The sequence below is a fragment of the Leucopleurus acutus genome (genome assembly GCF_964270905.1).
Source record: "Leucopleurus acutus genome assembly, chromosome: 14".
NCBI lineage: Eukaryota > Metazoa > Chordata > Mammalia > Artiodactyla > Delphinidae > Leucopleurus > Leucopleurus acutus.
In genome coordinates this window covers 83488200-83605113 of record NC_139156.1, presented here as the reverse complement: position 1 = coordinate 83605113, position 116914 = coordinate 83488200, and the positions used below count along the sequence as shown (strand labels likewise).

The 116914-nt window shown below is 53.1% G+C and overlaps 1 protein-coding gene across 1 annotated transcript; it reads right to left on the bottom strand.

Moving 5' to 3' along the window:
- Positions 1 to 13181: 13181 nt before the first annotated feature.
- On the bottom strand, positions 13182 to 101705 carry PGBD5 (piggyBac transposable element derived 5; the record flags this gene model as incomplete). Its single annotated transcript, XM_082853863.1, has 7 exons — positions 13182 to 13377; positions 14665 to 14770; positions 20185 to 20382; positions 23822 to 24002; positions 42075 to 42209; positions 47664 to 48091; positions 101381 to 101705. 7 exons carry the CDS (start codon positions 101703 to 101705, stop codon positions 13182 to 13184), a joined length of 1569 nt encoding a protein of 522 aa, XP_082709989.1.
- Positions 101706 to 116914: the final 15209 nt, after the last annotated feature.

Genomic DNA, 116914 nt, shown 5'->3' with positions numbered 1-116914 from the left:
TGCCTTTCTTCAATACTGTCTTTCCCAACATCTGAAGTGATTTGTTAGAAAGAGATGACAAGCGGAAAGATACTCGACCTCAGTAATCACTAGGGAAGTACAAACTGAAACCATAAGAAGACACCACTTCATACCCACTAGGGTGGCTATAATACAAAAGACAATAATAATAAGTGTTGGCAAAGATGTGGAGAAATTGGAACCCTCACACATTGCTGGTGGAAATGTAAAGTGGCAAAGTTGCTTTGGAAAACAGTCTGGCAGGTCCTCAGAAGGTTAGCTATAGAGTTTACCGTATGACCCAACAATTCCACTCCAAGGCATCTTCCCAAAGGAAATGAAAATATATGTCTACATAAAAACTTGTACACAAATGTTCATAGCAGCACTATTCAAAGAGTCAAAGTGAAAACAAGCCAGATGTCCACGAACTGATGAACAGATACATAAGATGTGGGATATACATACATGAGAATAGTACCCAGCCCTAAAAAGGGGTGAAGTGCTGATACATGGACGAACCTCGCTAACATTGTGCTGCGTGAAAGAAGCCAGTCGTAAGAGACCACGTATTGTCTGATACGAAATGTCCAGGATAAGCAAATCTACGGAGGCAGAAAGTAGGTTAGTGGTTGCCCAGGGTTAGAGGGTGAGACGGGGGTGGGAGAGGGGAGTGTTTGCTAATGGGTAGGGGGTTTCTTTGGGGGATGATGACAGCGTTCTAAAATTCGATTACGGTGATGACCGCACAACCCTATAAATATACTAAAAACCACTGGACTGTATGCTTCAAATGGGGGAATTTGGGGTATCTAAATTATGTCTTCATACAGCTATACACTAAAAGTGAATTTTCGTCGCCATTTATTTTTTTATTCGACAGCTTATATGCTTAAGATTAGTGCAACTGACACAACTTACCACACACGTTTTCTCTCTTAAGAAAAAAGAAGAAAGAAAACAATGAGCCATTTCTTTGTGGAGATGGAACTGTCCTGCTAGTGGTGGTGGCATCTGGGGGCTGCACACGTGATGTGGCGTCACACACAATTTCTACACGGAGAGAGAATCTAAATCAGGGCTGTGCCTGAGTTAGCAGCACTGCACCAACGCCAGCTTCGTGCTCTAGACGGTGGACGGTTGCCCTCCCCTCACACGGGGCCCAGGGGTCCCGAGGCCCCGTCTGTGCCCGGACGCTCGTGGTACTGCCGCCGTCCTGCTCTGGCCGCGCAGCTGTCTGCCGGGCCTTCTAGAGCGCGGTGTGTTTCTGTACAGACACACCGCTACTCAAAAGCTCCCAAAGTCTTGCCCTCACACAAGGCAGGGGTGCTTACAGATTCCTTTGCAAATCTGATCAACTCTACAGCCTTCTTTCCAGAAAACAAAAACAAGCATATGCATACACAAAACACTATTTTCCTTTACCCTTGGAGCCCCTACACCTGCCCTACAGGGGAGCAGAACAAACCCTTCCCTGCCCTGCCGCCCCCACCAGGTCCCTTTCTCAGCGCTCCCTCACCCCACAGTGGCTGTCCAGCGGACATCCCTCCCGGTGGCGCAGCGGGTTCCCCTGAAGCCCCAGCTTCCTCTCAGTCAGCTGCTCTCCCTAGGGCAGGCTTTCAGGTTTCGAGGCACTTTGCACAGAACTCTAACCTGAGTGTGCAAGTGCTCACTGCTTCTGCATCAGGACGTCCCCTCCTGGCAGGGCCGCTGCTGTAGAGGATCTGGGTCTCACCGAGGGCTGTCGCTGGCATTTAGGAAATAGTTAAGATCCTTTATTTGTGCAAGGTTCTTCCTTGAATGACTGGTTGAATGTATTGAATGAATGATGGCAATGAACTAACTTACATTAAACAGTTAATGGAAGACATTATTGTTTTTTACTTTATTTTTTAATATGCTGTTCTTTTTAAAAATTTTTTCTTTATTTTATTTTATTTTTTTGGCTGCGTTGGGTCTTCGTTGCTGCGCACGGGCTTTCTCTAGTTGCGGCGAGCGGGGCTAAGCTTCGTTGCGGTGCATGGCCTTCTCATCGTGGTGGCTTCTCTTGTTGTGGAGCACGGGCTCTAGGCGCGCGGGCTTCAGTAGCTGTGGCGTGCAGGCTCAGTAGTTGTGGCTCGTGGGCTCTAGAGCACAGGTTCAGTAGTTGTGATGCACGGACGCCATTGCTCCGCGGCACGTGGGATCTTCCCGGACCAGGGCTCGAACCCGTGTCCCCTGCATTGGCAGGCGGATTCTTAACCACTGCGCCACCAGGGAAGCCCGGGACTTTTTATCTTAAATGAGAGACGGTGGGCAGTGAGGTGGGCAGGGGACAGTGCAGGGTCTATGAGATCATAGGGGTGAGGCCCACCCTGCCCACTGCCCACTGCCGGGCTCCTTGGCTAGAGCGTGGTGTCAGCTGTGACTGTCCCTCGGGTACCATCTGCAGGAGCAGAGAACTTGCTTATTCTAACGCACTCCTGCTGAGTGAGCCAATCCTCAGGTAATCAGAGACCCGCAAGGTCCCTGTGTCCACGCTGTTCATTCTCAGTTTGTTTACGCTTGTCCCAAAAGACATCCCGAAAGAAAGGCACCCAGTCCTTCCTGCAACATCCCTGAGGCCGCAGCCCCCATGGATGGCAGGGAAGCCCTGCTGATTCAGCTGCTGGAGCCCAGCACACAGTGGAGACGGGTGGGGAGCATAGCTTCTCCCTGCCAGGTGTCTGGCTGCTGCGTCTTCTGTCTTTACATTTTATCTTATTGTGGTAAGAGCACAGCGGGAGCGCGAGCCTGGAGCTGACGGGTTTGTATGCGTCCAACACGGTGCTGTTGACCACGGCCAACGTGACACAGGATGTCGTACGGCAGATCCTAGCGCCCACTCCTCTCGCCCCCCTGAGACTTTACGCCCCCTGACTGCAATTCGATTCCCCCCCCCCCCCCCCAGCCCCAGCAGCCACCGTTCCCCTCCCTGATTCTGTGAATCTGGCTATTTTAGGGACCTTATGTAGGTAGAGTCCTGCCACTAAGGCTAAGGTCCTCAAGGTTCATCCACATTGTCACTCTTGCAGAATATCCTTCTTTTCAAAGACTAACGTTCCATCTTATGTTGACGAAATAAAAATTCTTTTGAAGGCAGGACAAGCGAAAGTTTTAAACATAAAATGCTCTCTCTGTCCGTTTGGGCCCTACCCCTCTTTAGTGTGCATGGCGCATCTGCATTACATGTTAACCACGTCCCTTAGAGGACGCAGGAAAGCCTGCTCGCCAAAAGAGAAAGGCAATTTCCTCCCGGCGCCAGCATAGTAAGTGTTCCGGAGACAACATTCCCTTCTCAATCTTGTACGGGGTCACAGTGACCCGCTACTCACCTTGCTGGACTATGTACTCTGTCCACATGTTACCGTGATGTGGGATCCTTTGTCTCAAAAATGTACACAACTGTGCTTTGTCCTCAAGGCTTCATGAATGACTGTCTCCTGGGTTATAATCCTCATGTTGGCTTGAATAAAAACTTCCACTTCTTTCTTAGTTGACCATTGATTAACTTTTCATCCACGATGTATGTTCCACGTTTTCTTTATCCATTCATCTATCGGTGGACGTCAGGTTGTTTCCACATCTTGGCTGTGGTGAATTGTGCTGCAATCATCCTGGGAGTGCTAATGTCTTTTCAAGATCCTGATTTCAATTCTGTTGGATAAATACCCGGAAATGGAATTGCTGGATCATGTGGCAGTTCTATTTTTAATTTCTCCAAAGAAGACATACAAATAGCCAACAGGTACACGGCGGGCGGGGTGGTGGGGGAGCTAACATTGCAGTCATCAGCAAAATGCAAATCAAAACCACAGTGAGACCTCACACCTGTTAGACTGGCTATTATCAAAAAGACAAAGACAGCGAGTGTTGTCAAGGATGTGGAGAAATTGGGAGCCTTGGACGTCTTCTGGGAGGATGCAAAGCGGTGCAGCGGCTGCAGAAACCAGCCTGGAGACGCCTCTGTTTTCTACTTTGGACTCTGGTGGTAGTTGGTCAAGAGAGCACAGTCTTAATACCTAATTAAAGCCTTTTGATTTGACTTGGAGGCAGACCCTCGTCTGAAAGCACCTGGACATCCACAGTCAGCTTTGGGCCCCTGGGTGTCCTCTACCCATCCCCATATTTTGAGCACCTTCTCTTGTGCCCTGAGATGTGCACACATTAGTGAACCTTTTAGTAGCAAATGTCGCCTGTTACCAAAAGGAAGGGTGGGCACTCTGCAAGCAGGGGCGGCTGGTGAAAGACACAGATTTAGAAGAAAGGAACCCCTACAGGGCTGGGGGTGGAGGGACCTAGGAGGCTTCCGAAATCTGTTCCGGCCTCCCAGCTCCTAAATTGTGGACAGGGGGCGCCCCCTACGGCACCCTGCCCGTTGCCGTCATCCCGCTGCCCACATGCCTTGGACCTGTGGGGTCCCTCGGCTCCCCTAACCCCAGCCTGAGCCGGACTGTGTCTCCACCGGCTTCTGCTGGTGCGTGGCTTGGAAGAAAAAGGGGACACGGGATCCCCCATGAAACCCCCCTCCCCGGGATCTCATCTTTCAGGGGGTCTAACTTTTCACCCTGGAAAGATTGGCCTCTTCCTGGAACGTGCCCTGCGTGTTCCATCCTTTACTTGGCCTTCCGTTACCAGGGGGTGGGGAGGTGGGGGAATGGGGGGTGTGCGTAGCTGCACACCAGGCCCCCGGAGGGCCTGAGAGCAGGAGGCCTGGGACAGAGCTGACCTCGTGTCACTGGGTTTGTCACTCAGCCGGCCGAGCTCGCGGTCGTCAATGGGGGCAGCAGTGCCTGGGTGTCTACACCCCTCACATCATCAGGGTAACCTTGGGAAGGAAGCCAGGTAGGTATTTTATCCCCAGAAACCGAGGCCCAGAGAGGCAGTGGGTGCGTTCAGGGCGGAGCCTGTGCTCGGCTGGAAGCTCCAAAACCTCAGAGAGCATCCCCCCTGCAGGGGGTCATCCAGCACGGGATCCCCGGGACCCCCGCGGCAGGGCCAGGCTGTACAGGGCCGGCAGGACCTGGGCTTCATAGGAACACCTTCCCTCCGCCTCCCCCTCCCTGCGGGCCAGTTCTCTCCGCCCCGGACGGCCCGGCCCTGCAGCATCCTCTCCTCCGTTCCCGCTCGGCCACTGTCACGATGGTGGGGAGAAGCCTCCTGAGATGCTCCAGGCTGCCCCTCCGAGGCTGCAGGGACACACAGGGGACACGCAGAGAGCTCTGGGCAGCCCTCTGGAAACTTCCAAAGGGTGTCGGGGCCCCACGCTGAACCCACCAGCTCTGCGGGGTCAGACTCTATGTTCTCCTTGGCCTTTTGGGGGTGTGGCCAAAATGGAAGCTGGGAGACTCCCAGTCAGAAGTCAAGGCTCACCTGGCTCGCCCAGGGGGGACCCCAGAGGAGGGGACGGTTCTGGAAGCTGAGACCACCCGGAGACCATGGCAGCTTGTTCGAGGGGGCCCGGCCCGCAGCCCTCCCTCCATCTCCCTCCCCTCTCCCCTTCCCACCCTCTTCTCTCTCCCTCCCTCCCTCCCCTCCCCACATCCAGGAACCACTTCCTCTTGATAGTGGGTCAGCAGTCAAGTAAGCCAGGAAACTGTTAAAGTCGGTTTCCTCTATCATGTGCAGGTGTTTTTTCTAACCCAAATGCAAGAGTGCATTTATATTTTATTAACATTCTTTGAATGCCTACTACATGCAAAACATGACGCTAGCTTCTGCTCCGACACCCTCCGGGGTCCCTGAGTGAGCCTTCCCTGTCCTGCTGGGCTGGTCATCTCCCCCACCGCAGCCTGTCCGGCCTGAGGTCGTGTTCTTCCCCAAGGGCACCGGGCGCTGCTGCTCTAGACCCGCAGCGCCCAACCTCGGCCTGGGATGGGCCCAGCAGCCCTCGCGCCCCCGCACAGCCCGGCTGAAGACGACGCTGTCGTGGGTCCCTGAAGCTGCTGGGCCGACTCTCCCCTTGGGACTTGCCCCAAACAGACCCTCTCAGCCTAACCTGACCACCTGCTGCCTCAGCGCTCCCCAAACCTGAACCTTCCCGTCTTCTGCAGAACTGGATCTCTTCACAAATACTATACAGGCACTTTTTGGTTTGCTGTGTCCTCTCCGGGGCAGGGGTCTTTGTCTTGTACCCACAAGGGCCTGGACCTAGGAAGCACCCAGCACACATCTGCAGGAGGAATGAACGTGGAATTCAGCACCAAGTTCCCTTCCCACTCCCGCCCCGTGACAGCACGGTTGGAGGTCTATGACTTGTTTGTGGTTCTCTCTCCTCGCTCTGGAGCAATAGAGACCTCGTGTGTCTTTCTTACCTTGGCATCCACGGTGCCTTAGAACCCTGTGGGACCCTAACTCAGCACCTCTATGGAAGGAACGCGCTGTGTCTGCAGCCGCGAGAGGCGCACGAGGTGTCCTTTGCCGCCCTCTGCTGGGCGGACGTGGAGAGGCTCACGGAAGGCCGGCGGATTCTGGGAAGGCAGGGGCTGGACCAAAGACCAGGTGTGAAAACATCGTTTTTCATTCTAACACTCTTGAAAACAAACAAAGCTGCCCACACCTTCCCAGCGCTTGTACAGTCTACAGCAGGACAACAATCCTTCCAGGTTTTAAAATATTCCGTCCTGTTGTCTTCATGAATACACTTATCTGGCCGGCCGTCTCAATTTAGGGCTTTGCTTACTTGTGGTCTCTAGACTTTCTGCCTTGGAGGATGGTGACTGTGGATAAAAAAGCCACTGCTACCACCTGGCTTGATGTAGGCTGGCCAAGGTCAGGCTGCTGCTAAGAGCTGGGGCAGCCATGAGAGGGCAGAGCTCACCCCACCTTTTTCCAGTTCCTGGCATGGGGGGAGGGTGACAGGGAAGGTGGGTCAGCCGCTGCCCCCAGACAGGATCTGCCTAGCAGAGACCCTGTGTCCAGCTGCCAGCAGGGGTGTCCCACCCAGTCCTGCCTCCTGCCCACCAAGAACGCTGCCTCTGGTGCGGGATGTTTAGCAACAGGCAGGGTGTCCCCTGCTTTCGGAGGCGTCCTGTGCCCATGTGGGGCAGCTCTAAGTGCTGGAAAGCGCTTCCCCACTGAGCTGAAGGCTGCCTGCTGGTGATGTCCACTGTATCCCAAGAGGGACTAGGAGACCAGAGACCCCTGGCATGCACCCCTGCCCCGAGTCAGCGCTGCACCACACTCATCACCCCGTTTGCACAACTGCCACTCGTAGCATTCAGCTTTGATGTGGACCCACTGTCCTTGCCTCCTGGACCCCTGACTGGTCGATGTCTCCTGCTGTAGGGAGGAGCCAGGACTGGACATGTGGCTTGACTGGTACAGGAGCTGACAAGAGCATCCGTCCCACTTTGGATACTGTACTTCTAGTGATGAGTAGTGATAAGGGGACAAAACTGAGTCACATCATACTAAGCCATTATGTTGAAATGGATGAAAATTACCCCAAAATGCCTCAATCAAAAACCCCCCAATCCCACAACTCCAGATCTTAAATTCACACCTAAAAATGTATACAACTGTTCTGAGTCCACTTTTTTTTTTTTTTTTTTTTTTGCGGTATGCGGGCCTCTCACTGCTGTGGCCTCTCCCGCTGCGGAGCACAGGCTCCGGACGCACAGGCTCAGCGGCCATGGCTCACGGGCCCAGCCGCTCCGTGGCATGTGGGATCCTCCCAGACCGGGGCACGAACCCGCGTCCCCTGCATCGGCAGGCGGACTCTCAACCACTGCGCCACCAGGGAAGCCCGAGTCCACCTTTTTAATCTACTGAAATCATAGAAACCCCTTCCCCTCCTTCCTTCTGTGTTCTCCTCACAGGAAGGAAGCTCCCAACTGCGAAGCTAGATGCAGTTTTTTCTTTTTAAACAGCTAAGTCTAGGGAAAGAGCTAATTAAAAAAGCTAAAACTCTCATTTGCCCAGTTAATCATTTTTTCCACCACTGTTCTGCCTAAGCTGCGGCCCTTTCTTAGTGGAGGAAGGTGGGGAAAGAGGTGAGCGCACCACGCTTCCTGGGAGAAAACAGAACCAGGTACAAGTTGCTGGGGGAATGAAAGGAAGAAAAGGTTCATAACTGCGTATGAGTACTGATGAGATGAGAAACTTTCTTCGTGCTTGGTGATGACCTCTTGAATAGCTAAGACCACTTTTTGCCTTGTTGCCCCACAGATGCCACGCTTTCCAGACACTTATGTATAAACCGGCAAGTCCTGGTCAGAGGCAGTCTCGTCCCAGCCTTCCGAGATGCTCAGATCCCATCTTTCCGGGTCTGTGTAAGCAGGTGTGTCTGGTGCCTGCGGACGTGAAACACCCCACATTTCGGAGGGGGCTGTGCCGGGCACCCAGCAGCAACGCCGACTGCCACCTCCACCACGCGGGGAGCTCGCCCCTCATGGAAACCTTTCTTCTGCGCAGACCTCAGCCTCCATTGAGCCCTGACGTACTTGCACCCCAACGCCCTCGAGGCAGAGACCGTGCAGTGTGGCTCTTGGTACCATGCCTGCCGGGAAAGCTGAGCCGCCCGGGCGTTGGTGGGAGTGACTGAGGTCCACCCCGCGCCTCTGCCCCCTGGAGCCCTCACGGCTGTGAGGCATCACCTTCCCCCCCTCGAGAAATAAGGATACAGTAAGGGGAAGCTGGGATGAAATGAGAGAGTGGCATGGACTTATATACACTACCAAACGGAAAATAGATAGCTAGTGGGAAGCAGCCGCGTGGCACAGGGAGATCAGCTCGGTGCTTTGTGACCATCTAGAGCGGTGGGATAGGGAGGGTGGGAGGGAGACGCAAGAGGGAAGGGATATGGGAACATATGTATGTGTATAACTGATTCACTTTGTTATACAGCAGAAACTAACACACCATTGTAAAGCAATTATACTCCAATAAAGATCTATCAAGAACAGACAGAAGGTGTTTGGGTGTGACAGTGAAGGCTACAGAAATGCAGGGGCTATTCGACATCGCTCTTTTCCAGAGGGGGCTGTGGCGTCCCTGGGGCAGGGCTGGGGTCACTTCCTGGGAACCGTGCTGTGATCTTTTGGGGGTTCCCTTTCCTCTGGTACCCTTGGCTTTCTATACCCAAGACTGTTGACGAGCCTTTACCCAACATGGGGACAACACCAGACACATGCTGGCCAGTGGGCAGCACCTGAGGAGGAGGGATCGAGGCCATTCTGGAGACGCACCCCCTACCCCCGCCCACCACCCACAGGGCGGCATGCACCTGGGCACCTGGGGAGAGGCTCCAGGCCGGCCCTCCCCTCGTGCTGCCTGGTGAGGAGAGGCCAGCTGCAGCCTAGGGCCCTTCTCTGGCCGAACGCCCCCCAGACCACAGCTCACCACCAGGTCAAGTTGGGCTGCATCAGGCCTTCAGCCAAAAAACACCCACCTGGTCCAGGGCAAGAAGGGAACACGAGTGAGTGAGAACGACGCAGGGAGGGTGTGCACCTTGACTGTCTGCAGTATTTGAGATCAGAAGACAGGTTTGAGCTCTCTTTTCTGTAAAGCCCCAGACAGGAGAGAACACCGTATAAAGGCGTTACGTGAATCAGGCCTAAAGCTGCCGACCCTCACGGCGGATCTGGGCAGTGTGTGTGCAGTGGCGAGAACGTGGCCTCAGTGTCAGGTCCGCTGGCTCACCTGGGAAAGCTGTCCAACCCCCCCCCTCCCCCCGCAAGCTGGGGATGGTGACGGGAGGAGGGAGCAGGGAGCCTGGAAGGAGAAGAGCTGGGGCACAGGGAGCTCTCTGTGCAGCACGGACGTGGCCCTGGCTGTCTGCCCGTGGCCGCCCGTGGTTGCCTCGTGGTGGACGGCACGCCCTTTCTCTCTCCCATCACCCTGTCGCTGAGTTGCTCTCCTGGACCTCCAGGACCTGCTGTGGGGGGGGATGCTTTTTCCCTTAACCGCAGGCGGGAGGGGCATCACTCACTGGTGATGGCGAGCCTGCCTCACACCCGCCTCGCTGCGGATGCCGGGGCGGGGTTCCAGAGGGTGACAGCGGTGCCCGGCCACACACTGTGACCCAGGACCTCCCCACTCCGGCCGGGCTCTGCGACCTTCTCACGTTGGCCACAGCTGCAGAGTCAATTCGATTTTGGTGGCCAGGCCTTGTCTAATTTAGTCAATAAACTGGATACCTTTGCCCAGAATGATCCAGACACCAAGGTTTTCCTATGTCACTCACCTGAGGTTTGAAATACTCATGTAATGTTCCCGTGACCAAAGTAAGATATTGTTCAAATCTGAGACTTTTGGGGAAGTAGAGTGCGGGGGGAAAAGACGATGCGTCTGGAATATAGACCCGGAGAAAGAAAGCACCAGATACAATCAGAAATTCATCCAAGTCATATTCTCCTAAGAATCGCCTTACCTACTTCCAGAGACGGCTGAGGTCACGTGACTACGTCACAAACTGTGGAACCAAACAGGTTAACCTGCATTCGGTCTAACAGATGTTCTCCGGAGAAGCTTAGACGCTCCAGTGGTGCTTTGTTTTGAACCAGGTTGGGAGCGCATTGTCTGTCCTTCCTTCCTAGACCCCATAGCAAAGACCTCCCACCTGCCACAGTGGCAGGACCTGCGCGGACAGGGGTCCCAGCAGCCACGGGATGCAGGGAGGCCACCTGCCTCCCAGCCTCTGCCAGGCCTGTGCTGGCCGCCCCTCCCCTGCGAACTTCGCACTGGGCCCCTTCCTGGTCACCAGTAATGGCCAGCTTCTCAATGAGCCCGTCCAGTGGGGACCCGCCGGCCCTCAGACCCAGGGAGGTACGGTGCCTGGTGAGGTCACTCCACATCCCATCCAAGGGTGAGGTCCGGGTCCCTGCAGGGTTTCCTAATCAGTGCTGCCTGTCACTCTGTCCTCCTCCTGGAAAGGGAAGAGACGCTGCTCTCAACCTGAGAGCTGGTGCCGTCGCCGCAGCCTCCGCTAGAACCCAGCTGAACTGCTGTCCCCTCAGTCATTTCTCAGAAACCAGGTGGCCACCGTCTTGAGTTCAGAGCACTGAGATGGTGTAATTACTCTGTAATCACTTGGCGATGTGAAGTCACCTGCTACTGGGCACGGCAGCGCCTCTTGTGTTCAATCAGAATGACACACAGCCCGGGAGAGGGCGGACCGCCAGGCTGGGGGACAGGCACGACGTGTCTGACGGCAGAGGCACTTGCAATACAACTGAGCACTCACGGGGGGGACCAGGCCTCCGTCCACGTGTCTACCAGTCAACACTCTTAGCTGAATTCCTCTTCTAGACTGCTCACGGGCTCATGGTGCTAGAACAGTCGAGATCGTGTACGTGGGATTATACGAGAAATCAACACTCAAAAAAGGAGCCTGGATTTTTGTCCCTGACCTTTTCAACAAACTCACGTATTAACAGAGAGTCAACATCTAAATAGACTTTTATTTTTTTTCTTTTACTTATTTGGACAGAAAAGAAAATTCATCAGCTTTCATTAGAGTCTCCCTAAGTGTTGGAGACGCGTTAAACTCGGAAATAGTGGACCTTGTAGAAAAGCATCACAAATTAAAAATAGATTTCTCCACGTGGTAAAAGTGCTTCCAATCCAATTAAAGGACACGGCGAAGGTGTGTTGAGACGCGATTTAAAATTTGGCCTACGATCCGTGGCAGCGGATTAAAACCACAGGCGAGGTGACCGTCATGACCCCGGGGACAGAAATGTGAGTTGGGAGCATGCCGCCAGCAACACTTGTAATTAACTGAGTGACAAGGAAGAACGTCCCAAAGCCTGAGTAGAGTAGGTTTGCATCTGTAAAAATAAGGGGGCGACATAAACTGGGTCGAAGGGGGATCACGTAACTCTAGGAATGACTTGCTTCTTATCTGCGGGGACAGCCAGACCAGCCGACCACCCTGGCCAAGGTCTCCCAGGGAGACCTGTGGACCTCGGTTCAGAAAAGGCCCAAGTGTTCTGGGCAGTAAGCAAAGCCCTTGCTGCCAGCTGCTCGTCACGTAGGCCTTTCTGGCTGGCGGTGAGCAGGCCCCGGGCCCGCGGGAATTACGCCCAGCCCAGCTGGTACAGGCGGGTTTGCCCATGCCCACCACAGTGCTCTGAGGGGTGCTGTGCGGCCGGCAGACACCGCCCGGTGACCATGCGAGGGACAGAGTTAGCCAGTGGTCATCCGCAGAGACATTCTGGTGTCTCAGCCATGCTGTGTGTTTTCCAAAACAGGTAGTTCTGCTAATGGTGACAGAGCTCAAGGCCCGCAGGCCCCCATGCTCGGATGGAGGCGAGGTGCCCTCTCTGGCCCAGGTCTAGGCCTGTGATCATATGCGAGGAGCCACGACAGGGTGGGGTGAGAGGGGGAGGGCAGAAAAGAAGAGGGATATCTCCTTTTACAGAAGATCTGAAGCAACAGTGAGAAAATAACCTGAAGACATATTTAAAAACAAAAAGCAGCCTCACACTTCACTGTCATCCTATCGCCGTTGTCCCTTTCTCCCTGTCCACCAGCCACGCAGGGATGGGCAGGAAGGCCGCGTGGACGTAGCAGAGGGCCCCGCTCCCCACGCCGTCGCTGCCTTTTAATGGCGCCGGGTTGTGTTTCTTCTTCTACGAGCCCCGTTCTAAGCTGCCTGCGCGGGGCAAACGCTGGAAAACCCTCCGGGCTCCCGCACACACCTGAGTGGTCCCAGCTGCGCAGAGCCCACCTGGCTCGCCTCCCGCCCCCTGCAGGCACGGCGAGACGCAGACCACGTCACGGATGTCTCTCCACCTTCACCAAGCAGAGCGCGCTCCGGCTCATCTCATCCCATCCCTGGCGCCCCTGGTGGCAGCAGCCCTCCCAGGTCCCCTGTGCTAAGCGGGCTTTCCCGCGGCCTCCGGGGGGTCGTGAGGGTGCCCTCCATGGCCCCTCGCTGGCGGCACGGAGGGTCTGGTTCAGGGCCACACCTGCCGGGTGCTCGCTCCGAGGCGGTGGCCGCTCTCCGGAGGGAGGCCGTGCTCTTCTTTGCGTGGAAAGCGGGATGACGCCATCCTCTGACCAAGTCCGTCCTGGTCCCTCCAGAGGCCCCGAGCACCCCTCCCGGGCCGCAGCCCCAAGCAGGGCGTCTCCGGGTCTCTGGCCGGTGGGTCGGACGTCAGGCTCCCCCTCCCCTCCCTGGACCTGGTCCTTACCTAACCTGGGCCACGCCCCCGGCATCAGAGGCTCGGAGAAGTGTCCTCCAGGCCCAGCAGCTCTCGCACGAGTCTCTCCCCGAACTGGGCCCGGCTGTACCTCTTCACGTGGTAGGCCTCCGACATCTTGTACAGGATGTAGGCGTTATTGATGGCAATGCTTATGGCAAACCAGAACACCTGTTGCCAGGTCTTGTTTGGTTTATGAGAAATGAAATACCTACGAGGACAGAACGGCAAGAAAGGCTGGCTCAGACGGTGCCCGGGGACCCGGTGCAGGGGAGACATCCCCGAAAGGCCTCATCGGGGTCAGCGAGATGCTGCAGGGGACGCGGCGGTGGGAATCCGGCTGTGGGGAGGGGCAGCCTCTCTCTGAGGCTCGGTCACGTGAACCGTACTTGAACGTGCAAACGACCCCTATCAAAGATCAGGTGGGAGGAGGCGGGTCACCACAGGGGACACCGAGACCAGGAGCCGGGCCTCTGCGGTGCAGCCCGGAGCTCTGGCGGGAACCGGGCCTAGGGGCTCCCCTGCTTGCCGAGGGCCCTGCGCAACTGCGGCACAGCCCAAGCCATCTCGCGCCGCGTCCGCCCTCAGCTCTGCGCGTGTCTCTTCACCACGCCCGCCTCCCCTCAGATGGGGGCCTCCTCTGCCCCGAGGCGGAGGACGGCGCTCCCCCCGGACCGCCAACTCAGAACCCATCCCTGCACCGCGCCCTCCGTCTGCACGTGTGTCTCTGCACCCCGGGGGCCAGGAGCCTCGGCACCACCGAGACGCCCAGCCAGGGCGGCCACAGATGTCCATTCGCTCAATCGTGCCGATTCCCCTGGAGCCACCGTGCAGGCCCGCGAGGTGCCAAGCACGCTGCAGGCTCCGCGGAGCCCGTCCAGTGACTCCCTGGGCAGCGGGGCTCCCTCTTACACCCGGGCTTTCCCAGGAGACCCAGGTCCACGTGCTGCCCTCCCCGCCCACAAGCAGCCCGGGGAGACGTCCGTGGCCCTCAAGGAGGGCTGAGAAAATGCCCACCACCTTCGGGGTTAGTGCAACCCTGTTTCAGGCTGTGTGGCTCAGGCCCAGTCATTTCATAGGCAGACCGAGGTTCAAGGGCAATCACTTTTTCCCTCCTGTTGTGGACACAGGAGCTCGCCCCGAGACAGCAGGGGGCCGTGTACATTCACACCGTGCGGGCACTTGACGACGACCCCACACCTGAGACCACGCCCGCACGCGAAAGAGCTCCGTAACCAGTGCCGGAAAACACGCGGCCCGGCCCGACGGCGCCCAGGGCCCAGAGGGTGTGGGGTGAAGGCCAGCGGCTGGGCCAGGGGGGAGGGGCAGAGAGGGCACTGGTGCAGGAGGTGGGGGGCTGGGCGGGCCAGGCCGCGGGCCCAGGATTTTCTCTCTCGGGCTCTCCCGTTGTCAGCTCTGAACCTGGGGAGACTGACCGCCCAGCAGCCGCTCTGCTCTCGGCGGCGAGGCCTCCCGTGCCGGGCGCCGGCTCACTTACTTGCTGTACTTGTCATCGTACTTGCAGATGTAGCTGAGGTGGGCGGCGAAGGCCTCCACGGCCAGGGGGCAGGGGATCTCCCCACTCCTCCTCTTGATGATCACTCCTGCGGGAAACAGACGGGACATCCCCTCTGAGCCGCCCCCTGCAGACCCCCGTGCACAATGCGCCCCCTCCCCCCTGCCTGCTCGTCAGATAGACGGCAGGGGACGAGATGGAGGAAAACCACCACCAACACCGCCACCGCAGCTTCAGGGGAGTGCGGGACACCAGGCCACGGCACGGGCCACGGCACGGGGGCACGGCATGGGCCACGGCATGGGCCACAGCAGGGGAGATGGAGGGGAACCACCACCAACACCGCCACCGCAGCTTCAGGGGCGTGCGGGACACCGGGCCACGGCACGGGCCACGGCAGGGCCCGCTGCACCCGATGGGGCCTTGAGAGCAGAAGGGGAGCTCAGGACCCACCTTCCCCCTCCCTCCCTCCCTCCCTCCCCTGGGCTTCAACTCCTCCCGCCAGGGTCTGAGCGGGGGTGGGAGGAGGTGGCCACCAAGGTCAGGGAGCCGGGGGTCCCTTCCACCTGCCCCACCGCCCCCATCAAGGCAGAGGGTGGCACTAGAGGCTCAGGAGAGGCAGGAGCTGCCCCGACCCCAGGCTCTTCCACGCCTCGCGCCGCGCACAGAGTGCTTCACACCCAGCCACCCCTGGCGCTCCCTCTCTCACACGCCTTCAAACGCCTCTTCCTCCCAAATACACGTGGAACCGAGTCCCAGGGCCACTCGCCAAGGTCACGGCAAGATTCAAACGGCCCACTGACCAGGCATGAGAAGCAAGAGGTCATCGGTCCTCTTCAGCCTGCTGCCCAACAACCTGTTTTCCAAGACCTGCCCCGCCCGCCTGGGTGGACGTCCACTGCGCCCACGGAGGTGACGCGGGGGCGGGAAGGACGCTCCTGCGAGCGAGGTCGGGATTACAGAGCGCTTCCTCCGCGCAGCCCGCCCCCATCCCCGCTGCCCGCAGAACGGTGTGATTAGCAGAACAGCGCCATTCAAAGGGCTGGGGGTTTTCAGCACTACTTAACTAGGCGTGACTGAAGTAAAAATGGTCACACGGGTCCATCTGCTGAGGCTGAGCCCTGAGCCGGGGTCTTTTTTGTCTCCCACCCCGCTCCCCCAGTGCTGAATGTTTGCACTGAAGAAGCACCTGGACATCTTGTGAGAGACTGAGAAGCCGGGCCCCGCCCCTAGAGCTGTGGTCTGGGGAAGCCCGGGGCCGGACCCGGGCAACACACGTCCTAAAACCTCCAAAGCTCAGAGGATCTCCGTGCCCAGCCAGAGGGTCCTGCGCCCTGGTTGCTTAGGGATCCTTTCCCCACTCAGAGAGACGTTCTATGGTCGGGTGATGCAGACGCACGTGCATCCTCCACGGCTGGGCTCCTGCCTCCAAGGAGGGCTGTGTCTCTGCAGCACCCTTCCTGAGGGGACCTGTGCTGGTGTCTTTGCTCACCACCCCGCCCGACCTCAAGTCCAAGTGGGCAAACACCCCAGTTTCACACCCCGGCCCAGGCACATGGCCTTGGGAGGTTTCCCACCTCCAGCTCCATTTTAATTTGCCCGACTTTCGACCACAGCCTCCTCTGGGACTAAGGAGGTGCCTGTAGGGCTCCCCGGAGTCCACGTGTGTATGAGCAGATCAGACCATCCCATAAGGAAATAAAACCCCCTCTGTTCTTTTCCCAGAGGAAGAGGACAACTCACTCCGAGTCACCAGGACTCCCAGCGGGTCAGGCCCACTGTCCGAGGGCCTCGGCCAGCACCGTGCCCCCGGGGCTGCCCGCCTGCAGCTCCGGCTGCCACCTTCTGCACAGCCAGGGCCGCCGCTGTCCCAGCACACCCAGCCGTGCCAGGCCTGCGTTCCTTCTCCGTTTCCCTCCCATCCCTTCGAATGTTTTAACTCAGCATGAGGATTGCAGCTGGAAATCTCAGGGGACTGGTTGCAAAATCCAGGTGTGCGTCAGTCTCTTTGAGCATTTCCCCAAGTTCATAAACCAGTCCACGCTCCTCTCTGCTGACGTTTTGGATTTTAGATACTATTCGAGCTGGAAAGGGTAAGACTGCTGTCCTATAGTATCCTTTTCTGAGGACTGAAAAGCTTTAGACATTGGAAATACTGACAAGAGGTGATGTGACATTTACTGTGTCCTCTGGCGTCATAACCAGGAATGCCGTGCTCTCCTGGGTGCACCTGTACATTTACAGCCGTGTGGGGGACCCTCTGCGCACAGCTTTATTCCACGTGTCTACCTCTGTGACACTGTAGGTCCACGTGGGCCTATGAGAGAACCACGTTGTCTTCATGTTCCAGTGAGTTCTGTCTTCTGCCTTCCCCAGGCTTTTTCTGGCTGGGCTGACCTTCCTTCCGTCCTTCTGTAAGTCTGAATGAATGAGTCAAGACCTGACTCACAGACCCATGCAGATATTCCACACTCACATTAGCCTCATGGAAACTGAACCCTAAGTGGGCAAAGACGGAGATGGCAACGAGATGGTAGACTCAACATGGATTCTAGAAGAAACGCAAAAGGATGCGGTTCTCAACGGGGATGTCCCTGGATGAATGACAGCATGTAACTTAAAAAGCCTGCATGTGCTCACCGTCTCTGAAAGAGGGCTCATTTCCCCTTAGAACCTGCAGTAAAGAATAATAAATCAATCCCTAAAATGTTCATAACTAGTTACATGTTTGCTAAAATTCGAAATTCTGCTCATGTTCTAGAAGAGCAAATACGGTCACGGTAGAAGACGGTATAAAGCTGAGAGGCAGCCTTTAGAATACAGGAGACTTTGTCATCTGGGTGACGTGTAAAGTAAGTAGGGAATAAAAGAATTATCTGATAAATGGTTCAGGTACACAGGTGGGGCTGCTTGGTCAACCGACCTTTGCCACTTAACGAAAAAAAACATCGTAGCAGCCCGACTGGTGCCGTGACCAAAATAAATTCCAAGTGGATGGTTGCGAAGAGCGCAAAACCACCCTATGAAACAACCAGGTGAACTGCACTTGCCTGGCATTGGGACACAGCCGGGGCTTTTAGGCATGAGAGCACATAACATGATCAACAGCTGTGCCTATGCGGAAAGGAAAAACGCTTCTGATGTTAAAATTACTGGCCATAAATAAAAGCAAAAGGAAAACAAACGAAGAAAAATGTCTGCTATAGGCATAAAATCAGCTTTCAATTTTGGAAGACAGATACTTCCAATGAAAAATTGACAAGAACATGAAGAAAGCATTGAAAATTAGCTGAAAACACAGGAAAAGATGTTCAATCCCACCAACAGTCACCGCAATTTATATTTAAAATTCTGCAGCATTTTCAGCCGTCATATTGACAAATTTAGAAAAAGAAAACAACTAGTGTTGATAAAGCAGGAGGAATAACCCACTGCAACGGCAGTAAGTACAGCCTTTTGGCAACACAGCATCGAGAGCCTTAAAAACGTTCAGACCCTTTGGCCCCGCCGTCCAACTTTTAGATTTATCTGGAGGAAGTGATCAAAGATGTACCTGAAGATTTACATATGAAGATCTTCACTACATCATTCTTCATATTATGAAAAAAGGATCATTCATAGGGGCCAAGATAAAGAAATTATGATACATCTAAGGATGGAATACGAGGTGCTTTTTATTATTATTATTTTTTGGAGGGGGTACGCAGGCCTCTCACTGTTGTGGCCTCTCCCGTTGCGGAGCACAGGCTCCGGATGCGCAGGCTCAGTGGCCATGGCTCACGGGTCCAGCCGCTCCGCGGCGTGTGGGATCTTCCCGGACCGGGGCACGAACCCGTGTCCTCTGCATCGGCAGGCGGACTCTCAGCCACTGCGCCACCAGGGAAGCCCACGAGGTGCTTTTTAAAAATCGTGTCTTTGAAGTACACCGAAAGGAAAACTACCTCCTTCATTAAGAAACGAGGCCCTAGGATGTGGGCCAGGAGAAGGACTTCCGGTGGGGCGCGTGCCGGCCACACGGCCTCCGCTCTGAGCCCCCTGGGCCGCACCCAGGGTCTCCTCTCACCCGCCGGGCTCCCAGTGTCCACAGGCCCTGGGGGTGCCCAGGGGCCTGGCGGTGGGGGTCAGTCTGTGGCCAGGCTGTGGACACACTCCATGGGATTTTCAAGGGCGACTAGGATTGGGGACTGCATGATGTATAACAGAGTACGTACTTTAGAAAACTACCACGGAATTGAACACAAATACCAGTTTCGGCGTATTTAAAAATCCCCCCTCCCAATTTTCTCATCTAGCCTCAACAGCCTCCCGCCTCCTTCCCTTGGCGCCTGATTTAAGGGTTCTCAGGTGTGTCATCTTCAGTCCTATTGCAGGCTTCTCCCTAACCTCCCCAGGTGCGGTCTTTTCTCTGCTACCTCATTTCACCCAGCTCAGACAGGTGCGAAGTCCTTGCTTCGGGACATCGTTTCAGAGACTATCATTTAACATAACTTGGTGGGAAGCAGCTCCCATGCCCTACACCCACACCTGTTCCTAGAGACACTCTGGCCCCAAGGCCCCAACCGCAAGAGAGCCGAAGTCCAATTCAAACTGGCCTTCGGCTGACAAGGTCAATTCCAAACCTCTCCTCTAAGTGCCCTTGACATAGCACTCGAGGGGGGGGGGCGCTTTCTCCACGCCCTACACGTAAGTAGGGTCACGACACCCACGTGCTTGAGTCCCTCATTGCAATCCCCACTGAAATGTAACACAACTTAGGTGTGTGGGGGTGAAGGATGGGAATAAATGAACAAGAGGCACTAAATACACACCCACATACCACATACATACACACATACCACGCACACGCAGACACACACACACACATCGCACACCCCTGAGCTCCTTGGCAGTGTTCCTTTAATAGAGAAGAGGAAAGATGGCTTAATGTAAAGGAACACAAGGGACTCTTCAAATACACCACACAACGATAAATATTTTTGTAAAGGGTCCCTTTGTCACTGCAATTTCCTTTTCTGTTGTTTAATCGTGTTTGAGCTGTAGGTTACCTTAAATATAGGCTCCTTGCTAAATGAATCCCCTTGTTAGCAATGGATTTTAAATCCCAAGGAAAATCAATGATACCAGCTGAACCCCCCAAAAACCCAACGCTAGCGATTAACTTCTAAGGAAGACATTTCAAAGATAAGAATGGTTGACTATTCCCCCGCCTCCATCAGAACAGATTTTTCACAGAATCCTAGACGATGATCATGTAAATACCGTTCAAACGGAGCCTATTAATCACACCGCGTACGACCTGGGGGACCTGCAAATGCCAGCCTCACGGCTTCTGTTGACGGCTGGCAAGTCCCAGGCAGCGGACAGCCTGCGGGCCCAGGAGGCGCTTGCCGCCCCGTGAAGGGCAGCAGCCGTCACCCTGCGGCCCAGAGTCGAAGAGGGGCAGGGGTCACCCGACGCCAGAGCTCACCCACACCCCTGCCCCGGCGCCCACCGCGTGCCCACCTTGCTGCACGGGCGAGTAGGCATTGGTCAGGAAGCGGAAGTGCCCCTTGTTGTACCAGCAGATCAGGGACATGCTCCCCTTCGTTCGGATGCTGTGCTGGCCCCGGGCGGGCGGCAAGGCCGGGCTTTTCAGCATGGAGGGCGGCAGGCCGGTGCAGTCACTCTTCCTGGGGCTGAGCAGCCCGCAGCAGTAGATCCCTGCGGGGACACGGACCGCACGGCCTCAGGGCGGCTCCCCCCGAGCCCCCGGGCTCGGCCCTCGGGGGCCCCCCTAGAAGAGATGGTGAAGTCCGGGGGCTTTCATCCCAGATGTGCCGCCGCCCCCAACTTCCGGACGTACTAAGATCGCAGGGAAGAGCTAAGGCAAGCAGGGCGTCGGCACTAACAACGGCAGCTCTCGCGGCCAGAGGGCTGGCTACCTGCCAGCACAGGGCTGGGCCCGAGGACCCAACCTCCCACCTGCTTCTAAAAACTTCTGAGCACATGCGATGCACCAGAACTGCAGGCTCCCGGCTGGGCGGGCAGAGACGGGCATCATTAGCACAGATCTGTCTGCCATCTAAGCCTGACCCAGCTAGTCACCCTGCCCCCTCACCAAGACTCGCTGGGCACCCGGGCAGCTCCGGCCGCGGGCAGCCAAGTGAAAGGCAGAGGAGGCAGGGAGTCCTCACAGGACACGCGCTACACGGGGTCCTGCCTGTGCTGTACGCCAGGCCCTGGGGGGACGGGGCGGGGCTTCCCGGGGGCGGGGCTTCCTGGGGGGCCTCGACGCCCAGCACGTTCCACGGGGCAGGAGACCCTCCAGGCGGAGACCAGCAGGAACAAGGAGGCTTCTCTAAATTCCGCCAGGACTCAAGGTCTTTCCCAGCCCTCCCTGCTCGTGGTCTCCAGCTCTCCCTGAGCCCAGGAAGCCGTGGGGAAGCCCGCCCCTCCCCACACCCGCGGGGAGGGGGACGTGAAGGGGCACTTTGACTGAAGGCCCGCGAGCAGTCCGCCCCTCCGGGCTTACTGACACTATGGGCACATGTCCCAGGCCCATGCGCTCCTCTCCACTGCATCCCCCCCAATGCTGGAAGGACGGCTGATGACTTCCTGTCCTCCTTGCTGCCCCAGGAGCAGCAGTGGGTGAGGAATAACACCCGCGGGGTGGGGGTGGGGGGTCAGGCCCCGTCTTGCTGCCAGAAAAAAGAGGGCTCCCTGCGGCTCCCATCTCTACAGATCCAACTACCCAGACTCCGCTGGCCTTGAGATTTAAGAAGAATGTGTCTTCCAAACAGGGAAGAGGATTAGACGAATGGGGATAACGTTTTAAATCGCCCATCGGGCTCGGTGAACCCACGCACCCAAAGGCAGCCGCATTCTCCTAACGGGAGGAAGGGAATCCAGCAGCCCACGAGTTTACTTATGAAAACAGCCCATCTTGCGTGAGCATCCTTCCTGGCTGTTGTTGTACAGAGCAGTCTCCGTGCGCCCAGGAGGGACAGCCAGACTCTCAGCTGGGACTCCTGTCTTCAACCCCGGCCGCCCTGCCCGTTAGACGCCCCTGGGGGCACCAGGCCAGACAAGGCAGTCAGAGTCCCTGCGGATGGGGGCAGCCATCCGTGAGCAACGTGGAGACAACCTCCCCGCGTGTCAGTCATCACAGGGGAAGCCCAGGAGGTCGTGTGGGAGGGCTCACAGCCTCAGATGCTTCTAACAAACAGGCGAAGAAATCTGTCTGCTCTCGGAAAACTTCAAATTCCATGTCTAATTATTTTCTTCCCACTGGAAGATTCTCCTCCATCCTCCGCTAATTCCCCGTGCGGGGAGGGCCCAGGCCAGCGGCCCAGCTCTCAGGGAAGCCTCTGGCGTCCTCACTCAGCACCCCACCAGCCCACATGCTGCAAACGGGTCCCGACTACGTCATGCGGCTCTTGGCCCAGGAGACAGGGACACCCACGGTGTGGGGCAGGGAGTGGGCCTGTAGGGCACACGGATGCTGTGGGGGGCAGTTCTGGGAACCCCGGCGGCCATGCACGTGACACTCACCCTGGGACCCGCACGAGCGGGCCAGCGGGTCACCCCACGCTCTGACACGGGCACCCATTGTGCTGGGTTAAAGTGCGTCAGCACCAGTTTTCTCCAACTTGACTCCACGGCCCCTCTTCACATAGTCTGACCTCTCCACACGGAATTCTCTCAACAGTTAAGCCCTGAGCCCCGTTGGGACCAGCCTTACAGATGAGTAAGACGCAGCCCAGGCCGGCAAGAGCACAGGGTCCAGGCTGAGGCCGTAGGTCGGAAGCTGTGGGCTCCCCATTACTTGAGAGGGTTTGCTTTTTTTCTTTTTTTTGGCTGCGTCAGGTCTTAGTTGTGGCACACAGGCTTCTCTCTAGTTGCAGCATGCAGGCTCTCTAGTTGAGGTATGTGGGCTCAGTATCTGTGCACGGGTTTAGCTGCCCTGCAGCAGGTGGGATCTTAGTTCCCCGACCAGGGACTGAACGCACATCCCCTGCATTGGAAGGCGGATTCCTTACCACTGGACCAGCAGGGAAGTCCAGAGGAGGTTTGGTTTTAAGGGCAGACATCAGATCTGTTGCTAAGCAACAGGTCTGCAAGTCCAGCGTCTGGAGTAGCTGAGTGAGGGCTTTCTGTGTTTCTCCCGAGTGGACTGGATATAAATCCCAGATGTAGGATGAAGTGAAGGCAGATACAACCTGCCATGGGGCTTCCTGACTCGGCCCAGGTCTGTCTCTATAGCCCCATTTCTGCCAGAGCCCTGGAAGGCTTGCCCAGTCTTTGCAACAAACGAACCAGGCATCTTAGCACTGAGGGGAACTAACACCTTTCTGAGGCCCATTGTACTGCTGCCTGTATTAATGCACACAATTCTCTGCCCAGCTGGAAGGGGCCACATTACAGACTGGGGTGGGGAGTTCAGACTTCCTAAGAGTCTTAGTAGGAACTGTGCCTTGGTGCTGCGGATTTAACGTTTGTGTCCGCCACACCCCAAATTCCTATGCCGAAAACCTAATGCCTGAAGTGATGGTATTTGGAGGTGGGTCTTTGGGAGGTGCTTAGGTCATGAGGGTGGAGCCCTCATGAATGGGATTAGTGCCCTTATAAAAGAGGCCCTACAGAGCTCCCTAGTCCCTTCCACCATGTGAAGACACAGGGAGAAGTCTGCAACCTGGAAGAGGGCCCTCACCCGACCACACTGGCACCCCGATCTTGGACATCCAGCCTCCAGAACTGTGAGCAGTGAATTCCTATTTATAGGAACGATAAAAAGGATTTATAGGGTGGTCTATAAACCACCCACTCTGTGGTACTTTGTTACAGCAGCCCGAATGGACTAAAACACTAGGAGGACTCCTCGGATGGCCATGGCCTTACCACAAAGGACACAAAGAGATGTGCCCGGAAGACCTGAACTGACCTGTCCCCCAGACCACGAGTCTGGTCTCCCTCCAGACCTCCAGTGCCCAGCAGGGTGCAGGCAGCCGGCAGGTCGGCATGACCTGTCCCCCCGGGGGAGGGCCTCCCCGCCCGGCATCCTGTGCTCTGTGCTGCCCGCCACACGCCTGCGTCCCCAGCCTTGCCCGCCACTTCTCGGGGGCGGGGGACTGCGCTCAGACTCGCTCCCCACTTGCCAAACCTTGCTTTTCAAACTCCTCAAACAGGGTCAGGCTGGTGATGCTGGGCCCCGTGAAGATGATGTAGTTCTTCCCGGCCGCGGTCCGGCACAGGCTCCTGGCCACCATGCTGTGCAGCTGTGGCTTGTTCTTCAGCGCGTCCAGCCCATCAGGGCCCCCGCCTTCCTTCAGGTGGACGTAAATCTGCATCAGAAACACACAAGGGTCAGTGAGCTCACAGAAAGGTCGGGCAGGGGTCCAACCATTCTGGAAGCACAGGCTTCCGTCTCCAGGCCGGGTGTGTGGGAAAGCCACTCCTCCCCGGGCTTCTGGTTCCACAGTCCCCACTGATCCCAGCATCTCTGTGGCCCACAGAGGCCACCAGTCACTCCCAAGGCTGCCCATCAGCTGGTGCCTCAGCCCCAGACTCTGCAATTTAGAAATGTCAAGGTAAAGAAGGGAAAGGTCAAACTGTTACAAGTAATGAATCTGGCAGCTGGGATCAAAAGCAAACACATCCCCCCATTCTGAAGCACAGGAGTCAGTTCACAGTAAACAGAAGTAAAGGCTACTTCACCTGTAAGAGATAAACATATCCGTGCACATTCTGTTTGAACACAGCTTTTTAATTCACAGAGCACATCCACAATTACCCCCTTACTCTTTACAGTAATCACCATGTGGGCAGAAGGGGTAATACTGACTTCGTACTGCAGAGGAGGGGACAGGATCAGGGATTTAAAACTCACCTGACGTCCCAGGACCAGCAAGGATATGCTGCAACTAGTACACAATAATTTTAAATTCTGTCCGTGAACATCCTCGAGGAACATCATCTAAGAGGTGGGTGCAGGAAGTGGGAACGGAGTCAAGAAGCGTGTGGTCCTCCCTACGGCTGACTGAGCCACGCAGAATTATCATATGGGTATTAACCACTGACCTCCTTCAGGGAGAACAGCTCTTCTCATGGAATGTTCTGGGTGCCTTTGCTGGCAGCGGTTCACAGACAGTGTGCCCGTCACACCGATCAGGGACCCTGACTGTCCTCCGAGGCACAGAATTGCTGAGTGCAGGCCCGTCCGTGCAGACTGAGCCCAGCCGAGGGCGGGCACAGGGAGGACCGGCAAGTCCACGGTACCGCCCTCGGGCAAACGACTGCAGACAATCATTCGCAAAATACAGTGTCTCAGGTTCCTGAGGCAGACGAACAGCAGGCGGTGTAGGTCCTTCTCTAAAAGCAGCTCATCCTCTAAGGCTAATTCTGTCCCGAATACTCATCTGAGACGTCCCCAGGGAGGACCGACTTGCCCGCAGCCCAGCAGGCAACAGCGGGATCACGCAGCAGGACCCCAGCACTTCATTTTGGGGTCTTTACGCCTTCACCACCTCATTCCCAGGAGGAACCTCTCTGATAGAGAGTAAAACACCGACACAGAGAAGCCAATCGTCTTGGCCACGTGTCACGTGAGGTTGCGACCGAGCAAGGACATTTCCTCAGAACCCGCCTGCTCTCCTTCAGCAGAGCCCAGTCCTGCGGCTCCCACCACGGGTTCTGCACCAAGGCCAGCTCCGACTCACGGCCCCTCCCAGGTACCCTGCCTGAACTGCTGGCACTGCCACGCTGGGCACTGTGTCCTCAAGCCTACCTGGGGACAGCTAGTTTTGTCCCGTGTGTCCCTCGAAAAGCAATCATCTGGCTACACACACCCAGGATTCTCACCAGGGAATAGAAGGTGTGCTGCTGGAAACTCTCAGGCCAACCCTGATGACACCCCATGTGGCTTCCAAAGTCCCCCCGAGAGACGGGCAGACCGTGGCATACTCGGCCCGAGGCAGGCAATATGTCATAGGATGAAATGCAAAATCCTACAGCCAAGTTCAAAAACTTAACTGCATCTAGTACAGGATGCAAGAAACGTGACTTAGCAAGAATATTTTTGGAAAACAAACAATAAACCCTTGGAGATGGCCAACTGCAGGCCTCAGATACCGTGACTGGCCTAATTGATCATGACCCGCATTAAAAACCAGGGTGGTGAGCATCTCATCCTTCCCTGGTCAGGCGTAAAGAGAAGGGTGGTGGTCGGCATGTTAGTTTGCTAGGGCTGCCATGACAAAGAACCACAGAGGAGCACAGAGGACTCCAAGAACGCTGCTTTGGCTAGAGAGCTGTGCCGTGGAATGATGAAGAGCTTTCTAAGGCAAAACCAAGAGGAATGCACACAAACAGAGAGCAGAGCCGCAAGCGCCAGAGCCCTTACTAACACTCTGAGCCGCCCGGACGCCGAGCGCGCCAGAGCCCTTACTAACACTCAGAGCCGCCCGGACGCCGAGTGGGCATCAGAGCCCTTACTAACACTCAGAGCCGCCCGGACGCCGAGCGCGCCAGAGCCCTTACTAACACTCAGAGCCGCCCGGACGCCGAGCGCGCGCCAGAGCCCTTACTAACACTCAGAGCCGCCCGGACGCCGAGCGCGCGCCAGAGCCCTTACTAACACTCAGAGCCGCCCGGACGCCGAGCGCGCATCAGAGCCCTTACTAACACTCAGAGCCGCCCGGACGCCGAGCGCGCCAGAGCCCTTACTAACACTCAGAGCCGCCCGGACGCCGAGCGCGCGCCAGAGCCCTTACTAACACTCAGAGCCGCCCGGACGCCGAGCGCGCGCCAGAGCCCTTACTAACACTCAGAGCCGCCCGGACGCCGAGCGCGCGCCAGAGCCCTTACTAACACTCAGAGCCGCGCGCGCCAGAGCCCTTACTAACACTCAGAGCCGCCCGGACGCCGAGCGCGCGCCAGAGCCCTTACTAACACTCAGAGCCGCCCGGACGCCGAGCGCGCGCCAGAGCCCTTACTAACACTCAGAGCCGCCCGGACGCCGAATGGGTGGCCTCAGAGAGGCTCCAGGACAGGCTGGTGGCCCCTCGGGAGGTCTGAGCTTCAAGTACAGGGGGTGTATGCCAGTGTCGGAGGACGGTTCAGAACCACACGGATGCCAAGTTCAGGTGCCCCAACAAAGCGGCACATAAGACCCTGGAGCCAGCAAGGCTAAACGTGGCCATCGCAGGGCGGGCGACCCCTGAAGCGTAACCTTGGCCTGGAGCCAGCAAGACTAAACGTGGCCATCGCAGGGCGGGCGACACCTGAAGCATAACCTTGCCCTGGAGCCAGCAAGGCTAAACGTGGCCATCGCAGGGCGGGCGACACCTGAAGCGTAACCTTGCCCTGGAGCCAGCAAGGCTAAACGTGGCCATCGCAGGGCGGGCGACACCTGAAGCATAACCTTGCCCTGCGTCAGTCCTAACAGCAAAGGGTGTCGGAGTCTAAATTCAGAGAACACCGCTTCTCTCCTGGATCTAATAATACCCTGGAGAGAATCACGTCTTTCTCACCAACCGCCTTCCCAGCTGAGGCACTGCGTGAGCCAGGGCCTTATAAACTCGTTTCCAGCAATAAAGCCAGTGTTTTGGAAGGTGGGTTATCCAGGCTCCCGGATATGAGATGCTTTCAAAACATCACCCCCCCTGGATTTCCAGACCCGACTCAGCTGCACAGACTGGTGTCCTCCCCTGTCCCGCCCCCGCCCTCTTTGGAAGCGTGGATGTCCTCGGGGTCGGCGGGTGGGGACGGGGTGGCACGCAGGGGCGGTGAGGACCTGCCACAGTCCCTGTTGGGACAATGCTGGGAAGGGAACCGGGGCGCCCGGTCAGGGGACAGTGGATCCCTCACACGGCCCCGAGGGACTGGCCGCTTCTGCTCATCACAAGACATGCACCAGGGTATGTAAGCCAGGAACTGAAGGCAAGGGAGGACCGTCCCGTCTCAGACTCACCCATCAGGGCAGAAGAGGGCCGAGGCACCAGCTCCCACTTAGCAGGGATGTGCAGCCCTTCCCAGGACCCAGAGCTGCGAGACATCCCCTGAGGTCGTGTCTCAAAGTACCTCCCCTACTTGCCAGGCCATGGGCAAGGTGACGCGTGCCCCCTTCAGGGCAAACGTCGTCACTCCGCAAAACAGTGTGGCGTCAGGACTGCGTTGTGACTTTCGTGGGCCCTTTTGCTTCCACGGGCCTCTTCCTCCATGAAAAAGTATTTGAAATTACATTTTACAAGTGCATTGGCATACAGAGAAGTATTACACGTCGAAGCACTTCCTGCAACTTACAAGTTCGTTATTTTGTCCCTTCTGATTTTAAGAGAAACAGAAACACCGTCGCAGGCCCCTGAAGTGCTGTGGGCCTCGGCACTGATCCCGTCGTGCTGTGGAGCCGTCGGCCCCGGGCGGGCGGGCGAGGGAGGAACACACGAAGGCCGTGAAGTGGTGGCCCGGGCGGCAGGTGGTGCGGGCGGGATGCGCGGGCCCTGGCGTGGTGGCGCTGAGGGCCGTCCGGGCAGCAGCCACGCACAGAGGAAGGTGGAAAGAGGAGACGGTCGGGCGGGCAGACACAGGGGAAGAGTCGGTGCCTGTGGGTGCCAGGGGCTGAGCCGGGCCCCTGGGCCGCCAGCATTGGGGGGCAGGCCGCGGAGGAGGGGCTCACAGGGAGGCGTCGGGGGGATGGGGGGGAGGGCACCCGGAAGAGGAGGGAGGGCTCAGGAAGGCCCAACAGCCCGGCTGGAAAGCAGTGACCGGGGGGGGGGACACCCGAGGACGCTGGTGACTCCTCCAAGGCCACGGGGCTCGACGCAGAACTGAAACAGAAATTCTGTTTCTAACTACACGTTATTTAAAATCCGGTCTAAAGGACGATTTCTACCTTCACACACACAACTGTCCTCTCCTCACGCAGCTTATTCAGTATTTCTGGACAGATATCCATACTCAAATGTAGACGCGTTGTGCACTTGCCGCTTCTTTTCTGCTGGGTCACGAGTCACCACAAGCCAAGTGGCTTATACAACACCCGCTGGCACTCCGGCTCTGCAGGGCACCGTCAAGGTTCTGCTCAGGGTACTTCGGGGCTGCAATCAATCAGCATCGCTGGCTGTGTGCGCCCCGTCCCCTGCTGGCACGAGCCGGGGGGGCTCTCAGCTCCTAGAGGCCCCTGCCCTCTCCCCCCAGGGGCCCCTGCATCCTCAGAGCCGGCAGTGGAGACTCTCCCTTGGGTTGAATCCCTCCTGTGCTGCAAGTCCCTTCGCCAAGGAGAGCCCTGTTCCTTTTAAAGCTCCCCTCGTTAGGTCAGGTCCACCTGGGATCATCTCCTTTTTAAAGTCAGCGGGTTTAGGACCATAATTATACCCACAAAATCAAATTCCCTCCACAGCAACACCTAGATCAGCGTTTGAGTGAAGAGCTGGGGCCATTACACAGGGGCAGGAATCTGTGGGCGTCTTCGATTCCGCCTGCCACCCACGGGGGCACAGCGTTTCAACAGCCGCGTGCCTATGCACCTGACGGACCCAAACACCACGGCTGATGAAGGCAACGCTCCCCCATCTCAGTAATAAACCCAGCAGGGTGCTGATGATGTCATAAAGTTGTTGATGTAAAAGTAAAGTGGATGATGTCAACTTTATTCCCTGAAAATAGACTGATTCCATGTACAACGTACGGAGACCAGCAGTGAGACCTCCCTACCCAAACACCCCACACGGTGAGGGTTTGGGAGTGTTCATCACTGCTGGGAACGCTGCCTTGGTACAATCTTTGTGTGCGCGTGCGCGTGCGCGTGCGTGTGTGTGTGTGTGCGCGCGTGTGTGCGTGCGCGCATGCGTGTGTGCATGTAGATACGTTGACTATACCCTTAAATGGCTATTTTTATATGTTGCAAGTATAGATAATTTGAGATTTTTGTTTTGGATGCTAAACACTCAAGCCAATTTAATAAAAAAGACAAACTAAATATAATTATAGAAGAGCCCCCCCATCAGGGTTACCCAAGCATAGGCCCACGTGGAACTCGTATCTACTCCCGAGACAGCCCCACCTCAGTTAGCGCTTGTTAATATGCACTGCATTAAGCCCACACCTGGAGGTGATGACAGCCTCTTCGCTGGGATAACACATTTCTCCAAAAGCCATGACGTGTGGTGGTGCTACAGGACCATCTCAGATGACTTAGCTTCGTATGCCCACACAGGCAAGTCTGAACACTGGCGTTTCCCCAGATTCCAGCCAGTCCCTTCCCAAGGAGTAGACACTCAGCTGCTGCATCAGGAGAAGGGGAGAGGTATGGGGTCAGACGTCTCCCTGTTCCTATTAGGAAATCTGGAAGAAGCCTGAGGCCAAAAAGTGGCACCAATAGGAGTCCAAGGAGGGTCTTGAATTATGGCACTCGTACTAGAAGGTAAGGTGAGTTTATCTTTAAAGTGAATATAGGGCTTCCCTGGTGGCGCAGTGTTTGAGAGTCCGCCTGCCGATGCAGGGGACACGGGTTCGTGCCCCAGTCCGGGAAGATCCCACATGCCGCGGAGCGGCTGGGCCCGTGAGCCATGGCCGCTGAGCCTGCGCGTCCCGAGCCTGTGCTCCGCAACGGGAGAGGCCACAACAGTGAGAGGCCCGCGTACCGCAAATAACAATAATAATAATAAAGTGAATATAAAATAGGATCTAAATAGGGACTTCCCTGGCGGTCCGGTGGTTAAGCCTTCGCCTTCCAATGCAGGGGGCGCGAGTTCGATCCCCGGTCGGGGAGCTAAGATCCCACATGCCTCGGGGCCAAAAATACCAAAACATAAAACAGAAGCAGTATTGTAACAAATTCAATAAAGACTTTAAAAATGGTCCACGTCAAAAAGTCTTTAAAAATATATATATATATGATCTACAAAAATAGTAACCTCAAAAGTCCCAGCTGAGGGGCATGGTTTCCAATGACGTGTTAAACTGGGCAGTCAAAAGGCTACACAAGGACTCAACCTGCCTGACCAGCGCCGCTGGGTCAGCCTGGTCCAGCTCCCACTGGTCTGGGTTTGCTTTGACTGAATAACTTTAGCTGGTCTAAGATGTGAACCTGTACCCCTGAGTTGGATGAATGAATCTATGACTCTATGAAAAAAGTCATAAGCTCCCATGGAATCTTACCCCAACTACACGCCATTGCTCCAACTGCTGAAGACAGGCGGCCGACCGTGTGCAGATTTGAAAGCCCGCCTTAGACAATCCCATCACACCCCGACAGAGGCAGCCCCACTGAGCACCCCCACACACCCATACACCGCGCTGGCGGCCAAGGAAACGCCACACACCTAAATGTGTAATTGCTGCCTCGTTGGCTTTTCAAACGTTCTCTCTCTCCGTCCACGCACGCAGAGAGCACCGTCACTGTACAACAGCCCCTCCTCCAGCAGGGAGGGGCACGGGGGGGGCTCCCATCACTGCGTAAAACGGAATGTGCGGTTGAGACCGTTCCCCTCTGAGCTACAAGCTCGTTTGACAAGTGTCGTTAGGGCAGAAAAATGCATCTTTCAGTTGCCAAGCTTTTCACTTTTCCTGCAAAAAAGTTCTTCTTCCTCCTAGGATTTATTAACTTTTTCATATACAGATTTAGAAAGAGAAGGAAGAACATTTATTGATATATGATATCATACGGCATTACATTTTGCCCCAGGATGTTATTACTAATGTTGTGTATTTTTTATTGACATCGTAACAGAAAGAATCTTAGGAAACATGGAGTACAGTGGTAATGCCTTGGGAGATGCCTGCACCACGTGACTGTCTATCTTAGCCCTACTTCTGAAATGCCCCAAGACCTCGCGAGGTGGGACCTAGTTCATCACCGCCTCCCCCAAAAGAACACTGGTGACAGCTGCCATCACGGATGGACTCAAGGGTCATGAAGATGCACCAGCTGACGCCTCCACTAAGCTGTCCCTGGGCTTTGCTGGTCTTGACCACTGGCCCTACTTCTCTCGCAGAACAGACGAGAATCGGGCTTTTCCATGGCTGGTGGAGGGCATACCTGGGGACGGGGAAGTCGTTCGTCGGGGACTACAGTGCACAGAGCAGGTGTAGGCTGTAATCCCAGCAGTGGGGCAACAGCACAGGAGTGCAGGGGCCGCACTCATGGAAACCACGCGGAACAAGCACGTGGAGATGGGTGGGGCTGTCACCCATGCGGGGGGACGGCCACGCGTGAGAGCCATCAGGTTTAAAGGATGCTCACTCCTCTCGCGAGGAACGGAGTCTGCCACCAGGAGACGATGAGGGCAGAAGCCCTGGATCCGATGGGCAAAGCCTCTGCCATTTAGCGGCTTGTGTGATTTGGGGCCAGTTACTTAATTGCTCTGAGCCTTGATTTCCTCATTTGTAAGGACACTACTACTCTCTGCACCTTGCAAGGCCACTGTCTTTACGTGCGAGTCGTGTGCACAGAAGTGATTTTTTTTTTTATGGCAAAGCTCCATATCTGTGCTGTAGCCTCGAGATACATGGGGCTGTTTTAATTTAAATTAGCTGAAATTAAGTACAATGAAAAACTCAATTCCTCAGTCACACTGGTCAGGTACGCAGCAGTCACATGTGGCTAGTGGCTGCCATGGTGGAGCCCACGGGTACAGGACGTTCCATCCTCACGGAAGGTTCCACTGGACATGCTGCCTTACGCCATCCTTGGCTCACCAGCCTGGTTTTCCAGCAAAGTCTCCATGCCATCACCTCGTGGATGGTTTTTACTACCAGTGTTTTCTCAGGTCACCTCTCGCCACGACCACGGCCAGGAAGGGCTTGTGCACTGAGACCGTTCTCTACCCCGTCTTCTCCAGCACCTTCGGTACTACAGGCCCTTACAAGAACCTTGCTTTGTTTTATCCCAAAGCTCAAATAATCGGTGAGTCCGTCTTTCAAAATGACGGATTGCGGAGGAAACTCTAATTCGAAAAGATACATGCACCCCCATGTTCAGAGCAGCTCTATTTACAACAGCCAAGACATGGAAACAACCTAAATGTCCATCGACAGATGAATGGATAAAGAAGAGGTTGTACCTATATACAATGGAACACTACTCAGGGACTTCCCTGGTGGTGCAGTGGTTAAGAATCCGCCTGCCAATGAAGGGGACACGGGTTCGAGCCCTGGTCCGGGAAGATCCCACATGCCGCGGAACAACTAAGCCTGTGCACCACAACTACTGAGCCTGTGCTCTAGAGCCCACGAGCCACAACTACTGAGACCGCGAACCACAACTACTGAAGCCTGCACGCCTAGAGCCCACGCTCTGCAACGAGAGAAGCCACAGCAATGAGAAGCCCACGCACCGCAACGAAGAGCAGCCCCCGCTCGCCACAACTGGAGAAAGCCCGCGCGCAGCAACGAACACCCAATGCAGCCAAAAATAAATAAATAAATTTTTAAAAAAAGAATGCTTTCTTAAAAAAGAAAAAAAAGAAATACTACTCAGCCATAAAGAAGAATGAAATAATGCCATTTGCAGCAACATGGATGGACCTAGAGATTATCATACTAAGTGAAGTAAGTCAGATAGAGAAAGACAAATATCATATGATGTTGCTTATATATGGAATCTAAAAAAAGGATACAAATGAACTTATTTACAAAATAGAAAGAGACTCACAGACATAGAAAACAAACTTATGGTTACCAAAGGGGAAAGAGGGGGAGGGATAAATTATACACACTACTATATATAAAATAGATAAACAACAGGGACCAACTGTGTAGCACAGGGAGCTACATTCAATATATTGTAATAAACCATAACAGAAAAGAATATGAAAAAGAATAGATATATAATGGAATCACTTTGCTGTGCTAACACAACACTGTAAATCAACCAACTATACTTCAATAAAAAACAACAACGGATTGGAGGAGAAGGTGGCTCTGCACCCCTCACATGAGTGTAGTTCCTTGGGGAGAGGGCCAGGGTTTCATCTGGTCCAGTTAGTGCCTGATGCACCTGCACGGCACTTACATTCTTTGCTGTCTCTCCTTCCCTATATGGTAAGAAGGGCTGGGCAAACTAAACCGTTCCACAGCATGAGGAAGGGATTAGCGCTCAGCCACTTGCTCAAGGACACTCAGGTCTGTGACAGGTGTCCTGTGCCCCGGCCAGTTCCATCCTGGGACATAGCCACATTCAACCTGGACAGGATTGAAGCCAGCATCCCGGCCACTGCGCAATTAAACAGATGGGTATATGCGCTGCCCAGGTTTTGATTCCACAAGCAGAATTCACTCTTGTTAATTAATTCCATTCTGAGCCTCATTTTTCAAGCTAATCCGCTTAGTTTTAGGTCAGGAGCAATTCACTAGTACACAAAAAAATTAAAAGTCAAATAAGAAAAAAAAAACCTTCAGTGCAAAATCCTCAAGTTCTTTCAATATAAAAAGCATGTCTCAAAATAAGGGAGATCAGTGACAATTTGAGGCTAGAACATCAATCACACAACAATCAAGTTGGGTAAGAAACAGAGACTTGGTTTTTGTCTGAAGGGAGAAAAGTTATCTCCCTGGGGACAGACCATACCCTAGTGGTCCAGAGGGTGGGCTCCGGGGTGGGGAAGGCTGGGTTTAATCCCAGGTCTGTCCCTTTAGGCTGAGACTTCGGACGAGGTAGCGAATCTCCCTGGGCTTTGGCTGCCTTACCGTGAAACAGAGGCAGGAGCACCCCTACCTCCCAAGACGGCTGTGAACAGAAAAGGAGCAATGCACGTAGAGTGCTTAGTTGTGGAGCCTGGCCCGCGGCAAGCGCTCCACGGATGCAAACTGTCATTTTCTGAACTGCAGAAGCAGCTCATAATCTACTGATTAGACTGAAGGGAGGAAAAGGCTCCCAGAGCAGCTGGTCCAGCCACACCAAGTGTGCGGCCCCTCACAGATGCTCCCAGGGTCTCCTGGACACCCCCGGTGATGTGCACGGGGTCAGGCGGCAGGGTGCCCTGGCCTGGGGGCTCCATTTGGCTTCCGGCTTCTGAAGCCCAGTGTCTCTGGCATAGGTGCACTCACTGAGCGGTAGGACCACGCTCGCCATTTAGAACGGCTCTGCCCCCGCTCGGCACCCAGCACTCAACCCTCTAGAGACTGTCCAGTTGTCCTCTGCAGGCAGAGCACCGGCCCTTAACTAAAGGTCCCGCACAGGCCTCCCAGGCCTCTGCTCTGTGCCCCACTCTGCCCGGTGCTCTCCCAGCCGCCACCTCCGGCTCGGGGACCCTGGGTCTCACACTGCAGAGGCAGGCAGCCTATTTCAACACATTCAAATGGGAGAATTCGGTGCTTTTGACCATACCAGCTTTTTTTTTTTTCATTAGTAGACTCTTTTCTTTCTTGCCCAAAGAGTCTCAGGGCTGCACATAACCACCGTAGGTCAACACAGCATTAACTAAACTGTGCTCGTTTTCCCCACTTTATTCTCAATCTTTCTGACGTGGTAGAGACAGAACAGTCTCTACAGAGACAGTTTCCTCCTGTGCCCATGGAAGGGTCACAGGCTTCCAAGGTGAGTGACCTCAGTGTCGCAGACTAAGAACCCATGGACGCCCGGTGACACGGCTTCCCCTGACACTGGACACGCCCTCTTCTGTGCAAACCCCTCCTTGCACCCCTCAGCTCACTGGGAGCCATGGACGAGGGCACAGGCGGGGACCTCAGCTCACAGGCGGCACGGGCCGGAGGACCTGCTGGGGTCGGGCAGCTCTCGGCAGGCCTGTGGCTCACCGAGAACATTCTCTCCAGTGTAGCACATGCCTCTGATCTGGAAACGGCAGCGGTTTGCAAAAAGAAGGCCTCAGCCGCGGCCTCAGAGCACAGAGCTCTGTACCCGAGGGGCAAGCGCGTCCGGGACAGTCAGAGCCTCGCGTCGCCAGCGATCCCCCACCTGCTCGTTCCACTGCCGCCAAAACCTGGGGTCACAAAGCCTAAAGATCCTCCAGGGGACCTGCGACAGGTACTCCAGGCCGTGGGCGCCTCCGTCAGCCTCGAGGATTCTCCACCGTGGACAGAAACGCCGCGGATCACCTGATTCTCCTGAAATGGACACTTCAAAGGCGAGTCACAGAAACACTCCGATGGGTGTCAAAGACGCCCGCCCGTGTTTGAAAGAAGATACTGCATGGGCACGCACTGGCCCCGAGCAGGGCCACCGGGTGTCTCCTCTCCCCCCCCGAAGGGGTCCTGGGAGCGGAGACCACGGAGTAGGGGCCCGGCCAGCCCTGTGGCTCACATCCCTGCCTCCATCTATCATCGCCTGGAGATCTGGGGTAAATGACTCAATCTCTTCGGTGTTCCCAGGTGTAAAGCAAGGACAGCAAGACGCTTGTCAAGGTTGCGTCCTCTCAGTGGCCATGCTCAGGGCTGGCCTGTGGCGAGTGACACTGGCTCTCACCTGTCAAGCTCAATCCCTGCTTGCACGGTCCACCTTCCCCTCTGGGGCACCCGGGAGCCTTTCTTAGCCCCACAGGCGCCACCCTACAGCCTCACAACATTCCACACACCCCTCACACACAGGTCACACTGTACTGAGGAATTTTTTTTTTTTTTTTTGCGGTACACGGGCCTCTCACTGCTGTGGCCTCTCCCGTTGCGGAGCACAGGCTCCGGACGCGCAGGCTCAGCGGCCATGGCTCACGGGCCCAGCCGCTCCGCGGCATGTGGGATCTTCCCGGACCCGGGCACGAACCCGCGTCCCCCGCATCGGCAGGCGGACTCCCAACCACTGCGCCACCAGGGAAGCCCTCAGGAATATTTTTTAACTTGCTTTTTTATTGAAGTGTAGTTGACTTACAGTGTTGTGTTCATTTCTGCTGTACAGCACAGTGACTCAGTTATACACATATAGACATTCTTTTTCATATTCTTTTCCACGATGGTTTATCACAGGATACTGAATATGGTTCCCTGTGCTGTACAGTAGGACCCTGTTGTTTACCCATTCTATATGTAATAGTTTGTACCTGCTGACCCCAAACTCCCAATCCTTCCCTCCCCCACCCTCCCTCCCCCTTGGCAACCACAAGTCTGTTCCCTATGTCTGTGAGTCTGTTTCTGTTTCATAGATAACGTCAGTTGTGTCATACTTTAGACTCCACATATAAGTGATATCATAGGGTATTTGTCTTTCTCTGTCTGACTTACTTCACTTAGTATGATCATCTCTAGGCCCATCCCTGTTGCTGCAAATGGCATTATTTCACTCTTTTTTATGGCTGAGTGGTATTCCATTGTATCTATTACTCATGAATATTTTTCATACTTCCATCTCTCCTATGAGGCAGGCCATTAGGGCTCCATTCACTTCTGGGTCTTCAGTGCTGAGCACAACGCTAATCCCATAAAGTGTGGTTAGAAAACAACCTGCACTTAGGTTTTCCTTTGTAGACCTCTTGTTTTCCCATCTATTTTGTAAACTCCTTGATTATAGGGATGTCTCTGACTTCAGAAGAAAAAAAAAAAAGCTGGCAAGCCCCTTAGGCTCTAGAGAGTGAAGGCTGAAGAAGCCGTGGTCCCTGCCCTCTAGGAAGCCAGGGAGCCTCAGACACAAACAGGCTGTGTGAGTTAGGTGGTAGCGGAAATCCCTCTGCAGTGGAACCAACGGGATGGAGACAGAGATACAGAGAGAGTTCTATCCATCTAGCAAGAGATAGAGGTATTTATTTCAAGAAATTGATTGTGTGATTACGGAGGTTCGTTAAGTCCAAAATCTGCACGACAGCCTGGCAGGCTGGAGACCCAGGGTAGAGCTGCAGTTCGTATCCAAAGGCCGTCTGCTGGCAGAATTGCCTCTCCTTTCAGTGAGATCAGGCTTTTTCTACTTAGGCCTTCAACTGATTGGATGAGGCCCACCCACACGAGGGAGGGCACTCTGCTTTACTCAAAGTCCACTGATCTAAATGTTAACGTCATCTAAAAATACCTCCCCCGGGACATCCAGAATAGTGTTTGACCAAATATCTGGGTGCTGTGGCCCAGCCAAATTGGCACGAAACTACCCATCACGCCCTCCGAGCCCTGCTAACGTCAGAGGGTAAAGCCAGAAAGGCCGGGTCAGAAAAGAGGTGACGCAGAGCAGGCATTCACGGGCACCCTGCAACCGCCCCCTTCCCCTCCCCCCCGCACCAGAGCCACCTGACAACAGACTGCCGGAGAACACTACACGTGACTGCAAGCACCTCTCCTGCACGGAACGCAGACGGCCCGCGCTGGGACCAAAGGTCGAGCACATACCCTGTCCCGGCCACTCACCTGCCCGTAACTAGGAGTCCCAAAGGCACAGCAGGTAGAGCAGCCTGACCAGGGGGAGTGTGACCAGAGTTGAACATTCAACCAGACCAGGGTGCCAGGTGACCCCGCCTCCGAGCTCCAGAAGCATCTATAGTGTATCCGGAGGATGCCTTTGCTCGGGGGGAATTCACGCTTTCTGTGTGATCGTGTATCATCCCGCGGCTAAGAGAGACGCTCCCAGCTGTTGGGGATGATGAAAAAGTTCTGGAAATGGATCGTGACGATGGTTGCACAACACTGTGATGTATTTAATGCCACTGAAAGGTAAATTTCACATTACGTACATTTCACCACAATAAAAAAAAAAAAGATACGCTCCTTCAGGATAGGCCCACAAAACACAATACAAATTTCATCCCTCAAAGTCCTCGAATGAGTTTGCCAGATTACCTCAGACTCGTGGCCCCAGTCCTACAGGCAGCAGTCTCCTCCCCAGGGCAGTGCGGTTGGCCTCATTTGATTGTTCCTCGGCCCTGAGCACTGCAGGCTGGCATCGTCACATGCTGATTCGGTATTCAGCGTTCGGTGCAGGGGGAGACCCCAAGGTAGACACCTTGGACCCGAGGGCTTTTGTGGTGAGTAGGCCTGCAGGGAAGCTCTACAAACGCCAAGTGGGGGACCGGCCCCACCACGATCAAGGCCTCTCATACAAGATTCTGGAAGGAGGGCTGGAGGAGAGAGCTGAGGACAGACGAGGCAGCGCCACCTCATCACACGGGACAGCGTCTCCACACGGGTGTGACTCTCTCTGCAGTGACTGCACCTCCTCTGATGGCTTCTTCCTCCTGGAAGAACTCCCTCCCTCCCTCTTGCAGCCCCAGAAGTGAAACACATTAACTCCTTCATTTTCAGGGCGACACAGTTCACCTCTTCTCCCACACACCTCCCTACCGTCTCCTCACGGGTTAGATCACCCAGGACTCTTAACCACTTTCATCTGATTCTGAGATTCCCCTTCAGATGAATTCAAGAATAGTGAACCAATAAAAGTACTGAAAATACCGGGGTTCCTCTGGACACCCTTCCCGTTAGCAGCAGTGTCTGTCGAACTGTGGGTTTTCCTTCCTCGCTCGGGTGCCCTTAGAGCACTCACCTTAGAGCACTCACCGCTTCTGAGGCTTGGAGCTCCTGGCCAACTCTCACAATGACCTTTACTGGGACCACTTGAGAAACCACGACCCAATCTGGAATGTTTTTTTCCTCACTTAAACCTTGATCTAGAATCTTTCAAGCAGAGCTAATCCCCAATGCGGCCCTACCTCAGAAGCATGCAGTCCAGTCAGCAAACCTTACAGTCTTGGCCGAATGACACTATAAAGCCAAAGCCAGGCCTTGGGTCTCTCCTGGAATCCACTGTCCCTTCCAGGTATCAGCTGTGTCCATGACAGGGTAATAGGAGGAAAGTTATCTGGTCAGCTTTGCAGACCCTAACTGGCAGGCCCCGGGGCAATTCTGTTACTGTGTCACACACAACAGCAAAGGCTCAGTGGCCCGCGATCACTTTTATGAGTTCATGGTTTCAGGACTCGGCGATCCAGCCGGGACATCTGCCCATGGTCAGGGCGGAGAGGCCAGAGGAGAACCATGCACACGCCCTTTCCAACCCCTTCATGCGCCACGTCTGCCGGCCTCCCATCGGCCAGCCTCAGACCTGCTACCGGCGGGAGGGCAGCAGGGGGCGAAGGGCCACGTGGGCAGCAGGATGGCCACAGCCTCTTTAGGCTCAGCAACCGGGATCCTCCAGTGGAAAGTTATTTAGAAGAAGAATTTATTTGACAAACAAAAATGAAGAAAATGGGCTTGTGTGCACCATCCCACAGGTGATGTTAAAGAAGAGAAGAATCACAGAACCTTGCAGTAGAAGGGGCCTCACTGATTAAGGCCCCCCATCCTTTCACTCTACAGCTAAGGACACTAAGATCCAGGACAATTAGGGAGCCGGCTTAGTTCACACAGGAAGTAGCAGAGCTGGGCTTGTAGCTGGCCCCCAGGACTGAGGAGGGGGTCCCTAAACATTAGCAGCGCTGAGCCAACTCATCTGGGAAACGGGTGTGCACACCACTGCCCCCTGTACCTCACGGCTGGTGTGAGAACAGAGGAGATGCAGGTGTGAAAGCTCGGGGGTGGGAGGCTCCCCCTGCCCCTCGCCCCATGGCTGGATCTGCCTGGGCCACTGCCTAACCAGGATTAGGGTCTGGGGGACCAAGACAAGGGCCAGGATGCTAAAAGGACAACCGTCCCCAGGCCGTGTGGGTCCTTCTCAGACAGAGGTGTCCCTCCCTGCTTTGCTGCCACCAAAAACACCTTCATCTTGACCAACATACCGGGGAGGCCACGGAAGTCCTCGCTCCACCTGCCAGGGACAGCCTGCAGTCAAGGGTAGGTACCCCTTCAGCACCTGCGTGCACGGGGCTTCCAGTCACCCCGGCCTCGGCGGAGGCCAGACTGCTTGGGACCGGGAGCTGCCAGCTTCCATCCTGACTTCTAAATTCAAACCCTCAAGCTGCACAAAGCTTCCTAGGATCAGAGAGTTCTAGAAATAAAAGGAAATTTCAAGGTACCATCGAACCTTTTATCTGACAGATGGGGATTTTATAGGTTTCACAGAAACTAGGAGGAACCCGCACAGAGAGGAAAGAGAGAGAGAGAGAGAGAGAGAGAGAGAGGCCTTGCAGGTAATGGTCGTGACTCCTCGCTACTCGTCAAGTTTACAGTAAAAAGGAAGTGGTGGGCTTCCTTGGTGGCGCAGTGGTTGGGAGTCCGCCTGCCGATGCAGGGGACACGGGTTCGTGCCCCGGTCTGGGAAGATTCCACATGCCACGGAGCGGCTGGGCCCGTGAGCCATGGCCGCTGAGCCTGCGCGTCCGGAGCCTGTGCCCCGCAACGGGAGAGGCCGCAACAGTGAGAGGCCCACGTACCGCAAAAAAAAAAAATAAAAAAGGCAGTGGTGCCAGATGCACACAGAAGCCACGTGCGCACATTCCTTCAGAACCCGCACAGGCAGAGCCCTGGGAAGGCAGAGCCATGACTTTGTACCCCGGTGCCTGGCACGACGCTGCAGGCCACAGCACTCAGCAGTAAGTATTTATTCAAAGGATGACTGAATGTCATATATATACAGGGAAACGGGCTCCCCTGTCCCCAGGGCAGTGTCACTGTAAAAGATACTATAGCGATGGCAGGGGTTGTGTGGGGAGGGAGGGCCCAGGCTGTACGTCCAGAGTGTTTCCCGCTCTGGGGTGGGTCTGTCTAGCAACAGCCTGAAGCCTGTGCGTGAGCCCAGCTGTAGAGCCTGGGCCCAGCCCGACCTGAAGCCCCCCGGCCTGTGGGGCAGGGCGGGCTGCTGCTTGGGGCACATGCACCTTCCTTGCCATGGCTCAAGCACATGCGGCACGGAGATGCTCAGCTGAACCTCCCTATGAATCTTTCCCTGGCTCGGGGGAGGGGGGAGGAAGTGTGCAAAGCCCCTGCGCCTTGGGCCTGGGGCTGCAGCCGGGCAGGGCAGTGAGGGCCGCCGAGTGGCCTGAGCGGCAGGGCGGGAGGAACCAGCCCAGCCGGGGTCCGCGTCGCCAGCCCCGTCTCTTCCTTCCGTGCGCCCCGCACCCTGCCGCCCCGGCAGCTCGGCGGCATCTGACGCTGCCCCCGCAGCGGAGCTCGGCCACCCCTGCAGGGCGGAGCCAGGGAGCAGGCAGCAAGGCCGGCTCAGAGGGCGGGGCCCCCGATGCCGTTGCAGGCCTCTGAAGGTGTCCTCGGGACAAGCCCCGGCAGGGTCTGGCGGTGTTTCTGGGGCGTCATACGGCGCGCTCTCGAGAGCCATGGCAGCGACCTCTGCGCCAGCGTTCTGGTGAAGCCTCTGGCCGACACCGTAAGGGCCTGAGCCCTGATCGGTGTTTACGGCTGTTGTTTAACCCCAGGGGCCGGAGTGGGCAGGAAGAACGTGCAGCGGACAGCGCCAGCTAGCCCCGTGCCCCAGCAAGGAAGAGAGCAGCGCAGCCCAGCCTAAGCTGCAGCATCTAGTGAGGCGCAGTGAAAAGGGTAAGTGGGCAAGTTCACCGGTTACCAAATCCTCCCTCGGCCTCCAGGGCCGGCCCAGGGCTCACCTGGATGATGAAGCCAGTGGAAGAGCACTGCCGGACCCAGAGGCTGAATTTCCGCTTTTTCCTCTTCCGCAGCTCCCGCTCTGTGCACGTGGCAATGAACACAGGGTCCTCATCAATCAGGGGTTCGTGTAGCACCTGCCGGGAAAGAAAAAGCAGAGATTCTCATGGAAGGCAGCGTGAGCGCAGGGTGGGTCTTCAGGTCTGGGCTCAAATCTAGTCTCTGCCTTTGACCAGCTGTGTGACCTTGGCTAAGTTACTTTACCTCTCTGATCCTGAGTCCCCTTGAGTCTCCTCGAGTCTCCTCATTTGTCTATACCAGTGTTTGGGGGAGGATTAAATGAGAAACTGGCACTTAGCAGGTATTTAGTAAATGGAAATCATCATGACAGTTATTATTATTGGCCTAAGGTCCTCAGTCCAAACTCTCACTTGGGAGAGGGACCTCCAGCAGGGGTCCTGACTTCCAGCTGGACATGCCTCGTGGGGACACCCACTTCCTTTCAAGGAAGACCGTTCCACTGATGGACGCTCCAACCGTTCACTGACGCAAAGGTGACCTACATCTAACCTAAACCTACCGACCCAACTTCACACGATTCCTTAGGTTCTTTAGGTTTTCCGGACAGCTCTCATGCTGGCCCATGACCTTCTTTTTCCCAGGCTAAACATTCTCTTTTTAAAAACTCTTCCTGAAATGACCCAGTTCCCTCATTGCCACGACCGAGCCTCTGGCTCTCCTCTGGGTCATCACGTCCTTTCTGACGTGGGACTCCCCAGGCAATTTTTAAACTTACTTCACCTATTTCCACTTCTACATGGCACGGTGACAGGACTTTTTCAATGACAAGACAATAAAGTAAAAAGAAATGGCATAAAAACAGGTTCCAGGGGTTCCCCAAGTTTTGTTTCTTCAAGCTAAAGCTTTTGGGGGGACTTCTGGGTAAATTTTAGGAAGTTGCTACACTTCCCTTCCAATCCAGTTTCAAGCTTCCTTACGGATTGGTACGTACATGTGTGGTTCACTGAAATGAAGAATGCTGGAAGTACTATGATTCCAAGAACTCTTCACAAAACTCCAGATCGGGGATGGCCCACTGCCCGCTGTGCCCCTCACTGACGTGCTGGGCACACGTCAGGAATGAAGTTTTCCCAGAACCCGCCGTGCCCCTCACTGACGTGCTGTCAGTGGCTGCTTTTGGGCTACAAGGTCCCAACACAGACCACATGGCCCCCAAAGTCTAATACCTGGCCACTGACAGAAAAAGCGTGCCAATGCCCGCTCTCCATCAGGGCCTTTCAACTTGAATGAACAAACTAGTCACCTGGGAATCTTATGAAATGTGGGTTCTGTTTCGGAAAGCTTGGGGCAGGGCCTGAGTTTCTGCATTCCCAGCGAGCTCCCACGTGATGTCAGAAAGTAGCCTGACGAGGGCAGAACAGGGGATAACACTGACCGAGTGTGAGATGGACAGTGGCCTTCCACTCTCCCATCAATGTTACCTCGAATTCCACTTAATAAATAACGGCCCTGCAGTGTTGGGTCTTAGGTGTGCATACCAGCCCCTCCAGTGCTCTGTTGCTGGAAGCGGGGGGCCTTAAGCCCGGCCTCCCCTGCCTTGAGCTCACGAAGGGGAGGCTGGAGAGGCTGACCTCGTGCCCGGTTCCGTGCGGCTCCCCAAACCTTCAAAGCCCATGTGGAACCACTGCAGCAGGATGGCCACGTCCCACACACGGAGGGGCGGGCGGGTGGAGTGGGGAGTGAGGAAGATGCGGCCCTCTCTCTGCTCTCCAGAAAGCCAACGTCCTCTACTCCACCTGCACTTATCACAGAATCCCGTTCAAGTTTCTATTTAATCACATGCTTCACCGAAGCAAAAGAGCCAGCAGGAACGCCTGGCCTTCCATGGCTTCTCCTCTTTTCTACCCTCATTACAGGCATGTGGAACGGGTCACAGCTGAGCGCAGCACGGGGTAGGGCGCTCTCCAGAGCTCTGAAAACTGCCCCCTCCTCTGCCAGGCTGTCGTCGGCCAGCACTGCTGTCGCCCAGCTGTGTGTTCTGAGTCCCTCCCGGGTATGACGCGCTCAGGCTGGGGGGGCAGTGGTTATGCAGGGGAGACACGGCAGCCATGTATTGACTTCTGCAATCCCTCCCCCAACCCTCCTTTAACTAATCTGCCCCGGGGCTTGAGGAGATGCAGCAGCTCCCCATTTGGTAGCTGTGTATAAACACTCGTGCCTGGGCGCACCCCACTGCTGGGGTTACTGATGGAGTCTGGAGACTGTAAGCTCATCCCAAAGGGTCCCATTTGCTGGAATAAAAAGGCTCCAGAGACTGCAGGGCAGAGGGTGCCGTGTGCCGTGTGCCCAGGTGCGGTGTGTGCGTGGCGGCGATGCAGAGCTGTTCCCCGGAGCCTGGAGCGGAGTCTGCTGGGGGATGGGACGGGGACTGTTCCCACTGGTCTCAACAGGCAGAGTGAAGACCGTCAATGGAGCCCTGAGGCCTCGGGGTGGAGGACTGCCACTTGAAAACACACCTTCTCCTCGGATGGAATGTTCCAGAGCCAACAGGGATTTCAGAAAAGGAGAAGCTGGAAAGCCAGGGAACCTTGAGGGTTTCCTTTATTTTACTTAACGAAGACGTATATGACCCTGATGTTTCTATGTGTAAGAACGAGGCAGCCTCTGCGGCAGCGAGGCAGAGAGGCTAAGGGCGTGCGCGTGTGTGCCCAGAGCCACCGCTCGACGGCCCGCGTTGGCGGGACCGCCAGCCCACAGGAAGGCCCGAGCATGCTCCAATCCACGCTGCACTCTCTGGTCTCACGTGCTTTGGCTGGCCCTCCTCACGCAGAGCTGGCTCAATGGGGCCCAGAGTCGGGAGGAAGAGGAAATTCCAGGTGATGACCAGCGCACTGGAAAGCCAATCCCAGGGACTCGGACTTCCCCTCTGCCTTGTGTTCCTGTCTGGTGGGTGGACTCTACCAGGTACTGTTTGCCCCCCAGACCCCCTTTCCATCTTCCTACCCTGCACTGTGTCCTGGTGGCCAACCTCTTATAAACCGCACACCCCAGGGCCCTGCCCCCAGCGCCTGGCTTGTGTGGCCACGAGGGAGGGATGATGCGAACAAGAGATGCGAGCCCTGCCTGCCTGCCCACGCCGTCGCCACAGGCTCACGGCGGCTTCCCGCTGCTGCCAGCCCAGGTGTTCGCCACCCTGGTGATGCCCCTAAACCCTGACTGTCCACAGTCCCTGCTTCCAATTCTCTGCAACTGCCCTTCTGGAACATAGCATTTGTTTCCTGCTGGGATCCTGACCAACATTTAGAGCGCGGGATGGAAAATGGTAGCAACAAGAGCACATAAGTTTGCAAATACAAAGGTAAAAATAAAAATTAAATACAAAGTAAAATTTTAAAAAGAAAAAGCAAAGTGGGGGGAACAAAAAAATCCAACGTGAGCAGAGAGCTGAGAGCCCTTCCCCAGACTAACTCTCACGCCAGCCCCTCTTTTCTCAGCCTCAACAACTGGACGCAAAGAAAAGATGTGGGCGGCAAGAATAAAGTGACCGTCCCTCGAGGGCCTCCCCTCGCACCCATCTGAGCCGCACGACGCAGCAGGGCAGAGCTGCCGCCCCAGACACCTGCCCCCCTCACGGCACCCATGTCTGGGGTTGGGAAGGGGTGAGCCCACACAGCTCAGAATTCGCTAGTGGGTGCTGCAGTGTGCCCACCGGCCAAACGGACCCTGGGGACACACACAGAGGCATGGCGATCGCCCGGGACGCAGGTCTCAGGTGTCTGATGCTGCAGTTCCAGAGGGATCAGACCGCCCGGGGCCGGCACACGGCAGGCACACACAGACATGGGTGTAATCACAGGTACAGCTCGTCTAGGGGCTGGAAGGACCCTGGGCAGCCTTATCTTTAGGCTGTTGAATATCAATCATCCAGGGAGTTGCTTGCTTGACTCTGGGAAGATGCTTAGTCTTAGTGAGCTCACAGCCCCGTCCAGCAGCTCTTCAAATGTCTGATGCCAAGGATGGCCAGAATATGGATTTTTCCCCTCGCATCCCAGCTGGTCTGGCTCATTTTCAACCAAGCAAATATTCAGTGACACACACAAAAAAGCCACGCCCAGCCCTGAACTTGGTCCTGCAGGGCCTGTTATAAGGCAGGGCGTGTGTCCCCAAAGACCCCACCTCCTGGTAAGAAGGAAGGTGAGTGACAAGACACAACGGCATTCGTTGCCCTATAAATAGTTGGGGGATTCGGGAAGCCTGGAGTCACACGGGGTCCTGGAGATGGGAAACCCGCAAAGCCAGAGAGGAGGGAACACCTCCCAGGAGTCAGAAGGCGCATCACAGACACCTGGAGACCCTCATGAGCCGGCACGTTCACAGGACAGCAGAGCAGAGGCAGGAGAACCGTGCAGGGACCGCGGACCTGACACAGGACATTATCTTCCCCACAGAAACCCTGTGCTTTCCAGCTGTGCGGAGAAGGTGAGACAGGGAATTAGGAGAGGATCTCAAAGAGAACAGCGAAAAGAACTTGGGGCTCGTGGCGAAGGCCTTTAAGGAAAAGCACAAGGAAAAGTAGTTGGGTGGGTGGGTCTTTAAATGTACAAATAAAAGAGAAGTAAGATTTTGTCTCCGTATGGAACAGGTCAAAAGGAACTGGGCTCACGTGGGCCAAGAACCTCCTGATGTTTTCCTTAGAGAAATTTCTAGAAAGAGCCACCTCCTCAGTTTCCCGACCCGCAGAGCAACTTTGAGGACGATTCTGAGACTGTCTCACCACAGCCAAATGCGATTGCCTCAGCCAACCAGAAGGCCGGGGCTCGGGAGCTGAGACACACACAGCCTCCATTTAGGAAGCGAGGAAGGTGAGGGGCCGTAACAGTCAGGGCCGGGGCTCTGTCACCTCCAGTCCAAAGGCGCCCCGCGCCATGGGACCTCAGCACCTGAGCCACTCCGACGGCCTGAGGACGGCTGCAACCCCAGGTTCGTTCCCTTCACCCCCTAGAAGGCCTCTCGCCTCCTTTCACCACCAGCAGATGAGCACGTACTCGGAGGGTACAAGAAAATTAACATTACCCTGAGCAAACCATCATTTACAAAGAAAGTGTAATTAAAGGAGACGGAGGGGCTTCCCTGGTGGCGCAGTGGTTGAGAGTCCGCCTGCCGATGCAGGGGACGCAGGCTCGCCGGGAAGGTCCCACATGCCGCGGAGCGGCTGGGCCAGTGAGCCATGGCCACTGAGCCTGCGCGTCCGGAGCCTGTGCTCTGCAACGGGAGAGGCCACAGCAGTGAGAGGCCCGCGTACCGCAAAAAAAAAAAAAAAGAAAAGAAGAAGAAAAAGAGAAGGGAAACTGCATCTCGGAGCAAAACGCTGAATGTGGGTTGGAGCTGTTCCTCCATCAGCTCCCTCTGATTGGATGGGGATGGATGGGCTGGTGGCCTGGGAGACGAGCAGGGATACCCCGGAGGTGACCTCGGGGTCAAGGCAGGATGGGAGGGTGCCAAGGGCACCACCCACCGTTTCCCCAAACCACTGCCACCCCTGAAGGCCCGGCCCTGGCTGGCGGCCTCACCTGGGTTTGGGAAGGCCTGAAGGCGGCGTCGAAGCCATTCTGCAGGGAGTCCAGGAAGGGCTGGACCTTGTAGAGGCCGTGTGTGGTCTGGCTGGAGCGGAAGGCCACGACGTGGAAGTACTTGAGGATCTTCTCGAAGCGGGCCTGGCTCATGACCAAGGCAAGGCTGCGGTTGCTGTAGAAGCCGCCGCTCCAGATGCTGAGGACGGACTCGCAGTGGGAGGTGCTGGTGGAGATCACGTAGCCCAGGAACGCCTTCATCTCCGGCAGCGTCACGTCCACCCAGGCCCCGTCGCTCCCGAACCGCTCCTGGAACTTCTTGGCGTACAGGTTGGTCTGCACCACCATGTTCTTGAGGACGTTGTCAGGGACGAAAAGCTGGAAGAAGTCCACGGCACTGGCGCTGGGCGGCATCTTCCGGATGGGACCTGGACAGGCAGGCCAAGCGCCACTGCTACAGCCACTGGGTCCCCTCGAGGCCTCCGCCCGAGCGCCACCTTCCCTCCCGACGCCCTCCAGGGAGGAGCCCGAACACGCGCCCCGAAGCGTCCTGCTCTCCGCCCCTCCCCCGACAGGACACGCCGCCCCGCTTCCCCACTGCGCCCTGCCCTCGGCCCCGCCTCACAGATCTGGCAGACCAGAAACACCATCGGAGAGAAAGGCCCGCGGGGTAGGAGGGTGGAGGGCCCCCACCAGAGACACAGCGAATTCGGAACAGAGGAGCTCGGCGTGGCGCACTGGCTCTCGTCTCCTTGTAAGTTAAGGTGACTTTGGAAATAAGAATCCTTTCACCACTCGGGGCCCGAAAGATTCCATTCAAGCGAGACGGCAACCTATTAGGTACTGTCTGGGTGGTGACTCTTAATTTATTAGTAAATAAATCTGAAGGGTCTTGTTTAGATAATTTCACCAATGCAATGAAAACCTCACAGTTTTTTACAAATGCAAGGACAGCCTTTTGAAACACACACACACACACACACACACACACACACACACACACACATCCTTAAAGAGACATGGCTTTCAACTCTATGTAAGCCAGGCTAACAGTACGTAGAGACTTGAAGGGGACAAGCTTTGCTTCTACTGCATCCTCATAGTGACTTCTAATAAAAGCTGTGCACGTTCTTTGGAAGGTTAAACTCACCCCCAGCCCACCCCCAACTTTCCTCTACGACTGAATTAGGCAGTCTCTGAAAAACAACTTTTCTACAGCAAAATTAAGACTGACAGTGTACATGAGGCGTCCCAGGTCTTAAACGCAGATGGACAGATCTGGGACGTGCAACCCTAAATTTACTGCTCGCTAACTGCACGGCCTTGGATAGATTTCTTCATCTCTCCCGTTCATAAAGTGGGCACAGTAATAGCTGCTTTGCCGGGCTGTCGTGTGGGGCAGGCTGAACGGGGGACGCAGGGGATGCACCGCGCACAGTGCCTGGCCCTACGGAGGTACCTACAACTGGGTAACCTTTACTGAGATGTTATCCACAGAAATCCATTGACGGCGGGCTGAGGGCTTTAGAATGCTCTAACTGCCCTCATTTTACAGAAGAAGAAACCAAGGCCCAGAGAGCAAAGCGGCCACCATATTCTCTCTCACCAGTCGTTTCTTGGAAGGGCTCTAGGCGGTCCTGGTGCCACGGGCACCGCCCTGGCTGACCTGACAATGAGGCGGGGAAGACGGCTCCACGGCCGCCCTGACTGAAATCATTTTATTTCCGCGAACCTTGCAGTAGGTGAAGCCATAAATTATTCAGGGGTAGCTTTCAAAAAGGAGGAAAACCAGCATCTTAATGGCTACATCATGCTGAGTAAGCAGAATGAAATGTTCTCTTCCAAAAGTTATGTGTAAAGTCATTTTGCCTCTCAGACCATTTCAAAATGAATTCACACAGGGGCCTGGCCAACTGCTTAATGAAGAAACCGGGAAGTAGCTGATACCCTCTTATAAACTCACACAGCCGTCTCCCTCCCCTCCCTCCCCACGGCCACCCACCCCATCGTGTCACCACGCCACTCCTTCAAGGCCCCATCGCCACCACCCACCTGGTTCCCTCGGCCTCCAGGGGATCAAACCCAGGATGTGGCAGCAGGCCTGCAGACTGGGGGGCCCCGAAAGTCGCTCAGAGACTCCCCAGCCCACCGCATGCGAGGAAACCCTAACCCCCCTTCTCAGCAGCGGCTACAAAAGCAGATGTGCTGTTTGGAAAGGGGACGGTCACTCGAGGGTGGCAGGGAACCACCATTCAGTGAAAAACGTCGTGGTGATCCTGGGAACAGAAAGGAGTGCGACCGGTATTCCCTCCCCAGACGTTCTCGATGGGGTGAGGGGAGCAGGCCACGGAGAGTGACCCAGTGACGTCAGGCTGGGGAAGGCTGTGCCCACGAGGGGACCCTGAGTCCAGGGCCTGGGGACAGGGTCCGGGAGGCTCCCTGAAGGGGCCACGCGAGCTGGGCTTCATGGGTGGAAGGTCATCAGCCCGTGGGGTGGGGCTGCAGACGTTGCAGAGTATTTCGGGCAGAGAGAACATCTCGTGCAAAGGCCCCGGGAGGAGGGTAAGCGGCTCGAGGCGTCGAGGGGCACGGGACCTGGACTGGCACCGGGGCCGGGCCAGTGAAGCACCGTGAGCACGACGGACCACACCTCAGGGGGTCCTTGCTGCCGCAGAGTGGGGGAGATCTGAGCAGCTCCTGAAGTCACTGAGACCCGGCGGGGACCCAACGGAGCGGGAAGGGTGGGCACAGCCCATCTCTGTGCTTCTCGGGCTCCTGCCCTGGTCCCCCTGCAGGTGTGCTGGGCACGGGCACGGACTACAGGCGAGGGGGCAGTGGGGGCGGCCTGAGCCCGGGAGCCTCCACGCAGAAGCGGCCACATCCACTGATCACTTCTGCTGGCACCAGGACTGGCACGCAGGCTGATACCGTAAGCTAACGGTGTCTGGACCGAAACCCCAGGCCCCCACTGCGCCCCCCACCCTCTGCTCCTCCCCACCGGCCCCCCGGTTACCTGGGCCAGACACCTGGACCACCGTGGGTCCTGCGCCTCCTGCAGCCCACGCCCACCCCTGCGGCACGTCCTGCCACCCTCATCGCCACACCATGCCCACCAACCAGCGCATGCAGCCCGCCCTCCCACGCGGCCGCCACCTCTGGCCCGGACGATAAAAGCAGCCTCCCGCACGGGCATCCCCCCTCCCCAAATAACTGACAGCAACAGGGAAATTATTTTAAAGACACAAACCGGAGCACAGTACCCGCTGCGTGAGGAAAACGCCCCCACGAGCGCCCACTGCACTTAAAGCAGAGCCACATTCCTCCCCAAGCGCTCAGGTGCAGGGCCCTGCGTGCCCCACCCCCAGACTCGCCTGGGCCGCGCTGCATGCCGGGCAGGTGGAGCTGGCGTCAGGCCTGGGCCCCGGCATCTCTCCCCACCACAGGCCCTGCGTCCACGCAGGCCGTCTGCGGGGACGAAGCCCTCCTGGCCTCTGGATTCACTGAGCATCCCCGGTAGGCTTTCCTGCCCACCCAACTGCAAGCTGACCAGCGCCGGGCTTCTCAGTCTCGGCCCCCACTTGGTCTCCCCGCTTATGTTCATCAGCCTACGGTGGTTTTCTTAGGGGCTGACACTTGCTGTGGCCTGCCTCTGCCGCCCCCACCCTCAGAGGTCGAGGCCGTCCTATCACCCTGCCGCCTCGGAGCCCAGTACATGGTGTGTTCATCACATTCCTGCTGATGGTGGATGGAACGTGAGTGGCAGGGAGGAAGGAGCCACGCCCACCAATGAGAAGGGGCATCGGTGCTGAGCCCCCTAGGCAGGGTCTGGTGTCTGGACAGCAGCCCCCCGTGCTAATGCCTGGTGGAGAGGCCAGGTCAGCCAGCAGCTTCTGTGTGTAACAGGAGGCCTGAGTGGGCGGGCAGGGTGGGGCGGAGCTGGCACACCCCTGGCTGCGCCTCCCTGAGGACACCAAGCTGGGGTGGCCAGGTGAGCCCTGGGTGGGAAACACTTGGTCACGGACAGGATGTGGGAAGGGGTGCATCACAGACACCTACCAGGTGCCCAGCTTCGGTGAGCTCGCTTGGGATCTTGTTGGGTTTAATTTCCTCCCTCCCTCCCTTCCTGGATTGAGGGAAACCACTGCAGAACTCCCCCCGGCCCTTCTGCGTCTTCTGATGCCTTTTCCCCCTTCCCTGTCCACAGCTGCTGGCTGTGTGACCTTAGGCAGGCCACATAACCTCTCTGTGCCTCAGTTTCCTTATCAATCCGATTGGAGTAATAACCACCCTAGAGTGAGTGGAAGTCAGACAATGGCCGGTCCCGGCCAGTCCGCCCTGAGGCCCGCTGGGGTGTGGGTCCCAGTCCCCAAGGAGCTTCTCCAGCTGCTCCCTTCCCTCCACGCACTGCACCACCCAGACCCGAGGCAGCGGGCACCCCGCGTGTGGCACTGACCCCCACCTCTGCCCTGTCTGGAAGAAAAGGCTGGCTTTGTGTGCTTTCGAAAGCGTAACCTTTTAGAGACTGAAGCTTTCATTTTGAGATGAGATTGGCATTTTGCATACATTGGCACTTTGGGGTACAAACAGTCAGCAGTTTTGCGACATATATGAGGAACACAGTATTTCGAATTAACGGTTTAAAAATAAAAAAAAAACTTATCTCCAGGCCAAATCCAACGGTATAAAAATATAACGGGAGGACTTCCCTGGTGGCGCAGGGGTTAAGAATCCGCCTGCCAATGCAGGGGACATGGGTTTGAGCCCTGGTCCGGGAAGATGCCACATGCCGCGGAGCAACTAAGCCCACGTGCCACAACTACTGAGCCCACGTGCCACAACTACTGAAGCCCACGCCTAGAGCCTGTGCTCTGCAACAAGAGAAGCCACCGCAATGAGAAGCCCACGCACCGCAACGAAGAGTAGCCCCCGTTGCCGCAACTGGAGAAAGCCTGCGTGCAGCAACAAAGACCCAATGCGGCCCAAAAAAATTAATAAATTCATAAAAAAATATAACGGGAACATCCTGCATCATCACAAAAATATTCCTCTCACTGGAGACACTGAAAAACCTTAAGGCAACAGTCCATAAATGGGTAACGCAGAAGACAGGCGGACCTGTTGTTCTCATTGCCAGCTGCAGCTGGTCTTCATCTTCGGTGGACGTAATCGTCCTGTCTGTCGCGTCCTTCTCTCCTTCCCCCGGTGGCTGATAGGCAGGACAAGCCAGCTATCTGACAAACACTTGAGGTCTACGTCCCCACTGCAGGGCGCAGCCAGGCGGCCACGGGAGGGCTCTAAAGCCTCTTCCCTTGCGTAACTTCTGCTCACAGCTAAGTGACCGGTAACGAATGCAATTCACAGCCGGATCAAGGGGTCTCCAGGCAGGGGTAGGAGTCCCGGCTGTGTTCCTGACATCCCTGGATGTGTGGCAGGGGGGAAGGGGGATACCCTGCCTTATGTCACTGGGCGGCTGTAGGCAGCACCAAGGCTCCCCTTCCGTTTAGGCCTGATCTGCAACGCTTACCAACATACGGAAATGAGCTCAGATCAGTGCTACAGTCCCCTAAATGGTGTCTTCCAACAGAGGAACATCTAAGGCCGTTAGAAAACCTGCAGAAACCTGGCCGGAAAACCCCAAGAACCGCGTCAGTCACGTAATGTATCAGCTGTGGGGCTTCCTCGTTAGGGACGCATAACAGTAAACTGTGCACGTGTGTGCGTGTGCGTGCGTGTGGTCTTCCTCGAGCTGATGCAGCACAGTGGTTGGCAAAGCAGTTGACCACACAAAGAAAACAGTTTTGGCGCCGGGCACCTGAGTTGATGCCGTTCACAGCGAACAGACCATAGAATAGCAGCGTGGAGTCCCTACAGAAAGAGGCTAGTGGGCTAATGGAGACACTAAATCCAGAACCTTGACTAGATGTCATGTGGCAAAGCACAGGTACACAGAGAAGGGGTGACATGCACCCGAGCCTGACGTGTCACCTTCAGAAACACTCACTGTATGAGGCCCATACACACACGTAAGAAAGCCCTATTTCACACGAAACGTTCAGATTTCTGTGTGACAGCCAACTCGAGTTCCTCCACCTGAAGTCAACCTGCTCCGAGGGGTCTCCTGGGAGCGCTCTGCTGGGCAGAGGTGGCCGTGCCCCTCTCCACGTGCACTGAGCTAAGACAGCCCTGGAGAGAAAGGATGGCAGTGCCCGCTCCCCTGGGCCCGGGGAACCCCCCAGCCCGACCGTGTCCTCTCTGTCTGGAGCAGCGGTGTCTCTACAGTCGAGCTCACGTGCACAAACTATTCTTTGGACTCCGTTCGTGAAGAGAGATCAGATCAGACATGTTTGTACAGACAGAACAGGAATTCCTCCCCCTCCGACCGGATCTGGTTCTCAGCGTGAGTAGCAAGGTGATGACACCACAGAGCAGACGCAGAGGTCACACGAACGACAGATGTCACTGTAACTGACTGCTTTATTGGCAGTAGCCCAAAAGCCAGGAGGCAACAAGGCTATTCTGCGACAATCTGTGAGTCTGTGAGTCCTGCCATGCCCAGTGTGCTGTGGCCTTCAACAGTCCACGCTACTGAGAAAGCCTGGCCCAGGCTCCCCCTGCACCCACCCTCCCCCCAGGCTCATTCCCGACCCACCGCCCGCCCTGGACCAGGCTCATCCCCCCAGGCTCATTCCCGACCCACCGCCCGCCCTGGACCAGGCTCACCCCACTAAGATACTTGGGCACCAACACACAGCTTCCCCTCTCCCTTAGTGCTGGGGGGTGGGGTGGTGGTAAGGGTTGAGGAAGAGCTGCGCACAGCTGGGGCTGGGGCTGGGGCTGGTCTGGGGCTGGGGCTGGGGCTGGCTCTGGGTCTGGGGCTGCCTCTCGGTCTGGGGCTGGGTCTCTGGGTCTGGGTCTGGGTCTCTGGGGCTGGGGCTGGGTCTCTGGGGCTGGGGCTGGGGCTGGGTCTCTGGGGCTGGGGCTGGGGCTGGGTCTCTGGGGCTGGGGCTGGGGCTGGGTCTCTGGGGTTGGTGCTGGGGCTGGGTCTCTGGGGTTGGTGCTGGGGCTGGGTCTCTGGGTCTGGGTCTAGGGCTGGGGCTGGGGCTGGGTCTCTGGGGTTGGTGCTGGGGCTGGGTCTCTGGGTCTGGGTCTGGGTCTAGGGCTGGGGCTGGGGCTGGGTCTCTGGGTCTGGGTCTGGGTCTCTGGGTCTGGGTCTGGGTCTGGGTCTCTGGGTCTGGGTCTAGGGCTGGGTCTAGGGCTGGGTCTGGGTCTGGGGCTGGGGCTGGGGCTGGGTCTCTGGGGCTGGGGCTGGGGCTGGGTCTCTGGGGTTGGTGCTGGTGCTGGGTCTCTGGGTCTGGGTCTGGGTCTGGGTCTGGGTCTCTGGGGCTGGGGCTGGGGCTGGGTCTCTGGGTCTGGGTCTGGGTCTAGGGCTGGGTCTGGGGCTGGGTCTCTGGGGCTGGGTCTGGGGCTGGGTCTCTGGGGCTGGGTCTAGGGCTGGGTCTGGGTCTCTGGGTCTGGGTCTGGGTCTGGGTCTGGGTCTCTGGGTCTGGGTCTCTGGGGCTGGGGCTGGGTCGGGAGCTGCCCTGCTCCAGGCTCTCGTCTACCTGAACCTCCGGGAAGCTGCTGTTTCTCTGATTCTCAGCTTCTTATTGGTGACTTGCATCATCTCCCTTCCAAGACTAACGAAACAACAAGACGATGATGTAAGTTATCTTGAGGAATGTCAATAATCGCATAAAAGTCTCATATCATCATTCTGAAATAGCTGCTGTCCAGACACGTTGAGGACAGCCCGTACTGGGCCCAGGTCCCCATGACTCACCAGGGGTGGGACCTTGGGCACATTGCTTAACCTCTCTGTCTTGGTCTGTTTGGGCTGCTACAACAGAATACTACAGGCAGGGGCTCAAACAACAGAAATGTACTTGTCACAGTTCCGGAGGCCAAAAGTGCAGGGTCAGATGGAGTGCAGGCAGATTCGATGTCCGGCGAGGTGACGGCCACCTTCAGGTTCATAGGGGGCTGTTTCCTCGTTGTGTTCCCATATGGGGAGGGGACCAGGGAGCTCTCTGGGTCTCTTTTATAAGGCACACATGCCATCACGAGGGCTCCACCCTCATGACCTGAGCACCTCCCAACACCATCACACTGGGCGTTAGGTTTCAGCATATGAATCTGGGGGGCACAAACGCTCAGTCTACAGCACTGTAATCTGCAGTCTCCAAGTCGGTAAAGGGAAGATAACAGTATGAAATTCAGGGTTTGGGTGAGGATGAAGTGGGGCGACGTAGGTCAGGAGCCTAAGGTGCGTCGCACACGCCCGACGCCCAGTAACAGCGCCTCACCACCTGCGGACGGCATCCATGAACCCCGCATCCCCGGCCCCTGTCCCTCTTCCAGGAGCTCGCGTACCAGATGGCTGTGACAGAACAGCAGGCTTGGCGACCACACTTTGTGTTTCATTTAGACACCGTGTCTATTTTTCACACGAGGCTGTATTTTGAAAGCTCTGCTTGGGTACAGAAGGACATTTTCCCACTTGGGGAGCACCTGATGGGGGAGGGACGTGGTGGTGACGAGCAGTCCAAGGCCTGCCCACCTCCAGCCCCAGTTCGTGCAGAGTGGCCAGGGAGGATGGGCCACCCGGATGCCGAGTTAACGTCCCCCATTGCTTCCCAGATCTTCCCTGATGCCAACACACCCACTGCAGCTCTTCAGCCCCAATCGCATCAGGTCCGTGCCCGACTTCCATCCACCCGGGACACTGCTTATTCCTCAGGCTCCTTCCCCAGACCTACCTCCTCCCGTTCATGAGGCCTCAGCTGAGGCCACTGAGGTCCCCAACTTGCTGCCAGCCCTGGCCAGTTCCAGGTAGCATGGCAACCTCACCAGCACCCCCCAGACCACCCTGGACCACCCTAGTCCCTCCTCCACGAGAGGTGACAGAAGCGGACCACGCCGTCAGGCGCCGGGGCAGAAGCAGTGAAAAGGATGTCACCACCCTAGGCTTCTAGAAGGGTGCCCTTGACAGGACAGAAGACCCTGAGGCGCTGGTGGAGGGTCTTCTTGGCATCGAGCACCACAGCAGGCGTGTAACTGGCAGTATTTTCCTCTTGCAACGGTCAACCAAGGAGGCACTGGGATGCCCACCTCGCAGCTGTGGAGGCTCAGGCTCACGGGAACAACTCGTGTGAGGTCACCTGACCTGGGGAAAGACACGCCGGAGAGCCTCGCCCCGATGCCCCTGCGCACGGGGCACAGACGCCCCACAGGGTGGGTCCCTCTGGCGACCCTCCACGTACGTGATGAAGCTCTGACCGTGAGGATGGCTGTGAGGCAGCGGCTGACCAGGAGAAAGGAGGGAAAGCTGGAAGCCGACCACCGGCACGCACGTGGGCTTGGGAGGTCTCCTCGTGGCTGAAGGAGATCCTCAGAGAGAACTGCGTGCTGCTGACGTGAAACGGCCCCTCCCTGAACGCCGGCGGGGACGTACCAACAGGAAGTCGTGGATATTGTTAGGATACTGTCGGGGAAGTCAGGGTGATTCTGTCACTTACGGTGACTCCCGGGAGAGAGGGTAACAGAAGGGGTGTGTGCAGGGTCCACGGGCGGGGGTCTCTGTCTTTTCTGTTCCCTGTTGCATCTTCACCGCCTAGAACACCATCTGGCCCACGGGAGGCGCTCAGCAGATACCTTGTCGGGTGAGTGATGAATGAATGAGGGAACGAGGGAGTGAAAGGGAAATGGCTCTTCAGGATTTGAGGGCAGTAAACAGAGGAGGTCAAAAGCATCGAGGGTTGGGGTTATGGAACCCGATGAAGGAGGGAGAAGACAAAGGGGCAGGTCCTGGAGCCGGGGACCCTTACCAGGCACCTGTGTGTGCGTGCATGCAGTGTGTGTGTGTATCCAAAGAGGTGAGGGACCCGGGCCTCACATTCCTCAGGACCCTAGATGTGGCCCTTTGTGCTTACCTACACATGAGATTAAATACGTGGCTACGGAGACACACACGCTAGGCCGCGCACAGAAAATGCGCCGTTTTGGGAATCCTGTCTCGGCACTGAAAAAATGCTGGGAGTCTGAAGAAGCAGACAAACCAGAAGCAAGTGGTGCAGGCTGGTCCCGAGCCCTGGAACATCGCAGCCACAGGCCAGAGAGGACGAGTCTGGAGAAGCCAGAGGCCCTGCGAGGCCCCCAGGGAAACGGTCCGGCCCTTGCCAAGCCAAATAAGAAAGTAACGGTCACGCGGCAGCCTGCCCCAGACAGCGGGCCTCGGAAGGTCAAACCTGGACCTCCTCTCCGGGGCCCAGCCCGGCCTGAGCAGCAGTTGGTCAAGGATGTATGTGGACATGACGGCCGTTAGATCACTGATGGGCGGGGGTGGGCGGGGACAGCTGGTCCGTGCTCTGCTGGCCCCTACAATCCAGGCACTGCTGGCTCCCAGGCTCCCCTCCCCAGAGGGCAGTGGGCTCCGCCTGGTCCGTGCACGCAGTGATGGGGAGGTGGGTGGCACTGGACTCCCTCTGCAGGCGGACCTGCAGGACATGGGTGATAGCCCCCCACCCTGGTTCTCTCGGGCAACGCCCCGACACACACACACACACACACACACACACACACTCTCTCTCTCTCTCTCTCTCTCACTCTCTCTGTCTCTGTCTCTGTCTCTGTCTCTCTCTCTCTCTCTCTCTCTCTCTCCTGGCTTAGAATCACTGGTGCAATTCATTACCCCCTCTTACAGGCTCGTCAGTCACTTGAGGCCACACAGCCCAGGTCTGCAGACCCGCACACCGTCCTCCTCCTTTTCCACCGTCAGCCCCTCTGGATTTACTCCGAGCGTCTGTGTGTGCTGGGGACAAGGGGGTGCTGCAGAGTAGCTGGGGTTAGGAGGAAGCTGCAACAGCACAGGGCTGTAGCTTCTAGTACCCCAGGGCCCCGCGGCACCCCACAGACGGACAGACAGCCGGTGCCGGCCCTGTCTCAGCGCAAATGAAGGCACAGGAGCCGCTTGGTCCCCGGATGCTGAGGCGATCCCTCTAATTCCCTGCACACCCGCCCACACCCTGGCGGGAGAGAGAACGCAGGACGAGAGACGGAGGAGATAAGGAAAGGGGTGCTGGGATGGAGAACCAGGTCCTGAGGCGGGGGGAGGGAGAAAAAGCCTGGGCAAGTGAGGGACAAGCAGCACGTGCCCAGGATCCCCGCTCTCGGCGTGGAGGCCGTGCGGGGACGGGCAGAACGCTGCAGGTGCAGACGCGGAGGGCGACCCCGGAGACGCTGTGGGCAGAGGCTGACCCCATCCCGCCGGTCACCCCGTGGCCTCCAAGACAGATGGCACGTCCGCCTCACTTTCCCACCAGGAAACAAGGACCAGAGACGGTCACGGTCACAGTGAGTGAGCTGGGGTGACTCCGGCCTCTGGCCTGCTGGTAGCCTTTCCCCTTTCAGGCCACACTCCAGAGCCCAACTCCACAAACGCTGCCCAGGGAGATATTTATGTATTTATCAGTAAGTAGAAATAAATCACGTTTATTTTACTTAACAAAGACCTACATGACCCTGATGTTTCTACGTGTAAGCACGAGGCCGCCTCTGCGGCAGTGAGGCAGAGAGGCTAAGGGCTCGCGTGTGTTTGCCCAGAGCTGCCCCTCGACGGCCCATGTCGGCAGGACCGCCAGCTTCGGCCCAGGGGGCGGCCCTTGGCGAAGGCTGTGTCACCAGGACCTCCTTTCCCCTTCTGGGTCTGGGTGGGGCTGGGCGCCCGCAGACCCCGACCTGGGCCCGAGCCCTCTCCCTTCACCGGGAGCTCCACCATCACCTGATCAAACCCACGTCCGGGCACCAGTGCCCGGCTGTCCACGGCAGCACGAGCTCGGACAAGTGTCCACCGTTTTAGACAGCAGTTTGTTTTCCAACACAAATGCTGTTCTTGTCACCCATCTCGTGGCAATGTTATTTTTTCCTCAGCTTTAAATCATGCAGTTTCAGGATGAAGTTTGTACGAAAATTATCGGTAGGACAAATTACCCGGATGAGACCTGCTCTAGAAACACGATCACCTGTGCATCGTGGGCCACTCTGCCTGGAAGGCCCACCTGCTGCCGTGGGCCCAGCCCCTGGCCACTGGAAAGACAACCAGCGACGCCTGAATTCTAAAGGATTCAGGGACGTTTAAGAAATACTTAGCCGTGCTCACTTCGGCAGCACATATACTAAAAAACTGGAACGGTAGAGAGAAGATTAGCATGGCCCCTGCTCAAAGATGACACGCAAATTCGTGAAGCGTTCCATGTTTTTAGAAACCAACACACCATCGTAAAGCAATTATACTCTAATAAAGAAGTAAAAAAAAAAAAAGATACAATGAAATAAAAATTTTAAATAAAAATTACTCAAAACCACCCCCCCCCCCAAAAAAAATAGAACTCAGGCCCACCGGACCTACTGCAACACAATCTGCACTTCTACAATCTCCCCAGTATGCTTGTGTCCCCATGAATAGTTGAAAGGTACATTTCTACCTCGACATGTCTTTCCTGTCTGAGAAATACACACATTTTATCCAATTTGATATAAATAAAACACTCAAAAATGCAAAAAAAAAAAAAAAAAGACTTAGTCTTTGAGGAACAGAAGGCGCAACGGTGACCGCCACTGAGGCCCGGCTTCAGAGAACTTGAGAACAGAAACCCAGAGCCAGTTGTCTCGTGCCCAACAGGTCTGTTCAAGCTGGACAGTAGTCGGATTATTCCTTCAGGAGGGGAGCCTCTGAGGTACATCCTTTAATTCCACAACGTACCTAAGTTTGAGGTGTCCGGTATGGGGAGGGGACCTTCATTTAGGGCTGGTGATGTGCCCAGAGCTGCACTGGAGACTCACGTATGTTAGCACCACATTTCTAAGGAAGTTTTACGGATGAGGAAGAAGAGACACAGACCTCGGGCCAACTGTTGAAGGTCAGAGCCCGAGCGTGAGCCCTAGCTGCCTCCTGACTCCATGCCGCTGCCCCGTCACGGAAGCACGCCTCCCACCACAGCGCCCCAAGTGCCATCCAGCCTCGCACCAGCTCCCTGGGCACCGAGCACGAGGACGCGGGCTGGGGGGACGGAAGGCAGTAACAGGCCCCATTGTGGGGCAGCCCTCCCCAGCCAAGGTGAGTGAGCTCTATCACCTAAGCGTCTCGTAACAGAGGAGTGGGTCTTCCAGGCAGGCGAAGGCCCACGGCGCACAGGCAGCTGCACTTGTAACGTCGTGAGCCCAGGAAGAGCAGGGTGCTCTCAGCTCAGCGCGCCCTCCGACACGTCACACCACCCAGACCACGGAGACCCAGCACTTTTGGAGCTACTGCGTTGTTTAGATTTCCTTCCTGTTAAGGGTGACTCCACACCAGAAAGGCCAACTGCAAAGCACATACACAACGATTCCTCATTTTCATGCATAAAGATAAAAAACTAGAGTGAATAATCAACAGTGAAAGCAGTTAGGAGACCCAGAACACTATAAACCACACCTAGCAAATGCCCTACGTGTCTTCCCCACCACCGTCCCCCTGTTGTCCTCTCATTTGGTAAGGAGCTCGCCCCACATACGTGCTAAGAGCACAGAATGCACCTTTCCAATGGTAGCCCTTCCAATTGGAGCAGATGCAGAAAGGCTGTCCTCCTCCTATAGAAACTCGGATTACGTCGTATCTTCCTTAGAGAGATGCTCTCTGCAACAGACTCCGCTGGCTAAATGTCGACGGGGATGAAGTTAGTACTCCACTCACCCCTGTTCATAACAAGAAGCCAATCAGCATACACGACGCACAGGTCCCTTCCAGAGAGCCTCACTGTGGTCAGCCGGGTGAGGATGACCTGCAGCAGGTGGCCTGGGGCCTCCCGGCGCCTCCTGCCGGCACGGCCTTTCTCCATGGTGCGTCTCCCACCCCCGTCTGTCCCTCACGACTCCAGCTCTGCAGCTCTGCCAGGATCTTATTAGAGAACTGAAGTTCCAGCAGAGAACACCTTCAGGTATGACCCTTCCCACGGGGGTTTTCATTTTAATAAAGGCTTTAGTGACTATCAAAGGCTTCAACTTCCTAAATCACTCCAGTGGCAGAGTGGCTAGTAGGTATGGAGAATGACACAAAGTGGGGCTAAGATTTGTAGCCTTTGTATCGCCCAGGGTGTGTCCAAAACCCATCTGTGCAGGTGCCACCCGACACCCAGCGCATACACAGGCGCTCACCTCCCCAGGAGTGAACAGAAGAGGACCTCACCCCCCACTTCAGCATAGGTGTCAATCCCTGTCCAGAGCTCGTGTCAATTCCAGTAGTTAGCAGCTGCCTGTACACATGTTAAGGAGGATTCTGAAGCCCTGTCTGGGGCTGGGGGAAGGTGGTGCTGACTCACAAGCAATGCTTGCTGTGGGGGCAGGTGGCCAGGGGCAGGGCCGCCATTATAAGCGATTTCCATTTTTCATACTTTTCTGAATGTGATTTCTGGGACTAATGGATATAATTAAATATATGGCCTTTAAAATTAGAAAAAGAAGAGCAAATGACATTTTAAAGACTGGGCACTTGAGGTCCTGGTGTCCTTCTACCCTTCCTTTCAAGGCAAAGGGTTGGTTTCACTTGTAAAGCTAGAGTGGGATTAGGGGGTTTCTAGAATCCTTTCTACAATGATATTCTGTGCATCACGGCCTATCTGCCTCGAGCACCAACTTCTACTCCTTAGACAGGAGGCCACATGAGCAGGAGAGAAGTCGAGCCCCAGGCCCCCCTTCTAGAGCCCGCGGCCCCCAGGCTCCAGCTCACTGCCTACAGCACTCCCACTGTAGTGGGGCAGGCACGGCGAGGGGCAGAGGGCCCTGGGGCGAGAGCTCTTCAGAGGCTTCCAAAGGCTTCCAGCCCCTCTTTCCTCTTTGGGATTCCACCTCCCCGACCTAAGTTTCTAAGAAGGAATAAGCGAGCGGACAAGCCAAAACACCCAACTTATGGAGACTGAATGCAGTCCAGGCCTCAGGGGGTAAACTTTTTATGGAAAAATATAAGAATCCCTCAAAAGTTAGCATGGTGGTCAAACACCTGCTTGTGCTTGCCACTGGCTACAGACACTCCTCTTTGTGACCAAGTGTGCTGCTTGTCAAGACTTGGGGAAGAAAAGGCAGCCTGAGCAGATGTTGGCAAGATGCTAACGCAAGAGCCCCAGCGGGAGCGGGGGTAGCAATGAGGGGAGAGGCGGGGAAGCGCCGCACCCCAGATTCTTGTCTTCCAAGCAGCTGTGCGCTGCTCCCCAAATCAGAAAGCAGGTTTCCAGGTTGACGTTTCCACGCTGGACGCCGGAGATGCACTAAGGAGAAAAACTCTGCATCCTCCCAACCCCTTACATGTGAGAGAGATGGCCGGTCGGGCTGGGCTTTGAGTTTTCATCTGAGCTTTCCCTTCCTGTTTGTGTGTTTTAAATACAGACAAGGGCTTCCCCGGTGGCGCAGTGGTTGAGAGTCCGCCTGCCGATGCAGGGGACGCGGGTTTGTGCCCCGGTCCGGGAGGATCCCACATGCCGCGGAGCGGCTGGGCCCGTGAGCCATGGCCGCTGAGCCTGCGCGTCCGGAGCCTGTGCTCCGCAACGGGAGAGGCCACAACAGTGAGAGGCCCGCGTACCGCAAAAAATAATTTTATATATATATATATACACACAAAGAACCTCACAATGAAACAGCAAAACATCCAGGAGGATGTGAGCAGACCTCAGCAAGAGAGGGCATCTCTCTTCCCTTTTCCAAACAGGCACCAGTGTCAGAAGCCGTCGTGGGCGCTTCTACATGAGACTTCTTTTTCATCCTCCCACGACCATGGCGGGTTGAGAGTGAAGCCTCCGGCACCAGCAGCGCAGGGGTGAATCTGCCACTTGTTAGCTGTGTGACCTTGAATGCGATGCCTCCTCTGTGGGCCTCAGGCCACCTACCTCACGAGCTGTTGTGAGGATTAAATGAGTTAGCACTTATCAGGATGCACTCAGGAACCATGGGTCACTCCTCCTCTTGCTGTTGTTATTATTTTCATGGTCGAGCCACAGTCTCTTGATGTGACATGGAATCAATGGAGAGCAGAGCGTGGGCAGAGGGCCGTGGGACGGCCAAGCTGTACAGACTCCTTCCCTTCTAAGGAGGCATTGTTCCAAAGGAACACTTTACAGAGGAGAAACTTTGTGTAGTTTTCTTCTTTTTTTTTTTAATTTATTTATTTTAATTTATTTATTTTTGGCTGCGTTGGGCCTTCCTTGCTGCACGCAGGCTTTCTCTAGTTGCAGCCAGCAGGGGCTACTTCTTCGTTGCGGTGCACGGGCTTCTCATTGCGGTGGCTTCTCTTGTTGTGGAGCATGGGCTCTAGGCGCGCGGGCTTCAGTAGTTATGGCATGTGGGCTCAGTAGTTGTGGCTCGTGGGCTCTAGAGCGCAGGCTCAGTAGTTGTGGCGCACGGGCTTAGTTGCTCCGCGGCATGTGGGATCTTCCCGGACCGGGGCTCGAACCCCTGTCCCCTGCACTGGCAGGGGGATTCTCAACCACTGCGCCACCAGGGAAACCCTATTATTCTTTTATTATTTATTCTTCGCTAAGGTGAGAATCCCAAGCCACCCAGGAGGCAGGCAGCTCCCACCAAACCTGGAGCTGGCCTGAGTGTCTACGAGAGGCCTTACCTTCCTGGACTCAGCCCGCCCGACCTGCTCCATCCACTGGCCAGGGTTCTTACACTTTGAGGTCCTGGGTGACTACAGAAAATATAACGATCATCCAAACCAGCAGTTCTATTTACAAGTGGGCAAACTGAGGGCCCGGGCCCTGGTTTCCCCTCTGGCGGCCCCTGCGCTCTGCAGAGCGGCCCCAGGGCCGTCACTGTCATCGTTCAATGGTCTGTTCGCATCACCGTTACTGAGAATTCTTATTCTAACCCCAAGGACTACTTTTGGCACACACTGCAGGGCCGGGGCCTGCTGCCTGCTGGCTGGGGCGGGCATCACGGGAGAGCTCCGACACTAGGGGGCAGAGCAGGGGCGGGGCAGCACGTGGAGACGGATGGGCCCCGGCCAGCTGCACCGCCCACGAGCAGCCTGATGCCAGGCAAATATTCATCTGCAGAATAAAGGGGCTGGACTGCGACCACCTAAGGTTCTTTCCAGCTCTTTCAAAAACATAATTGCTGTCCACAGCCAAGAAGCAGGCCCTACGAAATCTCCAGAGACAGAACGTTGATTATTGGCTCCTTGGAAAGTGGAGGCGAGGAGTATGCAGGGGTAGGGGAGCGACAGCTGACAGATAAGGCGTTTCTCCTTGAGATGATGATGTTCTAAAGCTGTGACGATGGCTGCGCGTATTTGCGGCCGTTCTAAAAAGCACTGAATTGTATACTGGAAATGGGTGAACTGTATGGTACGTAAAATATATCTCAAAAAAGCTGTTATCCCCCAGAAAAAAAAGAAGCCGGCTCTGACTTCATTGCTACTGCTCCTGCTGGAAGAAGGGGACATCCCCTCTCCCTCACAGGGTCATCAAGACGGTATCCGAACAGTTCTGAGCGCAGTGCCTGGTGCAGCCCACGTGCTCCGTGCACAGCAGCCAGTGGGGAAGGGCCTGCTCCTACAGGGAGGGCCCTTCTCCCAGGGAAATCTTAGAAGGGAGGCGAGGAGCTGCCCTGCCTTTGGCATGAGGTCAGTCCTCCCGGGCCAGGCCAGCCCCTTCCTAATCGCAGGTGCACACAGCCCCCTGCCGCGGGAGGAGAGCCTAAGCGCGCACACAGCCCCCTGCCACGGGAGGAGAGCCTAAGCGCGCAGGTGCAAGATGCTGAGCGTGGATCCCTGTGAAGCAAGTTCCGTGAGATAAAGGGGGTGAAGCTCATCTCCCACAGCAGAGAGGGGCCAAAGTCCTGCAGACAACTCAGTCTGGACGCTAAAGCTGTGTGCCGCTGGGGCTTGTGGAATCGGAGAGGCGAATGGTGGCTGCAGAAGGGGAGAAGCAACGGCAATCGGTGTGAAATGCTGCCGCCGACGGTGCCAGGCATGTGAGGAGAAGCAGCTGTGGTGCTGATGACGCCAGCAACGCAAGGAGGATGACCCGGTTCCCAGAGATGGAAGGGTCTCGCCAGGGCAGCTCTGCCCGGGAGTGGATCTCTCGACCGCAGACCCTGGCCGAGCACCGAGCTGACCAACTGCTGCTCCTGGCCCTGCAAAGTCTCCGAGGATGCTCTGCGCAAATAGAGCGCGGGGGCTGCAGTCAGGCAGAGCTGACCGTCAAACAGAGCCTTGGGCAGGGCACATAACCCAACAGAGCCTCGGTTTCCCCATCTGTAAAATGGGGATGATTGGAGTATCTGCCCCCAAGAGTAACCACGAGGATAAAATTAAACACTGCGCAGAAAGCACAGTGCAGCAGCTGGTACACACTAAAACTGGAAGCAGCACCAGCTACTGCTATTGATGCTGCCTGCCAAGCGCTGACACGGGGCATGTGCCTCTCGACACTGACATGATGATGAGACTCAAGCCTCTTCCCTAAAGACCAGTGAGGCCGAATGAGGACGCACCCCCGGCTTGATCGGAGTGTGAGGAGGAGGGGTGCTACAGCCAGAGACTGAAGATAAAAAAATGCAGATTCCTCATCAAGGTCCCATTGTGGGTGTCCATCCCAAGTCTAAGGCCAGGAACTCATCAGGAGAGCACATCACCGGGTAACGAGAGCACTTTCGCTTTTGGGGATCAAGGGCAACGGAAGTTATTTTGGGGACACCTTGTTTTGGCACGCGGGTTTCTGACTATGATTTTAAGCCACCACACGCGAAGCGATATTCCTACCTTCCACTGCCTCTCGGTAGGGCCAGGATCTAATACAGCACTAAGGAATCACATCATCTCCTGTGCAGGGATTATTAAAAAAAGGGTCCTCTGGTGGTCCTTTCACTCATGAGACATGCTGTCAAGTTGATGCTGTCTGCAATGGGGGCAAAACAGGGTCCCCCACCCCATGGCCATACCTGCCATTCCCTCTCTCTCGACATTCAAAACCCTCCCAGTCACCTGGAGTCGTGCGGCTCGTTCAGATCTGCTCCCCTACGTCCCCAAAGCATGCTTCAGAGTCGGGGAAGAAACGGCACGGGGGGCCCGCGGGGAGCCAGGGTATCTCCCGAGGCTGTGCCGTTCTCCGCAGGAAGATGCTGCTTCTCTCTTAACCTCCCTTGGAACACTGCCCTGCTCCTCGCCTGCTCTACAAACCCCGGGGGGCAAACATCCCCGTCAAGCTCCACCCTGAGCACGAGGCTTCCCCGCAGCCGCCGGATCTCGGCGCGGCCACCGCCCCCAAGACCACGATGTCCGTGCGTACCGAGGCCCGCAGGCGGCCCATCTCCTCCGTCATCCCCGAGACGGGGGCCGATTTTATCCTCATTTGTGGATGAAGACAAGAGAGACAACCCAAGGAGACAGCCGTCGCCCGAGGTCCTGCTGTGATATCCGCACGAGACGGTAAGGCCGCCCGAGGACCAGTGGGCGCGCGTCCACAGACCGCAGCCCACGCCCCACGGCCTCCCGCGCTCACCCCGGCGGCTACGCTCCAAGCTGGCAGCTCCACGTGCGCCCGCGACCCAACCTGCCCGACCCCGGCTCCTCCCCTCCCCGCCCCCTACCTGCCCCGGGACGGTCGTTCGGACCACCGGAGCCCTCCGTCCACCCCAGCCCTCCGTCCACCCCCTGCCTCTCCCAAGGCAGGCCGTGCAGCTACACACCCTGAACGACGTCTCCCCCAGGCCCCTGCGCAGCCCCTCAGGCCGCGGCTGCCCAGCCTTCTCGCAGCTCCTCCCCCAGCCTGCCATCACGCCTCTGCTGGCGTGACCCCCCCCCCCCGCCCCCCGCAGCCCTACGTGAAATGCCACGGGCCGCACTGCCTGCAGAGGACAGGTCACCGACCCTCCGTGAAACGTTTCTTATTGTTTTCAAATTAAAAAAAACAAAACAAAACAACAACCACTTCTTCCTCTGGATTCTCAGCCCTGCCCAGTGCGTCCTGTGAGCCCGGAGCCTGTCACAGGGAAGCTCCTCAGCCCTGTAGGTTTCGATGCGGGGTCACCTCTGGTTGTTCAAGAAGCCCCCATTCACAGCCCCCGTGTGTCCCCTGCACAGGCAGAAATGCAGCACAGGGCGCCTTCCTGACCTCAGACACAGCCTGGGCCGCCCTGTGCACACAGCCCCGCAGGCATCCCCAGGCTGGGGGGAGCGGATCTCCCCAGGTCCACAGGCCATCCTGGGCCATCCTGTATTCTGCCTATTTTCTGTCCTTCATTCTAATTCTGAATCTAAACCATATCAGCTCCTTACTAAGCAACTGAATCGGGGTCAGGAGAGACAGGTACTCTCGGTAAAGGTGACTTTATTATTGGCTCAGAAATAATGAATCCTGGAAATGAGGTTCCAAGTAAGGTCATTTCAAAATATGAATGTCTTGTCTTTTTTTTGTCCATGCCTCTACTCCTTCCCATTTAGAAATTTAAAAATTTTATACAAAGGACACTCTACCTACATGCACACATATATATATATATACTACCTGTCTGCTAAACTACAAATTTTATTTAAAAATTAAAAGTTCTTCCAGCTCCATGTTCTAAAAAAAATTCCAGCATCAAAAAATAGAAGAAAATGGTAAATGCATGTTTCCAAAGTTGGGTGAGGTTCTTCAGAGCCTCTAAGGTAGCAGGGACAGATGACGTTGGCTTAGAGTTAGTTGTTCAGTCGTAACCTCAAACGCACTTCTTCTAAGGCCATGATTTTTAGGTGGGTTTAAGGAGGAAAGTCTCTATAGTGATGCTGAACATTCTCCCAACTCAGGCTTCCTCTCCGAAAATCCCCTCCTGCATTTGGAACATAATCCAATAAGAGGACAAAACACCATGTTGGAAATTGGAACTACATTTGTAACGTATTTCACAGAGATAATATCTAAATATATAAAGAGTTCTTACCAAATCAAGAACAAAAATGATAACCACCTCAAAGGAACACCCACAAAGGACTGAACAGTAGGCATAAAACAAAAGGCCAATAAGTAAATGAATTCATGTTTAACAACACAAGTAAGCAGATGAATTAACCACTGGTGATGAGGCGCCATTTATTTTTATCAAGCTATCGAAGATTTTTTTTAAAAAGGATAACGGCCAGAATCAGCATGGGAAAATGGGCACTCACGCTTCCGATGGGAGTGAAATTTGGCATCTGTCATCAAAGACCTTCTGTTCCACTGATGTATCCCAGGTAGGTGATCAGACAGGGAGATGAAGACATTCGGTATAAGGATGCTCACCACAGCACTGATTATAAAAGTGAAAATCTGTACAAACCCTATACGTTCACATAAGCTCACCTTTAAATTAAACATAGACACACACACACATCCAGGTATGTGGAAAGATATTTATCAAAATGTGGGAATGTTGGGTATTTTTCTTTTTGCTTATTTGTATTCTCTAACTTCCCCTATAATAACCCAGCCCTCCTTGTGCACTCGGAAAGGGGTGGGCGCAGAAATCGACTCTGACTTGGCACACGGTGCCCATCGGAGACGGCCTGGACCATCTCCCGCCTTGCTCATCCTGCCATCACTTCAATGGAAGTCAAGCTTTCTTTTCCAAAATCCCTTTTGCATCAGGAAGAGGGGTACAAGTTATTTTAAAGATTCGTTTCATTTTTTTCTGCCATGTAAAAGCTGTGGGTCTGGCCCTTTAAAATACTGCTTAAAATTCTCCCTTAAAAAACAAGGCGATTACTTGCCAAGCCCCTGCTGCAGGAAGGAAACCTTGTAACTACCCAGCATCTGTCTCTCAATTCAAAGTCAAGGCTCCACAGCCAGGAGACACTGTGATTCAGAGAACAAGAGGACCGCGTGAGCTACGGGGGAATCTACACCCGAATCCTGAAATACCATGTGCGGGAGACTAAAACTTCAAACCTAAGGCTGGGTGTGAGTACATCACATGAGCAAAAAAGAAAGAAAAGCAGGCCTCTTTCATTTGGTACATTACGCTGCTGGGCAAAATAAAAGGCAGCAATTGTAACTGCCACCTTTGCAAAGAGCAAAGCTGAGTTCAGTGACTAAAAACGTGTTTACTCAACAATAGTCCTTTAACTAGAGTAAGGAAGAGTAAGCCACGATGCCTAGAAAGTCAGCAGGCTCTGGACCAGCAGTGCTATTTTTGGAAACACTTCTTTAGAGCAATGTTCAGCACTAAAAGGGGGAAGGAAGATGGGGAAGCACCTCTGGGTACAGAGACTTGTGTTAAGGACATGAAACACTATTTCCTATAATCACAAGAATGCCCATTTTACAGATGAGGAAACTGAGGTAAAGTGGCACCATGGCGTAATGGGAGAGTCCAGCGGACCTGAGATCCTGCCCCAAGGTCCTGTGTAGGCTTGCCCGAATCACTTCTAGCCTCTCACTTTCCATTTCTTTATTTGTAAACTGTGGATAATAAGACTACCTGCCATATTTGTGAAGCTGGACTGAGAGCACATATGGCAACTTTCTGGCAGAGTGCCCAGCACACGGCGGGTGCTCAGCAGATGGAAAACACTAGGAGGAGGGTTTATACTTGGCCCAAGGACCCCAGGCCTACATGCCAGAGGGCGGATCTGAACTTGGGTCCTTCTCTCCCCAGAGTCCCTGCACACAATCTCTCTGCACTGTTTCCCTCAGAACCCCTCTCCCTCCCCGTCTCCCACTTGTGAAACCTACATCTCACCAAACTCTCCGGTCAAAACATCACAAGTACTAACACACATTCCCTCTTTTGACTACTTTAGTTTCTTGTTTTTATTAACATGATAATTCAATAATAATCTCAAACTGAATCTTAATGGTTGCATGATCCAATGTTCCTCCAACTGTCATCTGCATGTCCCAGATCCTCTTTCCAAAAAGTATTCCCCCCGAAAAAATCAGGAATCTTCCTATCCACACAGCAAACCAGTTTCTTTGAAAGTCAAGAAGCTTTTCCAACAGCTTGACTGGACACGAAGGTGTTTTCTCCTGGAACCGACGAGGATGCCGCCGGTCCCCCAGGTTCCAACACCATTGTTGCTTGGTCCAGAGCCTCACCTGCCATCGGCACCTTGCCGTCCTCACGCCTGGGTTTCCACTCCCGTCACTGCTCACCCTGGCAGCCCATGTGGCCTTTTGTCCCCAAGGCACAAGCACGCACGGTGCCTCCGACAGGAAGGGGCTTTCGTCGGGGAAGCCAGGAATGGAGGCAAAAGCCAGGTACAGCCAGCTGGCGGCTGCCAGGCTCTGAGCACTGAGCTCTCAAACACTCGGTCCCTTCAAAGGCCCACCAGTCCCAGATGCCGGCTCTCTGCTGCCCCCAAACTCACGCGTGCGGGTCTCTCAAGAGACAGCGAGATGGCACGGGACCGCCGGCCAGAGAGCTCCCCACCAAACGCCAACGGGAGAAAGTTTAAATGGAGGCCAGCATCCTTGCAGTGAAGTGGCCACAGCATCTGGCATTTAAAGAGCCCTTAGCACCTCGCACGTGCTTTCATAACAGACTCATCTCCTCGGGTGGCCAACCGCCCAGTTTGCCCAGGACTGTCCTAGTTTTAGCGCTGAAAGTCCTGGGTCCCAGGAAACCCCTCAGTCTCACGCAAACCTGGACGGCTGGTCACCCTGTGACCCTTATGGCAGCAAATGAATCAAGCAACTCCGTGAGGTCCGGGATGCCCAGATCCCAACAGCCGGAGCTCCACCTGTTCAGTCCAGAACAAGTGCTCACAGACGGTAAACTATGGGCCTGGCACTCACGGCTCTTCTCTTTACGCTATTGCTTTGAAAAACCTCCCACTTGTGGAAAACCTTGAAATTCCATCACTAGGACTTCACTGCTTTGGGTCACCCTTGTGTCTTGATAAAAATTAAAATACTTCAAAATGCTCAGGAAGAGAAACAAATCATTAGCGTTAACACCTAGACAGAAAGATTCTTTCTTAAATGTCTTTTAACCGGGAGAAAGGAGGAAGGGGAAGAAGCGTTTCTAAGAGGCTGAGATCGTGTGGGACCTGGGCCCCCAACATGAATTCCAGCCATCTCGCCACATTGCAGCTTCGCGCACCACCAGCCTTAAGTGGAACAGCCCAGAGACACTCTCCATTCAGCTTATATCTGCTCTCTCCTTTTTTTTTTGGTACGCGGGCCTCTCACTGTCGTGGCCTCTCCGGTTGCAGAGCACAGGCTCCGGAAGCGCAGGCTCAGCAGCCATAGCTCACGGGCCCAGCCGCTCCGCGGCATGTGGGATCTTCCCGGACCGGGGCACAAACCCGTGTCCCCTGCATCGGCAGGCGGACTCTCAACCACTGCGCCACCAGGGAAGCCCTATATCTGCTCTCTTATCTCAAAGCGGCACTAAGAGAGATTTAGGACCGACAGGCCTATTTCTCCAAATTCCTTCTGCTTCTCAGATACATTCGCTTCACGGAATACTGAAATGTGTGAAGAGCAGCCATCAGACCTGAATGTGCTGGAAACCTCGGGGCACCTGCCACGCTGCCGGGTTGGGGGTCTGGGCGTTGGACCTGGATTTCAACCAGCTCCCGGGTGATGCCCGGCCTGGGAGGCGCCAGGCCATGGATCAGGGAGCAGGCAGGAAGCAGAGTTCTGCCCCTTGAATCACGGCCAATGACCAAATATTTCCCCAATTCTATTCAAAAGAGGAGTGACTCAGGTAGGAGTTTAGGTGACTGAGTTGCAGTTACCAAGTTCAGGGAACACAGTTTGCAGTGTGTCCTCTGGGGGTGGCAGATGTTCCCCAGGGAATCTGTGAGATGGGAAAAGACGGGCCACAGGCAGAAATGAAAAGACAGACAAGCATGTCCCCACGTCACCAGGCCCCTCAGCACGTGCCTCAGGAGTCAGACACACAGTCGAGAACAGGTCCTCAAAAACAGAGAAGGTCAAAGTCATTTACAACACCCAGACCCGCTGACTTCTCTTTAAACACAGTCCTAGGGCTGCCTATGTGCACGGTGGCAGCCCTCCCAACCCAGGGAATGGCCGGGAGGAGCTGTGGCCACCCCGGGCTCTGGTGAGTCAGGTCCCCAAGTGGGAAAGGAGGGGCCCTGGTTGGAGAGAGGAACAGATGGAGTTGGGGGGACCTCAGGCCAGGGTTCCTGTTCTGGCCCCTCCAGCCAGGGAGACCGGGAAGACACCGGCCTGGGGCGTGGGCCCAGCTGCAGGGAGCGCGGCCGAGTGGGCCTGGCCCTCCAGCCACGCATCCTCCCCGCACGTGTCGGTACCGAAAGCTCCCGTTTCCAGGGCTTCAGGCGAGCTTTCTGCTGCAGTGCAAACCCCTTGGAGATTCTGCGAGAGCGATGACATTTCTCCATATAAACATACACATGCACACTTACATGTAAAACTTTCCATAAAATATGAAGGGGTCCAAGGACTCCCCAAACCCCGTCTATGGACCTGCGAGCTCAGGTGTCCAGCGTCTCTGCAGGCAGGCAGGCGGGGCCTTGTCCTTCCTTGGGCACTGCAGACACAGCACCTTCAGAAGGGCTGTGGAAATGCTCAAGCCCTGAAAAAGGTTTTACTGACTCCGTAAAACAGAAAGAGGACTGAAAAATCCAGTCAGTAAACGTTTCGTTAAAACATGTAAAGTGTGGCCTTGTGTCAATTGGTCAACAGCAACCTGACTCCTGTTACTTAGAATTCCCAGGTGACTCGATGTGGAGAGTGGGACCTGTCTGCCATCATTTGGGATGGGACCTAAGAACACTACCCTGTCCCAAAGTGAGCCCGCCTAGGGCAGGAGGGCATCACCCATCCCTTTTATAAAGATGGACACTGGGGTCCAGGGGAGGGGGGAAGGGCAGAAAATAAAGCACAGCTTTGGAGTTCGCAGTGACTGCCAGGTTGGGATGCTCCCAACTGACCATAAACAAGGCTCCGGAACAGACAAGGTGGGACATGCACAGGCGGCGTCCACACCATAAAATAACCGAACGTCCCAGGCTCCATCTGCCACGGCGGCCACTGTTGCTTTATGCTGCAAACCCGGCCCACGATCACCCCCCACCTTCTACATGAAGGTGACCGAGATGCTCTGTCACTGATGAGTCTGGACATCTCCCGGTCGAGAACTGGCCGCGGCTTGGTGTCCTCAACCTGCCTTAGAATCACCCAGCAGAAGCCCAGACCCCGTGCAGAGCCCTCCTGATGCCTCTGACCTCTCACCTGAGGCCCTGGGGTGCTCCCCTCCCATCCCACCCCCGCCCCGCCAAAGCAAACGACACCGATCCACGTTTATTAGCCAGTGGTATTCCTGGCCGTCTCTGCCGGTGACCTCCAACAAGGAGAGGGCAAACCTAGTCTAAGGCTGGGTGTCCCAGCCTTGCCACCAGCTGCTGGCGCGCTCCCACGCCGCCCAGCCTCTCTGCGCTCAGAGTCACCCAGGGGCTTAGCAGGGCCCAGTGGCCGTTTCTCCACCCCCATTTCGTACTGACGGGTCGGGTACTGGGCTCAGTCCTTCAGGAGAGCACAGGGCACATGGCCGAGGATCGAGTTTGCCTGGGCATTTGTGTGACTGGGGGCGGGGGCTGCTGACGGGAGGCATCTGGAACGAAGCAGAAGGGGGTTCGTGACCGCAGCTCAAAAGTGAGGGTCCGAGACAGGGTCCTGACTCACTCTCGTATTTAGTCATCAAAACATTTAGGAAGGATTCAGAAACCGCATATGGTACCACTGTTTAGCACTTTTCCAATTTTGCCCCCCTCATCTTTTTCCCCAGCAAAAAATAGGTTTGCTCTCTCCTTGCCCACAGGGATGTAACAGAGGCCTTACAGACGGACTGCGTCTCAGACAGCAACATTATAAAATGGTACATACTGTGGGGTAACCCACCTATGACGTTGGTATCAGTGAAAAGTGTAACACGCTACGCAAATGTAACACCGACTATTGCCCGTCAACACCTGACGGGCTAAGTCCTAACATGCTTTTCTCCTTGTACCAGAACAGTGTCCAAGACCAAACTGTGTGATGCTGAGAGGACAAAGAACTGTATTTTGGTCATCCATAAAATACGGCTCCGACAGTGTTTTTGGTGCAGTTAAGAGAATGCGCTATTTCCAAGAGAAACAAACCTCATCCTCACCATCTCTAACAGCCAATAAACAGAACGGGCTTTACAATTATGGAGCGCCCCCAAATGCCTGGCGCCAATCCTCGTTACAGCATTAGACAAAAATGAAGCCACGAACGGCAGGCCTTTCTTCCAGGCTACGCGGCAGCCCAAGCCTGCCCCAGGGAAGGGGCCGCAGGGAGCCAGACACAGGTGTCCTGCTGGGCATTCGCTCATTTAATGATGTGGTTAAGCAGAAGATGAAAGGAGCGGATGATGAAATGGACTTTTTACTGGAAAAGGCAGGACTGACGCTTCCCAGGACCATGAAGCTTCATTCCCAGATCTCAAGCCCAAATGAAAATCTGACCTGCTTTGAATCTTTTCTTTTAAAGTGCCTGGGTGAGCTCCCCTGGTGCTGAGTCCAGAGGAACAGCTGGTCCTCCCCAGGCCTCAGGGCGGAACAAGGGCCAGGAGGCAGGTGCTGGCCGGCGGGAGCAGGTGAGGGATTTGGTCCCGATTCTGGGACAGGTGAGGACCCTTCTGATCGTGGGCAGGAAGGGGGCTGCTAAAGGTGTCCCTGCCCACAGGCTTCTCAATTTCACACACATCAGTAACAATCTGAAAAACAGAAGAGAACTCATAGGGTCCCAGAGTTTATTTTGCCATAAACTCCCTCCCCCTCAAAAACAAACAAAAAACAAACAAAAAAACCCTCAACCATTTTAACATTAAAAAAAAAAAGGGCGAAAGGACGAACTCTCAATCAAGGACACATTATGAGACCATGACCCCAGGGTCCCGACTCATTTTCTTTTCACTGTGGACCAACAGGAACTTCCCTGTTGACCAGCAGTGGTCTGCAGGCTGGCACTCGGGAGTCCTCAGTGTAAGCAACAGATCCTGCTTCCTACCACCTTGAATGGCCTTTGGTAAGGTTTGGGCGCACCCACACCCTGCCCTGCAGGGAGCCGTGCAGCCAGACCCAGCTCTGCGCCCAAAGCCGAACCTCCCTGAGCCTCTGCGCTCGTATCTGTGAAATGAGGGATTCCCACTTATCTCTAATACAACGCATGCTGAACACCCGACTCCAGGCCCAGCACACAAGCAACAGCTCCTCTCCCCTTGGTTGTACCCAAGCCGGGTGCATTTCACACTAGCTCCACAGCTGGGAATGCTTGGTGGGGCCCCAGCTGGGGTCAAGCAACAGATGACTACATCTACCGGGCAAAGAGGATCCGTATCTGCATCGGCATCAAAGCCGGGTCCGCACCAGCATCCTCCCTCTCTTCACATGCCCTGCATCCTGAAAGATCGAGCAGAGAGAAGGCAACGGCCACTTAACAGCCACCAGGGTCTCCCATCAAAGGGCTCCAGGCATCATTGAAAAACTCTGCTCTTGTGGTGTCTGCGGACTGCAGCAAGGCGTAAAGAGGAGAGGACTCAGAAATGAGAGAAGATAAGCCTTGGACTTGGTCTTGGGCACCTACTCCAGGTGGCCTCAGCACCTCCTGACCCCTATTCCACAGGCGTGGCACTGAGAGGTGTGGCGGAGCCAGGTGTCACCGGGGATCGGCCCTGTAGAGGAAGCCCTGTGGCCACCGGGATGCCCGTGGCCGCCTCTGCCCGCACCCTAGGGGCCTAGGGCTGGGATTACCCCCCAGTCTGTCCCACTAGGTGGGAGCAGCCCAGCTGCTCTGATGGCTGCCGTCTGAGCCTGTTTCAACCTAAAGCGTCAAGTGTCGTTTAATTCCAGGCAGCTCTTTCCCCCTCCAAAGTCAGTTAAAAAGCACCCAGAGCTCTGTCACTTTCACTCAAGGAGCCCTGGAGGGCAACATGGCGGAGGAGGAAAAGGCGACTCTCGGGGCTCTCAGGGGACACGGGAGGGTCTGGTCCTGGGGCACAGACTGGCTGCTTCCAGCGTCTGCCACCAGCTGGGGACAGAGCTCAGCAGAGAGGCTACCCATTAGGGTCCCACACAGCCCGCTCTGCTTAGAAACCCAGGTGGCTTTTAAAGGCTTTGCTGCCCCTGGCCGTGGGGTCCTGCCCTGGCACCCAGCACCCAGGGCCCCGAGCTCCTAGCCCTCCTTTCTCTCTCATCCCCAGCTGGGCTGTGGACCCTCCATAATCCCCTTCTCCTATTCCAACCCTACCTATGACTCCCCAAAGGACCAGCCCACATCCTTTACCCAGGTTTTCAGCGAAACATGCTATTATCTTTCTATCTCCCTGGAGACTACCCACCCCTTGGTCAGGATTATTCCCAAAGCACCAAGGTAAGGTGCCCCTCCCACCCGTGAACCGGGCAAGCACACTTGGTGACCCTGCCCATCGCCCTCACCAGCTCTGGTGTGGTTTCCCTTACAGCTTCCACAGGGCCCAGGCCTGAGCCAGCCCTGCCGCTGCATTCGGGGCAGTGTTTCTGAGCGTCAGCAGGGGAAGATGCTCCCTTCGTCTGTTCCCGCCCCCCTCCTCTTCCGCCCCCTTGCCCCCCCATGCCCTCCCCTACCACTCACCCCCTCCCCTCCCCAAGCACCTCTGCCTGAACTCCTCATTCCCCCCCTCCTCTCTCCTCACTTCTCCCCCCTCCCTGATCTGCCACCCCTGTGGGGCTCTCCATCCTAGGGACCTGCAGACCTGTCTCTGCATGGAGTACTGCTGTGCCTTTGCAGCAGGGGCAGGTTCGGGACAACCCCAGGAGCACACGCTCCCGAGGTCCTCTGGGACTGGTAAGCTCCACAGGTACTCCAGGAAGCCCCATGGATGCTGAGGTCAGCATACCTGAGGGGCATCACAGGAAGCCCCTGGGTGCACCTGGCCCACCCATGGACCACTGAGAGCCTCCATCCTTTAAACCAGGACAGAGCCACCCGTGGGCCGTGTGAGGATGAGAGGATTAGTGTAACCACTAATGAGGTACTTAAGTAAACCATCACTCGAGTTTTAAACTCAGAAGGGTGCCTTGAAACTTCACGCACCTGGGGGCCACAGGGGTTTGGAGTCACACCTCGGGGTCCTTCCTAAGATGACAGCTGAGAGGCACACTGGTGCCACAAACAGGGAGTTCCATTTTGTTCAGGCTGAATCGTCAGCTCTCTATGGCCCAATTCCGGGTGCTGGGAATAGACACGCTAATGAGATCTACAGCTACCCGGCCACCCACACCGGTACGCTCACATGAAAGCTTCAACCTGGCCCCTGCGGTTGAAATCCCCCGGCCACCATCCCAGCTCAGGAAGCTGTAAGGAGGGAGAGGATGCCCAGCTGTCAAGCTCTGATGGTTTGCCAAGTGCTCTGCTACCCTCACGGGCTAACTTGTCCAATTTAAGTTTAGGACACTGTTCCCCTAACTGTGGAATCTAAAGCAAAAACTCCCCAATTGCACTTACATAGAAAACATTAAAAATTTTACAACATGAAGTTCTACAGCACAACAAAACCAGTAATCTAGAATCAAGGGCTGCTCTGACGCCTCCAAATTAATCCAGGCTTCAAATTCTTAGTTTTTGACCTTGGAGGTGACATTTTTACGAAAGAAGATGAATCTTTAAATGGCAAACTAGCCATTTAAATGGCAAAATGAATCTTTAAATGGCAAACTCGCCTAGGCAACAGAGGGTATTAAAGAATATTTACCAAATTCATTCCTAAGAACAACGATATAAAAATAATTTTAATTACCCAGAGATGTCGCTGCCACAAAAATAGCTCCAGGATAACATTCTTAGGAAGCCTCCCCCAGAACACATGGGTACACGCACATGCAAAACTCGGCTGAGCTGGGACTCTTCCGTTACATGTTACCGACCAAGTGACAACTAAGACACTTAGTAAAGAAGGTCAGGGTCCTCAAGGAAGAGCGACAGCCCCGTAGCTTCAGAGCTGGATGGTATTTTCCCTGCGAGACCTGCCTCCTGCAGAGCTGATGTCTCATCTCAACCCTGGGAGCCCAGCCTCCCTGCCTTGCTTTCTCGTCTGCCTTTTGCATCTCCTTGCTGATGGTCTAGTCATCGGCTGGACTTAACAAAACAAAGTACCACAGCCTGGGAGCCTTAGGCCACAGGAATTTATTGTCTCTCAGTTCTGGAAGCTAGGAGTCCAAGGTCAAGGTGTCTGCAGGGGTGGTTTCTCCTGAGGCCTCTCTCCTTGGCTTGTGGCGGCCGTCTTCCCCCTGTGTCCCCAAGGGGCCTCCCTCTGTGCGTGTCTGTGTCCTGATCTCTTCCTATAAGCACCAGTGACATTGGATGAGGGCCCAGCCTAATGACCTCACTTCAATGAAATCACCTTTAAAGGCCCTATCTCTGAACACAGCCACATTCTGCGGTCCTAGGACTTCAACATACAAATTTAGGGAGGGGACATAATCAGCCCATAACAGAGGGAGGGGCTACCTAGCAGAGTAGGTGCTCAGGACAGGGCTGGAAGCAGAGGTCTCCCCAGCAGAGCAGACCATAAGCTCTCAGAGGGCAGAGCCAGCCCAAGGCCTCTGCGCCGCTGGCACCCGACTCCACTCCCACGGTTCCTAGTCCTGGGTTTTCCGGGGCTGAAGACCTTGAGCCTCGGTCCTCAGCACTGCCTCATCCAGGAGGACTTAAAACCCAGCAGTGGGCCAGCAGGGAGTCCCCCGGCAAAACTCATGTGGGAGAAATAGGAGAGGAAGGGCAGGCTGCACAGGGCTCTGATGAGAGCTCGGGATGAGACCTGATTCTCTGCTCAGACGACGGGGAAAGACAGACCCAAGAACACACAGAATCTTCTCCCCACACAATGAAGCGTTTCTTCCAAAGTCAAGTCGGTTACTCGGCAAGCCTGACAAGTTACGAAGGTGCACCTCGCCCATCAGCAAGGACACACCAACAGAGGCTAGGCAGGTTTAGCAAATTTAAATACAGGACGCCTACTTCACTTTGAATTTCAGATAAACAACAGCAATGTTTTCATACAAGTATGCCCCATGCCGTATTTGGGGCAAACTTACACTCAAAAAAATGATTCACTGTTTATCTGAAATTCAAGTTGACCTGGCATCCTGTGTTCTATCTGGCAGCCCTCCTGCAAAAGAAGAGCCCTCCCAGCTTTGCCGACGGCCACGTGGCATCTTCTCAGGAGCCAACTACTCAGAGAGCTGGAGGTCCTGCCCGGGGATGCCCAGGGGAGCAGGTCTTCTCAGGAGGGCTCCACAGCAGGGATAACCTTGGCCCCTCTTCCAGAGCCCCTCCCACTGGCCCGGTGATGCCGGAACATGCTCACCTCATAGGGGAAAGTGGTTAAGCCCACCTCCTTCATACCTGGGAACTCAGCCATAACGGCCAACGCACACCAGGCCTTGCGGTCTGGTTCTCAGACAGCTGTTAGCAACACCACTACCACCATCACCAGTGACAACGATATTAACGAGGACACGGGGGAGGCCGAGGGTGACTCAACTGCAGGATGTCAGGAGACCCTGCTGACGTCAGCTCCACCCGGCGTCAAGCCAAGCTTTTGGGAAAATGATGCATCTTTCTTCCGTCAACACTGCCGACGATTCCTCCAAAGCTCAGTCCCTAAGGTCAGATCATTCGCTCCATCAGGGCACGTGGCTGATTCTAGTTTCAAGACACATCCATCACAGGCTGCACTCCTCCAGCCCCGCTCTTCAGGTTACTGCGTGGCCAGATCCTACACCTGCCCCAGAGCATCTCTTTAAAAGTTGTGTTGGGCCAGGCTACTCTTTGCTGAAAACACCCTAAAGGTTCCCCATCTCACTCCAGTTAAAGCCATGCCCCTCCGACGGCCAGCAAGACCCTCCGTGATCCACCTCCAGCCCGTCCCTCTGGGACTCCCTGTCCTCCGCACCGTCACCCACTCTCAGCAACTCGGCCTTCCTCCCCTCCAGGCACACCTCCACCTGGGGCCTTACACTGGCCGCTCCCCTGCCTGCCCGGGAAGGATATCCACCTCCCTCACCTTTGCTCCAATCTCACCTTCTCCACGGGGCCTAATCCCGTCCGCCCTACTGAACCGTGCAGCAGACTGCCGTCCCCTGCTCCAGCACCCCCGAGCCCCCTAATCCTGTCCACTGCTTCTTTCCTAATGTTTCCATTCTAACACACCATCTGTTCGCCCTGGTTATCGCTAACTGTCTGTCTCCCCCTCAAGAACGTATACCCCACGCAGGCAGGAATCTGTCTTGTTCGCTGACGAATTCTAAGAGCCTAGAACGGTGACTGAAACACAGATGTGCTCAATAAACACTTGTCTACTTCACCGTCCACCGCATGGACACGGGAAACCAGGAACAGGAAAAGGGCCAACACTTCCTGGGCGCCTTGTTACATGCAGGCACCATGGAAGGGGCTTTACAAATGCTGGACAGGTCAGGCGGGGTGAGGGGCCTCCAGTTCCCACATGAGAAACCTGCCTCCGAGGGGGTCACTTGGCTACCAAGGCACACGGTTGGGAATTCGGACGAGACGTGAAAGCCCAGGCGATTCCATCATCCCGAGAGGCGTGTGCTGTCTGCCGTCACCTGGGAAGCACCGCTGTCCCTCCCGCCTCGTGCCTGACATCTATCAGCAGGGGCAGCCCCGTGCAGACTGTCGGGCAGGGACTGCCACGTCCACCTTTCGGGAGGCTGTGGGATGTGAGGAAAGGATGCTGGCTTTGGCCCCCGGGTCACAGGCCACCCGCGGCCGTGGGGTGCACACAACGCCCACGAGACGCGGCCCCCGCCCAGCCCATGGGGCACGTGAACGTCCATGTCCTCGGCATTCGGGAGAAGCTCAGTGACTGCCTGCTGGCATTGAGGTAGCTCTTCTCACAGGGAACTCCTGACCTGGCACGGGGAGGACCTCAGTGCCTGCGGCCTGGGGACAGAAGGGCGAGCAGCAGACCCTTCACAGGCCAAGTTCAAGGGCAGAGAGGGGCCGTGGTGCTGGGAGGGGCTTGTCGGAGCTGAGGGCCTGCCACGGTCAGGCCGGGGATCCAGCGCGAGGTATATCTTCTTTCTGAACGTGGGGATGGCAGCCAGAGCAGGGAGGAAAAGAAGTGTATAGAGTTTCCGCTCTCCCCTGACTTCCGGAGGGTTAAAGAAACACGGAAAACATGTCAGCATCAGTAAGTAACCAGGTCTCACACGCTTCCTCATCTTCTGATCAGGATTTCTGCTGCCCGGGCATCTCCCGAACTAGAGGCCTTGGGCATCTGCACGGCCGGCAGTGCCCAGGCAGCAAACACCTGCCGACCCCAGACGAGGCGGGAGAGGCACCTGGACGGAAGTGTGATGCGGAGAGGCCTGGGGAAGGGGGACCAAGGGCCGGAACTGCCTTACAGTGTAAGAGAGCAGGACCCCAGCCACAGAGCCCCTGCCAGGAGTGATGGCTGATCGAAGCAGGGGCGTCTGCCAAACAGGGCATCCAGCCTAAACCTGTGAATTCTCAGACTTGCCCGGTCTTCCCTGAAAAAAGAAATGCTTGTGCCAAACATCCCTCAACATATTCTACGTCCACACTTCTCACAAGCAACGCTGTCCATATGAACGGATTCTAAAGGAAACCGACACCCACGCGCACACCTGACTGGTCCCCCGAAGGGAGTGAGCCTGGGAGGCCCGTAGAAGCTGCCCACGTGGCCCAGTTCCTCCTCTTCATCCTCAAGAAAGGCCTGGGAAGGGTTCAGGGGACAGGCAGAGCAGGGGAAGGGGACACACACTGTCGGAGGACTGGCTAAGGGTCAGACACAGACACTTTACAAACATGTTATGCCTTCCGACGAGGCTGTGAGGACCCACTATGTCCCCATTCTACAGATTAGAAAACTGAGGCTCAGGTTAAATTACTTTACCAAGTGAGTTACCAGAGGCTGGGAAGTCTGAGAACTCAAAAATTTGGCTGGACTCACAGCAGACTTGGGAATTTTGACTCAAAAAGTTCTTTACACTCTCAGGCTTCACCCGATATGAAGCCAGAAGCTGCCCAGGCGTCTGATAAGCTACGGCCGATGCTGACACACGGGCTGGCTGAAGGTCACGGAACCCGGCCGGGACAAGACCAGAAAACGGGCCACCTTCTCTTGGCTCTGAGGAACTAGTCTTTTAATCTCCACGTAGAAAGCGTGGAAAATAGGTCAAAATAATTTTAAGCGAGGCTAAAAGTCCCAAACTAAAAGTCTTTTATGATAGCAAGAACAACGTTTAATAGGCCTCAATTATGTAATATTTGGCCCAGCTGAACACCCGTCCCTCCGGCCAAAGGCCACTTCAAGCCACTGCTCACATGGTCATGACTTTGGTGTTCCAGAATGAGGGTCTTCAGGGAGACTCCTGCCCTTAATGGCTTCTTGTCTTCATCCCAGCAACTACCAGACCAAGTCCTTGTTAGAAAGTTAAGGAATGAGAGATTAGGATTGACATACATACACCACCATGTGTAGAATAGCTAGCTAGTGGGAACCTGCTGTATAGCACAGGGTGCTCAGCTCGGTGCTCTGTGATGACCTAGATGGGTGGGATGGGGGATGGGAGGGAGGGGATATATGTATCAGTACAGCTGATTCACTTCACTGTACAGCAGAAACTAACACAGCGTTGTAAAGCAATTATATACTCCCCCCCACCAATAAAAGAGAAAGAAATCCCCCCCCAAAAAAAGAAAGTTTGAGGAATGGAAGCCCTGAACATGAATCTCGTTGGAAAGCCACCCACCTCTCCGCTGTTTCCTCCAAAGCACCCACGTTTGTAGCCGTGGGGATGGCAGAGCAGCACAGGACAGTACGAGCCAACATTCAAGGGCATGCTCACTGCGTGCCAGGCCTCTTCTCGCGGAAAGACCAAGCAGCCGAGTTAGACCCCTGCTTCCAGCACTACTGCTTATGGTATACATCCCTTAACCTCGCAAAGCCTGTTTCATTTGTATAATGGGGATAACAATACTTACCCAAGTGTGCAATAAAATATTTTAAATGCTACCCAATAAACCTTTATTCTTTTCCTTCAGATAGTCATTGACGTTTCTCTTTGAAAGAACACGGTGACTCCGACACGGCCCTTACCCGTCCCCACCAGGCCCCTCCGGTGCGGAGACCCGCAGGCTCCAGGGGGAAGGGAGCCTGCCCCCTCCTTTTCCTGCCTCACGCTGGAGGGACCGCCCCGGAGCCCCAGTTGCAGGAGGCCTGAGGACACCTGTGGACCTGGGAGGACGGTCAGCCTCACCTGTGTGCTCACCTAGATTCCCAGGCTCCACAGGTAGAGAAACAGCTGGAGAACAGGCGAGGCTTCCTGCCCCTGAGCCTGAGAGAACAGGCAGGAGGTCCTGCAGGTGTCAGCCGTGGACGTGTCAGCTGCCTTCTCTCTACCACCCAGGCCCACAAGCCCACAAAGAAAGACAGTCGCCCTTCCAAGGGTCTCACAGCACAGGGAGTATGATGACTCAGAAGAAACAGAACACTCACTCAGGGAGAGAGAGCTGCTGGCAGATACAGATGCCAACTTGAATTTTAATTAAAATAGTCATAATAGCACTCAAAGAGATGCAACGGCAACACACACAGGGGAAAAAAAGATTTCCTGTAACTATAAAACATGATTTCCCCACTAAACAACTCTTCAGGCAAAGAGAACGAGAAGGTGGTTGCAGATGATCCCTTGAATCACTGACTCAGAAGATTGAGTCCAAGAAATAAAGCAGAAAAGCCCAAGTATGAAGAAATGAAAAGCATAAGGGACAGGCTATGAGACTTTCAAGCTACATCCTGAGACAGAGAGAGAGAAAAGGACAGATGAAGGACAGGCAGTACAGGGCACCCAGCTCTGGACATAAGGGATAAGACAAGGGCCATATGCCAGTTAAGTTTCTGAATCTAAGCATAAAGAAAAAAAAAGACTGTTCTTCAGGCAGAACGAACTTGTACCTAAAAAGGAAACAGAACATGGAGATGGACACGAACTGGCTGTGGACGATGTCAGAGCAGCCCGGATGGTGAGAGAACGTCTGGGAACCACAGGACTTGAAAATGGCTCCCCAGGCATCAAAATAAAGGCTCCTCAGCTATCACGATAAAAGGAAAGGTCTTTGAAGACAAGAATTCAGAGTATATACCACTAGGCACCAGGCACCACAGCAGAGGAAAAACAAGGAAGGAAAAGCTCTAACAACAAATGGAATAGAACAAGACTCCGTGGAGCAAAGGAGTGAAAACCGATGACTAATGAGCTGAACGGTCTTGGCCTCGGCGAGGCTGAAGGCCGATGCCTGCGTCAGTGTCATTTCTGACACCCCTGAAGTAATGGGTGATCGACACCATTTAGTCAGGTAGGTTCTCATCACGCCTAAGCAGTACAGCCATCTCAGGCACAAGGCACAGGACATGCCATTCAGATTGGTTATTAATATCTGAGAATTCACTTTCACTACAATTAAGCATTCTAGATATAACTCAGGCTGAAAATATAAACTTATAAGCTTTCTATGGTGGAATTCTATAAGTTAAAGTACAAATGTATATTTACTGGTATGAGTAAAATGTTGCAGTAATTAAAGACTGGAATAGCTGACCATTTTATTAAAAAAAAAGTAGTAAGATTAAGAGCTTTCAAATACTTAAATCAAGAAACAGAATGATAGTTAATACAAACATTACACGTACGTAGTCCAGATAACTTTATAAAAAATATCTGTCCTTCAGAACTGAGTCATAAAATTTAAGTAATGACAGAAGGCAGAAAAATAGTTTAGATTATATCAAAATTATAATCTGTGTAGAATTATTTCATGCACTAGCTTTCGTAAGACTAAAGCAAACAGCCCTTGAGAACTTAATGTAATTTTATAATCATTCAATTTCATTCAGGCTATGAGTGTTTCAAGAAAAAGTCCTATTTGTGAATTCTTCACCTAGTGAAGATGAATTAAAATCAGAAAGTCAACTCTGCCAGCTTAAAAATTCAGGAACAGAAAAAAACGCCACAATCATTTATGACAACATCCACAATAAATCACTTTCAATCTATGAAAAATAATAGAGTATGAAGAAAAGAAAGTGTTACAGAATAATTTTGTTTCCATTAGTCACGTTTTAAAATAACCTTACAAGAGTGCCCTTTAAGAAGACAACGTCTTGTAGTTTTAAGCCTATGGAAACTAACGCTACACTCAAAGTGTCTGTTGAAATGATTACCATGTGGGTAATAACTACCATTTTCAGTAGTTAGAAGATGAAGAACTGTTCAATCACCCAAACTATGAATCCTAGTTACGAAGTTCCTCCTGGAAAATGTGATTCTGAAGATCTGTTCCCCTGAATGAATGTGCTCCTTCTGCATCTTGCACAGCACACGCGTGAAGGTTGCAAACACATCCAGAGGCCTCTGAACGCCGAAAGCCTACAGTGGTGAGGGAGTTACCCCCGGTCCTGCCTTTCTGGCTGGCCTGCAGAATCCTGGGTCACCAGGCTGACGTGTCACAAGAGCGTAAGTGTTCTTTACGTGATACGAATCGTCACCTCGGGAAGACGCCAAAATCCATGCACATATCCATGCTCGTATACCAAAATTCGAGGTGCAGACAGAAATTCAGAAATGATTTTGTTATCGTGGAAGAAAAACACACTGTTCCACTGCCACGTTCCCGGTTTTTCCTCAAGGGACTGCAGGAGGTAGCAATTGCAGTCGGAAATATTAGAAGTAAAAATTACAAGTGAGGCAACATCTGAAGTTTACTCCTAAAAAATACTCAAAGAATACCTGTAAGCAGTCAACCAAGGTTTAGTTCGTGGGATTTTGCCAATGACATTGCATCACCCCACAGACTGACCAAGTCCTCAAGTCTAGGAGATGAAAAGAAGGTAAGTCTCTACCTTCAAGAGCTACTGTGAGGGAGGAAGGTACATTGTCACTGGCACAAGTCCCTGTGCTGGCAGACACGACCACCTTGCCCCTTCCCTAGCCCAACAGGAAGTGAACACAAGTGTTCACAGGTGCGCAGTGGTGCGACTACAGGTACAGGAAAGCCACCGACAGCATGAGAAATGGCTATTCCTGTACTATACTGTCAACCTCTTGAATTTTGACACCTAAAATGTTTAATAAAATATAAATGCTTTTTTAAAAGAACAAAACTTCGGACTGTGTCTTTATCCTAGAAGTTCATTCTACAGTTGGCTTCAGTCCTGCCTTAGGGAAATGTTTAGCCATTTGGACAAAATGGGCAAAAAAACGTGAACAAACATTTCTACAATATACAAATATATGAACGGCCAACAAGCACATGAAAAGATGCTCAACATCACTAATCATTAAGGAAATGCAAATCCAAACCACAATGAGATACCACCTCCCACTCATTAGCATGGCTACTACCAAAAAAACAAAAAACAGGACTTCCCTGGCAGTCCTGGTGGTTGAGAATTCGCCTTCCAATGCAGGGTGTGTGGGTCTGATCCCTGGTCAGGGAGCTAAGATCCCACATGCCTCACGGCCAAAAAACCAAAACATACAACAGAAGCAATATTGTAACAAATTCAATAAAGACTTTAATAATGGTCCACATTAAAAAAAAATCTGAAAAAAAAAGTGATACACTGCTGGCGGCCACCCACTTTGAAAAACATTTTGTCAGTTCCTCAGAAAGTTAAACAGAGAGTTACCATACAACCCAGCAATTCCATTCCTAGCTACATACTCAAGAAAAATGAAAACTATGCCCACACTAAAACTTGTACATGAAGGTTTTGGCTTTATTCATAGTAGCAAAAAAGTGAAAACAGTCCAAATGTTCATCACCTGATGAGTAAACAAAATGTGGTATATACATCAGTTCAATGGAATATTATTCAGCCTTTAAAACGAAGGAAATTTTGACACATGCAACAACATGGATGAACCTTGGAAACATTATGCTAATGGTAAGAAACCAGTCACAAATCACCACATACTGTATGATTTCATTTATATGAAATTTCCAGAACAGGCACATCTATAGAGACAGAAAGTAAATTAGCCGTTGCCTAAGGCTTGGGGTGATGGCTAAAGGTTTCTTTTGGGGATGATGAAAATGTTCTAAAACTGACTGTTCACACAATTGGGAATACATTAAGAGCCACTAAATTGTACACATAAAATGGGTAAATTGTATGGCATGTGAATTATATCTCAATAAAGCTCTTATCCCCCAAATGGAAAGAACTTCCATATTTATTGCATAAAAAAAGAATAAACAACTTGATCAAAACACCAAAAACAGGGAAAAGAGTAAGAAAAAAAAGTGAATTAAATAATATGGAAGGAATAAAATCATGCTTGTTTGTCATCATTTTAAGTGTGTACAGGGACTTCCCTGGTGGTCCAGTGGTTAAGACTTTGCCTTCCAATGCAGGGGGTGCAAGTTTGATCCCTGGTCAGGGAGCTAAGATCCAACATGTCTTGTGGCCAAAAAACCAAAACATAAAGAACAGAAGCAATATTGTAAGAAATTCAATAAAGACTTTAAAAATGGTCTGCCTAAAAAAAACTTTAAAAAAATTTTTAAAAAAACTAAATAAAATGGAAAAAAAAACAGTGTGTACAGACTGATTTCTCCAACTAAAGAGTCTAGCATGTTGTGTCAAAAATATATATCCATCTACATGCTGTCTGTGAAACACAAATAGGGGCAATAAGGGGTTGGAAACAATGCACCAGGCAAGGAGATACCTGGCAAATGCAAGGGAGGAGAAAGCAGGAAAGGCAAATTAACAGCCAACAAGCTGGATTTAAAGTTAAAGGTACTAAGCAAGATGAAGAGGGACATTATTACCCGCGCACTTAGGTGGGAAGATATAAAAGGTATAAGTACTCACGCACCAAACAACACGGCAGCTAAAGACTCCTAAATATGCAAGCATATGGTAAAAACTCAGCTCTTCAAATGGGAATATCTACTAGACAGAAAAAAGAAAAACAGAGAGGACAGAGAAACAGACAGACACCCTTACTTCCCTCAAATAAAAAGTACATTTTTTCTTACCTATGTATGCCACGTTTGTAAAGATTAACTAGATATCTGGCAACAAAGAAAACCTTTACAAACCTTTCAAATTAAAGGTTTAAAGGACAGCCCTTTGATCACAATCCAATAAAATCAGAATTAAATAATCAGGTAACAAAAACTCTTAACTACTTAGAAATTAAGAAATATACTCTTAGGTCAAAGAAGAAATCAAAAGGAGGAATGGAAAAAATTTGAAAGCAATGGAAAGGATACCAAAACTTACAGAATACACCAGAAGTTATACTCTAAGGATATTTTCGTGTCAAATGCCTTCAATACTAAAGAGTTTTTAAAATAAAAAACCATGCACTCATCTAAACCAATTAGAAAAGGACAGCTCAATAAATCAAAAGAAAGAAGTTATAACAAAGATAAATTTTTAAATTAAAGAAAACGTAACAGGGACAAATAAACTCAAAGCTAATTTTTGGGTTTTTTGGGGGGGGAGGGCCGCACCACGCAGCTGGCAGGATCTTAATTCCCCGACCAGGGCTCGAACCTGGGCCCCCGGCAGTGGAAGCTTGGAGTGCTAACCACTGGACCGCCAGGAAGTCCCTCAAAGCTGATTCTTTGAAAAGACCAATAATACAGAAAAACCTCACATGCCCAATTAAGGGTAAGAGAGAGAAGGTGGGTGATGGGGGGAGAGGAAAAGTGGAGAAAGTGAAGGAAGGAGGGGAAGGAGAGGAGGGGATAGGGGAGAGAGAGGATGTACAAACACAGAAGACCAGGGCTGAGAACAGCCACATAAAAGCAAGTGCAGATTACGAAAGCAAATCCGAAAGAACCATTTTGCAAAACTGCATGGAATTTTACATTAGCAAATTTGAAAACCTAGAATAGATGATTGCCTAGGAAAACATAAATCATCAAAATGATTCAAGACGTGGAAAATTCAGAAGTACTGGGACCAGACAGGTTCACAGCTGAGCTGTATCTAACGCATAATTCCACCGCTGAATGGCAACAGGCAATTAAACAATAATAAGCCAATTCATTTTGTGAAGCTGAGCATTATTTTAATACTCAGACCTGAGAGAGATGGGGGGGGGAACAATGAACAAATCTGGCTTAGGATGGATTAGCTACAGAAACACTGAACTAATACCAGCAAACAACGGAATTCAGCCATCTATCAAAGAGACCGACTTGGATATATTCCAGGAAAGTAAGGGAATCTCAGTACCAGGAAATCAGTGAAATCTACTTTGTCCATAAATTAAATGTGAATAAAAAATAGGACCACAGCGATAAATGCATTTTGATAAAAATAAAGGCATTTGCTAAAAGTTTGGCAGTCATTCCTTATAAAAATAAACTAAGCTAGGAATAGAAGGAAGTTACTGATGAAGTATTCTTGAATGAGAAGAGCACAATACAAAGTATACAAAGTGAGTCTGTATTTGTCAAACAGTGACCCCAAAACTCCTACACATGATGTATATGCACAAATGTGTTTGCGAATGAGCAACAAGTGGCCAACAGACCACACGGAGGCAGGCAGTGAGGATTCTAGCAAGAAAGGGTGAAACAGGACTGCAGTTAAACCCCATGTATGATATTAATGCACGTAAATAAAATTAGACAGTTCATGTGTATAATTTTTAAAAGACTGCACAGTATGAAAACTACCAAGAAAAGAAGTATTCCTTTTCTTTTTAACTCCACAACCATCACTGACTTTTTTTTTTTTATTCCCAGTAACAAGTTTAGGGTAAGATGATCTGTTGTATCGCCTTTAGCTGGACTCCTTAACGGAAACGGGAATCGGCTGCAGGTCAGAACGTAGGCACAGCTGTGATCCTTCTATGCAGAGCGATCCCGCGTGCCCAGCTCCTGATATCCCATCCCGGGGGAGACACTCTGGAGCCGGGGAGAAGCAGGTATCTGAGCAAACCATCCTTGGCTTCCCTTGGTGCCGTGCGCCGGTCACATTTACGGATCTACAGAAGTGCTGGTCCTGGCAGCTCCCACAGCACCAGGATGCCCTTCTTACGACAGCACCCACCATACGGGTCACAAGTCTTGGAGCACTTCCGGTCTTCAGGGCTGGGCACCATGCTTTCCTTATCCATTTCTCAAGCCCCAGCTGCTGACACAGTGCCTGGCCCATCACAGGCCACATGAGTGAAGTGTATTCAAAAGAAGAGATGACGTCTGAACTCAAGAGCTTTTCTTTTGGGGGCTGTTTAACTGTAGCTTTCCAGGCAGCTGTCCTTAAACGTTTTCCAGCCCTGCTGCCAATGACCTGCTGGGGTGAAAGAATGTTGGCACACCCCAGGGGGCACATGGCTTTGGCTGGTCCTTTGGCAGCAAGGACACTGGGAATTGCTCTTAGGAGCCCAGCAAGACAGTGGGGAGGGTACTTCACCGAGTGCCTCCTCTGTCAGACCACATAGGATCTCGTTGGGTGCCTGGAGCTGCCCTGCAGGAGGCGGCGCTTTGGATGCTGAGCTGGGACAGGTCCCCCTCCCTCCCAACAAAGCATCTCACGCAGAGTCTGGGCTGTACCCTGGCAGCCGGCCACTCCAGCTTCCCTGATGGAATCTGCCGTCTCCCTGAACTTACCGTCATCTTTTCAAAATTTTTCTATTTCTTCTCTGCCAAACTTCTTGAAGACAATGAGTCTATAAACGTGTGATACATGCTGTGAATTTACACTTGCTGATTTTTACCTAAAATTCATTTCTTCCAATCTTAAACGCCTTCTCACTGGAGTTATCGCCAATTTCCAATTATGTAATTTTCTAGATTCCACTGGAATTCTGAATGCATGTCCCCTCGGGTGAAATACCTGTGGTCCAGTTTCTCAGCTAGCCAAGGAAGCCTGACTGGGAATTCTGCTGAAATACAATAGTGCTAAGAGCAAACCAAATGGAACATTTTTATGTACCTCAAACGCTGGGGCCCAAGGAAAGCAAGCATCATTAAAGGCAGATGAGGAAGAAGGGGTAGAGTTTTTCAAATGTGAGTTCTAAAGTGAAGGTCTACTCACGGAACCTCGGCATCGTTACTCAGCACACCCCACTGACACAGCGGGGGTCCCAGGGAAGCTTCTTGAAGATACTACTGATTCTCCACTTCCCCAAATGTAGAAGGAGCTCACATAAGCAAGCCCTTCATTAACCACTCTCTAAATGATGCCACTTGTTTCTATTTTTTTCTTCCCAGAAAATTATCCTTTATCCCAATCCCTTATATTCTCTTTGTAACTCTGTCTTCCAAACTTGAGAAAACAGGTCTCCTCCCTCTCTGGTTCTTCTAAAGTTATTACATTTTTAATCGCCTTTGCCACGTAAGCTTTTTGGTGGCTCTGAGAAACAATACTGCATTCACCTACTGGTTTCCTCTCCACCATGGGAAAGAGGACGGGGCCCAGCAGAGCCGAGGACACGAACTGCTTCTCGCCGATGTCCATCATCTGCCCGTGGAGTCTCTCTCCCCATCCAGCCTGGGTTCCACCAGATGAAGGCCCTCGACAGATGGGAGAGGGGTCCTGAAGCACCTCACAGGGTGCCACGCGACCGAGGGCTGCCAGAGAGGGTGGGAGGCCAGCTGGGTGGGTTCTGGGGCCTCTCCCTCCGGCTTCCAAGAGAGCCTCCCGGTTTTGTCCTGAGGTTTCTGGTTGCTAAAAAGTTTTGAAAACCTTCTAAGTAGCACAATATCCATCCATTTTGGCCACACAGGAAAAAAGTAGTTTAAAGGAAGGAGAATCAGCTACCCGGAACGAAGCACCAGCTCTGTGCTCTCCCGCATGTCCTTACTGATTCTCGGTGCGGAGCTCCACTGGGTCCCCTGCCCGAGACTGCAGGGCGAGCACGCAGCAGAGCCCAGGCCCTTTACCCTGGGCATGCTCGCTCCCTCCAGAAACCGACCCCCAAGCCCTTTCCAAACCCTCTACCACTTCAAAACATCAATGTGCGATGAATAACTGCGTCCAGAATACTCCGTGCACGTTGCTTACCTGCATCATCTCACCTGTTCCAAAGTTACAATGGGAACTTCACGGAGAGAATGCAAATAATTCATTTTTTTTCTCTAGGCTTTTTTTCCCACAGTCTCCCCTCGTGAATCCTGTACAGATGGTCAGCGAGAGCCCTGCTGGTCTGAATTCGCTTCCCCCACCCGTCTCTGTTCTTCAACATCTGCGCAAATAGGACTCTGCTGGCTCCTGCAAAACCCGCCCTCCACCGCATGCCCCTGCCAAGAGGGAAGTTCATTTCTTCATAAATTTAGTCCACGACAGATATGACTGATCCACAGGTGGCTGTGCTCCGAATGCTGATTCAGACACAAGGTCCTCTCATCTGCTGGCCCCAGCATCTCTGACGTGTGGCCCAGAGGAGGCTTCCTCCTGGTCAGGCCCGAGCATGGGGTCCACACTTTGCCTCATCTTCCATTGCCCAGAACCCAGGCATCGGCCCTTCTCGCTGCACGGGGTGGGGTGGGGGGGCGTTGGAAAATTAAGTGCAGCCAAAGCCTGGGATGAGAGTCAATGGGTGAGACAGATTTGGAGAATGACAATGGTCTTCAACTCAGAGCCCCCTGCAAGGGACTTATTTTTAATTAGTTGATCTGACCGGCATATACCATGGTTCACATTCATGCTTAAGTATGATGCTTACTTGTACCCTAATCAAAGGGACCAGTCCATACTATGTCACTTAACCGCTCTGTGACTCAGTTTCCTCATGTTGAAAATAGGAAAAATAGGGCTTCCCTGGTGGCGCAGTGGTTGAGTCCGCCTGCCGATGCAGGGGACGCGGGTTCGTGCCCCGGTCTGGGAGGATCCCACATGCCACGGAGCGGCTGGTCCCGTGAGCCATGGCCGCTGAGCCTGCGCGTCCAGAGCCTGTGCTCCGCAACAGGAGAGACCACAAAAGTGAGAGGCCCTCGTACCGCAAAAAAAATAAAAATAAAAAAAAAATAAAGGAAAAATAATAGTCCTGACCTCACAGGGTTGTTATGAGGATTACATAGGTTAGAAAGTGCTCAGGACGCTATCTGGCACACAGTAAGTGATACACAGGCGTTTGTTAAACAATTAAGCTGTACAAGGAGCTGGTTCCCTGCAAATTCCTAACACAGTCCTGTCTTGGAGGTCTCCAGCTACTAGAAAGTGGGCAGGTTGTAGAAGCGCAGGGCTGGAGTGTTCCCCAGAGGCCAACGAGTTCAGTCTTCCATCCAGGATGGAAATCCCTGTTAAACATATCCTAGACTTGCTTCAGTGCCTTCCTGGGAAGGAACTCATTCCCCATCCATGCTTCCACAATTTAGATGTTAAAAACGCACAGGTCCTTGTAAACATTTATTCACCGAAACCAATTCCCACCCCTATTTAAAAAATCTACTTCCGCATCCATCTAGTCTTTTGTTCATTCATTCATCCAACAGAACTTGAGGAATTACCATGTTCTAACCATGACCAAGACATCCAAGGTCTCAGCCCTGGGAAGGAGTTAGCTTATATGGGTGCTAAAAGGGACCAGAGGGAAGACAGTGATTTTAGGTTCTTGGAGGCAGTGACATTTGAACCAAGACCACCAATGACCAACAAGCAAGGGCTGCTATTCGAGTATTGGGAAGAACATTCCAGGTGAAGGTCTGGCAGGCACAAAAGCTCTGAGATGGACAGGTCACGTGGCGAGAGAGTGCTGTAGGACAGGTACCCAAAGGAACGTGGGACAGGAAGGCTAGCAGGCCCTGCGAAGGACTTGGCAATTCCCTTTGGCTTGAAGTTGAAGCCACTGAAAGGTTTTAAGCAGAGAAGCGAGTGGATGAGCTCCGGTTTGTAAAGATCACTCTTCTTCCACAGCCAATGGGAAGAGAGATAGAAGCAGGGGGCGGGGCATCAACAAAACTGGAATCTGGGAATCCCAGCAGATGAAGGCTCCAATGCCTTGACCAATGAGTGATGTTGCCTTGGTTAAAGTTGGAAGCAATGGCAAGGATATAAGAAGAGAAAGAATTTGTGGTTCTAATTGTTTTAATAAACTGATTTATTAAATACACACCTAATATTTAGTATGCATTTAATAAATCAAAAAAAGTATGGCCAGACAGTCATACTTCTGTAGTAATTCTTCCTGGAATTCACAAACAAGGGGAAGAAAGTTCTTTATACCATGTGCCAATCCAGGCAGAGCGTCCCTTTACGTTACAGGATATTTTAGGTATCCTATTGTTCTTGTAGCATGACATTCTCCCCCTCACCCTAAGTTAATATTGATACTATACATCCTTTGGCCATAAAGGTTTTACCACACTGACTCTGGTTGTCATTCATATCCCCTCTTCCTTCCTTAAAGAAAAACCCCCAGTGCCTCTCCATGGATTCCACCCTCTCTAAGCACTTATTTCTCGCCAAACCTGCCAAATTCCCCTCACTGGGGGATCCCGCATTTGCTAGGTAAATCCGTACCCATGCCTGGACTTCAACTTCAGATTCCAGCTACAGTTTTCTTGCAATGGTAACAATGACAAACATCAAATTTCAAGCCATTTTCACTAAGGCCTCAAGTAAAGATGCTCCGCTCAACGGGGAGTGGGGCTGCCCATAGGCAAAGATGGCAGAGCTTCTTTCCACCTTCCACCCCAGCCTCTGCCTAAGTTGCTCCCTTGTTTGAGATGCCTTTTTCCTTCCTTTTCACCTGATTCATCTTTATTCCTCAAGATGCAGCTTCGGGGCCACCTCTGCCAGAGGATTAGGTGCAACCCAGCTGGATTAGGTGAGGTACCTCTGGAATCCCGTCTAAATGCAGGTTTACTTTGATCACAGACTCTTACCTCTTTTTCTTTGCTTTGTCTCTCCTACTGGGCCCCAGGAGACATGCCTTACTTACCCCAGCAGGGTTCAACATGCTTGCTGAACGAATACATGGCGTATCTCATGCACCACTGGCGCATGTATAAACGGAAAACCATTTGGCAGTATCTACTGCAGCAGTGGTTCTCCGCTGCAGATGACTTTGCTCCACAAGGGACACTTGTTAGTGCCCGGAGAGAAGTTTGTTTGTCACAACTAGAGGAAGGCATGCTGTTGGCTTTCAGCAGGCAGAGGCCAGGAGGGCTGCTGAGTATCCTTCAACACACAGGACAGCCTCTGCGACAAAGGATCCCCCCGGCCCATGGTGTCTACGGCGCCAAGGCTGAAACGACACACCTGTTCTATGACCCAGAGATCCTACTCCTCGGTAATACGCCCCAGGGAAATTATGTATATGTCTATCAAAAACATGCTCGAGAATATTGGTAGCTTTATTCATAAAAGCCTGAAAACAGTCCAAAAGTCAGGATAATAGATAACAAACTGTAGTATTTATACAATGGAATGCTACAAGGCGAAATAAAAAAGACTGTAAAAGTAAGACTTGGATATGGGCTTCCCTGGTGGCGCAGTGGTTGAGAGTCCGCCTGCCGATGCAGGGGACACGGGTTCGTGCCCGGGTCCGGGAAGATCCCACATGCCGCGGAGCGGCTGGGCCCGTGAGCCATGGCGGCTGAACCTGCGCGTCCGGAGCCTGTGCTCTGCAACGGGAGAGGCCACAACAGTGAGAGGCCTGCGGTACCGCAATAAAAAAAGTACTCGGTACTGGCTGGGAAGGGGCTGGAGGGACTCTACCTTCACCTGGGGAGCTGCAGGGCTGTGCTGCACACGGTGACTCGCGTGCTGTGTGTGTCACACCTCAGTAAGCTTTATTACAGGGAACACCCTCTCAGGGCCACACTACCAGCAGGAATCACACGTTGGTTTGCTGCCTTAGAAGCCAGACTTTCTCATGGACTTTCTGGTACACTGCTGGCCAGGGTGTAAGTAGCTGCGTTTCCAGAATGCTATTTCACAAGAGAGATCAAAAATGTTAAACTGCACAAAATCCTTATTCAACTCTGCTTTGATCATTTTATGCTAAGGAATATATTAAAGACGAGCACACAAACTTAAACTTCAAGAATATTTATCACAGCAGAATAAATATAAATAAATATATGTAAACAGGGAGGGGGGCAATGAACCCAACGCCCACCCAAAGGGAACTGGTTCATTAAAACGACACTTTAAAATTGAAATGGAAAAGGTTTACGATATATTAATTAGAACTAAAAAGCAGGTCACCGATAATATGTACCCTAAGATCTATGAAGGGTACACTCAATGAGTTAACTGTGATTATCTCTGAGTAACAGGAGATTATGGGATTTTTTAAATTTTTACCGTTTTTCTTTTTGGTTTTTTTCCTAAAATGAACATATATTACTTGTTAATAAGAAAAAAATATACACTCACAGCTCTTAAAAATAAAGGTGTGTTACACTGTAAAACTGAGTACTAGACCACACTAAACTCCCAGGGTGCTGGTGCATTCAAAGCCCTGCTCCCCGCAGAGGAGCTCTGACCTCCCATGACCATGGCTCAGGGGAGCAGGGATTAAATCAGAAGCCAGGTAAAATCCTAGGCCTTCTGTTTCAGTCCCGGACCGTGGGACCGAAATCCCACTGAAATACACAAATCCATACCTGCATTAAGCCTCACAGGACTATATATGTTTCCAGAAAAGGGAACGGCAAATCCACGTATAAACGTGAAAACCAATATAAATATTTTTGACTGGAAAGAATTCTAGGTGAAAAACAAACACACAAACAAAAAAAACCCAACCCACTACCTTTCCTGAATTATCAAGTCTGAGCAGTTAGACGGTGGTGATCACTTAACCAAGGTAATCTCGTTACCCCCAGACTCTGGCAGAAAAGCCCCATCTGTCTTTCTCTGTGAAGTGGAGAAGAGAACTCCCACACAGAGTACCTGTGACGATTCAGTGCGATAATGCATGAAAAAGCAAGTTACAGATGCAAACTGTAGGTTATTATCCTCCTCATGAGCTCAAGTTTCCCCACCACAGGAGAAGACTCCTAGGAAGAGAGCAAAACACCTCTCCCAGGAAGCTCCCTTCTCGGAAATCTGCCTGGCTGCGCATGCGCTTGAGTATTAGGTAGCACTGCATGCGATTAATCTCATAGCTCACCATGATCTGAGTTCCCCCCGGAGCCACAGAGCTAAAGGTGGGAGCAGCTGCTTACCTGACACCAGAGGGGCCCAGTATCTTAGCTGACAAATCCCACTATGGTAGAAGGTCTCGGTTTAATTCTGGTTTTAAGAGAAAGGTGCTTCTCTTCTTCCTTGTTAGTCAAAGACTCTAAACCAAATAAACCAACAACAAACTCTAAAGATAAAACATTTCACAGTGTTAATTATCAACGCAATACGTCCCCCCCCAGCTTCTCAAGGTCACACCTCCCCACTGCATGATGACAGAGGGTGGCTGACATGGGACATGGGAAGACAACTCCTGTGAAGTCCACGCTCTCATGGAAAGAGTAAATAGCTCAGATCCCAGCCTCCCACGACAAAGGACCCACAAAGCCAAACAGAAGAGGCCCCCGAGCATCTGTCAATCTGCCTGTTCCTTTGCCTCCTCAGAAAGAACGAATCACAAGACTGCTCAGAAAGGGCAGGAGCTCCCAAAGCAGCTGAATTTCATGCTGTTTCCAAAGAGTGCGCTTGCATGGTTATTTGCACAGTGGGCAGACGAGGCTGACAGCTTGAGGGGGCTATTTTAGGGGGATACCCTGAGAGTCTGGTTAGAAGACAGTCCTGGGCCCTGAGCTCCCAGGCAGACCCCTCCATCCACCAGGGGTTAAAATGACCCACACAGGGTCTCTGTACTTAAACCATCCCAAGAGGACCCAGCGGGAGAAGAGAGAAGGGAAGGGGGTGAGAGAGAGGACCTCCCCACCCATAAGTGCACTTCTGGAGAGCCTCCCTAAGTGCACTTAGGGAGCTAAATACACTGAAAAAAACAGAACGAAGAGGCTGAGAAGACAACCTTAACCACAGAAATGCTTCCTCCTCCCTCCCCTCCTCCAGGGCATCCAATGTCTCCCTACTGTGTACTCTCCCTCCCACGCCGCCGGGCCAAAAGCAGCTCTGAATGCGGATCAAAGGCGGCTCTGAAGGCAGATCAAAGGCACAGTGGTGCCCAGCGTCTCTCTCCTACACAGGGACTCTCTGAAAAGGGTTCCAGGTCATCAAGAGGGCTCGCAGACAGCGGTCATAACCTCTTTCTGATAGAAGAAACCAGGCTCAGCACAAGCGATAACGCATTTTCACTTAAGACAGTCACATGCATACACGCCTATTTCCATACAGACGCCTACGTGGTTTTTCACAGCAGGAGGCAGGCAGGAAGCCTGTTCCATGAGTCTAGAATCCTTTGCTTTCCTCATCTGATTCTAGCAGCAACAGCAATTTCCATTAGGGGTTTTCTTTGATGAGGGCTGATTACAGGTCAAAATGCCACCCTCTGGCTTGGTCTCCTTCCCACCGTACCAGCCCAGTGAGATCCATCAACAAACTGGGAAACAAAGATGGAGGGAGGTGCAGGCTGCGTTCCTTAAAAGTGGGGAGCACACTCTGGCTGGAGCGTCTGAGCTACTGGACTTGGTAAACTTTGCAGGCTGACCCTTCTTTGCTCAGGGCATCCAGGATGCAGCTCTCAGGCCTCTTAACACACCTCTCTCCGCACCAGTAAGGCACAAGGATTTTCTCTCACCAGCAGCGTATTTCTGCACCTATTTTCAGCCCCCGTAAATCCTATTCCATTGTTTCAGGGGACCTGAATTCTTACTTAATAAACCATCAATGTCATCCCTCCACCGCTACCCCAAATTCCCTCAGGGAGAAGGCGCTGCAAGGAAGAAGAAAGTTCTTAACTAGGGCTGTGCTCCTACACAAAATAGGAAAGCAAAAATAGGTATAAACATACCATCAAATAACCACTAAGGTCTTTGCTTATAGTGCTTGACTGCGATTCTCAGGTCCAGGTGTGAACTCAGTGGACGTGTGAAGGGAGCAGAACTTGAACCTAACGCCAACTGACACACGATGCTGCTCTTCCTGACCGTTGTGCTGCAGTGGCTAAACTGCTCTGCTGCAGAACTTCTCCCATTTATAGGTTACTAAGAAACATAATATTGCTTTAAAATTTCAGTGTGTTCAGCCTCCTCAAAGCAGCATACTCATGAATCTTATTCATAACCAGGCTGAACCCAACACAATTTCCCTGTTTTCTCCTGAGACAGGGGAAACGCCGCATCCTCCCAAGCAGACACGCATCACAAGTGTTCCAAGATCAAAAACTGGATCACAGACACTCACTGCATAAAGCCTGCCAAACCAGGGCTCTGGGTAGGTACAAATTCTTAAGAGCCGATATGAAAAACAGCTGTCTGGGGCTGGAAGACTTTATGACGTTTTGGAAAATATGGGGGGGGCGGTGAAAGGATTTATACAGAGTGATGTGACTGAAAACTCCCACACTCTTAATCAAAGCCCAAATAAGAACCTGCTTTTAAATGTACCCACCTCCAACACTGCACAGCTAACCTGGACTCTGGAGGCCCAGCTGTAGCTTAGCATATCCACACTGCAGCCTGACTGCTGGAGGCTTGCAGACCACTCCTTGCTGAGAGTCCAGCCAGCCCTGGCAGCAGGCTGCAGCCCGATGTCCTGATCCGAGTCCAGCCACCAGCCAGGGGTCCCTTGGTCCTGTCCTCCTATGGGCTGTGTTCCCGACCAGTCAAACAATAATCGGGGAGAGCCGCGGGGAGAGCCACAGGGTAAGCCGCAGCTCACCCAGCATCATGCCCACTGCGGCCACTCCCTGGTCGTCAGCATCACCGGCTGCTTGCCATTCCACCCATGAAAACAGTGTGCAGAAACCAGGGGCTGCCACGGAAGGCGGCGCAGAGCAAGGAACAAAAGCATCAGAGGACGAGTGCAAATGGCTGGCCTCCAGCTCCGGGAGAGAACAGAGGCTACCGAGTTTCCGCGGGGAAAGTGGAGATATTTTAAAACCACCTCCCAAGAAAGGAGGCAGCAAAGAGGACCTCAAGCAGCCAGAGCTGCCAGCCCTTCTCCAGGTATCAGGGGCTGGTCTATGACCGTAACAGTAAGCAGGACACACGTGAAAGTGCCTTCCGGTGCAAAAGCATACGCCTTGACGCTGCCCAACTGGTCCTTTCACTCTTCCCTGTTTTTCGCAAGAGATTCTCAACGGCACGGACACGGAAAGTTTCTCAGATTAACTGCAGAAAACTAAAGCCCAGTGAAGACGCCATGGGTGGCCTCTCGGCCCTCCCAGGGCCTCGCTCCAACCGCTACCTGCCCACCCCAGGCGCCCGGGTAAGGCTTGCTCTGGGGCCAGCAACGCAAAATGACTCCCCCGCCCCAAGACACGCCAGGTTTTCAGGATCCCCTCAACTAGGAGAACCTAACTCTGACCCACCCCCCAGGGGCGAGTGGCTTCTGGTGCGGGACGCGGGGACACTCCCAGCACGTGAGGGTACACTCCCCCGTGCTGCCGCGGCCTCGCCTCATCCTGTCCACCCACGAGGAACTCGGCGGAGCCCCGGCACGCTGCCGCAGCCTCGTGTGTTTCCTGAAACGCACAGCTGCCACCCGCAAGCCGACCCGTGGAGCGTCGGGAATTCTCGCGCCCCCGCCCCCGGGCCGCGCCTTACCGCCGGTGCCCTCGAAGCGCGGGGCCGGGCGGTCCCGCAGCGTGGCGCTCCAGCCCGCGCCAGCCTCGTCCTCCTCCGACTCCTGCGCGGCGACGGCGGGGGCGCCGGGGCCCCGCGCGGGGCCGGGGCGCTCGGCTTCGTCGTCCGAGGATCCGGCCGAGGAGGAGCGCGAGGCGGCCGACGTGCTGTAGAAGGGGTTCCCGCTGCTGTCCGGGCCCGACTCGCCGAACACGTCGTCCGAGATGTGCAGGCTCTCGTAGCGCGCGCGGGCCGCCTCGAGCAGCGCCGGCGCCCTCCTCCGCGCGCCCCCGCCGCCCTCGGCCATGGCCCCGGCCGCCGCCCGCGCGCCGGCCCCCCACAGCGCCTCCCAGCCGCACGCGCCGGGCCCCGGGCCCGCGCCGCGGCCCGCCGTCCCCCACCAGCGCAGCCCGCAGCACAGCGCCCGCCGCCCCGCGCCCGGCCGGCCCGCCGTCTTGGCCGCCTCGGGCCCAGCGCCCGGGGAAGCGCCTCGGAGCTCGGGCGCCGCGGGCTGCGGGCCGCGGCGGGAAGCAGGGATTGCGGCCCGGACCAGGCGCCGCCGCTCCCGTCGCCGCTGCGTCTCCTCTGCGCCCGCCGCTTCGCCGCGCGCCCTACCCGCAGCGGCTACCCGCGCTCCCCGGCCAACCTTCCCGGGCGCGAGCCGCCAGAGGCGGGCTCCGCCTCCTCGCGCCTCCAGCCTGCCGGCCAATGGGGAGCCAGACCCGGGCCGGGAGAGAGGGACTGGGCGGGCCCTGCGCCGGGAACGCCCCCCGTCCGCCCCACCGGGGCGGGGCGAGGCGAGCGGGCGAGGCGAGGGGCCGGGGAGGCGGGCAGGGGGCGGGCAGGAGGCGGGCGGCGGCTCCAGCCAGTCCCCTCGCCTGTCGGGACGCGCCGCCCGGGACGGCCACCGCAGGCCCTTCGCGGCCCCTGGGGTAAAAGGGAGGAACCAAGTGGGTCTCCCTGAGGAGGACGCAGTGTGCTCTTCCGCCGCCCGAGCCCGCTGAGGGTGCGCGGACCCTCCGCGCTCACGTTCCCTTCCGCAGTAGGCGCCCTGCACCGGGCGCCGGGGAGCTGTCCGCCCCGGTGGTTCTGAATCAGGCGCTGCGGAAACGCTCCAGGTAGGCGGAGGGTCACAATTCCCCGGCTGCTTCTGCGCTGCTGCTGCCCGTGGGTCACGGCGGGCTGCGCCGCTTGCTCCTATAAATACAAGGGCTGTCCGGCTTCCGGGAACCTTGCTGCGATTAGGAGCCGGCCTCGCCGGTCCATTTCTGGGGCCAGTCTCCCTTCGTACCCCTGTAATTTGAGGGTGGCGGCATCGGCAGTTAGGTAGATAGTCATTCGTCATCGTCTTTGACGTTTGACATCTTTTAAATTCAACATATTCACTACCACCAAAATATTGATTACTCTGACACCGCTATTTCAGTATCTCCTTTCCTCAGACATTTGACACACTCGTCTGTTAAAATATAGCACAATCACCCGGGCTTCAGGGCTCTGATAAATAGAACAGAAAGGTTCCAACTGCCCCTCTTCCATGGACAGGAGTGTGTGGCGGTCATCCTGTTGATGGTGGTACGTAGGATCCGTCTGTCTTGTCTTCTTGCGCCCCCCTCCCTCCCACAAATACTGCAATAAGTCACACTGATGTTAACTGGGTCATAAAGTCACTATCACTCTGAAATAAAATAAATCCACAGCAATGTGAGGGCTTACAAATCCTACCGGGTATTAGCTAAATAATTACACAAAATGGAAAGGCATGTTGCTATTTCTAAGCAGGCATAAAGGATAAAGATGTGGGGACCATTCTGCCATCAACTGAGGTCAGTTCTGTCAGGCAGGCAATTTCTGTTCCTGACCTCTCTTCCCAGCCCCCATGTTTCCTCCTCCCAAACCAGAGCCACTGTACAGGCAGAACTTCATGAAAATCACCGAAAGACAACATATAAGGAGGAAGGGATTCACATAACATGGCTTGCTTTATGGATTGACTGACAAATGAGAAGTGTTTGCAAAGCATTTCAACTCCCTTGGAAGAATTATGCCACAGAAAAGAACTGATTTCCAACCTATCTATATACTGTGCCAAACAGCCAAAGAGTTTGAAGAGGGTATGTCCAGGGCCTCAGGCTTACCACAAAGGGTCATGTGAAGCACAGACCGCAGATGCAAGGAGCAAAATAAGACTCCATACCTCGAGTACAAATCCTGCAATTAGAAATTGTGTAAGACTCCTGTGAGATTTCATGTTATCTATTAAAAATAATTGAATAGGATCCAGAGGGGTGGATTCTATGGGAAAGAATTCCTCCTTCTCTTCTTCAGGTAGCCAATGAAAGAGTCAGCAGCTAAGGCAAGTGTGTGTTTTTAAAACAATGGATTGCTTTGCTACCCCTAGGAAGCACAGAACAGAGCCGTGAGAGTCACATGGATGGACACAGCCTTCCACTGTCCTTAATTTGCATTTGTATGGTACTAATCCCAAGGAAATGCCGGGCCTTTGTGCATTCCTGACCTCAAAGTGCTTGTAGCTCACACAGCATGTAACAGTGGGAAGAGGATTATTTGGTCACAAAAGACCAAATTTCCAAATCAAATTGTTACCCCAAAGCTTGTCAAATAAAAATTAGATGACTAGTCCTGTTTAGAATCAGTGTTTAGCATGTTACTTTGTTTAACCCAGTAAAGTAAAAACCTAGAAAAGTAAAAATATTCCAACCTTTAAAGACAGTGGCTGCTTCTCATTGTGGAGGGAAGAGAGGAAAGGAAGAAAACAATTGGAAAACAAAAGGCAAAAGAACTTTCCCATCTGCCTGGCAACTTCCTACCTGAAGCTACCATGATGATTCTACATCATTAGCTTTTATAAGTAACATATTTGTGAGGATAATTACAGAACCAATGTGACACTAAGATCTTTTAATTTTGAGTCATTTGAAAACATCTTCCAAATAATATAACGTTGTAATATAATTAAGTAATTGTAGGTTAATATTGAGCTTTTGGTTTATAGTCTTCTCAAAGAGCTCCAGGTAGCAAAAGCAGTTCATTTGTGTAGGAGAATTCCTTAGGTTTTGTTAAACCAGGGGTTCGTACTTTTATGTACCTGGGGCTAGTAGCCGTATTTCATTGAGTCTAGGCCTCCTTTCATGGTATAGTACACTTTTGTTGTATGTATCACCACGAAAGAAAAAATGCTACCATTTAAACTATGATACAGTGTTTTCTTTTCCCTAATAATTTAAATTTAAACATATCAAAAACACCTCTTTGATAATTATTTATAGTATCAAATCTAAATACAGATACAGATTTTTATCATGTAGCACTCTAATGAGCACATAAAAATACGTTAAAATAATTGGTTAGCATGTTCCTAAAACTTCATCTCACTAGTCTTATTTACTTTCTCACTGAGAGTTTTCAATGCCCAGGTTTTCCCCATGGTATGTTCCTCTGAGCCACCCAGAGCCTCTGTCACACCACACTTCTTATAGAAGTGCCTTGAGGTCATCCAGGTTGCTGCCCTCTGTTCTGCATGGCTTAATGCTGGTATTTGTTTGTTTGTCTTATCCAAGGTTTTCATACAATAACCAGCTTTATTTTCCTTCTTTAATTGGTCATCAAAAGGTCCTCAGCCTAAAGTACCGAGGGGAATAGACAGCCAGGCATGCCCTGGAATCGTAACCTTGCTGACACAGGCTCAGGCTACGTAGGAATTCCCACTTGCCCACCACCAACTACAAGACGATTCCTGATGTTTGAGATGTGAAATGAGAGAGAGAGAGAGAGAAAAAAGTGGGTATCTTAGAATAATAAAATATGGTGTATATTTCTTCCTGTCGGTACTTTTACAATTTTTATTTTGCAAATGGCCAAGCTGCTGCAGGGAATGGAAATGCACCAGAGACTGGCCTGGCCAGCCCCAGACTTCACAGGCCGAGTCAGGCTTGGGCAGTCTGTGTGTTGCTGGGTCACCATGGGCAGAGAAGGCAGAGATAGAGTCGGGGCGGCTGCTGCCTCTCCCCACATTGCGTTCATCACCCAAAAGGAGGGGGCTGGAGCTGAAAAGGAGCTCCTGGAACCGACAGGAAGGAAGAGCCACAGCTGCTGAACCATGGCCAGTATGTGGGGGGAGGAGGCTGAAGGCCAGTGTACGTGGCAAGCTGTGACTTTTGGGGTCATATCTGACATAGGGACCTAAGGATTAACCTTGCTCAAAATGATTTTATATGAAGAATTTATCTAGGAGTCAACCCAAAGAGGCAGGGAAAGAATGATACAGGGTAACACGATAGGAAACTATGGGGAAAAAATCCCTTTCTGGGATTGAGATGCCCTGACATTTCCATTGCTTGCTTGCTTGATTGACTGATTGATTCATTCATTCACTAATTCATCAAAAATGTACTGAGTACCTACTATGGACCAAGCCCTCTTCTAAGCACTGAGAATAAATCAGAAAAAAAAAATCTGTTTTTATAGCACTTACATTCAAGTAGAGGGAGAAGAGAACCAAATAAACAAATAAATATGTAATACATCAGTTGTTGATAAGGGGTAAAAAGTAGAGGGACAGAGATCATGGTGATTGTGGTGGTGGTGATAACGGTGTGTGTGTGTGTGTGTGTGTGTGTGTGTGTGTGGTGGCAGACGTTGCTCTGGTAGAAGACACTGGGGCATATCCTTGAGAGAGCAAGTCCAGTGCATTCAGGAAAAGGACACAAGTGCAAAGTCCCCGAGGGGGGCGCACACTAGCTGTACTCAGTGAGCACTAAGGAGGCTGGTGCAGCTGAGGCAGAGAGCGCTGAGGGAAGTGTAGGAGATGAAACTGCTGAGGAAGTTGGCTGTTAAATCTTGTAAGACTGGATTTTGAGTGAAATGCGGAGCCACTGGCGAGCTGAAAGCAGAGAAGTAACAAGATCTGACTTATAGTTTAAATGGATCGCTCTAGCTGCTGAGTGGAAGATAAACAGGAACAGAGCAAAGATGGAATCCGGAAGACCAGTTAGGATACCACTGCAATAGTCCAAGACGTATAAAAAGGGTGTTACGGAACAGAGTGGTAGTGATGGAGGTGATGAGAACTGCTCAGACTGAGAATATATTTTGGAGGTAGAACCCACAGCTTTTACGGAAGAGTTAAAAGCGGACAGTGAAAGAGATGAGTCGAGAATGATTCCATAGGTTTTTACTTGAGCTACTGCAAGAGCAGCAGGATTGCAGGGAAAGAATAAGAACCTGGTTTTGAACGCGTCGGATTTAACACATCTAAGTGGATCTGGAAAGCAGGCAGTTGAAGAGAGGAACCTGGAATTCAAGGCTCCGGCCTGGACTGGAGCTAGAAATGTGGGCGTCATCAGTAGGTCGGTGGTAGATAGTGGACAAGACCACCCAAGGATTAGGAAGTCTGAGGGGCACACTCATATTTATTGATTTATTTAAGCTTTGCATTTATTGTATTTTATTTTTTTTATTAATTTTTATTGGGGGATAGTTGCTTTACAATGTTGTGTTAGTTTCTACTGCACAGCAAAATGAATCAGACATACACATACATTTATCCCCTCCCTTTTGGACTTCCTTCCCATTCAGGTCACCACAAGTGCATCAAGTAGAGTTCCCTGTGGTATACAGTATGTTCTCATTAGTTATCTATTTTATACATAGTATCAATAGTGTATATGTGTCAGTCCCAGTCTCCCACACACTCATATTTAGACATGAGGGAAATGAGAAGAAACCACCAAAGGAGACTGAGAATTCAGAAACCTGAGACAAAGCAAAGTTTTAGAGGCTAAGTGTGTATTCTGAGGAAGGTGTAACTGTCAAATGCTGCTGAGAGATCTAGTAAGATGAGGGCTGAGAATTAATCACTGGGTTTGACAACGAGGGGATGAAACTGTGATTGGAGCGGATTTCAGAAAATGAGAGAAGAAATGTGGGTATTGAGTAAAGACAAAGTTTGAGGAATTTTGCTGCAAAGAGAGGAGAGAAAAGGGAGGCGGCAAAGGTGGGTTTGGGATTGGAGAAGAGATTTCTTAAAATCAAGAGAAGTTTGAACAGTTGTGGACATGATGCAGTAGAAAGGATGCAAGGGACATGCTGGAGAGAGAGGGAGCAGCGACTAAACGAAGCCCTCGGTTGCTCGAATGGTGATGGGCTGGAGTGCAGAAGCAGAGGGGTTGGTCTTCTCTCAGAAGGGAGTGAAGGCCCCGTGCAGGTAGATTTGGTGAGAGTCTGTGGGTGTTTTTTCCTTACTGATTGGATTTTCTCAGTGCAGTCATCAGAAGGGTGATCAGCTATGTCTGAGGAAGGGGTTGGTCCTCAATCTTGGCTGTACACAAGCGTCACCTGGAGAACTTTAAAAGCACGTTCATAGGGCTTCCCTGGTGGCGCAGTGGTTGAGAGTCCGCCTGCCGAGGCAGGGGACACGGGGTCGTGCCCCAGTCTGGGAAGATCCCACGTGCCGCGGAGCGGATGGGCCCGTGAGCCATGGCCGCTGAACCTGCGCGTCCGGAGCCTGTGCTCCGCAACGGGAGAGGCCACAGCGGTGAGAGGCCGGCGTACCGCAAAAAAAAAAAAAAAAAAAAGCACATTCATAGCAAGGCCCCCTGTTCTATCTACACAATTAAATCAGATTTTCTGGAGTTGAGGCCTGGGCACTGGTGCTTTTTACAGACTTCCAGGTGATTCAAAGGTGTGGCCAGAGTTGAGGATCCCACGGTTGGGGGTTTGAGGAAAGAAGGTGTGAAATAGTTCTCTAGGGGCGCAGGGACTCAGTCGACTAGAGATATACAGTTGGATTTGTGGTCGAGAATTTACTGTGAAACCTGCCAGCATGGTTGTATTTTTCTCCAACTACGTTCAGCTGCCAGGAAGAGACACGGGTTGACAGACTGCTGGGTTTTACCCAGGTGGGATTTTGCCAGGTGTGTGTGATGGAGGGTGACAGCACAAGAGAGTGATTTTAATGACAGACCTGGAATCTATCAAGTGAGAATTTGGGGAAAGATTAAGGGACATTAAAAAGGAGTTGGGTAAATGGCTTTTTAATCACAGGAATTTTTTTCTCTTCTGAGTGGTTTAGATCATTAATATTTCCACAAAATAATTTAAGGCAGCTAGACCCCTGCAAAGCATCACAAACAACTCTGATCAGTGTTTCCACCTACCTTTTATTCCCAGGGTTTGAAATAAATTTTTTTCCACAAGTGAACATATGAGACATTTAGAGAAAAGAAAAATAAAATACAAATTGGAAGTTAGCTTTTCACATTCTTAGAAAATGGTATAGTTATGGAGTCAGGGCTGAGTCCAAAGCCCTTCCCACAATTTTGTACTTTTGTCTAGTTCCTTTCCCTTCTCCTCTGGAGACATTTTTCCGTTTTATAGCACACCCACCCTCCACCACCAACAACAACTTGTTCTCCGACCAAAGAAAGAGATCTGATATGAACACCATCCCTAAAACTCATTTGCTTTTAAAGGAGAAACTGCAGTGAGAGGTTAGTGTTTAACACAAGATAGTGAAGCACTTAGTAGTAGAAACTCAGATATACTAAGAAACAGGGAGAGATGCTCCCTGGAAGAGAGGGGACCTTCTCCACGTTCCTAAATTCACAAACCTATAGCGGATGCTGACACAACTCAAAGTGTAAACTGGCGTTGCAGGGTCAGATGCTGTCTGGATTACTGAACTGATATGTCGTTGTAAACTCAATGTTAAAGCACCTCTGTCCCTCAGGCTTCTTACAGTGAGAGGGACCAGAGGATGATTCTTACGAGGGTGTCTGTGAAAGGCCAAGCGCCTACAAAAGCACGTAGCGGACCTGAACCATCACCTAAGTAGGATGTAAGCTGCGTTCTAATCGCAGGAGGCAGAGAAGAAACACTCATGTCAGGGCTTCCATCGAATTTACTGCAACCTCCCATCGCTTCTCTATCTTCATCTGCAGTAATCTTTTGTAAGCATTCATGTCGGGATTAATAATGCCCTTGGTCACAATAAGCAACTCAATTATCAGAAAAACTTTAACGTTTCTTCTAATTGCTAAAGCAGAAGAGCTAACAGAATTTGGAAGATTTTCAACAAGGTTTAAACAAAAAGGATTTTCCACTTCTTTCTAATTAGGTCAACACAGATATCACTTTCCCATAACATCCGAAGCAGTTGATATTTTTCCGAGATACCTTCTGGCTCTTTTAGAAAGATAAAAACAGAGGTCCATAAAAGTGATAATCAACTGTCATGTATGCCTTCTGAATGCCAGGAAATGTGCTGAGTGGTTTACCTGGAGTATCTAATTTAATCCTCAGGACAAACCCTGTGAGGTCAGTATTCTCATTACTCTCATTTTTTGTTAACAAAATAATGGTTAACCCTTTACTTATTACACTTATATGTACAATTCCAGTTTATGAGTGCAAAATAAGTCATTCTTTAGACGTTCAGCTATATTTAAAGTAGCACATTTTATAACTTTTGCAGCACTTAAAAATGCAAAGAACATCCTAAAATGACAATAAGCTTCCATTAATATTTACATAAAAACGAGAACATAAATTATTGGCAGAGTTGCGAGAAACAGATGTGCTCTTGCAATTTGACTCAGATTTTTAGGAGAGCGGTAAGACACAGAGCAATAGGAAATGAGGTGTATCAACTGTTCCCGTTCTTCAACCAGGTCACCTGACTTTGGAGCAAGTGGCTCAAAGAATTGACTCAGAAGAAAGAAAAAGGAATCTACATCGAGAGGTTCACAGTGCATTATTCATAATGGTCGCACGCTGGAAACACCCAACGCCGTTCAATAAAGACGATAGACCAGGAGACTTCCCTAGTGGTCCAGTGATTAAGACTCCGCACTCCCACTGCAGGGGGCACGTCCCACGTGCCTTCAGTGCAGCCAAAAAAGACAAAGAAAAACAAAAAAAGACAATAGGCCAGACTCTAGTGTTAATACCGAGAAGTGCATGTATGTAATGGGTTTCACATACTGATTGTAAATGTGAATCCGGTACATCAAAAAAGGAAAAAGAAAATAAAGTAGCATACTGTTTCTCTTTTCCTTATAAAATATCAACATAGAGAGTGTTTCTTTGAGTCACAAACAAAATGACTTCTGTTGTATCAGAAAAGACATATTGAATACATACAATGGACTATTATTCAACCATAAAAAGAGGGAAACCTTGCCATTTTCAACATGGATGGATCCCGAAGGCACCATGCGAACTGAAATAAGTCAGACAAATACCCCGTGATCTCACTTATATGTGGAATCCTAAAAACCGCCACCACCAACAACAGAAAAACAAACAAAAAAAACCCCAAACAGCAACAACTGAATTCACAGACACAGAGAACAGAGGCAGGGGGGTGGCGGTGGATGAAACAGGTGAAGGAGGAAGGTGGTCAAAAGGTACAAACTTCCAGTTATAAAATAAATAAGTTCTGGGGATGTGATGTGCAGCCTGGTGACCATAATTAATAACACTATATTGTATATTTGAAAGTTGCCAAGAGGGTAGGTCTTAAAATTTCTTGTGAAAATATTGTAACTATGGATGACAAAACTGATGCTTAGAGAGGTGATTTTCCACGGCCATACAAGTAATCTATGAGGGAGCCAGAATTAGAACTCAGACCGTCCAATTCCAGCCTGAATTCTGTTTGACTGTAACTTGCTCCAACCCCACTTCCGTCTGGGGACAAGCAGCAGTACCTAAACCACAGTGGCCGTGCATGAGGGGTGACTGCTGGCTTTGATTATTTATATGCAGGGTGGAAGGGCTGCCTCGTATGTTCTGCTCCTTCCTCTGCCCAGGAAAGTATCCATCCTTCAAACCATCAGTATTAATTGTTGTTCAGAGATGAATTACGCTTCAGGGGTCACACACAGTGTACTATGTCGTCCATATTTCTTTCAGAAAACCTAAATAGCATTCGCTTGGCGACAAGGAGGAATGACGAGGGGCGCGGGCAGGGGAGGATGTTCAGAAGGGCTCCCGGAGGTATTTCTGGACCAGGAACGATCACTAGCCCTATGTTACTCTTGGCGTCATTTTGCTGATTCTTGAAATATATCAGTTTGCCCTAACATCACGTGGCCCCTCATAATAATCAAAAGCTGCTAGGGTGGGTCAACGTGTTACCCCATATGCTGTGATTCTGCAGTTTGAATGTATTTCTCGGGCCCTTTCCTGAACATGCTGTTTTAAGGGGAACAGTGACAGGTGGGCAGACATGTGACAAGTGACATTATCAGGTGGGAGGGCGCCTAGGACACTGACAGGAAGGAGAAGCCCGTGCTCCCTGCTGACCTGAGCATTTCCCAGGAATGCCCACACCCTCTGCAGCTGAGACCTCTGCTCTCAGGCTCCTGCCCAGCCAGGGCCAACAGGGCTCTTGCTAAGGGCCCTTTGTTTGACCCAAGAAGAAACACCAATCAAGACTTCTCCTCCCTTCATCTTCTGGCTTTGTCTCCCTGGCCAGAGACTTGGCCGAAGCACCCATTTGGGCTTCTAGGCCGAGGCAAGAGGCCACATACAGAGCGAATAACGTTAGGCAAGTGTTGAACTGCACCGACCCTTGATTGTTACACCTGAAAGGTGGGGAATGTGTGAGGACTAATTAAGACAATGCTGAATTGTTATCATGGAATTGAGGAAAAGCTCTTGAATGCAGTGCATTCCATCTTACCCAAATAGGGGGCAAATCATATTTCAAATCATACTGAATTTTATATATGTAGATATAGAAACGTGTACATATGTAAATTAACACATAAATACATTTAATATGTGTATTTATATTTAGCTTGAGCTGCAGCACTACCCTCCTGAGCAATGGAAGAAGGGCAGGTTTTTGCGGTGATTCACCAAATGGTCCGACCCAACAGAAAGGCCAGCCTTGCACCACGTTATAGGGGAAAGCCTGGGGATTGGGAGGGGACCGAAAATACTGAGCAAAGAGAGTCAATTAGTCTTGAAAAAACACCAACCCACCACAGCAGTAAAGCATTGGACATATTTCTTTAGTTTCAACTCTAGTGTCCAAAGCCTGAAGGTCCTTGGGGAAGGGCAATGGAGAGAGAGGCAGGGTGGACTTCACGGTGGGCAACACTTGGAGTTGCACAGGGCCCCGCCTCCAAAAGGCCTGGCTCCCACAACCCCCCACCCCCAGAAGGGCCCACCTCCAAAAGGCTCCACTCCCAGAAGGGCCTGCCCCCAGATAGGCCCCACCCTCGGAAGGACACCACGCTAGATTTAATGCTCTGCTGTCCCTTGAAGTTCTTAGTAATTTTATTTTATATTATTTTATTTATTTATTTATTTATTTGCCGTACGAGGGCCTCTCACTGCTGTGGCCTCTCCTGTTGTGGAGCATAGGCTCCGGACGCACAGGCTCAGCGGCCATGGCTCACGGGCCCAGCCGCTCCGCGGCATGTGGGATCTTTCCGGACCGGGGCACGAGCCCGCGTCCCCTGCATTGGCAGGCGGACTCTCAAACTGCGCCACCAGGGAAGCCCAGTAATTTTATTTTTGAACTTGTGTTTTGTGAGTGAAGTGGATGGGACAACGGAGCACGTACGTGAGCAGAGGAGACGGCCCATGTGCGTGTCCATGGTTTCTTACCTTCTCATTAGCATAGAGCGGTCGCCCTGCCTGTGAGCACAGCACTGAAGTGGACATGCTATGCTCATTGACGCTCAAAGTGAGTACAAGGTAAGCACTCACGTCGATGACCACCCACCCTTTCCCTGCAAACCACAGCTTGCTTTAAACACAGAAAGAAGGCAGTGGCCTTTTGCGAACAGCCAAGTACCTGTCTTACTCACGTTATTTCTCTGTTAACCGACCACTAAAGCTGAAAATAGTGACATAGAAGGAAAGGGACAGAAAAGCAGCCTCCTGTTTCTGAACTGTTCAGCTGTTCCTTATTCAACAGTACGATGATGGATAGGAGAGTTGGTAACAGATGTGTGTGTCAAGTGGAATGAGCTAGGCTTGTGCAGGATTTCCACTGTTCTGGTGAGAACAAGATACTTGTGCACCTACCAGCTGTGAAATAGGAACTGAGTCCCCATACAAATTATTTACAACTGGCATTGTCCAATATAAAGATGAATGGTAAAATTCGTGTGAATAATTAAATTATTCACTTATATCGGCATTAAATAGCAAATATAAACTACCATCCACAACAAGGAGAGACCATGGAGGACAGGAGCCTTCTGTTTTACTACCTTTAACAATGCTTTGTTCAAGCTTTTGAGCAAAGACTCCAACATGTTCATGTTGCACTGGGCCTGCAAATTATGTAGCGAGCCCTGGGAACACCTGTGCAGTGTCCGGAAGGCCCAGTGGGGTAAATGTCATGAACCTCCTGCCCTGACACAGTAGCATAACACAAGCCCCCAAACTGAAGCAAAACTTTAGGGTAGGGCTTCCCTGGTGGTGCAGTGGTTGAGAGTCCACCTGCCGATGCAGGGGACACGGGTTCGTGCCCCGGTCCGGGAGGATCCCACATGCCGCGGAGCGGCTGAGCCCGTGAGCCATGGCCGCTGAGCCTGCGCGTCCGGAGCCTGTGCTCCGCGACGGGAGAGGCCACAGCAGTGAGAGGCCCGCGTACCACAAAAAACAAACAAACAAACAAAACTTTAGGGTAAAAAGGGGGGCTCCTCAAATTGAAAGAGACCATTTCTGAAACACAGCTGTATTCATTTGCTCTGGCTGCCATAACAAAGTACCACAGACTGGATGGCTTAGACATTTACTTTCTCACAGCTCTGGAGGCTGGAAGTCCAAGATCAAGGTGTCAGCAGGATTGATTTCTTCTGAGGCGCTCTCCTCCGCTGGTCCATGGCCATCCTCTCCCTGTGTCATCAAATGGCTGTCCTTTGGACTGTATCGTCTGTGTCCAAATCTCCTTATCGTATTGGATCAGGGCCCACCCCAATGACTGCAGTTTACATTAATCACCTCTTTAAAGGCCCTCTCTCCAACTACCGTCACATTTTGAGTTCCTGGGGGTTAAGGCTTCAACATATGAAGTTGGGGGGACACAACTGAGCCCATGACAACCGGCAAACCTGGATTCAATGAAGAAATTTACACATTTAAAAAGAAGTAAAATCGTATTTTTTGTGCCCCTTAGTTGATAGACTGAGATGTATTTGCAGCCTTGCAGTGAAACATTCTTTGGAATGAACAATAGAGCTTCCATGTAATTCCACACGTCTGCAGTCAGAACAGACCCCGAGGCTTCCTAATTTGGGGTTTGGCCACTCTCTGTTCAGTGGCAACAGAGACTTGGGGCTTTTCTTTTGTTCTAGCAGAAAATCAGCAGGAAGAGGAATTAAGCACTTAGACATCTCGGTGGTGTCTGCTTTTCATCATACTCTATTCAGCCATCAAAACCTAATTAAGCTCGTGGCTTCACAGAGGAGGGATGCTGTTAGTCATATGTCATTGGCCACAATGCGCCTTTTTAAAATTATTGTTACTATTTGTGTTATTTTTAGGAATAAGAGACAAGCTTTATCTTAGCTCAGGTTGCTATAACAAAAATTACTGTAGATTGAGTAAGTTAAACAACAGACATCTATTTCTCACAATTCTGGAGGCTGGGAAGTCCAAGATCAAGGTACCAGCCAATTTCACGTCTGTCTGAGGGCCCGCTTCCTGGTTCATAGTGCCCATCTTCTCACTATACCCTCACGTGGTGGAAGGGGTGACGGATCTCTCTGGGGTCTCTTTTATGAAGGCACTAATCCTTTTCAGGCTGGCCCCACCCTCGTGGTACAAGCACCTCCCAAAGGCCCCACCTCCCAACACCATCACCTTGGGCGTAAGTTTTCAACATAGGAATTCTGGCGGGGACACAAGCATTCAATCTATAGCAGGATTCATTGAGCATCTTCTATGTCTAAGGCACTAGTAATTGGCAAAATTAACCATTCCCCCACAGCCTTTGAAGAGAGAGCCATTCTCCACTTTGTCTTCCTTGAGAGCTTTTTTCCAGGGGGAATCCTGAAAAATTCAAAAAGGATTCAGAAGAACCCCACTGACAGCTGGCTGAATCATTCTTCCTAGTAGAGCAGAATTTATCCTAAAACAGGTTCATCTTGGATATCCAGGCAAAGAGACTTTGCTTTAAAGTCATCTCAGATTATGTTTTGTTATTATGAATAATAATAACTGTAATAGCAATACGACGCACCAGGTACTGCTGTGCACCTGAGCACAGCGTCCTCACCATAGCCAGCTGACAGTGACGCTGTTCTCATCTCCAGATTAAGGATGAGTACTAAGTCCTGGCAGAAGTCCCACGACTCTCCCCAAATCACGTCACTACCAAGGAGACGACTGGCTCTGCACCCACTTTGATCCAGAGCCTGTGTTGGCACACATGGGCCACACTAGCTGTTCAGGCCGTGAGGCTGCTGATAGGGGCAGAGGGGAGACAGCAAACTCCTGGGGCCACCCTTTTCCCCACTCCCTGGCCGTGACTGTCTGAGTTGGGGGTGAGGTCTGGATGCAGAAAGGGGTGTATTTCAGGGAGTAGATATGGCGGCAAAGGGGCTCACAGAATGGACACAGGGAACCAGGACTGGGGAAAACGTCTATAGACTGGGTCTATAGAGCAGAGGTCTCCAAACGTTCGTGACTGCGCGCCTTTCGTTCTCAAAAAAAGGTTTTCTTTTTTTGAGAACATACCAGCAATGTAAGCATATTTATGTATGGACGCACACTTATTTACAAGTTATAAACTTATTCTGCTGCACTAAATTACTATGTGCATTATAAATGGTATACAAAAGATAAACACTTAAAAGGATGACATGGAAAATTAAATACAAATAAAACTTCTAATATTTTCTTCCTGCTCCGTACCAGACTATCTTTCAAACCTCACTTGGGAGAACACTTTTCAAAAGAGAGGTAGGGCACTTCGACTTTTACCATTAAATCCCAGGATTAGTATGGAAAGTGGGAAAAGAGCTTGCTTCCTAAAGAAACACACTGACAGTGAATAAAGAGGGAAGCCAGTCCGTTCCTGGCCTGCCTGTCCGTGATGCAGCATTCATCCGAGTCTCAAAGCTGCAGCTCTAGGACAAGCCCTCTCCTCCCTGACTCGCCAACTCAAAGCTTTAAAAACATATTTTGGGCTTCCCTGGTGGCGCGGTGGTTGGGAGTCCGCCTGCCAATGCAGGGGACACGGGTTCAATCCCTGCTCCGGGAAGATCCCACATGCCGTGGAGCAACTAAGTCCATGTGCCACAACTACTGAGCCTGTGCGCCACAACTACTGAACCTGTGTGCCACAACTACGGAAGCCCGCGTGCCTAGAGCCCATGCTCCACAACAAGAGAAGCCACCGCAACGCGAAGCCCCAGAACCGCAATGAGAAGCCCAGGCACCGCAAAGAAGAGTAGCCCCCCGCTCGCCACCGCTAAAGAAAGCCTGCACAGCAACAAAGTCCCAATGCAGCCCAATAAATAAATT